This window comes from Hibiscus syriacus, unplaced genomic scaffold (assembly GCF_006381635.1).
Source record: "Hibiscus syriacus cultivar Baekdansim isolate YM2019G1 unplaced genomic scaffold, ASM638163v2 tig00112925_pilon, whole genome shotgun sequence".
NCBI classification, from domain to species: domain Eukaryota; kingdom Viridiplantae; phylum Streptophyta; class Magnoliopsida; order Malvales; family Malvaceae; genus Hibiscus; species Hibiscus syriacus.
In genome coordinates, this window is record NW_024063420.1 from 1,217,897 (window position 1) to 1,336,240 (window position 118,344).

Consider the following 118,344-nt stretch of genomic DNA (forward strand, 5'->3'; position numbering starts at 1 on the left):
GAATCCCATGCTCCTTACAGAATTGTAGGAACTGTGAATCTGTGTACTCCGTACCATTGTCAGACCGCAAACACTTGATTTTTCGTCCTGTTTAGTTTTCTACCTCAACTTTCCACAGCTTGAACTTCTCAAAAACTTCAGATTTCTGTTTCAAAAAATACACCCAAACTTTCCGTGAAAAATCATCAATAAAAGTAACATAGTACCTAGATCCACCCAAAGACGATGTCGTGGAAGGCCCCCATACATCAGAATGCACATAATCAAGAATCCCTTGAGTTGTGTGCTTCGCAGTCTTGAAACGGACTTTAGTCTGTTTACCAAGAACACAATACTTGCAAAAGTCGAGCTTACAGCTTTTGACACCATGCAACAAGTTTCTCTTGTGTAATTCTGCCATACCACGTTCACTAAGATGAGCAAGGCGCATATGCCACAATTTTGTCGTATCATCACAGGACTCAACAGAGTGAACTCCACCTGCAACGGTACTCCCTAACAATCTGTAGATATTCCCTGCAGTCATCTTGCCTTTCATCACAGTCAATGCTCCTTTAACAATCCGAATGGTTTCCCTATCCTCGTCAGCCTTAGGGATAAACCATTCTTGTGCAAAGTGCCCAAGGAAATCAAATTCTTCTTCAAGTCTGGGATATGTCAAACACCACTCAACGTCCGAACGGAGCCATCGTGCATCTTAATTCTGACATCACCAATACCAACAATATTGCAACATCAATCATCACCCAAATAAACCGAACCAGAATTAACCGGCCTGTATGTCGAAAACCATTCCCTATTTGGCGTGATGTGATAAGAACATCCAGAATCAAGAATCCAAGCATCTGTCAATTGTGTCGTTGAAATAGAAAGCATATCACCCTCACTGCAATCAGAATTATCATCCTCGACCACGTTCACAGACTTGGATGAGCCATCACGCTTCTCATCTGTCTGCTTTTTCAACTTCGGACAGTCTCGCTTCATATGTCCCGCCTCCTTGCACTTGTAACAGTGAATCGTCTTCTTATCCCTGGATTTGGATCTGGAATTCCGCTTCCCGGACCCTGCCTTCTCTGGCTTCCGTCCACGATCTCGATTACCCTTGACATATAAGCTATCGGCTTGAGAGCTTTCCCCTGCATTCTGCTTCCGCTGGTTGTGAGCCAACAAGGCTGCAGTAATCTCCTCAACATTGATAGTCTCTTTCCCATATGTAAGAGTAGTCACCATGTGTTCGTAAGAGGGAGGCAACGAACACAACAGAATCATCGCTCTGTCTTCATCCTCAATTTTCACATCAAGCCGAGCCAGATCAGAAACGATTTGATTGAAGACATTCACGTATTGCGCCAAATCGTGATCGTCCTGCATCTTCAGCCCATACAGCCGCTGCTTCAGATACAGTTTTGTCGTTAAGGATTTGGACATAAACTGACTTTCCAACTTCCTCCAAATTTCGTCTGGAGACGATAGATGCATGACGTGATACATGACCTCGTCCGCCAAGCATAATCGTATGGTTCCTGCCGCTCGCTGTTGCAATTCTTCCCAATCTTCCTCATCCATCGACGCCGGCTTTGTAGATCGCAAAGCCTTCAAGATCCCTTGCTGCGCCAATAGATCCTTCACCCTCGTTTGCCATAATCCGAAGTTACCCTGACCATCGAATTTCGCGACTTCGAATTTTGCTCCTGACATCTGATACCAATTGTTGACGAAAACGGGTAAAGAAAACAAAAGAACACGAGAATTTTACGAGGTTCGACAATGTGCTTACGTCCTCGGTGCCTAGGCGGCGCTAGAAGTTTTTATTCAATGATGTTTTAGGTCTAGGTTACATCTCTATTTATAATAGAAAACCCTGGTACATAATTACAAAATTAACCCTGTACCGTACTGCGGGGGCTGCGCCCCCCGCACCCCCAACCCACATAATTCGTAACCCCACAACGAGACTTTCTTTGTAAGGACAGTTGATGTTCGCTTCGCTTACTCCGCTCCATCTCCTGCCCTCTTTACTGGTATATTTATGAGTCATACCTAACAATGGGGTGAATCGGTGATTTGAAAATGGTGTAATGGAACCTACGTGGTGGTTTATGAATCCACGTCGTATCAGACTCTTTTTAATGGGCCTGCTGGCGATTACGTAAGGAGAGGAGTTTGGTTCGGTAACGTGGCTTTCGGAGAGACGGAATAATTTTGTTTCTTCCGTATTGCGCTCAACCGCCCGTCATTATATCATTAAAGTGATAGTTTTCTTTTTGTAGGCGGGTGGCTCATATAATCATTGGTCTACTTTAATTTAGCCTTTCTCTAGGTTAAGTTTTGGTTGGCAAAATGGATGGCATTGGAAAAAAAATTGGCTCGTATAGGATGGCGAAGTAAATATTTTTTGAGATGGAGTAATTCTAATAGTATTGAAGAATATGCATGGATCACTCCACGTTTATTTTATATTTTATATAATTAAAATATTAAAGTAAATAAGGTAAAAGGATAGAGGACGTATTGTGGTTGTCGTGTCTTCCTATAAATGCATTATGCTTTAACGTCTTTATATTGTCATTGTAACAATCAAGTCATCTTTAAAAATATTTTGCCCACCACTCTATATAAATCAATCTTTTTTCCAACACCTCATTTTGATCAATTTTGCTAGTTTTACTTTGGTTCAGTCCACAAAAAAATCAATCAATTCCGGCCCCCCAAAACACATGACCCAACAGTCAACACTATTGTACAATTTGATTCTTACCATTATAGGCAGGATGTTTAATCTGTTAATTTGATCGGGTGTTAAATTAAACTAATTAAAATTAATTGATTTTTTTAACACTTGATTTAATTATTATTCTTAAAAAAATATCATTCAATTAAATAAAAGTTGATTAATTTAATCGTTTTAAAATTATAATGAGACAAACAAAAAGCTGCCAAGGAAGCTCATCTAATATAATCTCGTCATAATGATAAAATTATCTTTACTGTTTCTATAAATTATCACTTTATTTATTATTATTTTTTTAAATATTTTAATTTTTAACGTTTTAGATTTTAGTTAAAACAGACTCTATTAATTGAAAATAGGTAGTTGACTAACAGTCGACACATATTTTTAACACGACACTTATATATGTTTCATTGCTAACGAGACATATATTACGTCATTCAAAGTGATGACATGACACATGTCATATCATCAATTAAACACGTGGAAATATCATGTCAGCTATATATGTTAATCGTTAATCAACTAATTACTTATATTCAAGAAAGGTTGTTTAAACTAAAAATTAAAACCTTTAAGACTAAAACACTTTTAAAATGAATAAAAAACAAAATAACTATTTTTAAAAACATTGGACTAATTTTGTTATTATGTTTAACCTTCGACTTGGAAAATTGTTTGCCAAACCCTTTTCACTATATCATTAATGGTCTCAACTAATATAATTTTTTTTTTCTAAATAAATTTCTTCATTTATACATATGAAAATTAAACCTAATTTAAAAATTATTTTTAGGATATTCATTAATGCTCTTTTCTTCTCCATTCAAGTGTTTTACATTACAAATGTCAGCCATTGAAACTGAAGGCTCGACGCCGCCCGAGGTCCGAAGCCACCGTATTTGATTTGTACTAGTGTCGGGATGATTTACAGTTCGCTTGACTATAAAAAATATGGATCCTATCCACTTACCTTTTCCTATATTCTCAGTAATTACATCGACAATTTTATCATATTTCATATGAAGAATACTATCTTTTCTATTTTATTATTATTATTTTCGGAAGATTTCCTCTTAACATCTAATTCTTTTCCTTTTAAATTATTAAAAATATTAATAAAAAGTATATTTCAAAATGCATGCATCTTGTGCGGTCAATAATCTTCAGATTATTCCGGCACTGGTACAACCAAATATGGTCGCTTCGGGTGACGTCGAGCTTTCAGTTTTAGTAACTGACATTTATACTGCAAGACACTTTGAGTGAAGAAGAAAATAGCATTAATAACTATATTAAAAATTATCCCTAAATTCAAGTTTAATTTTAATATATATTAATAAAGAAACTTATTTAGAAAATAAATATGTATAAAAATGATATGAAAAAAATATTGATATAATTTTATTTAATTGGTTAAGATCATTAATAACTTGGTAAGAATGACCTATCAAATAATTTCTCTTGTTGTTTACACATTAATCGTGAATCATTTCCTTTTTAAAGTCACATTTTCCTTTTTTATAAGGATAATTATTTATATTTCGGAAATGATACTTTTCAAATACAATCTACTCATTCTATTATCAGTTTGTAACAAAGAAATCACAAATTGTGATCACTTACTTATAAGTAGGTTTAAATTTTGATCACTCTCAATTTTTATTCGATATTTTTGGATGTTCATTTTTTAATTTCTTACAAATTGGTGCAAGATCAATCTCTCATTTGGTTTAGTGTTTTTTTTTTAAAAAAAAAATTTGTATGATATTTGCGTACTTCATGAATCTATAAATAAAAAAAAATAAGATTTTTTATTGAATTATGACATTATCATATTTCATTGATTCTCAACTAATTCAGATTAAATACTATAAAGGTCTATTATGAGATGATCCTTTCAACCCAGTTTACTTTATTCACAATATCAGGATTCAAACCACAAACACTGCTTAAAGTAGGAATGGCAAACGGGTACAGTTTCGTGGATTTTGCACCGCATCCGCTCCAATTGGAGCGGGGATGGGTATAATTTTAGTGGGTAGTGGGCGGGTGTGGATTTATAAAGTGGTACTCGTCGTGGGTGGTGGGCGGGTAATGGGTTTGAGACATTACCCGCCCCGCATCCGCCCGCCCCACATCCACCCGCCCAGCTAAATATCTATTAAATTTTGGACCATTATGAATTTAGGTGTAATTTTAGAGACTAATTTATAAATTTTAATATTGTATAATATATAACATATAATTTAACCAAATATTAAGGATATTTAGTCTTTAATTAGGGAAATATTAGCCTCTTTGATTAAACCATAATTCCACTAACCACGTCACTTTCCATGTTCTTTAGCCCATGATGCTCATCCAAACACAAATTAGTCGTACTATATGCATTAACATCAAAAGCAGTAGTTTCCATGTTCTTTAGCCCCTCAAAACCCATATTAGGCGCACTATGAGCATTAACATCGAAAGTAACTCAACAATCCAGCTCTACGACTACATGCTCCCTACAATCTGTCTCCATAACATTCGTAGAGCCACTTCTCTGACAAATTGAAGCATGCGTTGCTACCCCATCACGAACTGTCTGGGAACCAACTCCAACATTCCATTAGTTTGCTGTCAGGCGGGTCTAGATGGGTATGTCACTAGTGGGTAGTGGATGTGGGGATGGATTTGAAAATATACCCGCGTGGGCGGGTGTGGATTTGAAAATTTGTACCCATCATGGGTGGTGGGCGGGTGATGGATTGAAAAATATTAGGTGGATATGGGGATGGGGGAGGGGGTATCCGCACCCGACCCACCGACCCGCCCGTTTGCCATCCCTATCTTAAAGCGTCTAACGCCTTGCTAGACCCCCTAGTAGTTGGTAATGGTCTCATACTTGTGCATTAACATATAAAACCTATAATATTATCAATTTCAAAATTAATTGGATCTATAATGAATCTATAAGTGATGACGATGATAATGAAGAGGCAATAAAGGAAAATAATAATGCAATGATTCAAGTAAAAAATATTTTCTCGTTCTTCTTTACATATTCACGAAATATATTAGCATTGAAGAACTTTTGTCCAAAAGAACACTAAGCTAATAATCTATTGATTGTGCATCAATCTCTTAGAAGAAAATCTCAACAAAGTTGAATCACAATAAAAAAAAAAAGTGATCAAAATGTAAAGCATTTCGTAGTTGAGTGACCAACATGTAAACTTACCGAAAAAAAGTACTGTCCCCTACACACGTTGTAACAAGATGACTTAATTGTTACGAAACAACTAAAAGATTGACTACTATGTTGCAAATAGATAAATAAAGAGATTAAAATATAAGTTTTGAATAATAATCCAAATGTATATTTACTCATCGTTGAGCAGTATGAGTTCAATTTACTCTGACATAGAACCCATTTCCCATTAATGTTTACTAGTCTTACACGTGAATTTACAAACGAAGTGATGACGATTTGATGTGTGGTTATGATTCTAGGCTGCCCACGTCACCGCAGCTATCACGTTGTTGGTGCGTGGATCAGAAGCTCTGTTCCTTTTACTGCTACCTGTAGACACCCGTTTTTGTCCGGGTTTTTATCGTTATTTTATTATTATTATTATTATTATTATTATTATTATATTAATATTACATATTACAATTTTTGCAGGCCAAAGCCCAATATACCAAACCCGACCCAGAATTACAAGACTGGGAGCCCAGACCCGGTTCAGGCCCAATACCCGAACCAGGCCTGGATCTGGCCCAAGTAATTAGGGTTTTAAACCCTAAGCATCATCATCCAGCCGCCGCCGCCAGCAGCAGGTGAACAGCCGCGCCGCCGTTACTGTTCCGGCCCACTCCGATGGTCCAGCCGCCGTTCCCACGTCACCAGCGTCATCTACAGTGCAAAACAGCCCCAAATCAGTCCCAAATTATCATTTACAGTAACCTATTTAATACCCCATTTTAAAATAAGTTCAATCCCGATTTTTTCGGGATTTAACATGGCAAAAAAATCTGGAAAATGATTTTCACCTAGGTAGAGGCTTCATGATTATCACACAAGAAAATCCCACATAAATGAGAGAGGACCGGAAAAAAAAAAAAGAAAGGAAATCAGAAAGGAAAAAGGGAGGAACCGAAGCTTACCCATAACCGACCACCATTGCTTCATCGGGGTGATTAGGCTCTATCTTTGGAGGTATTTTTTTTACCTTTCGGATTTGGGGGTTTCGGGTTTGATTGTGAGTGGGGGTTTAGTTTCAGGTCTATTTTAGGGGGGAAACTGTGTAGTTTGTGAGACCCCGTGGCCACCGTTCTACGGTGGCCGGGGTCGAGTGCTCTGCTTCGGCAGCGAGGGAGGGAGAGATTACAGAAGGGAGAGGGATGGTCGAACGGCTGAGGAAAATGGGGATATGGCAAATGATTTAGGGTTTCAAAATAACCCTTAAAAGGGTTATGTATCAGACGCCAAACGACGTCGCGTAGGGAGGCCGAGCGCCTGGGTCTTTTGGGGTTAATATCCCATTTAGTCCTCGCTCCTTTGTAAACTCTTACCCGTGTCCTGGACTTTAGGGGTTAATGTTATATTTGGTCCTTGTAGTTTGTAAACCTTCGGTTTTCTTTCATGAATGGAAGTTTAATGGCCTTTCATTTTGAGCTCATATCTTGTTTAACGTTGCAATTTAGTCCTTGTCTGTTTTAATTTTTTTTATGATATTATTTCAATTTGGCCATACTATTTTAGTATATTTGTATTTAAGTAATGTATATTTTATGTATTTCATTCCAGTCCTTATTTACTTATTATTATGGTGTTTTTGTTTAAATTATAATGGTGGCCTGATATTTTATATCTTTTCATTTTGATCCCTATTTGTTCATTATTGTATTTTGGGTAAATACTTTGTTTTGAGCTCATAGTTGTAATTATTTCATTTTAGTCACTGTTTTATCTCATTGTGTATTTTTCTGTGGTATTCGAATCTGGCCACCATATTTATAAATCTTTTATTTTAATCCTTGTTTTACTTTTTGGTTTAATCATTATTCAGCCTTCATGTTTCTGTTTTAATTTCAATCTAGTCCTAAGTATTATTTATGGCTTATTCACATTTTCTGATGTTTGTATTAGTTGTTGTTTGTGATTTGGGCCCTGTTTATTTTGTAATTACTTTTTAGCCCTGTTAATTTCTGCTTTTACTAATTTAGTCCATTATGTTTATGTATTTCTATTTTAGTCCTACTAATGTATATTATGTCATTTTTGTGGATACTTGACTTTGGTCCCAATGTTTGTAAAAGTTTCATTTTAGTCATTGATTTTATATGTTAGGTATTTTTGTTAATGATCAAATTTATCCCCGACATTTGTGAATATTTTATTTTATTCATTTATGTATGATTTTATTGTACTTGTTATTCGGTTATTTGTATTATAAATAATGTTTTTAGTAATGTGAATATTTTGTTTTGTATTTCCAATTACATTTATTTTCATTATATTTTTATCTATGTATGAAATATTCGATTATATTTTCAAAAAACACGTATGCGTAGAATGGGCGTGGAAAGTACCACTTGATCGAAGTGGTGTGATCCGGTACGGCATTTTAACGACATAGAAACTTGAAATAAGTCGAGTATATTTCGTTAATTAATTTGTTCAAACGATGCAATGTGTGTTATTTTAAGTGACAATTTATTTTATTTTATGTGAATGTAAATTTCAAATTTTGCATTTGTATTCAATTCACATTTTAGTTAATCAATTTATTTTGTTGTATGCAAACATCAATTTTATTTATATTCGATTCACATTTTATCAAGAAGGAAATATTCTTTATGGATGAGAAATAGTCGAGTTAGCTTTTCCGATGGAGGATTGCTAATTTCGAGATTTCTTTTCGAGTTAAAGAATTTTCTCTAATTAAATAATTCGAAGCAAATTAATTAATGTTCGATAAATGGATCATAAATTAACTTTATATTCGACTCATAAATTCCACCATTTACAACGATGTGTAAGCGACACAGTACCAATTTTGGGCGTTGCGGGGTGTTTACCCTTCCCCGCACGTAACCGACTCCCGAATCCATTTAAATGAATCTTTGGTAATGCAGACCGAATCTTGTCTTAAAAAATGATTTTTCTTAAAATTGTCTTAAAAGACGTTTTTAGGTATTCGACCTACCTAACCCAAAGGTTGATGGCGACTCTTTTTAATTTTATTCAAATCAATTCAAAATCACCCATTTTTCCAAATTAAAGTCATAATTGTTCTTAAAAAATAATATTTAATTGTTTTACAAGAAATGGTTATGACAGCTTGGCGACTCCGCTGGGGACTTTTTTTTAGAGAGTCAAGCTGTATGTCGCTTACACATTGTCGTTATGGTCGAAATTATGAGTTCGAGTCTTTAGTTAATTTATGATCTATTTATTGAAGTTTTTAATTGCTTCATTTTTAATTATCATACTAACATTTTATCTTTATGCTTTCAGCTCTGTCCAAGTTTTTGTCGAGTTTTTTTTCTTTTCATTTTGGGTCAAAGGTAGGTATGTTCCTCCTCACACACATCACTCGCATTGGCATAACATAAGCTCTAGACACGAGCTTCGATCCAAATTAGTTGGGGTGAATGCTTTACTCTCGTAAGAATTTATTCTTCGTATGAGTTTTAGCAAATAACCCATGGGATACATACCTTATACCTTCGTAGGGATTTATTCCTCGTACGGGTATAAGACAGTGAATCCCCTCGAATTGAACTCGTTCCGTTTGAAACCTGTAATGGGTGAGGATCGAGGGTCTGGCAGCCCAAGGGGGCACCGACATCAGGGACAATTCGAGTCTTTTTTTTCGTTAGATCCGAAATCAAGCATATAGTGAACCGTCGAACGATCACCCTAGGTATAGTTGTATCGAACCTCTGTCCGTCAGTAGGTACCTAAAATAGGTGTACACAAAGGAGGAATGTTTCTAAACCCTTACCTTTTGTTTAAAGTTTGTAGAATATATTTATTCTTTTAGAATAAAAGCATGCGAACTAGATATCATGCGGTTAGGATTATTTTCTTGAAATTAAATCAATTTTGGGTAGATAGCATGTCCGGGTAGGATTGTTATCTATTGAAAGCATGCTCGGGTAGATATCATGATGGGTAGGTGTTATATTCATCTTTTAATAACACTTTTATCTATATCGATTGTCTTACCTGTACTAACTAATTTCTTTTATTTTCTTTGTGTGCACTAACTTATTTATTTTCTGTTGTTTTTGTTTTTTTCATTCTTCTTTACATTGCATCATCATAACATAATGCGAAAATGTTGATCAGCAAGGGGATATTCGAGAGAAAATTTTCACAAGAAGAGATAAAAGTTTTCAACCAAGCAGTCGCGTACACAGACATTGCATCGAGGGCTAAAAAGAAATGCACAGAGTACGAGAAGGAGACTTGCTCAAGACGATCGTGCAACGTTCGAGAATAAAATGATGAGACACTGATCCGATGAGTGATCCAGCAGTCGATTTTTATCTACGATCATTTCATCGCTATTTATCAAGGAGCGACACACTGACTTCCGCACCACTGGGGTATTAACAGAGTTAGGTTACAGAATGTTTTAGGGGCATCAGTTCCAAATACAAAGATCCGAGACAAAGCAGTGAGCTCGAAGATCGTGCAACATTTAAGACTGAAGACTGGGGATTAATTCAGCAGTAGATTATTATCGTTCCGACGTTATTCATCGAAGAGTGATGCACTGACTTCAGCATCGCCGGGGCATTAAAAGAGTCTGTTTACAAAACGCTTGAGGGGCATCATTTTCAAGGATGTAGGTCCAAGATGAAGCAGCGACCCATTTCAGACTCAGCATCTAAACGAATGCATGTCTGTAAAGTGGATTGTCTTGTGAGGCGAAGGCTTTTATCTCTGGTGAAAATTGTTATAAAAATATTCATCGTTGGGATCAATATTTCTGCATTTGCATTTGCATCATTGCACTTTGCACAGTATCCATTTAAGCATGTTTACATGCATTAATCATACATTGCGGGAAACTTTGAGGAAGCACTTCTAACTGTGCAATTGCATTCACACAGTACTGAGAATGGATGCAAAATTTGAGGAATTGAAGAAAGAGCTGAACGAGAGCTTGAAAAAGATGCAAGTTGAGTGGGAGGTTAAAATGGAGCAGATGCAAAAGACCACTGTGGATCGTATCCTGCAAAACCAGAAAGACCTAGTTGACCAAATGGTAACAAAAATGGCTGAGCTCAACCAAGAAAGAAGCAAAGAGAAGATTTCCTCGACCGGAGGAACCTCCGAATGTGTGATAGCTCACGATGATTCCCAAATAATTATTTCGCCCCATACGCTTCCAAGCCATCAAGTAAGCTTCTCAGCCACTAAAGATCGTACAAATGTGATAAATCTTCAGGGTAATTCCACTAATCACAGCATGTCAAATCTTGATAAGATGAAAAGAGTCAATAACGAGATCCCACAGAATTTGAAACAGTGGTGCAGAGAGACATTTCAGGGAATGAGAGGACAAACCTCTCACAACGGGATGGATGCAACGGAACTAGTTGCCCCAATGCCCACCTCACGATGTTTATTCGAAGGATGACTGGATACACTAACAATGATCAGATGTTGATCCACTGCTTTCAAGACAGTTTGATTGGACCTGCTTCAAGGTGATACCACCAACTGAGTCGTTCTCAAGTTCGCTCCTGGAGGGATTTGGCTAGTGCTTTTCTGGGCCAATACAAGCACATGATTGATATGGCTCCCGATCGAATAATGCTTCAGAATATGGGGATGAAGAATTATGAGAGTTTTCGACAGTACGCACAACGATGGAGGGATATTGCATCTCAAGTGCATCCACCAGTGACTGAAAGAGAGTTCATCACTATATTCATAGATACATTACAATCTCCTTATATCGACTACATGATAGGGGTTGCCACTAAGAATTTTTCTGACATTGTCATGTGTGGAGAAATGATCGAAAGAGCAGTCAATAATGGCCAGATAGGAGGCACTAGTCATTCCGACAATGAGGAAAGAGATGATATTACATTTGAAGGATCTTATCTAGCTAATCTGGGGACCAAACCTCATAAGGCATTCTGTCACATCAATCCACTCCCAATGACATATGAAGAATCGCTCCCAATGCTAGTTGAGAGGAATCTTGTGACTCCAGTTCAATCCAAACCAAGAGAGACTCCATATCCTGAAGGCCATGATATTAACGCCCTATGCAGCTATCATATTGGGAGCTCGGGGCATACCACTGACAACTGCAAGACACTAAAGCAAAATCCATAATATGATTTATTCAGGGGTATCCTAATACTAAGCCAGAGAAGTCATTGCATTAACCACTTGCATCCATAGAGATTGTTTTGTTTGAACTCGTTTTTGTTCTTTCTTCAATATTTGCTTAAATATTTTTAATCTTTGATGACTGAAATGATGCTACCTTCTAAGGTTAAATAATTGAACAAATTTTAATCTTTAGTTCTTTGAATATCGAATGAATTACATATTCTTTTAATTCTTCAAGAATTATAGATTTTTGACATATGGCAAGATTAGACCTATTTTATCCTGTCTAAAACCCTAAAATAAAATCTCGATTTTTACCCGAAATAATTCCTGGTCACTACCAAGGAACCAAATTTTGACATTCTATCTCTTTGAGACCTTGAAATATTCTTTTCGACCTTGAAACATTCCCTCTCTTTAAGGCCTTGAAACATCCTTTCCACCTTGAAACACTGCATTTTTTTTGAGACACAAAAGTCATACTCATACCTTTCTTTGAGCCAATAAAGTCATCATTGTCTTCTTAGACGTAAAACCAACATTTTCTACCAATAAAACCTACAGATATTGAGTACAAGATGTTCACTTGAACATAAACCTTCCTACAAAGAAGACACAGTGTGGGGCATCTCGCATCAATTTTTCTGAAGACGAGCATGAGCAATTGAGACATGTTGAGAGCAAGAAGCGAAGAAAAAAAATAGAATTCATTCAAAATAATTCTATCATGCATTAATTACTGTTTTCATTTAAATAAAAATTAATCCTGAAAATCTATCCCTTGGGGATACCTCTTCTGCAAGGACTTCTGTGTATGAGATGATGAACGGCTTTCTTTCTTTATCCCTTCACAAAAGGAGAAAATATATCCCTTGTGTCCCCTTTGAGCCTGAATGATATTTTCTTTTGATTCAACCCTAACCAAGGATCACCCTCCACACTGGGGGGCAATGTGAAGGAAATCTGAGTGAAGAAAATTGATCCAAATGAGATACCGAAAGGTGAACCAGACGCAGAGTGCAAAGATCAAACCAAAGAAAAAAACAAAGAGCAAAGAGAAAAATCAAAGCAAAAATCAAAGAAAAAGCAAAGAACAAAAGAAGACAAAGAACACAGACAAAGAGTCTCCTGACTTAAATGACGCATTGAGCTTCAAACCGTGAGATTAATCAAACACAATAACTCTAGAATCATTTGACTCGAAGATCATAAGACATCAAGAGAAAGATATGCGAGTAGATTCAAATTGAGCAAAACAAGATCGAAGGCATCAGAGTTAATTGATCCTTGGTTCAAATACCCTTAAAACACATGTTTGGGCCTTTTATCCCTTTCTTTCATAACCCTGAACCATGACCTACATTACGTGCCTTACAAGTCCCTTCTAATCATACATGGATTTCTAAACAGAAGAGACTATCTACAGTTTTCATCCCGCTCATCAGGATTAATCTTTTATTTAAAAAAGGTTTTCTAAAATCTTTAATGCATGATAGATAAAAAATAGCAAAGGGGGGTTCAAGACGTAAATTCTGAGTAACGTCTTGAAACCAAAGGAGGATTCGAGTTGAAAACCTGAAAGGGCGGCTCGAATATAAAGATTATTACATAGGAGACGATTGCTCAAATCCCTTGATGAGGCATCACTACATGAATGAGAACATGAGAGTTGGGAGTCAGAGAACACTTCCAATAACTGAGTACAGAAGCTACTCCATCAGATCAGAGAACATCAAATAAATGAGAACACTATACTTTTGACCAAAAATAACCACTTGAGACTTTTTTATCCTTCCTTATTTAACCATCTCTCAAAGATAGCATTGATCTTGACACTTGTCAAATAGCTATAATTTATTGAAGGATTAAAAGAATAATTAATTCTTTGATATCCAATGAACTCTTGTTTTATGATTTGTCAATTGTGAAACCTTGAAAAGAGCAATATTTTCAAAACTTTTGATTAAACATTTTTCAAAACTATTGATATTTTCAGACTTTTGAAAATAAAAGAAGAAGAAAAAACATTTTCAAACAAGATAATCTCTCTGGAGGCGTATCTTGGAATTCAAAAATATCTATCTGAAGCTCAATATCGAAGATGGGGCAAGAGAAAGCCAAATTTTTGGGGCGAAATTTGATGGGGCAAGGGAAACAAATTGTCTCAGGTCTAAGTTTGCAAGAGTACACCCTAGTGGAAATGCATACAAGCTGAATCAATGATAGAGTGAAGACTGCTCTCGCAACCATCCTCCTTACAGATTGAGAAACATACATCAACTCATACATACATATATACATACATCAACACATACATGCATGTTACATGATTTTGCATAGTTGCATTAAACATTTATCATCAGGTGCATTAAAGACATTTTCCTCTTGAGGACAAATTCAATAAAAAAATCAAATAAATCTCATCTTGACATCCATCATAACCTCCAATATAGTCAGTCAAAAATGCATCCTTTTGATCTCTCAGGAAATCAAAGCTCGGAAATGACCAGATGTCTAACTTACAGAAACAATGATTTGGGCTTCCTGAAGTCCACAATCAAGACATTTCCTCAACGTGCATGAACAAACAGACTTTTTATCGCCTTTGAGGGTGTTTTTCTTGAAACAAAATTTTTGTCTCACTTGAGATATTTTTCCACAAATTTTGAGAATTTTAAAACAAATTTTTGTCTCGCTTGAGACAATTTCTTTCAAAGCAAATTTTGTCTCGCTTGAGACAGCTTTCTAAAAACAAATTTTGTCTCGTTTGAGACAAATTCTCTTAAAACAAACTTCGTCTCGCTTGAGACATTTTTCCTTTGAGATACAAATTTTGAATTTGATTCACTTAAAACAAAATTAATCTCACCTTAGATTGTTGTTTCTTTCAAAACAAATTTTGTCTCGCTTGAGACCTTTTCCCTTTGAGATCCAAATTTCGGATTTGTTTCACATTAAACAAAGTTGATCTCACTTGAGATCGTTTCTCAAAAACAAACTTTGTCTCGCTTGAGACAATTTCTCTAAAAACAAATTTTGTCTCATTTGAGACTATATCTAAAAGCAAATTTCGTCTCGCTTGAGACATCATTTTCTCTCATAATACAAATTTCAAGGTTGTTGTACTTAAAGCAAAATTAATATCACTTGAGATTTTCAAAGCTGATTTGTCTCGCACGAGACATTTCCCCTCTTAACAAATCCTGAAATTGTTTCATTTGAAACAAAATAAACGCTTTTGAAAACACCTTTGAGATTATTTCCATATAAACAAAATTGACAATATTTGAATCTTTTAAAACGATTTTTTTTTTGTCTCTCTTGAGACAGTTTCTCTTGGAAAAAATCTTTGAGTTTGTTCCTTTTGAATAAAAATCTTGGAGTTTGTTCCTTTTGAATAAATATCTTTGAGTTGTTTCTTTTGAAAAAATCTTTGAGTCTATTTATTTTGAAACAAAGTTTTGTCTCTCTTGAGACAGTTTCTCTTGAAAAAAATCTTTGAGTTTGTTCCTCTTGAATAAAAATCTTGGAGTTTGTTCCTTTTTAATAAATATCTTTGAGTTGTTTCTTTTGAAAAATCTTTGAGTTTATTTATTTTGAAACAAAGTTTTGTCTCTCTTGAGACAATTTCGTGAAAAATCTTTGAGTCTGAAACAAAGTTTTGTCTCTCTTGAGACAATGTTGTGAAAAAAATCTTTGAGATTGTTTCTTTTGAAAAAAATCTTTGAGTTTGTTTCTTTGGAAACAAAATTTTGTCTCTCTTAAGATAATTTCTTTTGAAAAAAATCTTTGAATCTGTTTCTCTTAAAATGAATTTTGTATCTCTTGAGACAGTTTCTCTTGAAGTAAATCTTTGAATATGTTCATTTTGGAAATCTTTGAGTTTGTTTCTCTTAACAAAATCATCTTTGAGTCTATTTCTTTAAAAACAAATGTTGTCTCTCTTGAGACAGTTTCTAATTAAAAACTAACTTTTGAGATTGTTTCATTTGAAACAAATTTGGTCTTACTTAAGATGTAATCCATCTTTGAGTCTATTTCTTTTGAAACAAAATTTTATCTCTTAAAGACAATTTCTTTTGAAAAAATCTTTGAGTTTGTTTCCTTTGAAACAAAATTTTGTCTCTCGAGATAACTTCTTTTGAAAATACCCACATTTGAGATCGTTTAGACAATTTCTTTTAAAATTACCCACCTTTGAGATTGTCTTTATTAAAACAAATTTTGACTCCCTTGAGGCAGTTTCTCTAGAAATACAAAATCTTTGAGTTTGTTTAACTTGAAATAAAACCATTTTTGAGTCGTTTCACTTGAAACATTTTCTCTTGTAACATTTTCTCTTAAAACAAGATCATCTTTGAGTTTGTTTCTCTGAAAACAATGTTTTATCCCTTAAAACAATTTCTTTTGAAGAAAAATCTTTGAGAACGTTTCCCTTAAAAACAAATTTTGTCTCACTTGAGACAATTCCCTTAAAATGCCATCTTTGGGTTGTTTCCTTTGAAACGAATTTTGTCTCTTTCGAGACATTTGCTTTTGAAAAACTTATCTTTGAGTTTATTTCACTTGAAACAAAGCAAATATCTTTGAGATCGTTTCTCTGGAAACGAATTTTGTCTCCCTTGAGACAATTTTTATCAAAATCCAATTTTTGAGTTTGTTTCTATTGAAACACATCTTTGAGTTGGTCTCCCTTGAAACCATTATCCCTAGAGATGGCCAGTAGTCCTCATCATGTAGGAACCGTGTCATCCCCAGACCAGATCTCTTCATCACGTATGAGCCGTGTCAACCATAGATAACCAGCCGTCCTCATCACGTAGGAACCGTGTTATCACCTTTAGATGGCCAGAACTCTTCATCACGTATGAGCCGTGTCATTCCCCGACCAGATCTCTTCATCACGTAGGAGCCGTGTCACCCTTAGATAACCAGCCGTCCTCATCACGTAGGAACCGTGTTATCACCTTTAGATGGCCAGAACTCTTCATCACGTATGAGCCGTGTCATTCCCCGACCAGATCTCTTCATCACGTAGGAGCCGTGTCACCCTTAGATAACCAGCCGTCCTCATCACGTAGGAACCGTGTTATCACCTTTAGATGGCCAGAACTCTTCATCACGTATGAGCCGTGTCATTCCCCAGACCAGAACTCTTCATCACGTAGGAACCGAGTTATCATCCACCCTTAGATTCCCCAGACCTCTTCATCACGTATGAGCAGTGTCGTCCCCACCAACACGCATATCCAATTTATAGGAAAAAGAAAGAGAACCAGACAAAAACGTGTTGTATTGTCGTCTTTGCCCTATTATTGTTAACACAAGAATGTGCAAAGAGGGGCAGCTGTAGACACCCGTTTTTGTCCGGGTTTTTATCGTTATTTTATTATTATTATTATTATTTATTATTATATTATTAATATTACATATTACAATTTTTGCAGGCCAAAGCCCAATATACCAAACCCGACCCAGAATTACAAGACTGGAGCCCAGACCCGGTTCAGGCCCAATACCCGAACCAGGCCTGGATCTGGCCCAAGTAATTAGGGTTTTAAACCCTAAGCATCATCATCCAGCCGCCGCCGCCAGCAGCAGGTGAACAGCCGCGCCGCCGTTACTGTTCCGGCCCACTCCGATGGTCCAGCCGCCGTTCCCACGTCACCAGCGTCATCTACAGTGCAAAACAGCCCCAAATCAGTCCCAAATTATCATTTACAGTAACCTATTTAATACCCCATTTTAAAATAAGTTCAATCCCGATTTTTTCGGGATTTAACATGGCAAAAAAATCTGGAAAATGATTTTCACCTAGGTAGAGGCTTCATGATTATCACACAAGAAAATCCCACATAAATGAGAGAGGACCGGAAAAAAAAAAAGAAAGGAAATCAGAAAGGAAAAGGGAGGAACCGAAGCTTACCCATAACCGACCACCATTGCTTCATCGGGGTGATTAGGCTCTATCTTTGGAGGTATTTTTTTTACCTTTCGGATTTGGGGGTTTCGGGTTTGATTGTGAGTGGGGGTTTAGTTTCAGGTCTATTTTAGGGGGGAAACTGTGTAGTTTGTGAGACCCCGTGGCCACCGTTCTACGGTGGCCGGGGTCGAGTGCTCTGCTTCGGCAGCGAGGGAGGGAGAGATTACAGAAGGGAGAGGGATGGTCGAACGGCTGAGGAAAATGGGGATATGGCAAATGATTTAGGGTTTCAAAATAACCCTTAAAAGGGTTATGTATCAGACGCCAAACGACGTCGCGTAGGGAGGCCGAGCGCCTGGGTCTTTTGGGGTTAATATCCCATTTAGTCCTCGCTCCTTTGTAAACTCTTACCCGTGTCCTGGACTTTAGGGGTTAATGTTATATTTGGTCCTTGTAGTTTGTAAACCTTCGGTTTTCTTTCATGAATGGAAGTTTAATGGCCTTTCATTTTGAGCTCATATCTTGTTTAACGTTGCAATTTAGTCCTTGTCTGTTTTAATTTTTTTATGATATTATTTCAATTTGGCCATACTATTTTAGTATATTTGTATTTAAGTAATGTATATTTTATGTATTTCATTCCAGTCCTTATTTACTTATTATTATGGTGTTTTTGTTTAAATTATAATGGTGGCCTGATATTTTATATCTTTTCATTTTGATCCCTATTTGTTCATTATTGTATTTTGGGTAAATACTTTGTTTTGAGCTCATAGTTGTAATTATTTCATTTTAGTCACTGTTTTATCTCATTGTGTATTTTTCTGTGGTATTCGAATCTGGCCACCATATTTATAAATCTTTTATTTTAATCCTTGTTTTACTTTTTGGTTTAATCATTATTCAGCCTTCATGTTTCTGTTTTAATTTCAATCTAGTCCTAAGTATTATTTATGGCTTATTCACATTTTCTGATGTTTGTATTAGTTGTTGTTTGTGATTTGGGCCCTGTTTATTTTGTAATTACTTTTTAGCCTGTTAATTTCTGCTTTTACTAATTTAGTCCATTATGTTTATGTATTTCTATTTTAGTCCTACTAATGTATATTATGTCATTTTTGTTGATACTTGACTTTGGTCCCAATGTTTGTAAAAGTTTCATTTAGTCATTGATTTTATATGTTAGGTATTTTGTTAATGATCAAATTTATCCCCGACATTTGTGAATATTTTATTTTATTCATTTATGTATGATTTTATTGTACTTGTTATTCGGTTATTTGTATTATAAATAATGTTTTTAGTAATGTGAATATTTTGTTTTGTATTTCCAATTACATTATTTTCATTATATTTTTATCTATGTATGAAATATTCGATTATATTTTCAAAAACACGTATGCGTAGAATGGGCGTGGAAAGTACCACTTGATCGAAGTGGTGTGATCCGGTACGGCATTTTAACGACATAGAAACTTGAAATAAGTCGAGTATATTTCGTTAATTAATTTGTTCAAACGATGCAATGTGTGTTATTTTAAGTGACAATTTTTTTATTTTATGTGAATGTAAATTTCAAATTTTGCATTTGTATTCAATTCACATTTTAGTTAATCAATTTATTTTGTTGTATGCAAACATCAATTTTATTTATATTCGATTCACATTTTATCAAGAAGGAAATATTCTTTATGGATGAGAAATAGTCGAGTTAGCTTTTCCGATGGAGGATTGCTAATTTCGAGATTTCTTTTCGAGTTAAAGAATTTTCTCTAATTAAATAATTCGAAGCAAATTAATTAATGTTCGATAAATGGATCATAAATTAACTTTATATTCGACTCATAAATTCCACCATTTACAACGATGTGTAAGCGACACAGTACCAATTTTGGGCGTTGCGGGGTGTTTACCCTTCCCCGCACGTAACCGACTCCCGAATCCATTTAAATGAATCTTTGGTAATGCAGACCGAATCTTGTCTTAAAAAATGATTTTTCTTAAAATTGTCTTAAAAGACGTTTTTAGGTATTCGACCTACCTAACCCAAAGGTTGATGGCGACTCTTTTTAATTTTATTCAAATCAATTCAAAATCACCCATTTTTCCAAATTAAAGTCATAATTGTTTTTAAAAAATAATATTTAATTGTTTTACAAGAAATGGTTATGACATCCAACATTACACCATGAAGGTAGGCGCAACGCTTCTCCAAGGATCGTGTTCCCAACACGATTTACTCCACGTGACTATTGTTTCTTGAAATCTGATAATTCACACCCTTTTATTCCCTAAATATTTATTTATACATACACCGGCGGTTCCATATATATTTGAAGGTGAACATGTGGGATAATGGTTAAAGTAATGTTTTTTATAAAAAAAAATTTACCAAAATAATTTCCTTCGAATATTATTTCTCAGACTAGGACAATTGTTACAATATCTTTAAAAGATTTTAGGAGTGTATGGACTTTTGTGCATCTTTAACTTTCCGTTAAAGACATGAAAATTCATTGGAAAAATTGAAGTCGCACTGTGTTCTTTACGGTGTTTTTGATGTATTTTCCTTGACACTGTAACAATAATTCTAGATTAGAAAATAATATGATGAGTCTTATATGGAGAAATTATTTTTCTCACGGTTCTACATGAGCAAGGAAGCTGAACATATATTCACTTTAAAATCTGAATTTTTATATTAGTTGTTTATTTATTGAAGGTGTCCATCGTAAAACTTTATTTGTTTTCGTTCATACGAAAAATTTATGTTATTAATACATACGTGCTCATCCTAAAAAAATTTTCTGAATATGTTACTATATATATACATACACGAATGGTCTCGAGAATAATATTCTTTTTCTTTGTTGTCCTTTTGATTTTAGGGTTTTACAGTGATTAAACCAGATCGATCCACATAGCATATTTGGTCTTGGTGGGTAAGTCTCCCAATAGAGATTATTTGCATATATAAGACATTAAATTCGAAATATGCTTAAACAATATTAAGTTGCTTTTCACTTGAAAATTTATATTAAAGATAAAATTTTAAGATGAGATAAAATTTTAAAAAATTAAATTAAATTATATATAAATGCATATATAATAATTTAAAATTTAGAGTGATAGCTTTATCCACTCGCATGCATCCATTCTTATATGAAAATAATGGATTTTTCGAGATATTGAGCCAAAAACGATACTAATTAGAGTTCATATTTGATTGAATTAACGCCACATCAGTTTAGTATGGCATCTATGAACCAGCACGCGCGCGTGGTCCTTTGCATCAGAAATAATTTTCCATTTTTTCTGGATACTACACCAGAGATAATTTATTTTTCTTTTTCCAAATTTCTATATGAATTCAGAAATTCTTTTCTTTATTAGTAAGATTTGGCTCACATAATAAAATAGCAGAAATAAAAAGACGTTTTTTTTAACAATCTTACTAAGAAAAAAATCCGTTGTTTCTCGGGTATATAACACTTTTCAAGCCACCTCCGTCTTCCTTCAACCTTCAAAGCCTCCTCCTTCTCCCCCATCTCTTCCTTTTCTTCGCTAAAAATTTTCAATTTTGGCAACAATTTTTGCATTAGAGAGGGAAAGGAGAAAAAATGTTTGGTTTTGGGGATGAAGTAAGGATTGAAAGCTACAGAATCCCTGGCTGATATGGATCCAAATAAACTTCCTTCTACTTCTCCTGTTCTTCTTTACGGCTTCATTCTCCTGGTTTTGGATCTCCCCGAAACCTCTTCCTCTGATTCCCAGTTGGCCATAATACCCGTTTTCAACCGAATTACAGCATTTTCTTCCCAGGTATCCACTTCTTTCTTTGTCATTCAAATGGGTTGAGTTAATATTTTCTTCGCCAAAAAGAAAGAATCGTCAGAGACTATCTGTCCATGAACTTGTATTTTCTTTTTTACTCCTCCATTTTGATCTTTTATGTTATAGTATTGTATACAGTGAATTTTGGGCAAATAATGTGAACAATTATTATATTCACTTCAGGTGATGGGCATTGATTAATGAAGACAGTAACAATTGTGTTTAATAATTTGGGTAATGGGCAGGTTGTAGAAAAGCAGAGCATAAAGGGAAAGATAGGCATGGCCAGAGGAACATGTAGAAGGATGGTAAGCGGAGGAGGAGGAGAAGAGAGCGTAGAAATGGAGGGATCTTCAATCAAGGAACCAAATGAGATTAGTTTACATCATCCTTGCCATTATTTGGGGCTTGCTAAACTAGCTTTTCTCAAGTGTTTGGGTCTTGATTTATTGTGTTCTGATAATGCTTCAATTACTGAACAAATATAGCATCTCTTCATTTTATTACCTCAAATTCATTCAGCTTCAGTGAAATTTTCTATTTAATCAAACTAACATCATCAGCAGGTCCTCATGCAAGTGTTGGAATTGTTATGTAGGAATTCATTTAACTTGCCTGATGGAATTGTTCTTTTAGCATGAAAATATGAACGACGAAGGTGATCAACATCTTCCTGTGAACCTTTGCACATTGTGTATGTTATAGTTGTCAAATGCCTTCGAGTTCGAACTACATTCGTCAAAAAAAATTATATATAAAGCACCAATGTATGGAAATATAATCCATATGTTATATTTTTTTAATGCTATGTTGTGATGGGTATTATCTGTTCAGAAGTTTTATTAACTATTAACAACATACATCTTGCATATACAATTGTAACTCACAACGTCAATAAAATATAACACCTATTTAATCGCTGAGACCACTTGATGGATTCTCCACATGTTAAATATTAATTTCACTAGTTTATTACCAAATATAATTAAACTAAAACATATCATACTTTTCATAAATCAAATACAATATATATATATTAGAATTTCATTGACAATGCACACCTACTTCACAGACGCAACTACTCAAACTTAGAACTTCAAGAGAGTAACACTTTCATTAATCACTACTCGAACCTAGAGCTCCAAGAGAGAACAATACTTCTATTAATCACTGAGTCCACCCAATAGACTTTTATGTATATCAACTTGATCTTGAACCATTGTATTATTTACATTTTCTATCGTATTTTATATGAATACATGCTTATTTGATATTTACGAAGTTATATAACTTGTTATTTTTGGACCATTAAGATGATATAGATGAAACAACATTGCATAATGATTTTGACGTAATTGTAAAATTTTCATTTTTATTAGCAAAATTATCTGTTAGTTTGAGGGAAGGATTTATTTGATACAATATTAATATTGTTATATTTCAATTAGAGTGAAGTAGAAGGGTTTGAAGATTGATACCAATTTAGAATAAATGACATAGTTTGAGGACGGAGGTTAGAATTAACCCGAGAAAATATAAAACAAATCAAATTTGGAGCTGCAGCTTGCAATACCCGTCGATGAAGAGTCTAGGCAAACTCAAGATGTTTTGGATAAAAGGGGAACGAAGGGAGGTTGGATTTGGAAGAAAAGTTGCGAAATAAATCAAGATCCATGTTGAGTACACTAAAATTACAGGCAGCTGATTTCAGCATTACCTCCTTCAAGCACGCCTTCCCTAATAACATCCGCCCACTACGTTCTCTCAGTAATCTCCGCCTTCCGCTCCGCCGCAACGCTTCCCATCCCTTCCGGTCGTACTATGTTTCAGCTTCGTCGTCTTCGTCTGAGACGTCAGTTTCTACTCATAACATCTCCTCCGTCGGATCCCCCACTCTTCAGCTCTCTCAATGGGGCCTCACCAACCGCCACATCCTCGTGTTCAAAGTCTTCGCCTGCGCTGTCAGTTCTCCTTATTTAGTTCCCTTAATTTTTCTGCTTGTTGTTTGGAACTTAGCCTGAATTTGTAAATGAAATTGAATGCACTTGTACTTAGTTAATGAAGTTGCAGCTAAAAATACTGGAACTTGAAATCTTCATTCGACAATATCATTCATTTAAAGAGAAAACAAATAAAAACCTTATAATTTTGCTGGTCACATACAAAACAATTCAGCAGTCGTACATTTGGCTTAATGAGGTTCCCTGTTCAAAGAACTGATTTCGAATCCCTTGAACTCAATGGGTCTATAGTCGATGCCCTTGAATTCAATTTGAGGAACCATAGATAGGAAATTCATGTTTGGTTTGCGCTCAGTTATTCCAGGAAGGTCTTTCTAGTTCTAGACTGAAGCTTCTTAAGTCCTTTAATTCTCCAAATATAAAGCACTTTAGTCTATGAACAATTCAGAAGTTTTTCATTCTTTCTAGCATGCTTCCGAATATAAAGTATGTAACTGCTATCACATTGAGGTCTTCTGCCCTACTTGCAGCATTGTCAGTAATGTAGTATGCCCGAAGCAAGAATCAGGTCACAATGACGCCTTATAACTTATGTTACCTAGACTTTTGATTTTACCTAAAATATCTGTGTGGTTTACTTACATCTGACACATTTTTTGACATGGATACGAGGATAAAGTCCTCTAATTATATGAAAAATACTTGGCAAAAAGTTGAGTATATATGTGTTGGACACTTAGCCATAGCTGATAATCATGCGAGTCTGAGTAACATAGCTTATAGCAAGAGTTCCCTGTTGAGATTATCTACTCTATTTGTGTAGAACATTTATTGATTCTGTAATCCATTGGAAGGAGAGTACCTAGATTTTAAACTTCTTCTTTTAAGGATTTATTAGGTCAAATGTTTTTGCACAGTGATTGTTCTTACTCTGTTAATCAGAAAATTATAAGTATTTTGTAATTCTGACAAATCTAAAAATCTTTACTAGGTGGCCTTTTTGGCAACTTGGCTTTTTCTCTCTGCAATCCCTACTCTTCTGGTTGGTTACTCTTGAACAACTTCAAGTTCAGTGATATTGGCATTTCAATGATTAATCTCACAAGTTCTAAAGGATAGTATTTATTCTTGTCCATTTTGTATTCTTTTTTATGAAAGGCTTTCAAGAGAGCAGCAGAGTCACTAGAGAAGCTGATGGATGTCACCAGGGAAGAGCTTCCTGATACAATGGCTGCTGTTCGGTTATCAGGCATGGAGATTAGCGACTTGACAATGGAGCTTAGTGATTTGGGGTTATTATTTTACTTGTTCACTTGATGAATTGCTTATCTCTTCTCTCTTTGTTTCCTTTTCCCCCTTTTCTTCAATATATTTTCTCCCTTTTAACTGATCAAAAAAAGATAACATACAAATCTATCTTGAAGTCATAATAACCAGTTGTTTATTTGTGTTACAGACAGGGGATTACTCAAGGTGTTAGAAGCTCAACCAAAGCTGTTCGGTTAGCTGAGGAGACATTGCGTGGGTTAACAGATGTTGGTTCATCAGGTTATTCATACATATATTGCTGTTTTAGTTACTTGTTACAAGCTTTCAAATGGATACCAATGAATTTTACTTTATTTTTACTTGATTAGCTTCGGTGCAGGTGGTAGCCAGTCAGAAAGCTGAAGTACCACGACCAGTGTTGGCTAGAACTGCAAGAAGCATAAGGGAGGGAATTGTAAAGGGTCGAGCCATATTTCAAATATTTTTCACTCTTACCCGATTTTCTAAGATTGTTCTTAACTATTTTTCCAGCCGGGGTAAGCGGTAGAACTATGGAGGCAAGCTTTGTGTTAGGCAAGTTTGGATTTGTCTTCTATGCATGCGATGCTGAATTTTGTCATCTTCTGTTACCATTTTTACCCCTTAATGTGTAGTGTGTATGACTTGAGATCCAAGTGACCTATCGAGTTAGGATTCTTTGCTGTCTCTTTTTGTTCTGCTGATTGCAGTTGAAGCATCATGCTTTGGCTAAAAGATATACGAACGATGATAAAATTTTTGCTTTGGACCAGTTGATATGAAGCTTGAGATCCTTCAGCTTCCATCTGCACTCTCCCTTTTCGTTTCACGAATCGGCATGCAGATTTATCGTGTTACTGTTGCTTGCTGGTTTGCTAGTGGTTTTTAGGCACTAATGTTACTTTTTTTTATATGTTAATTCCCGGTTTTAATACTGAACTGTTTAATGTCCAACCTAGAAACGTATAATTGTGACAGGATATTGAGACATTTCAATCAGTCTAGTGAGGGCTCCATAACAAATAGAGATAAGGGAGAAGATGCTTAAAAGTAGAAGACAACTAGTCCATAACAAAGTGAAAAGGGGAACACGCAAGTAAATTTCAAAAACGCTTCTTCTAGCTTTATCAAGCCCCACTAAACAACGCTGTTGCCAGTCGAATGCCGTTTGATTTGTTCTTCCTATCCATTTGCTTATAAATCCATCTGGTTACCCTAGTTTTACCTAGTGTTTTTTACCCAATGTTACCCGGATTTTTTTCACTTTTCTTAGAACTGTCTGAAACCTATATTTCAGACACGAGTCACACGAGTTATGTTCTTCCAAACACATATAAGTTTATGGATTATAACAGTATGAAACACCCATTCACATGTCCGAGTAAGACATGTTTCGACTTAACATGAGAGTTTATAGTTTATAACTGCTTGCTCATCGCTCTTCTCAATTATGAGAATCATGTTGACAGTAGAAATTAATCTATGTTTGGAGTAACTCTTGATCGCGTGTATAACTGTGTTGTGACACGTAATTTTGTGCAAGTATACACAATCGAAGCAAGTAATATAGTAGTAAGTAAGTTATCGTCTCCACAGGGATTAATTGAAATTTTTTATGATTGTTATAGCTAGAACTAGGTGTCACTAACTAGTCCTAAGATTCTTGTCTAATGGTATTCACAAAGGGAAAACAAGTAGTAGCAAACAGATGGAAAAATGTATGGCCGAGGCAAGAAAAATTGTAAAGTGAAGTGAGCAGAAAAGTTGTCATAGAGAGAAAAATATGTGAATGTAAACAAATAAAAGATGTCAAGGCAAAGAAAAATGTTTAGTTCAATATATTCTGAAAAACCTCACACAATCAGACCTCTAACGGAACACTTGGGTTGGATTCACTACGACAAGAAATTATTTTACGTCTAGGATTATTTAGTATGCTATGTCTATGCTGCCCGACAGGACTTACAGAGTGTTCCTAGAACTTTTGCTACGGCAATACTACCCAACGTGAATTGCAACCCTTGGTTTGTCAAACTGTTGCTGCAGCAATACCCCTCAGCGTAAACTATAGCTCTAGTCTATCTACTCAAGCATTTACCCTTTTTAGTAGAATGAAACACTCTCCTTATCTCTAAGGCATATTAGAAACTCACCATCCCAGATTAGTTCGCTTGTTCACGTAGATCTAACCTAACTATTTTTAATATTAGGTATCAACTCCTAGAAAAATGACAATCTTTCAAAAGCTCTTACAAAGACTAGGAATATTTTGCCTTGGCACCAGACAATCTTTTTAAAGCTCTTACAGTGCCAAGGAAAAATATTAAAACAATGAACAAAATAACATTCAACAAAAATATTCTTAATCATTCATTAACAATCAAAGAAAGTATCATTCAAGCATTTCCAACACCAAATAAAACATTTTATGGTGTGAAAAACATCATCCAAAAAATAATCTTTAAATACAATCCCTTAAATGATATGGAAATAAATAACAAGAGGAAGAAAAACTCCAGAACAGAGCTTTGTCGTGACATCAGACCACCACCATTACTGCTCCAGCGGCCAGCCTCTCTCAATGGCCTGACCGCTACTCTGGGGAAGCCTAGCTATGGAGGGCACCAAGGACGGTCTTGTGGGGGACGGTGGAAAAGGATGTGTGAAACACAACACCTCCCCCAAACTTGAGGGATGCATTATCCTCAATAAATGAAAACGAAAGCAATTTAAATTACTCTAAATGCTATGCAAATGCAAATGTAAAGAGGTAACTCATTGTGGTGGGTCAATTCTAATGGACACTCGGGTTTGGCGTCGCTTGAGAGGAGGGGGCTGACAGATCCAGTTTTATCTTAGGGTTGCAGTGATTGAGGCAAAATAGCAACACAGCCAGTTGGCATTTGATGCGACGCTTGGTCCTGGGAGAACTATCTTGTAGTGGCATTTTCTCGGTGGATGAGGTCTCAGCAGGTGCATTCAAGGGCTTGCTAGCTTTGGGATCGTCAACCAGTTCGGTGGTCAAATCTGGTGGTTGATCTGGGGTGTGTCTTAACCCTAAGCTGCCATGTGTCAAAAGATTACTAAAGAGAAAATATTAGAGAATAAAATAAAGATAAATAACTCGTACAAAATAAAATAAAGAAGAATTATTTATGTACAGAATGCAAAATATTTTGCATGGGTAAAGAAATTTGTTCATGGAAAAGAAGCAAACTCTTGGGCATCATGGAGTAGCAACTCTAATTTGTCACGTAGGATTGGTGCTTAATTGTACGCTTTCAGTCTTTGACCATTCACTTTAAAAGTTGTCCCATTATCCAAGTTCGTGATTTCTATTGCGCCATGGCTATACACTTGATGCACTACGAAAGGCCTTGACCATCTAGATTTCGGCTTGCCTGGAAACAACTTGAGCCTTGAGTTTTAGAGCAGTACTTGTTGGCTCAGAAAAAATTACCGTGGAAAATTTTTCTATCATGTCACTTTTTCGTCTTTTCTTTGTAGAGCGGGCGTTCTCATACGTTTGAGCTCTAACTTCTTCTATCTCGTTTAGCTCCAACAACCTCCTTTCTCCAGCAAATTGTGAATCCATATTAAGTTTCTTGATGGCCTAAAATGCCTTGTGTTCTAGTTTCACAGGAAAATGACAAGCTTTTCCATAAACTAACTTGAATGGAGACATCCCTAGTGGCATTTTAAATGTTGTACGATAAGCCCACAGTGCCTCATCGAGCTTTGGCGACCAATATTTTCTTCTTGGGTTGACTACCTTCTCAAGTATTTGCTTGATCTCACGGTTGGAGACCTCAGCCTGTCCATTAGTCTAGGGGTTGTATGACGTGGCAATTTTATGGCGCACCCCATATCTTTACAACGCCTTGGCAATTAATTTGTTGTCAAAGTGGGTGCCCTCATAACTGATATTTGCTCTTAGAACTCCAAAACGTGTGAATATGTTTTTGTGCAAGAATTTTAGCACGGTCTTGGAGTCATTTCTAGGTATTGCCACAACCTCGACCCATTTGGATATGTAGTCCACGGCTAAAAGTCTGTATAGATCGCCAAAGGACAATGAGAATGGTCCCATAAAATCGATTCCCCATACATTGAAAAGTTCAATTTCCAAAATATTTTTCCATGACATCTCATTTCTCTTCGATATACTCCCGGTGCGTTGGCAACGATCACTTGACTTATAGAAGTCTTGTGCATACTTGAATAAGGTGGGCCAGTAGAAGCCAGATATGAGGACCTTTGCATCAGTCCTCATCCCACCAAAGTGCCCTCCACACGGGGATGTATGACAATGAAATATGATCTCCTTGTGTTCTTCTTCGGGGATGTACCTCTGGATTATTTGATCTCTACATTGCTTGAATAAGAACGATTCATCCCAATAATAATGTCGTACATCATGTCTGAACTTTTTTCGGCCCTGGCAAGATAAATCTGGAGGCATAATACCACTAACAAGAAAGTTAACTATGTCAGAATACCACAGAGCAGTCGCGACAAATAAAATTTTCTCTTCAGGGAATTCCTCATGAATTTCTTTCATGTCATGGAAAATGTTTTTGTTCTCTAGCATAGACAAATGATCTACTACTTGGTTCTCGGTACCCTTCCTATCTTTCACCTTAAATCAAATTCTTGCAACAAGAGTATCCATCTAATAAGCCTAGGCTTGGCGTCCTTTTTATTCACTAGGTATTTAACGGCTGAGTGATCAGTGTGTAAAATGACCTTAGTGCCTATAAGGTATGCCCTAAACTTATCAAAAGTGAATACTACGATAAGCAATTCTTTTTCAGGGGTGGTATAGTTAAGTTGTGCATCATATAGGGTAAGGCTAGCAAAATAAATGACATAAAAGATTTTACCTTTTCGTTGTCCGAGCACTGCCCCTACTGTGTAGTCACTTGCGTCGCACATCAGCTCAAAAGAGGCGTCTTAGTCTGGTGAAACAACAATTGGTGTCGATGTAAGTTTTTTCTTCAGATCCGTGAATGCGCTGAGACATTCATCATTGAACACAAATGACTGGTTTTGCTACAGCAAAATACATAAATGCTTTGAAATCTTTGAAAAATCTTTGATGAAACGCCTATAGAATCATGCATGCCCTAGAAAACTTCTTATGCCCTTCACAGTGGTAGGTGGAGGCAGATTCTCAATCACTTCCACCTTGGCTTTATTAACCTCGATGTCGTGGTGAGAAATTTTATGTCGCAACACAATTCCTTCTATCACCATAAAGTGACATTTCTCCCTATTTAGCACAAGGTTGGACTCCTCACATCTCTTCATCACTTTAGATAAATTGTCGAGGAATCGGTCAATGTCATCACCCGAGACGAAAAAAATCATCCATGAATATTTCCAAGAAGTCCTCCACCATGTCTGATAAATGGCTATCATACACATTTGAAAAGTTTTCGGGGCGTTGCATAATCCGAACGACATCCTTTTAAAGGCATAGGTGTCATATGGGTAGGTGAAGATGGTTTTCTCCTGATCTTCGGGTGCTATGGAATTCTGATTATACCCAGAATATCCGTCGAGAAAATAATAAAATGCCTTACTCGCCAAACAATCAAGCATTTGATCGATGAAAGTTAGAGGAAATGGTAATTCTTCGTCACCTTGTTTAGTTTTCGATACTCCTTACAAATCCTCCACCTCGTGATGGTTCTCTTTGTCAAAACCTTATAATTCTCGTTCTTTACCACGATCACGTCACCCTTCTTCGGCACGCATTGAACTGAGCTGACCTAAGAGCTATCAGATATGGGATAGATCACCCCAACATCTAGCCATTTGATGATTTCCTTCATTATCGCTTTCTTCATTATCGGGTTAAGTCTCATTTGGGTTCCATAGAATTATTGTGCCAATCATCTAACTGGATCTTATGTATGCATATTGTAGGGCTAATTCCCTTTAAGTCTATCATAGTCCACCCGAGAGCTTTTTTATACTGTGAAAAAACATTCAATAAATTACCCTCTTGCTCGGGGTTTAGACTAGCAGAAATTATAACTGACAAAATATCATCACTACCTAGGTAAGCATATTTCAAATGTGATGACAAAGGTTTACGTTTTAAGGTAGGTGCATACTGGAGCAAAGGTTTTAGAGGAATGAATTCATTGAAATTAGGGGGTTCAAATCTCATACATGATCTAGCTTAAAGTAAGCTAGACTGTTCCACATCCAATGAATAATCTTCGGACTCCGTATTTGCTCTATCTTTAGTATGTTTGTCATTTGCCTCATTTGAAAAAAATTACCTAGGTAAATATTTTTGTATGTCTCATTATGAGAAAATTCGCCTAGGTCAAATTTATTATATCCCTCTGGCTGTAAAATATCATCGCGGTAAAAATTTTACATTCTTTCATCTGAAAAACATTATCTTGGCAAAGAGTATCATACTCGTCTAGATGTAAAAATTTACCTTGGCCAAAACTTTCTGTTACAACTTCTTCTATTGACTCCATGTATCCAATGCAATGTCATTCTTCTGAATCATCAATATATTTAAGAGTGTTGAAGATATTGATTGTAATGGTTTGATCAGTCACCCTCATCATGAACTCTCCCTTCTCACAATCTATTAGGATGCACCCAGTGGCTAAGAAGGGACACCCCTAAGAAGGGACACCCAAGATAATAGGTGCATTTTTGCAATGACATCTTCAATTTTTCCCTCAGGACGAACATGGGATCGGTTAGTTAGTTGCAAAATCATGGTGGTTGGTTGAGCTTTACTCATTCCAAGCTTAAAAAATATAGACTTGAGCATCAGATTTATGTTGGATCTTAAGTCACATAGGACTCTTCTAATATAATTTTCACCGATGAAACATGGTATAACAAAGCTGCCAGGATCTCTTTGTTTCGACAGAAGTTTACTTAGTGCAGAAAAATATTCTTTCGCCGTGGCAACATTTTATAGTCTTTTCACTTTTCTATTTTTCGTGACAATATCCTTCAAGAATTTGGCAATGAATGCATCTTCTTAATGGCTTCAAGCAGTGGAACATTGATATAAAACTTATCAATGACATTAACAAACTTTTTGAACTGGACCTCGTCGTTATGCTTCTTCAACCGTTGAGGGAAGAGTGGTGGGGGCTTGTCTTCATCTACTGCAGGTGGGGGTAAAACTTTTGCCTTGGCAATAAATTTTCCATCATCAGTAGGGTGACTTGTTGAACCCTCGTCCTTTTCCTTCTCCTCATGCAAATCTTTTTTGTTCAGCATGTTCAGATTGACCTTCAGGTTCTTCATGTATCATGCCTTGGTAAGAATTTTCTTACTTCTTCCCCCATACTTAACATCAAGATTAATCTGGGTGTCACTTCTCAGCTTAAGCGCACTATATTGCTTCTTTTCACGAGGTTTAGAGACCTTAGTGTCACTAGGGAGGCTTCCTTACGGGTGAGAATGTAATGCTGTGGCAATTTGACCCACTTGGTTCTCCAACGCTCTCAAAGATGAGCTATGACTTTGCAATAAAGTCGTTTGGCTTTTCAACAGATTGCCTTGGTTTTTTATTGTTGACGAGTGTTCATGCATCAAGGCCTTTGTTAAAGTAAATTCTTGCAATGAAGCTTCGAGGGAATTAGAATTTGAGGAAAAATGTTAAGCCTTTGTTAATATTTTGTCAGGGCATCTGTTGATGCTGAAAACTTGAAGGTTCAGAAATATTTTGCTGTGGCTTATTAAAGTTGCCTGCACAGTTGTTGTTGTTCCCTTGATTACCCCAAGAAAAATTTGGATGTTGTCACCATCCAGGATTGTAGGTATTATAGTGGGGGGTTGTTGCTTCTATTAAAATTGCCAACGAAATTGATGGACTCTTGATATTCTGGGCACTCACTCTAAGATGGTTGTCGCGGCAAAGAATGCATGTTGAGCTAGTTGCCTTGACTTCTTTCACCTCACTAGAACGCTGCAGGTTTTTTAACATATTTATTATGGTAACAAGTTGGGCAGAAATTGAATCCTTACCATCAAGTTCATATGCCCCAGATACTTTCTATCCAGTTCCAAGCCTTGTAGATGGGAATTGATAATCGTTGTTGGCTATCCTATCAAAGACATCAAAAGCTTCCTCAGGTGATTTGTCAAGCAGAGTACCATTCGCCGAGGCATCCAACATCATGCGAGTGGATGTGTTGCTCCATTATAACATCACAACTTGAGTCCAGTCGTGAAATCCATGGTTGATGCACTTGCGAAACAACATTTTATATATGTCCCAACACTCATACATAGATTTATCATTGCCTTGGCAAAAACTTTCAATGTCATTGCGGAGCTGGGTGTTCATATTGGGTGGATTATATCGAAGTATAAAATTTTTGCATAAGTCATCCCAAGATTCCATTGAGTCGGATGAGACTCCACTCAGCCAAGCTCTTGCTCGGTCCCGTAAAAAGTAGGGGAATAATTTTAGCTTCAGCATGTCCTCGTGCACACCTTGTTGCCTAAACGAATCACACACTTTAAGAAAAATACACACATGTTGTCTAGCGTCTTCATTAGGCGAGCCACCAAAATGACCGATAGAATTTGAGCATGTTAAACATCACTGATTTGAGTTCAAAGTGTGTTGCCTAAATTTTTGGTGCCACGATTCTAGGTTTGAGATCATCGAGAATAGGGTTTAAATGATCTCTTATAGCTCTTGGTCTTGGCATGTTTCTGGGAACATTATTTGCCGCGACATTGGAATTTGTCTGATCCTCCATAGGGTTATCAACTTGATATGGCACTTGATTCATATTGCCTTTGGTACGCTGAGCATGTCGCCTTCATCTAAATAATTTCTCAATCTCAGGTTTAATGGGTATTAATGGTTCGTTAGTAAATCCCCTGGTCATGCAACGACAAAAACCTATAAAATAAAATAAGAAAAACAAACACATAAAATTAACTAACTAAAAAATGTGACAAGAAAATAAAAGTTGCTATGGCAAAAATTATCAAAATTTCTCTAGTTGTCAATCCCTGACAACGGCGTCAAAAACTTAATTGCGTGTATAAGTGTGTGTTGTGGCACATAATTCTGTGCAAGTATACACAACCGAAACAAGTAATATAGTTGTAAGTGAGTTATCGTCTCCACAGCGATTGGTGGGAATTTTTTTTATAATTGCTATAGATAGAACTAGATGTCACTAACTAGTCCTAAGATTCTTATCTAATGGTATTCAAAAAGGAAAAACAAGTAGTAGTAAACAGATGGAAAAATGTATGGTCGACGCAAGAAAAATTGTAAAGTGAAGTGAGCAGAAAACTTTTTTCGTTGCGAGAAAAAATATGCGAAGGTAAACAAATAAAAGTTGTCAAGGCAAAGAAAAATGTTTAGTTCAATATATTATGAAAAACCTCACACAATCAAACCTCTAATGGAGCACTTGGGTTGGATTCGCTACAGCAAGAAATTATTCTATGTTTAGGATGATTTAGTATGTTATGCCTATACTACCCGACAGAATTTACTAGAGTGTTCCTAGAACTATTGCTACGACAATACTACCCAGCGTGAACTGCAGCCCTTAGTTTATCAAACTGATACTGCGGCAATACCCTCAGTGTAAACTGTAGTTCTAGCCTATCTAATCAAGAATTGACCATTCTTAGTCGAATAAAATCCTCTCCTTATCTCTAAGGCAGATTAGAACCTCACCATCTCTGATTAGTTTGCTTGTTCTCGTAAATCTAACCTAACTTTTTCGAATATTAGGTATCAACTCCTAGAAAAATGGCAATCTTTCAAAAGCTCTTACAAAGACTAGGAATGTTTTGCTGTGACACCATGCAATCTTTCAAAAGCTCTTACAGTGTCAAGGCAAAAATTAAAACAGTGAACAAAACAACATTCAACAAAAACATACTTAATCATTCATTAACAATCGAATAAAGTATCACTCAAGCATTTCCAACACCAAATAAAATAGTTTATGGTGTGACAAACATCATCCCAAAAATAATCTTTAAATACAAGCCCTTAAATGATATGGAAATGAAGAACAAGAGGAAGAAAAAAGAGCTCTGCCATGACATCAGACCACCACTATGACTGCTCAGCGGCCAACCTCTCTCGAGGGTCTGGCCGTTGCTCCAGTGAAGCATGGCTATGGAAGACACCAAGGACGGTTGAGTGGGGGACGGTGGAAAAGGATGTGCTGCAGTCGCCTTTCTCCAAGCCTTACTTTTAGGGTATTTTCTCTCCTCTCTCCTTTATGGTGGTATAATGAGATATTTATAGTGGGAATTTCTAGGGTTCAGTGACCTTGGAAATTCCCAAAATACCCTTGGTTTCATGCCCATTGTGTGAATAATATGACAGCTGGTAGTGGTCCCAAATTCCTTAGTAGGGGCATGGTTTCACGTAAGGTGTACTGGACAGCTGGCCAAGTGACGTCAACAGTTTCGTCTTGTGTTGCGTCAGACTTGTGAGATAAAAACTCGCATTTGCAAGAAAATTTGTTCTTCACTGTCGTCGTCTTCTGTTCCACTGGCCCTAGAAAATTAATTTGTCTCGACAAATAAATTCTTCCTCAGTCATTTCCTGCATCATCACAACCAACAAACAACCATTCTCCTCAGCAGCATCAGTTTAGTCAAATAAATTTGCCTCGGCAAAACTTATCCACCACATGAAAATATGTCCTAAATGCAACTGTATGCAGCTAAAATGTTACGTTAATGGCTTATAAACAATCAATAATTTAAGTAAAAAGACCTAAATTATAATCTTTTTATGGAGTTATCAATTATGTGAACTTATCTAAGAATGAAAAGATCCTCCACCTCTCGATCCTCTAGAATACCGGGACCTCTTGGCAAATTACTGAGTAAGGGTCATCAAATTCCTCCTCATATTTTATATTCTCTCCACGACCTGGGCTTATTGTGTCAATCTCGAGAATACTTGTTTGCCGCCAACTAAGTATGTATGTCGATGTGTAAGTCCTCTTGAAACCTATGGTACCTCAGTGCCTCAGTCTCCACCAACTCAATAGTATAGAGACTCAACCTCGGAAAGTCTCGCTTGTACTCTTAACACTAACCGATTTTCTTAAATTGATTGGGAAAACTGCATCCTACGGTCATCCATGTGAGCATCTTCAATATACTTCTTTTGAAATTCGTGCATAAACAAATTTCATGTATATACTTTCGACTATTTGGTCATCTTAATCGTCTCCCACCAATAATTAAATTTACACCTTTTAGCTTTAAGTTCATTGGAAAAAAGTTATATTTTTTTACCCTTTCAAATATTAAAAATTTAATATAGGCCATGTCAACACATTTTCTTCTAGAAATTTGACTCTTCAAAAATTTTATAGGGTAAATTATCTATTCGGTCACCCATCTATTACTTAGTTTCTGTTTTGATCACTCAATTATTATTATTTTTTAGAATCATAACTGATATGTTTTGGTTATGTTTTGATCACTCATCATTAAAAAAATAACAATGATACCAACGTGACATTTTTTAAATTAGTTTCAATGCTCATGTGGCATTATCTTATGATGACATGTCAACATCACAATTAATTTGTTAACGATGGGTGACCAAAACGTAGCATTACGTATGCTTTTTAAAAAATAATAGCTAAGTTATCAAAATAAAATTTAATTAATAGGTGGGTGACCAAATAGGTAGTTTACCCAATTCTATATTTATATGTTGACAAAAAAAACCCTAACTTTCCACGATGATATAGTGAAGCAAAAAGCTAATGGGACATTAGCCATAATAATTTCGTTATTCACATCCAAAAATATTAAGAAAAGCTTATAACAGCTGTGGATAGGACCACCAATCCTACAAGCTTCAGCACCTTTTACCTTTTAGCTCCATCTGTTTTGTTATTAGTAATACATTGCACTGCCAAATAAAATATTTAAATTCAAATATTAAAGATGCTAGTATTAAAAGAAACAATAACAGAATTTTAATATAAATTGTAAAACAAACATAAAAAATAATCAATTTAAATTCATAGCTGAGCCTATATTAATTTAAATAGTGTTTGTATAATAAATGTGCTAAGCTTGGACATGTCACTTCGTCCGTATTTGAGGTAACTAAAATAGGAATAAAACTCTTAATAAGAGTTACTTAAAACATGACGTAGGGAGACCAAGGTCTAATGATTTATTCAGACCAAGTGCTGTTCCCATTGAAGTGTAAGCTTAATGATTGACTTTATGTTTTTTGTTAAGAAGCTAAAGATTGTTTTTACGTGAAGGAAATCCTTGTGGTTGGATGCTTTGATTTGTTCACACGCAAACATATGCATTAATTACATGATTTTATATGGTTTAATTTGTTCATTCTCTAAAGCAAAGATTTGGACAATTAATTAATTATATTATTTATCCAAACTTTAATGTCTGACCCTTCGCAGCCTCCACGCATGTCAAACCCCAAACTCACTCACATTTTACAAAAACAAAACATTTCCAAACTTAGAGTTTTGTATTCTAATTTATTGAGGAGACAGCAAACTTATAGACGGGCAGTCCTCATTTTATAATGGTTTAAAGTCAGCAAAGGGTTGAATTGGTAAAGCTGGTTTGAAGATATTAGGATTAGCCATTTGTCACATTTATGCTCAAAAGGCTTTCTTAGGGTTCATATTTTATTTACGGTTTGAAGATTTTAACATTTTTTAAAAGATAAAATTAATTTCATTTAATTAATTAATGTGATAGTGCTCCTTGATTACTACCCCCAACACACTACTACGTTTGTGCCGTAAAACGGCATTATTTCCTTATTATTATAATGTTCCAATCCAACTTGGGTGGCATGTGATAAAGCTGACGTCCAATGAAGCAACTATGATCCACAATTACGTGAAGGTCGTGGAGTTAAAAATTAGAAAGTTTGGTAAGACTATTTTTTTTAAGAAATCACTAATTTTATTCAATATAGGAAATATTCTAAATTATAATAAAGATTTACAATCATAATCGTAAATTAAACATATAATTAGGACAATTTCCTATAATCATTGAAATAAAACTAGTAACTCACATAATGATCATACAAAGAAATTATTAGGATATACCAGCTTGCATTGTTGTTAGTTTGTAATCAATTAGCTCAGTTAGTTCAAGTTAGTTTATTAGTTAGCTGATTAGTTAACTGTTGTAATTTGTTTGTTAGTTAATCTTATAGTTGTATATAAACCAGCCTTGTAACCTTTTCTGAATATACAAGAAGTATTATTCATTTCCTGCATTCTTGATCGTTATATGGTATCAGAAGTTTGTGTTTTTCTTCTCATGCTTCATCATGGTTGAATCGTTGAATGATAGTTTCGATAATGGGGCAAATCCTTATTACTTACACCAGTCTGATAATCCTGGTATGATATTAGTAAGCCAGCTACTTTCCAATAATAATTTTCACAGCTGGAAAAGATCAATGATGCTCGCCTTATCTGCCAAGAACAAACTCGGTTTTGTTGATGGTTCCATTCAAGCTCCTGATCCATCTCTAGTAAACCAGTTCAATGCTTGGACAAGAGCCAACAATCTGGTCAATTCTTGGCTTCTCAATTCAGTCTCCAAAGACATTGCTACCAGTTTACTATACCATACGACTGCTGCTGAAATGTGGAAAGATTTGGTCGATCATTTTCAGCAATCAAATGGACCACGTTTGTTTCACTTAAAGAAATGATTGTGCGAGCTTGCATAAGATAAACTGTCAGTAAGTAATTACTATACTCAGTTGAAAATTGTTTGGAACGAACTATTTTCAATTCGACAGTTATGTAGTTGTCTCCAGTGCAATTATGGAGGAGTACAACGCATGCTTCCTGAACAGCAGCAAGAACAAGTCATCTAATTCTTAATGGGGCTAAATGAGTCCTATGCTCATATAAGGGGACATATTCTGTTAATAGATCCTCTTCCTCCCATTTCAAAGGTTTTTTCTCTAGTTGTTCAAGAAGAGAACCAAAGAAATATGCAATCTCTTCATCCCATTTCTAAGCCTGCATTTGCTGCCAAAGCTTATCCTGGCACGAACACTCGCAAGAACATACCTTTGTGTAGTCATTGTAACCTCCTTGGTCATACAAAGGACATATGCTATAAATTGATTGGCTATCCACCTGGTTATAACTCCAAGAATTGGTCTTCTTCGAATTCTTCTCGTAGTAAAAATCCTCAAGTTATCCATACCAATTATGTGGTTTCTCAACAAGGTTCTTCCACTGTCACTGAAGCTTTTACTCCTGAACAGTGCCAGCATTTGATTGCCATGCTTACCTCTCAATTACAATCTGCATCCTCTTTGGAGATTCCTACTACTTCAATCAATACTGCCATGCAAGGTAAGATCATATCACACATAACTGCTTTAGATGCTGGAATATCTGATTACTGGATTTTATACTCAGGAGCTTCAAGACATATATGTTGTTCAAGGAATAATTTTGAATCATTATTTCCTATAATGAGTTGTTCAGTCACTTTACCTAATGGATCCATCATTCTAGTCAGCTTTGCAAGCACAGTTTAGTTTTCATCTGATTTTGTGTTACATGATGTAATGTTTGTTCCAGATTTTTTATTCAATTTGTTTTCAGTCAGTGCATTGTTGAAATTCCCTGATCTTAGTGTGTTGTTTTACAAAACAGGCTGCTTAATTCAGGACCTTCATCAAGTGATTGGGAAGGGTGAGATGGTTCAAGGACTCTACTACAAATGTCCTCATTCAAAACCAATATCTCATGTAATAATGTTTCTAGCATTTTGTCTAGTGACTGGCACAATAGGTTGGGCCATCCCAGTCTTCATGTTATGAATCTTCTCAAGGATGTTTTGGCTTTAAAGAATATAAAAATGAAAGATTCTTGTCAAGTTTACCCATTGGCCAAGCAACAAAGATTTACATTCCCAGTTTCTTGTTCTCATACTACTCGACTGTTTGAGTTAATCCATTGTGATATATGGGGACCTTACAAGCACAAAACATATTATGGTCATACTTCATTTTTAACCTTGGTCGATGATTTCTCAAGATCTACCTAGGTCTACTTGTTGCAGCATAAGTCTGATGTCAATATAATTATACCTGCATTTATATCAATGATCAAGAAACAATTTGAACTTGATATAAAGTTCTTCAGGTCTGAAAATGCTCCTGAATTAAAATTTACTGAATTGTTCACTAGCTTGGGTATACTTCATCAATTGTCATGTGTGGAAACACCTTAACAAAATTCTGTAGTTGAAAGAAAACATCAGCATTTGTTAGCTGTTGCTCGTGCTTTTGTATTTCTAATCAAAGGTGACAATCAAATTTTGGGGTGATTGTTTACTCACTGCTATATACTTAATCAATCGTCTTCCATCACCTACATTGAGCAATAAATCTCCTTATGAAGTATTATATGGTCATCTACCATATTACAGCAGACTACTAGCTTTTGGTTGCCTTTGTTTCGTTTCTACATTGAAGTCTCAACAGGATAAATTTTCAGCTCGAGCTTTACCTACGGTGTTCCTTGGATATCCTCCAGGTGTAAATGGTTATCGTGTTTATGTGCTGCAAAGCCAAAAGATTGTTACTTCTCGAAACGTTGTATTTCATGAAGGGATATTTCCTTTTCAAAATACAAATTTATCTAACCATTCTGTTGATTTTTTTCAGGATTTTTGCTTACCAAAAGCTATACATGACATGATTGATATTTCACGTGTACATGGGATTGAACAGGTTCCTTTTGAACCTACTGATTCGAATGGTGATGCCTTTTTTGACTCAAATGGTTCGACTAGTGGTACTTCTTCTGAATATGCTGATTCACATGATAATGTTCCCTTAGAACCTACTGACTCGAATAATGGTACTGTCTCGACTGATGTTGTTTCGATACCAGTTCGACGTTCTTCTATCACATTTCAGAAGCCATCTTACCTTCAACAATATTACTGTAACAATGCCTCCTCAAAATGCTTATATCCTATTGAAGGTTTTCTTTCTTCCTCAAAACTCTCAACTGAGTATGGAGCCTTTGTTGCAAATATCTCCTCTGTTGTTGAGCCATCATATTATCATCAAGCTGTAAAATTTCCAACATGGAGGAATGCTATGAGTGGTGAACTTCGAGCTATGAAGGATCTTAAAACATGTACCATTGTTTCATTACCTGATGGAAAGAGGGTTGTTGACTGTAAATGGGCCTATCGGGTGAAGTACAATGCTGATGGCTCGATTGTATCCAAGATGTTTCATTACGTAACTGGCATTTGTTGCAATTAGATGTGAACAACACTTTCCTCAAGGGTGTATTAGATGAGGAAGTTTACATGAAGCTACCTCTTGGATACAAATCTGAGCTTAAAGGATCTAATATGGTTTGTAGACTCTACAAATCCATTTATGGTCTGAAGCAAACATCTAGACAGTGGTTCACTGCTTTTTCTAATGTTGTGATTCAACTTGGCTTTCAACAATCTCCGTTTGAACATTCTTTGTTCACAAGGGTGTGGAAATAAATTCATTGCTCTACTCGTATATGTCGATGATATCGTTTTGGCTGGAGAAGACCTACAAGCTCTTCATAACATACAAAGCCTTTTACAACAACATTTCAAGCTAAAGGAGTTGGGAACCCTACATTATTTTCTGGGCTTTGAAATAGCTAGGAATAGCTCTGGAATTGTTCTATCTTATAGTTGTGATTCAACTGTTGTAATTCAGTTTGTTAGTTAATCTTATAGTTGTATATAAACCAGCCTTGTAACCTTTTCTAAATATACAAGAAGTATTATTCATTTCATGCATTCTTGATCGTTATAGAAATATTAAAATCTAACCAAGAAAACTCGAACAAAGATAGATACAAACAAATTTGATCGCATTGGCAAATGAACCACAAAAAGGGATCATGCTACTGAAAGATCATCGACAATCGCAAATCAGACTCGGGCGACATGAAAAGCTATTCACGAACGCATAACGAGTATCCAAATTCAATCCGAGGGTTCAAACAGGGAAGATCAACAATATAACAGATAAACACCATCTTGATCAGTTGAGACGATGTCTAATCAACCCTTAGAAAATGATAAATGAAAAAAGCGATCGAAAAACGTGTCAAAAGGCAAAATAAAATGTACCATAAAAGTAGAGGAAAACATGTCATACTGACAGAATTATTGAGAAAAAAAAAGAAAGAAACAAAGGACAATAAAGAATAGCAATAATCGACAACCAACATTAAAATTAGTACCGTCGTCGACCAACAAAGATAAAAAGAAAAAGAGATAAACGCTTTACCAATAAGAGAATTAATATATATTGCTTGATAAGACTATTTGGTTTGCTTTACTCGTGAGATATTCTAGAGAATATGATTTACATTCTTTTTTATTGCTCTCTCGGTTTCAAGGTTTTGCTTTGATTAATTCAGATCGACCTGTGTCACATACCTGATTTTAGTGGGCGAGTCTCCCCACAGGAATATTCTGCATACACAATGACTCGAACTGGAGACCTTACTTAAGCGATATCAAACAAAAGTTAAATTAGAACAACCTATTTCAATTTATCAAAACATTTGATGATAATATAATTTAGATATTTAAATATAAAAATCCTTTTTCCCTTTCAACACAAATGTTCTCATATCTTGTTCAACGGGAAATGCATTGTTAAACATGTTGTCAAATAAGATTCTGTTATGAATTTGTGATTTAAATTCTTTTGACCTTACTAAAATGGTTTGTTATGCTACACATTTGGTGAAGAAATAAATTGGGAGAAAAATGGACTTGTAGTAGATGTGAGGTATGAACCTTCATGAACATTGTGTCCGTGTAGCAGTATACTTCTTTTTATTATTGTTTGACTAAAAGTAAGAATTCATATCGAATGAGACTCATAATAATCTAAGTTTTCTTTTTCATCAATTAATTAGCCTTATAAGTAAGTAATAGCGATTATGATTATAAATCAAACCTTAATTAACGGTCGACTGACTGTTTCTACAAATTAAAAAATATTATGATTATTCTATAACTTCTATAATTTCAATGATGGAAAAATTTTTATCTAAATTTTAGATATCGTTTGTACAATTTATCCTAAACTTAGATATATTGATTTTTTAAATGTTGGCCAGTGAAAACAAATGGTTTAAGGTAAAGATATTTTACCAACCAATAAATTAATTGTCGTGGACATTGAGCAGCACTAGAGGGATATGAGAGTAGGGAGAATCTCCGTCACAAGAAGAAAAAACAAAGCACAAAAAGGGAAGAGAGATAGATAGGGAGCATATGTGCAAAGTGAATCCCCATCTTCTCCCTTTCTTTTCTTTTTGTTGTCTTCTCGGTTGTAATGTTTCACCTTGATTAATTCAGACCGACTCACGTCGCACACATGGCTTTCGTAGATGAGTCTCATAGCAAAGCTTTTCTGCATATACAATGACTCAAACTCTAGACCTTGCTTAAACGATATCAAGCTGCTTACCACTTGAACCGACCCATGTTATATCTTCCCCTTTCTTTTGTTCATGCTTTCCTTTTTTTTCCAATCAAGTCATACAAAAGTTACCATGCCTATTTCATACATACATGAATTCAATGCTAATATATATTAATTAACAATAACTCTGAGTTAAGACTCAACAAAAACTAAATCTAGGACTTATTTCCATTACTTCATTTTCCCAACCTTTAAAAGAAAATATTTCATAAGTATTTGATTCTCATCTTCTATTCATAAACTGTAGCCATTAAAAAAACTTCAAAAATTTAATTCCAATCTTAATTATATTAGTATTTTATACTATAACTAATTACATTTAATATAATTGAGATTCAATTTTATAAAAACAAGCTTGAACTTATTGACTGGTCTGAATGGTTAAAAAGATTGTTGTTCTCTTTTGAGGTTTCAGTTTCAAGCAGTTGTGTATGCAAAATGTATATGCATTGTTAATGATTAATAAAGATTATAAACATATATTACGTTATAATCATTTCAATTATTGAGAAAAACAAGTACCTATGTGCTAAAAAGAAACAGAAGAAAATATTGATATTAAGGTTGGAAATATCTGCATGAAATAGAGAAGATGATAAGAAGCAGCCCGGACGCTAGCTTTCATTCCATGAATGTCCAATCTATATTCAGGATTTTATTCGGCGCCATTATTTGGTAGGTATATATGGAAAATTTTAAATCGAACCCTATGCTATATAGAGCTATTACCCCCAAATAATTTATCAACAAAAATAATTATTTATTTATTTCCTTTGACTGACCGGATTTTAATTTATTAACATATAAATATATTTAGTTGGTTGGTTGAGTTGTCTTTGTTTCCTCATATTTCCTTAGGTTATAGATTTTAAACACACTAGAAATAATCTCATTCTTTTCTTTCTCTTCTAAGTAAGATTACGATTAAATTTAAGATTTGTCAAAAAAATATTAACATATTTATTATTATAAAATTTAAGAGGATATAGATTTGAACGTATTTAAAATATATTATCTTTTGAATTATTTTCTTATGACATAAAAATGATAAAGAGAAATAATAATTTAATTTAGTATGAACAGGGTGGACTAAGGGGCGGGTGTTGGCAATCGTACTATGAAAATTTATAAGTTTGTCTATTTTTATAATTTTAAAAATTTGTCCGCTAACATAAAATCATATATCCGTCACTGAGTATGAACATATGATAGATAGGAGATATAAATTTTTTAAATAATTATAATTATTATATATTTATATTGAAACACTTTGGTAGAAATAAAACGACCCATATATCTATTTCCGAGAACAGATTAAATGACCTCAATGATAAAAAAAAAAAAAGTGTTATTCTTTATGGATGTTTTAGGTTGAACATTTACGTTGGTAGGATGTACACATTATCAATGATTAAAAAAAATTTGAATATATAATGGACTGATATTTGAAAGTCTATTTGTAAGCTACAAAAGATTATACCTGGGTTCAAAAACAATATATTCTAATGTGTTAATCAGTCTGCAGAAATAAAAACAGTGGGAAACATGGTGTAAACTGATTCAGTCAAGCAATTTGGTAGAGCAAGGCAAATTTCTGTTACAGAATTCAGTAGCAAAAGAAGAAAAGCTTTCGATCATGCATATTGGCCAAATATATATTCTTCATATATAATATTCGGTTGGTTGGTCATGTAGTTTTCCCTTTTCCTAGGAGTGAGTTTTAAGTTTTGATGAAAATTGCAAACGGGAATCGAACGACTTAATGAAAGAGTAAAGCAGAAGCTTTATTTATTATTATTATTAAAAAAATGAATAGCTTTTCACACTTTCTCCTTCAGATTCCATAACTTAATAAGCTTTCTTTTCATCCTTCAAGTGCTTGTTTTTTTTCCTTTCCCGTCTACATCAATTCCCTCTTTTTATATACATTTATTTGCCCTCTGTTGGCTTATAAATCCACACTACTCTTTATTATATTCTTCAGCCAACTTGTTTCATTTCATAAACAATTCATTCACTCTGAATATCTTCATGACTGGGAAGAGAAATCAAACCGGCAACAGCCCCGTCGGCAGTCCGTCGTCCGGCAACATCTCCGACAGTTCTTCCAAAGAACAAGATCGGTTCCTCCCCATAGCTAACGTCAGTCGTATAATGAAAAAATCCCTCCCCGCGAACGCCAAAATATCGAAAGAAGCCAAAGAGACGGTGCAAGAATGCGTGTCGGAGTTCATCAGCTTCATCACCGGCGAGGCTTCCGATAAGTGTCAGAGGGAGAAGAGGAAGACCATAAACGGCGACGATCTGTTGTGGGCAATGACGACTCTGGGTTTCGAGAATTACGTCGGGCCTCTCAAGGGTTATCTCAACAGGTATAGGGAAACCGAAGGGGAGAAGAATTCCATGGCCAGGCAAGAAGATCATCACCCTCAGCAATCTCCTACGCCGTACGCTGTGATCAGCCACGGCGGAGCAAATGAATTCAACGATGTAAATGCGGGTATATCGTCATCGGCTAATGCTGCAGATCATTTCCAGGGCTATAACAGCAGGCTCTTCCCGCTGGCGACCCAAGGAGTCAACCTCCGAGTTGCGGTGATCATGGTGGAAGAGGGATCGGATATGAAGAAAATTTGATGGCAGCTGCAGGTGGTTTCAACACAAGCATGATCGGAGAAAATGATGGGAATGGAAATGGTAATAGATCCATGGCAGCTCTTTTTCACAGGGTTGACTGGTAGTACTTTGAATACTTGGAAAAAAATCATATACATATAATATGTTGAAGTTAATTTTTCTTTGTCTAATTTGATTAACTATCAAATGACTATATATGAAGTTTTATTAGAAATTCTGCTAATAAAATTACTGTTAAACAGCATAATCATCATTAAAAGCTTAGTTGTATATAATTTATGTTATCTGTTTTTAAAGTACGTATATTTAAATTGTATATCTATCCTGGAGATTTATAACTTCATTAATTATTGGTTTTAATCACGTCTTCAGTCTTTTTATTTTTTAGAATTTTGAAATTAGTCTTTATACTTTTAATTCTAGAAATTTACTTTTTTATTTATTTATGTGATTTAAAAATTAAAGTCAAATATAAAACATTTAACATCTGTGAATATTTATTTAAAATGAATAAATAATGTTATTAATTTAATATTAATTTTTAAAGCTTATCTATTGTACAAAAGTTGGTAGAGAAAAGATGAATTCTAACATGAGAACGGGATATTTAGCCTAATGGGTAGCAGAAATTTTAGGAGTTGATTTAGGGCAGTTTGAGAAATTAATTGCTTTTATTCTGTACTAATTTTGCTATTACGAGAGTCGGGTTTGCCTTAATTAAAACAAAATGAATATTTGCTGATTAAAGTAATTTTTGTGAATACTGACCGGTTAATCAGCCGGAGATCATATTGATCAATATTTTTAGTAGTATAATCATTAAGGAAATTTGGAAGTGTTTATAATTTCTTAATACTTAATAAATATTGTTAAATTTTTATTTTTTAATAATTTATTATTTATCATATAATACCTCAATTTCGACGAGTTTGCTAGTGTCATATTCAACCATCAAAGTGACTCAATTGTTTTTTGAAAAGAAAAAAAAAACAAACCAAAATATTTACAAACATGACACAATACATTTTTAACCCTTATATGCCGACTTAAGTAATCATTTATTGTATTCGGGTGATCCTACCGATACTCCTCTGGTGTTATTGTTATCCTATCGTGAACCACGAAACTTATAACCTATGCAAAAAAAAATAATCTAAATGTTGATCTTATAAAGTTGAATGGTACACATCTACTATAATATATTTCATAAGATTCCTAAACATAGTCATACAAGTCATATATTAACATAAAGGCCACTGAGTATAAAATATATCTTCCATAGCTAGTTATCGACGATTAACGTATATACTCAAGTCTAGAGAATAACACAATTCAAAACACTACCAATATGTGAATATTATAATTACTAACATTAATTTATATATTATTCAACAATATCATCAATCACTAATTAATACATGGCTTTGGGACTTACACGATCATTTCATTAGCAATATATTATTTGATATCACCTAAAATCATATAACACTTAACAATAATAGTAACATACCTAGAACCAACAGGTATCATGTATAGATAGCAAAGTCAAGAAACAGTAATAACACTTGGTATCATTAGGGAATTAAGTTATATATATATATATATATATCAATAGTATTTGGTATCTCTAAGCATTCGTATATCAAATAATAATAGTATCAAGTATCATTAAGCAATCATGTATCGATGATAAATATGATATCCAACATCATTAAGCAAACATATGTATTAGTCTCCACAGACATAAACATAAAGGACAATTGCCTAGTATCAGTAAGTAATCAGATTGCACAATTAAAAATATCTTGATAATTTACTATCACATGTGATCATACACACAAATAAGTGCTCATAGGCCATACATCACAACAATTGCCTTGAAGGTCAATTAACATAGTATGACTATACAATCACAACATTTATTTATTAATAATCACAAATCTTTTCTCAAAATAAAACTTATTTTCAATCATAATTCGTTCTTTCATAAAACATTCTACTTAAGGGTATAATAGTCTTTTTAATAATTTATGACCCTTAGTAATCTTATTAAGTACTTATGAGAAAACTTTTCATAGTGTGAGAAGTTTACCATCCTTTCATTAACATAAAAGTAATTTTGTAATTTTACACTTAAAGATATTTTAATCATTTTAGCATTCAAGGAATTCCTTTAATATCAATAACTTAGGATTTTGAATACCCGTTAATAATTCATAAGGATATTCTATTCATTTCTTCTGATTTAAGCTTTCAAAATCAATTGTTATGTCTTAGGGGTATTTCGATAATTTAACGCTTATAAAGGTATCTTGATAATTTACATCATTTAATGGTATTTCAGTTTTTAATGCATTAAGGCCTCTACTTAGACTCATCTATTCATTACGAATCATGATAAACGTTCCCCACCCCCCCTCAATTTAAATGCTAAACTATGGTTAAATAGCCTTGGGTATCCATACCACCTTAGAATATCAATATTTTTTTAGCAATATCGATATAAAATTGGTACACTATAATTATCGAATGAGTATATATACCTCAAGAATGAGTATCAATACTCTATTTTGCCCAAATTTATGAGATTTATAGTCACTTTCATGTCATAAAACCTTGTATAGTCTCACAAAATTAATACCACATTCTAAGATTATATCAATTTTATGTTGGATTTGTCGGTATACTCTAACATTTCAAAACATCGTACACATATAATTATTAGCACAAGACATCAAACGTGTTTACTACCAATTTAGGCCCTTGAAACCTTAGATAGACACTATAGAGGTACTTTGGCAATTTCTACTTATAATGGCTTTTTAGTTATTTTAACTCATAAGAGTATTTTGGTCAATTTTTCCACTTAAGAGTTCAATCATTTCAACATATAAGGACATTTTTGATATTTTAGCACACAATGATATCTTTATAATTTCTATATACAAAACTATTTTAGTCATTTTACTAATTTAAGGCTAAGAGACCTAATTCATAAGCACTAGAGTGTGTGTGTGTGTGTGTATATATATATATATATATATATATATATATATATATATATATATATATATATATATATATATATCTTCTAATTTAGGCCTTAAACACCAATGGATAGTGAGATTGATGATGATGTATAATGAAGATTTTTTGGACTAAATTAATAAAATTGTAAATGTATAAGATTAAATTTATTAAATATTTAAAATTAAAATGAAATTGTAAACTATAGAAATATCGAGGACTAAATATATTATTATACTAATAACACATAACTAATTCCATTATCACTTAACAACCGGTGACCAGATTATACTACTTTTTTGTTAAAAAATTGTAAAATTTAGTTTGATAACCAAAACAGAAAAGGTTCAACAATTAAGTGACCAATAAGATGATTTACCCAAACTTTAAATTAAACGAGATATCACATATGAATTTGCTAAAACAGCGTTTATAACACGGTTTGAGGAAATTCAAATGTATTCACGGCGTCGTTTCAACGCAGTTTCTGACTTTACAAATATGATTAAGCCAGTGAGTTTTTTTTTAATTTCGTACATTTTCTTTTTCCCCCAATGGACGCCGACTCTTCTTCTTCTCTCGTTCTCGGCAACCCAACGGAACCTGCTTGTGCGTCCACCGAACCTTCAAACCCCTCATCAGAAAGAAGAAAAAGAAAGCTGTTGATAAAGACGCGCCCTCATCGTCTTCTTGCTCCGCTTCTTCTTCTTTTCATAAAGGAACGCGTTTGTCCTCTAAACGCCGGCCTCTTCGGGTTCGATTCGGTTCGGTTCGGCAACCTGAGGTTCGCGACGTTGACTCCATTGCGCTTCCTCTAGGAATGTCCTTCGCGGCCGTTGTTGCTCAGGTTCGATCAAGTTTCAATCTTTTTAATATTTTAACCCAAGGCTAGATGGAAAATTGTAATGCATAGGTTTTCATATGCTATAATTGTTGATCTTTAAGTTGAAATTTTTGAACTTTTTTGAGGGTCATGTTTAGGATCCTGGTTGAAACTTAGGGCTTGTTTAGTCGGGAATTTTTAAAGTTTTGTATTTGACAATTTGGGGAAAGTTTTAATCTTTTTGTGGTGATAATCTCTGATCCTTGATATTTAAGTTTGTTGTGAATTCAAATTGGTATATATTTGAATTTATAAAACTTTATGCCACATTTATTGTTCTTGGTTATGTTTATTTTTAGTGACTTGAAGATAACTTATGACATTGCCTTTATAGATGGCTGATGTAGTTCATCAATAATGTTTGCAATTGCCTCAAGCAAAAGGGAGTGTTGGGCTGATGTAAACCATTTTTGCCTGGCACACTGAAGCTTGAGTTGCAATGCAGAGCTGTCTGGGCTGTTGGTAAAAGCTATGGCAGCTTTTTTGAAGTCTTGCATGACAACAAGGTTCCCTGTTTTAGTTATGCAGTTTCTAAAATTATTTCCTTTATGTCTTGCATGCGACTGCCCATTTTTTCTTTTTGACAATAGCCTTAAAGTAATTCAGACTTTGTCTTGCTTAGTTCGTTTGTTATATCATACAGTGGAGGGGTCAAGGCAGTTTGAATCCCTTCACCCTCTTGACCTTTTTCAATTGTGGCCGATTCTTTTAAAGAAAGCTCCATTTTCTAGAAGGCAATTCTTATATATTTGTTATGTTTTTAAGGATCTCACCAATAATTTTGGTTGATTATGATTATAACATCTTTCCTTGTAATTCTAGGTTCTGGAAAAGACAGATGTTACAAATGAAAATCTACCTCCTGATTATCTCTCGGTGGTATTGTTCGAATTTTCTAACATGATTTTTCTTGATAACTGTTTTCCTTTAATGAATTTAAAAGTTCCTTGCTTGCTAACAAAATTAGTCATTCTTCATGCTTGCAGATCTGCACTTCAGCTGTCAGAGAATCTTTAGCTAATGTAAGCCAGATTTTAAACTGCCAACTAATAGTCTGACTCTGATTTTACAAGTCAAGTTTCTTCATACTTTTTTTTTGCCCTGACCCTCAATGTTGCTTATCAAGAACACGCCTTTTGCTTCTATGGTCTACTTGGTCAGGTTTTTGGAGACAAGTTTGATTGTTTTGTGAGGAACTTCGAGAAATCATTTGGAAGCACCTTGAGGACTCTTAGATTGATTAATGACTCATCAAAACACAAGGAAAAGTATTTGTCCAACCTGGATAATGCGGAAAGTTCTACTTCAGATGAAAGTACAAGCGGAAACAGGTGTTATAGAAACTCCTATGATGCAAAGGATTCGCACTCAGACATTGATCTCCCTTCTGTCTCAACTCGAGATCAATTGAATATCCGTGAAGATGTACAGGAGGATGTCCTAAATGGTCCCCTGAATCAAGAACTTTCCATTCATGGACAAATAAATCAACTGGCTTGTGTCAATCCAAGAACAGGTTCCGACTCCAACCAGTCAATGCTCAGCACAATCGAGAAATCTGTGATAGAGCAAGTTCGTTCGAATGATCTCAAAACATTAGAGCTTAGTCTTACTATGAGAAAGTTGAAGCTGAAAGAGGAACAAGTAGCCCTAAAATTTGATTCAAACCATCTGGAGAGATCAAAACTAGCAATGGGTATATCAAAGGCATCCTTTAAAGCTGAAAAGTTCAAGAACCAACTTGAAGACACAAGACATGCCGAATTACTTAGAACGTGCATCGATTTTCTTGTTGCTGGATTGTTCATCATGTCATTCCTCCTTATGTATGGAGCTTATGTTTACTCTTACGAAAGGATTACTGATGCGACATCATCCTGTATTCCATCTGAGGTAAGGGTGATCACCCTTCCCTGGCTTCAGTTTATCATTTGCCTTCCATGATTTTCCTGAGCATTAGAAGTTCAGTGTTTTGATTTGTTTGACCGTTAGATTAGATGTCTCTTGATAATGATACACGTGCTTGGTAATTATCTTCTAAAATACTTTCTCAAGCCATGAAAACTAATCCCACAACAACACCTTATGGAAGTTTCTCTTTTGGTTGCCAGTTTCTGAGTGAATTATCTAGTTGCCCACTCTGTAACTTTATGTGGAAAATTTATGTAGCCTTCAGGTCTGTAGGAATTGAGAATGTGGTCTATGGGTCAAATTAATGGTGAGAGGTTCTGGAACTAACATTGTTGTTCAGTTGCCCAAGGGCAACTGAAGACAAGGATGGTGGGGTGTAGGACATCATTTTTATAGTGACTGCCTCTATATAGCATATGGTGTTTGTCTTTCTAAATCTTGATATGAATAGTTAATAAGTTTGATGCACATATACATCTCCAGTTTTCATCATTTGCTTTTCTGTTCTGGATAACTATCTGTTTCAATATTATCTATCGACGTTAATGAGATTATCATGCAATTCATGATAAATTATTCTCTTTGTGATGTTTCACCTCTAAGGTTACTTTCTACGTTGCAAAAATATTTTATCATGCCGTGATTTTTTATATATTTTTTTCAGGAAAGCAAGTCCTGGTGGATCCCAAAGCAGGTGTCATATTTCAATTCAGGGTTCCTCACTCTCAGGTGCCAGGTTCAAGTTGTAAGCCGGATGATCTTTGGTCTCATGCTGATTCTTGTTGTAGCTTATTTGCTTATGCGGCGATCTGGAACCTCAAAGCAGATGCCAGTAACTTTTATTCTGTTGCTGTTAGGAATTGCCTGTGGTTTGGCTGGGAAGTTCTGTGTAGATACATTGGGAGGAGATGGATACTTTTGGCTTTTCTACTGGGAGATTTTATGCCTTTTGCATTTCCTCTCAAATGTCTTTACATCAGTGCTGTTCAGCATTCTTTATGGACCTGTTAACGTATCACAAAGGACGAGAAGCACACTTTTTCCATACTGGATTCGAAGATGGATATTCTATTCTATTATGCTTGTCGTTCTTCCTATATTGTGTGGTCTTATGCCTTTTGCCGGCCTGGATGAGTGGAAAGATCACTTCTTGCTTCTGGTTTTAGGTGATGGTGAGGGAATCTAGAGTTGGAAGAGTTGGGTTGGCCCCTGTGAAATTTATGGTGCTTGTGAGGTTGTCGTTCGACTTTTGGAGTAATTATTTTGGATAAAGATGTCAAATTGCTTGCTTGTTGCTCGAAAAGTTTGTCAGCTCGGTTGAAGTATTTTATGTGAGCATTATTTTTGGCTTTCTTCGTTTGGTGTCCACCTCTGTGATTGTCATATATAGCAAGTATATTTCTCTTAGCTGAAAGTTGAGGTTTAAGAGGCATCATCAAGTGGATCTTATTATCAAGCCATTGTACTTATCATTATGAATTAAACTACATAAAGTTAGGAAAACAGCTGCTTCCTTCAGTGTATGAATGCTCGTTATTTATTTTTTTTTGATAGAAGTTGGAGGTCTCATTAAAAACTCCCCTTCGTATTCGTTCACATACTAAAAGTATGTTAACGAACATTGGAAGGAAGAAAAGAGTACCTCAAATTTTATTGATAATAATACCCGATACAAAAGACACCACGGAATATCCTCTCATGGTGATGTGTACACCATTACAACAAACACCTTAACCCTATATATCCTCATCCAAAGCCACAATCTAATCACCTTCTAATTACACCACTAGCAGTAGGATTAAAACAACGCAACAGAACATAATGCAAATTAAAAGCAACACCTACAACCATATAGATAAAAACAAAACCACAATTGAAGAGACAAGATCTAATGAGACTCGTCTTCTTCAGGAGCCCAAGAGTTTGGTTTGAATGAAGGCTCTATCTCATGCACCATGACCTTGAAGAAGTTGTCACCAACCTTCAATTCCACCATCGCATCAATTCTCGCATCAGCCTTTATGAGGACTTGAATTTTTGCCCGATCAAAAGATGATGGAGACTGACAACTTTCGTCGATAGCTAGTAATAAACCCCACTTATCACAATGTTCTTGAAAGTATTCCAATTCCATGCGTGAAAAGGAACACCCTCGCAAACTAACCATACTCGACGACACTCCATTACCAAACTCTGACCAAGCTTCGACTATGGAGAACCACTCTGCGAGAATAATTGATTTATTGTTCTTCACACTTCTTAATGAAGCATTGTCTTCGAAAATCATTAAAATCGCATTACCAGCAGCTCTCATTAAGGTAAAGCCAGTGAGGCCCTTCGCTTGCATTTGTCTAGCGAGATGACCAATTTTGACAAAGTCCTTGCACCACCCCACTAGACAATTGCTCAACACCTGAAGTTTTTCTTCATCTATAACACCTTCAACTTTATAATGATTCTTCCTCGAATCATCTTCCATCCCGGACTTGCGAAGAACACCTGACGAGGACTTCCTCCAATAGGAATGTCGAGGTTTGAATTTAGCATAAGAAACGCCAACTTTGCTGCCATCGATACGAGAGCCATTCATTTTTGAGATTGCTCTCCTTGCTTCTTCAATAGTTGCATACCGAATAAACCCAAAACGGACCCCTTTCGAGTTTCTTTTTTTAGGAATGAAGGCATCAATACATGACCATGTGTGCCAAAAAGACCCAAGTCTCTTCCAATGGATCATCTCTGGAAGGTTTTCGATAAAAATCGTGAAACAACCATTTCTGATCCCATTTCCGATTCTTGGATGACCATCCTTCGACCAATTTTGAAACTCATTTTTTCTCCTTCTCGTTACTTCGGAAAACTTTTCATGGGAGTACCCTTTCATGATGCTCTCCTTGGTTCCATCCTGAACAATATCAGCGATAGGTAAGTTGGTGTTGTCTGCACTACAGAATTAGTTCCGAGCTTTTGTTTCCCTCCTTGAGAAGAAACAGTCCATTGTCATCAATCCTACCAACAGGAGGGTGACAGTCTGAAGTAGCTTTAGCAAAGCAATTTTTCAAACACCCGGTTGATAAAGGACTATCACCCAACCTTGCTGAGAATACTCTTGAATTTTGCTGCTTTTGGGGCGAAGGCGATTGCCTGAAGGTAGTGCCGTCGGCCTCAACTGTCCAACCTGCCTCACGGGCCAAGGCGGCCAGTACATCGTTCATATTAGAACGCTCTGAGAGATGGAAATTACCAAACTGCCGCAATCCGGCCAGCATACGTCTAGTGAAGGCTCGCCTGTTCCGTCTCCGGAGCTTTGTCCTTTCCTTTTCGCTCTCCCTCTCACGTTTTTTCCTTGCCGGAAAATGAAAAATTGATTGCATTGTCAGGTCCAGAGGAAGTACTAATGGAGTTCACAGACGCTGCACCTGCCGCAGTTGTTGCAGCTAAACCACTAGTACGCCTGTGCTTAGACGAGCGTAGAGGATCCATGGAGAGATCTGGGAAAGATGATTTACAGGAAAACAGACAGCTTGGAGGATAGTGTAAGATTTCACCGAACCAGATGGATAGAACTGGGAAGTTGGGAAGAGGATTAACTGGAAAAACAGACAGCTTGGATAGGGTAAGATTTCACCGAACCAGTACACTGGAAATAGAACTGATTTTCGACACTAGGAAAGGTTATGATCGCGAGAAGAAGCTGAGTCCGTGGTGAGGCGGAGACGACCACTAGCGGCGGGAAGAGCGTAAATCGACGGTGAACTTCGAGCAGATCTGCGTCGATTGAATGTCTCAATCGCAAATCTAAAGCCAGATTTGGAATCACCTCGAGTCGGTGAACTTCCCAGGAGAAAAAAGCTTCAAACGGTGGTCGGAGTATGGCGGCGGACGGCGGCGGCAGCAGCGGACGGTTGTCGGAGGCAGCTGACAATGGGTGGATGTCGGAGGAGAGAGAAAAATTTTCAAAAGACGCCTGGGCTTTTGTAATTCGAAATTTGAAAACACCTTGGTTAGAGAGAAGCTGGAGCTTCTCTCACTAACACATATGCATATTCTGTGTGTTCTAATGCTCGTTATTTATATGAGATGTTTTTTTTTTGGCAAAAGAAGGGAGAAAGAAACATCAGCCCTTTCCAGTTTCCAATGTTTTGTCCGAATTATGTCGCATATGAATATTTTAAAAAGAAACGAATAAGTAGAGTAACATTGGTTGATCTCCACTCTCTGTCTTTTGAAGATGTGGATACTGGTGCTAGTGAGCTGATATCTGCCTTCTTTATTCTTTATATTGGCGCCCAACCAAGCCAGTCCAAGATGTATGAACTTTACGTGTTATCTACTGACTACCGCGCTGGTTCAGTCAACTTAAATATGGTTTGTTTATGATGATCGAATGCTAGCAAATGTAGATAGCTGGAGCCTCTCTTTTGAACTTAAAACTGCTTGCTTGAGCTCAGTGTCCCTGCCCTCTTATTCGCCCTACTGAATGTTATCTTTGGCAGGCACTAAATCAAATGATAAACGTTAAAACCAAATTATGTACGAGCTTGCCTAAGTTGTTTGATTTTTGCTCTTTCAAATGTACGAGCTTCCCCACTTAGGTTCCATGTCAATCGTAAGTACGAAGCGGATTGGATATCTGCAACTTATGTAATGTCTTGATCCGGATTTGCAAAATTGCTTGAAAATACATTCCATCCATAGAACTAGAAGATATTTGCAAACCCAATATTATGTCACCGGTACTTCCTGTTGTTGACAATTCCACGTCTTTTCCATAACTGCTTTAGAACCTATACCTAGGCTTTAAATGAGTTGAGTTGAGTTCGAGTATTACTTAGTTAATTCAACTTAAAAAATTTAAAACTGAGCTCGACCCGATTCAAAAGCTTGAGAGTTTAAAATTATCGAATTCGATTCAAACTCGAAATCAAAAATTAAAATTCGAGTTCAAAACAACTTGAACTCAAAACATTCTCATACATGACTCGTTTGAAGCTCAAGTTCGAGTCTGAACTTTAATTACATGAAACCTTATATTGCATTTTTAAAAATAACAATATTTCTAATAATATAATTTTAAAATTATTTTTTTAATATTATTATTTTTTTGAGTTACGAACTTTTCGAGGTAGGTATTAAGAAAACCATTTCGGCTTATGAAGAACTCGAGTCGAGTTCAAGTTTGAATCTAATTTAATTAATTATTAATCGGACCGAACTTAAATAACTTACGATATATCTCGTTTCAATTACAGTTATAACTACACCGTTCCATTGTCACAGTGCACTAGGGATAAAAACGCCTTACTTCTAGCTCTGGGGATGATGTCTATGCATTAGGAGTAATCCTGATGGAATTGCAGTTTCTGATTTTTTTGGGTTAGAAGTAGAGTTGCACAGAAGTCGGATATTAATCCGATCCGGATCGGTTTTTATCCGATCTGATTTTTTCTTATAGAAAAAAAACCGGTTTATAAAATAACCGGTTCAGTTTCTAACCGGTTTGGAGGGCCGGATATCCTAATCGGTGTAATCGGTTTCGGTTTTAAAAAAATCGATTTTTTTAAAAAACCAGTTATAAAAAAACCAATTTTAATATTATTAAAATTACATCGTCATCAATTGTAACAAAGTTTACGATAATTTGTTGAAAATATTTTGATATTTCGATATAACAAATTAAGTTAAATGAATTTTAAGATTTTTCAAATGATTTTCTAATAATATTCGATATAATTATTCGAATATCCAAACATTACTCCAAATATTTCAAAAATCATTTTTAACCCAGACCGGGTTTTTTTTTCCGGATAAAACCCAGTTTTTTATCCGGTAAAAAAACCGATCTAGGTTTTTTTTCTCAAAACCGGTTAAAATAACCGGTTTAAAAAAATTCGATCCGGTTAAAAAAAACCCGATTTTTCTCAAATCCGATTTCGGATATTTTTTTTTAAAATCGGATATTCGAATTTTTTGTACACCCCTAATTAGAAGTAGGAAGTAGGAATTTTACAAACAGACTTGGAAGAGAGATTTGCAACCCCTTTCAAGTGAGGATCAAACAAGAAATACTGTCTTGTCAAATAATCAATTGACATGCTAGTCACAATCACTTTACATGAAAAATTTAAACAAAACAACAAATCTGATAAACTACCCAAAATCACGCAAGGAAAAAAATAATATGAAGTTAAAAAGAAAAAGAAAAAAAACCAACAATGTGGTCAACGAACGACAACAAATGAATTCCAAGACGAATATACAAAACTTCAAGGGGTTATTGAACAGAGATACTCGTATACTTGTCCGATGTTAGGTCTCTCATTTACAGGAAGAATACACCTCAGTGATATGGCAAGCAAATCATCCATTGCTTTTGTGTGTTCTTCCCCACTAGCTATGTCCCTGTCAATACAGTCCATTCCCCGTCCTTCCTGATCGCATAACCGAACCCAATCCGTCAGATCCACTGCTCCCGATTGACCTGATATTATGTCACTGGCACTTCTTCTTGTTAACAATTCCATCAGGATTACTCCTAATGCATAGACGTCAGCCTTAAATGATGGGCTTGGCTTAGATGTGGAAGAAAGTTCAGGAGCACAATATCCAAGGGCTCCCAGATTCAATATCTGCTCCGCAATTCCAGTTGACGTCATTAGCCAGTGCAGACAATAGTCGGTAAGGAAAACGTGGTAATCACGGTCATCAAGGAGTATGTTTGTCGGCTTTAGGTTTCCATGAGGCCGGCCTCTATCATGTAGGTATAACAGACACTGAGCAACTTCCACGGCAACTTTCAGTCTTTGGTTGAAAGATAATGGCGAGTACCTCCGAGGAGTAGTTTCTGCATTGACATACATATATGCATATAAGCTGCTTAAATGAAAACGTAAAAGGCAGAATCTCAATCAATTTCATGAACACCCAAAACATTACTGATATAAATATATGCCATTCTTTTCAACCCTTACTGCCATTCTTCATTTACAACAATCAACACAGATGAATAATGACACCAAAAATACTCTTGTCAACCTTCATCTCCATCTTTTGCAAGGAAGAAAAGAAAAGATGTAGCCACGGGGAGGGTGAAAAAAGTGGAATCTAGAAGTAGTTCAGCCACGGTACCAGAGCCTGAACTCTAAACCATATTATATTATGTTTATGGTCCTCTTACATTACTGCAATCATTTCTTGCTTACGGCCATGGTGTTTGGCTTTCAAGTTTTAGTAATTAAGGTTTCTTTGAGCTAACTGATTCAGGACACATAATCAGGGTGGTAAAGTCACATTAGTAGTTGTGAACACGGTGATTATAGGATAAGCAAAAGCACCTATTTTTTTAGGTTTAATTGACAAATCTTATATTGTGATATTAGAAATTATTGCAACTACTCAATTTCATTTGACACTGTTCTAATAATTTGGTCTCCAAGTAGGTCAAATTCCAGTCAAGCATCACTTATGTCACATGGAGCAAGTTAAAAAACATTCACAAGTCACCTCAACAGCGACCTTATATGCCTAAGCATGAACGTTATTCAGTTTAATTTCACAACCATTTGATGGTAATAATGCCATAGGTAGAGTAAAAACACTTCAATTCTGTTTCTAGGTGCTGCTACGTATTAAAGGAAATGGAGCTGAAGAGATTTGGCTTCCAAATTTCCATAACATGCATGCAGAATACACCACAGACTATATTGAATATGTGAGAACACTCCTGCCAAAATTGAGGTACGAAAGCACTGAGCAAATATCCCAAGAAGTTAATCAAAAAAAAAATCCAAGAAGCAGGGGCGAATCCAGGAATTTTTTAGTGGTGAAGGGGGCAGAATGTAACCATAAATTTTGGGGGACCAACCTGTATGCATTGTCTTGCTTTTAGTTTCAACATACTAGTAGTAGCTAAGGAAAAAAAAACAAAGCACCAAGAGCAACCAACAATATTAACATGCAGCCAATCATGAGCAAATCTATCACAGAAATAGGAACAGCAATAGCAAACAAGAGCATATAAATCATAATTCATGTGATAAGACGACTTCAAAGATTTCAAGGATATAACTAGGAAACAAACATTAAGGTTTATTTAAATAATCTCAAACATAAAAGAAATAGAGAAGTATTAAGAACTCTTACCATAAAGATGCAACGCCAGACTATCACACTGGATATAATCTGATAGAAGAAGCCTCTCTTGTTCCATTGGCCCCCAATAGTATGCTCGGACTGGAACAAAGTTAGGATGCCTTACAGACCCTATCTTTTTAACTTCCTTAGCAAATTCTTTCTTATGTTTAACCAGTCCTACTCGCAACCACTTCACAGTCAACATATGTCCATTATTTAGAGTAGCTTATACAGAGTTCCATGGCTGCCTCTTCCAAGAACTTCTGCTGGAGCTCGAGATAACTCCTCAATAGTGAATGTTAACGAAGTATCAAGGAAGAACAATTCTCCAGCCAAACGATCTGGTGAGTAAACATCCAATGTCACAGGCTGTTCACATGTTTCAACAAAATGTGGTGATGATGCTAATGGAGAGCCTGGGGAGGATTTACCCCCAGATGATACTGGCTCATTATCCAGTAGGTTAGGATTCACAGATGCGGAAGAGCTTGTCACTCTCTCAGCTGCACCATACTCAACAATTTCAGGAACAATTCTTGCTTTCCAGACAGTGAACTAGAATATGAAGTAAGCAGTGATCATTTGAAAAACTTAAAGAATTTTCTGGCGCCTGAACATTTGAGTGGAACTTGAACGGGAGGGTCGTGCAAGGCTGCCTGACTTTGCATCGGCTCCAGTAGTTGTGTCACTAAATCCACGTCTCCCGCGGAATTCTTTGATTTGTGCTTGGCGAAATGCCAATAATACAAAAACAATCATTACAGTTGCTACAACAGAGGCAACAATAATTGCTACTCTAATATTTCCCTTGGAATTATGACGTCTTACTTTACCAAGGGTATGAGCCTGAGACGAGTCTGTTGATGGCATGCCCTTAGGGAAAATTAGCAATGAGTTTCCTGGAGAAAATGAAGACCTAGGGAAGCCTCTTAAATTTTCAGGAATAGGACCTGACAGATCATTATTGGTCACATTAAATTCACTAAGGCTAGTTGAAAGCTTATCAGGGAGTTCACCTTTGAAGTTGTTTCTCGATAAATCAAGGTATTCCAAATTACTTAGCTTGCTTAATTCATGAGGCAGCTGGCCTGATAATTTGTTGCCTGCAAGATTCAGCAGTTTGAGCCTAGCTATGTTACCAATTTCTGAAGGCAAACCACCTGTTAAGGAATTATCGGACAGATCAACTGACTCCATCTGGGGATAAGTTGGCATCACAAGTAATTCCTTAACACTAGAGCTTGAAGTGGAATTGGTCCAGTGAAATGATTTCTGGAAAGATTCAGGCTTTTCAATGTTGTAGAAGTGAAGAAACTTCCAGGAATATGCCCACTGAGTTGATTCAAACTGAGTTCACAACAGATAATCTTGGAGATGTATCCAATAGAGAAGGCAAGGCACCAACAAGGGAATTATTCCTAAGATTAAATGTGTTTAAATCCTCAAAGTGAGACACGTTTGACAGGCTTCCTGACAACTTGTTTGAACTCAAATCAAGATCCACCAAACAGGCTTCCCAATTCAATATAACAGATATGTCACCGGATATAATGTTGCTACTCAGATCGACCATTTCACAGCTAATTAGAGAAGATGGCAAATCACCAGACAACTGATTAGAAGAAAGATTCAGAACCTTCAAAGTTGTAGAATTAATTATACGAATTGAACCTGTAAAGATTTTGATAGATATAAAATCAGTGACAGTCAAATGCAAACAGAAGAAAATTAAGTGCATCATTAGTTAATAAAAAAAATTAAAACAACACATAGAAGTCAAGGATTTAACCTTGACATAACTATTCCCTCTCTTTGCGACTTAATGACATAAAAATATTTACAATCGGGTCGAGGAAGATTTCAGCTAAAATTCAACCTAACACCCCCCCCCCCCAAAAAAAACACTTCAGATTCATACATTTCTGCAAATCACAAGTTAGAAAACAATTACGTAAATCATAAAGACCAAAAAAAAATTAAAGGGAAAAAGAAAAAAGACGTGCATGTTGAACTAACATTGCTTTCATGTGAAAATCAGTAGAAAATGAACATTGACATTGGTTTCTAACATCAAAGTATAAGGATTAATAACACTATCTATTATTAGAATCCAAGAAATAGACACATATTTAGCCTGAAAATTAGCACCTTATACACTAAATATTCCAACTTCATTATCAAACACTGAAATAAAGAGAAAAGGAAAAGTCAATACCCGTGAATCCATTGCCACTGAGATCCAACTCCTCCAACGGGACAAAACCCTCTAACAACTCCACCGGCACCGGTCCGAAGAGCTGATTTTTACTCAGTCTCAAAACCCGCAAGCCCGACAATGACCCGAAGCTTGGCAACTCCCCAGCAATAGAATTATCACCCAAATCCAAAACCTCCAAATTCTTAAACAACCCAATCGCTTCCTCTTTCAAGAACCCACCATTCAATTGGTTATGACTCAAGTTCACATAACGGACGGTATTAGCCAGACTGGACACATTCTCAACGGACACATGCAAACCCCCGTATAACTCGTTATGACTCAAATCAACATGTTCAACGTTCCTTAACTCACTGAGCAGCTCGCCTATATCGCCTCGAAGCGTATTGTTATGTAAATCTAGCACCCTTAATTGTTGTAAATTTCGGAACCCGCCTGGTAACCAACCGTCGAACTTATTTACCGAAAAATTCAAATAATTTAACCCGTAAAGGTCCATGATCCGACCTGGGATAGGGCCGATGAACTGGTTATCAGATAGATCCAAAAACTGCAGCGAGGTTATGGTTCCCAATGCGGGTGCAATACGACCCGTGAAACTGTTGCCTGACAATGAGAGGTTCTGGAGGTTCCTCAGAGGAGTGAGAGTGTGGAACTTGAGGTCGCCGACTAGGCCAAGACGATCTAAGTTGATGGAAACGATGAAGCCGGAGCTGGAGTCGTGGGTCACGCCGGTCCAAGAAGTTGGATCGGGTCGGGTATCCGGATCCCATACCGAAAGCACCTTATCGAGAGGATCGTGCCTGATGCCTTTCTTGAACTCGAGCAAAGATCGGAGCTCCAACGGGTCAAACCCAGATGCAGAAGCCAACCCCAGAAACAACAGCAACAAAAGAAGATGAAAAGAGGAAGCGAAAGAAACAGAGAGATTCATTTAATTCATTGAGTAGAAATCCCAAACCAAAGAAAGAAAAACCCAGAAACTGGAGCTCTGCTTCTAGAGAAAAAATGCTCGGGTTTGTTTAGGATGCACTTCTCTAAAACAAAATGGAAGAAAGGGAAAATCGTTAAAAATGGAGGTAGAAGGTGAAAGGTGAAGAAGATGGTTGGTTCGTAGGGAAAGAGGAAGTATAGTCTGTAAAGGGTTAGCCAAAGCCAAAATTGCCTTCGTTTATGACAGCTTGCGAGAGAGAATTGTCTCTTATTTTGTTTCCATTTATATATTTTTTTTCTTCAGGCTTTGGTACTGCAGTCTGCACAGATATAAATCTTTACTTTACTTTCCTCCACTAATTGTAGTCTTAGGCTTAAACTAAAAAAAGATACTTAAATTAGGTATTTTTTCCACTTTAAATTCTTAAATTATTTTTTATAAAAAAAAACCTTTAAATCATTATATGTAATCATTTCTAATATTTAAATTACTTTTATTAAAATAAATATCTTAATTACTTTTTTTTACTTTAAATTCATTAATTATTTTTTAGGTCAAAACAAATATTCAATTTTATGTGACAGGTTAATATTTGAAAAAGTAATTTTGAATCAAAAAATAATTTTGAACTTATTTTAATCAAAAAATAATTTAGAGACTTCAAGGGAAAAAACACATAATTTAAGGGTTTCCTTTTACTTGAAGTCTATTCTCTACCGTCTTTTCATTTTTAAATTTTTCTTTTCTTTTATTAATTTTTTAGGCAAAATTATTCTAATAATGCGTTGAAAAGAAAATTTTTGTCATGTAAGAACCTTGATTCTTAACTTCCTCAATCTCCTGTCTTAGAGTACCACCATAACTTCTATAACACCACCTAGTTCGACCATATGCACATGAACAACAATAACAACACCATATTCCCATATGTAATGGGGTAAGGGGAGGTAGGATAGTAGGTTGCCCCCAATGCCAAGTTGAGAGCAGCTTCCGTGGAAGACCTCCGGCAGTCAGAAAATTAAAAATAAAAATAAAGATAAAATACAATGCATTGTATAAATAAATATATAACATAGTTGAACAGTCTTCATATGCGCGTCTGTAATGGGAAGTAATCCTTGTAAATAAATTCTTGTATAAAAATCTCTGCATATAGATAGAAATGTAAGTCCCGGTTAAATTTTAAAAGAGGAAACATTAAGGGGAGGATACACAGTAGTCTACGATAGCGAGCTACTAGAAGGAATAAGTCAAATGGGTTACCACCTAAACTAAGTCAACATTACTCCGCTACCCTAGTTCTAAGCCTTCATAAATTCCAATGACATAAACGAATAAAAAGTAGACGTTATGAAAATTACTACAAAGTCATTAAAAAGAAGACAAAGATTCTACACTCTATGGCTGTAACCCACACTACTCGACTACCATGGTCTTAAGTCTCCATATTTTCCTGTTACAGGTCATGTCCTCGGTAAGGGCTAAATCCTTCAAATCAGATCTCAAGCAGTCTACCCACATCCTCCTTGGTTGTCCTCTCCTTCTAGCACCGTCGATTGTAATCGACTCTACCCTCCTGACTGCATCTGACGGTTGTCGCCTAAGGACATGCCCAAACCACTGTAGTCTTCCCTCCCTCAATTTTTCGGATACATACACCACCCTCAAGGACATCCTAATAGCAGAGTTTGGTGTCATGTCCCACAGAGTCTTACCATATGCCCAACGAAGCATTCTCATTTCGGCGGCCTCTATCCTCCTTTTGTAATCCTTTTTGATTGCCCAACATTCTGATCCATACAGTAACACTGGTCTTATTTTCATTCTATAAAATTTTTCCTTAAGTTTTAGAGGCACCTTATTGTCACACAAAACTCCAGTAGCAGCCCTCCACTTTAGCCATCCCGCCTTTATACGGTGTGTAACATCATCATCTACACCCCCATCTTTATGTATCATAGACCCTAGGTATTTGAAACAATCCTTTGAGGGGAGAACGTGTCCTTGAATGCATACTTCTACATCTTCATCGTTTTGGTTCCCACTGAAGTTTGAACATAAATACTCTGTTTTTTCAATATTGATCCTTAGACCTTTTTCTTCCAAAGCAGTCTTCCAGGTAGCCAGTCTACTATTCAGCTCATTTTTTGTTTCAGCAACTAGGATAATGTCGTCAGCGAAAAGCATACACCACGGAACACCATCTGGTGTAACACAATAGATGTCGTCCATAATCAAGGCGAAGATGTAAGGGCTGAGAGCCGACCCTTGGTGGAGTCCGATTTCCACCGAGAATGCCTCGGTATCACCAATTGTAGTCCTGACGTATGTAGTATATCTACAATACATATCAAGAATCGCCCGGATATAAGCAGTTAGGATCTGCCTCGTTTCCAAGGTCTTCCAGATCGTATCGCGGGGTACGCTATCATACGCCTTCTCAAGGTCAATGAACACCATGTGAAGATCTCTATTTTTATCCCTGTATTTCTCCATAAGCTGTCGAAGTAAATGAATCGCCTCCGTAGTAGACCTGTCTTGCATAAAGCCAAATTGGTTTTCCGAAACCCTAGTAACATGTCTCAACCTAGCCTCTATCACCCTTTCCCATAGCTTCATGGTATGACTGAGTAGTTTAATACCTCTGTAGTTACCACAACGTTGGGGATCTCCTTTATTCTTATAGATTGATATCACCATAGACTCTCTCTTCTCTGGCATCTTGGCAGTCTCTAAAATAATATTAAAGATGTTGGTCAACCACCTAACTCCCTCTTCTCCTAGGGTCAACCACACAGTGATAGGAATTTGATATGGACCGACAACTTTGTCCCTCGCCATCTTTCTAAAGGCCATTTTGACTTCCTCAATCCCAATCCTATTTGTAGGGCAATCATTGGTCGTAGTATTATGCTCGGCTGACCCATCAACATTACTATCTCTACCGGTAGAGGCGCCGTTATTAAATAAACCAAAGAAATAACTACCCCAAACCCTCTTAATATCATGGTCTTTCACTAAAAGAACATCATTGTTTCCCTTAAAAAACCTAATGCTACCTAGATCTTTTTTCCTATTCTCCCTGGATTTTGTAAGCCTGAAGATGTCGTTTTGTCCTTCATTGGTGTCTAATCTCTTGTACATTTCCTCGTATGCCTTATCCTTTGGTTTAGCCACTATTTTCTTGGCTTCCCGCTTTGCCTCCTTGTATTTTTGTTTAGCTCTCAATCTTTCTTCGTCGTCATTGCATTGTAGCAACTCCTTGAAGCAAGTTTGCTTTGTTTTCACCTTAGTTTGGACTTCGTCGTTCCACCACCACAATTCTTTATGTTCCTTGACCTTCCCTGTCGACAACCCAAGGGTGTTTTTGCCCACCTCTCTGATGGAATTTGCCATATTTTTCCATAACATATCTGTATTATTTGAGTTTGTAGTTCTAAAACCTGTATGAAACAAAATCTTACTCCTAAAGTCATCAGCTGTCGCTCCATGTAAGTTCTTCCAAATGATCCTAGGTTTACCTAGTTTAGCCCTCCTATGAGTGCTCCGCCCGTGGCGTACACAGAACACCAAAACCAACAATTTGTGTTGTGATGTATATGTCTTTTCAGGGAACACCTTACAGTTAATGCAAGCCCATCGATCCCGATTTCGAACCAGGATGTAGTCTATTTGGGTACAATGTCCCCCGTTATGGAACATAATCAAGTTCATATCTCTCTTGTTAAAGAAGGAGTTAGTGACCACCATATCGTGTGCAGTAGCAAAATCAAGCAATGTACGCCCCTCCTCGTTCCTACTACCAAAGCCGAAACCCCCATGAACACAGTCATACCCGTCGATTCCACTACCTATATGGCCATTGATGTCTCCCCCTATGAAAACTCTTTGGTCTTCCGGAATGCTCCTAAGTACATCATCTAACGAATCCCAGAAGCAACGTTTTTCCCCCTCCCCTAGGCCAACGTGTGAGGCGTACACTGAAAGGACATTCACCACTTCTATAATAACCTTAATCATCATGATCCTATCCCGGTATCTATAAACTTAAACTACATTTTCCTTGAGCCTAGAGGATACCAAGATACCCACCCCATTTCTAGCGTTATCTACGCCTGAATACCACAACTTGTACCCGTTACACTCTCTGGCGCGAGCCCCTTTCCACCTAGTCTCTTGAATACATGCAAAATCTATTTTCCTATTACTTAGTACGTCGGTCAGCTCCAGCATCCTAGCATTTAATGTGCCTACATTCAACGTACAAACTCTAAGTCTAGTCTCCTTGACACCACTCTGTCGAGCCCGCCCCCTATACGCCCTATGGGATCTAAAAGAAGGACATGACCTCAAGTAATCATCTATATCCGAAGCTATGAGGAACTATGAAAAATGAATCCAAAGAAGACAGAAGATGCACCAATAGAAAAATTGAGGATACTAGCTTAAAATTGACTATACATCAAGAAATTAGAACCCTTCAGCTACAGAGATACAAATGCTAGCCCCAGCTCAAAAAGGAAACGATAAACAGACACGAGATCTTAACTAACCTAATTTCAACTTATGCAAGTGACTAGGAAAACTAAGCAGAAAAGAAGTCATAAACTTTTAGAAACAGGGCCTAACAGCAGCAATAATAATATTGTGAATGAACTGTTTAACAAAATGGAGAATGTAATTTCTTAATAGGAAAAGAAATATGAGGTTCAGATCTGGGAAAAATAAAGTGAACCACAGAGAAAATTCAACAAAGATCCAGCACAAAATCACAAGCTTTGTGACAAATCGAAAGAAACCCGAATCCTATTTATGTTTAACTAACAACATAAGCTACTATAAGTCAGAAAGTAAGAACAGAGAAAAATAAAACAGAAACGAAAAGCAATAAACAAACTTAAGATCCTGCAAAAAAAATAGTTCAGTAAAATCCAAAAAGCTATATGATATGAAAAACCCAGAACCTGCAAAATTTCAGATCAAAATTTAATAGGAAAAATATCGATTAACAGAAACAAAATCAAACGAAAAACGGTGTAGACAAAAAGAACAATTAGAGAAAGCGATGAGAGATCAGATGTAGATGTTCGCGCGAGAGTAGGGGAAAATCGCCTAGAAAGAGAAAATAATTACAGATTTTGTTATGATGATGTCTTTCGAAGTTTCTCTCTTCTTTTTGATATTATAGGCATTGATCTCATCAGATTTTGTTACTTCACATTGTTGTGGTGACATCTCATCTTAATACAAAATTAATTTAGATACAACTTGTCATTATCCATTGGAAGTCGCACGGACCACACTATGATTTTCTAAAAAAATGTTTAAATCATTCAATGACTTCTGGATTATTACATAAATATCTTTTTATGAATTATTTAATTTTTTTTACTAATCTTCTACATTGTCTTTGTTTTGTTTTAATGTGAAAGAAATTGTTATTTAATATACCAGCCGTTTGATTATTTATTAGTTGAATCTGAATTAAGTCATATTTATATTTTTTGCTTTTATATAGGTTGATATTTGAATTCATTATTGAATTTCATTTTTATCGAATATAATACTTTAAATTTGATTTCTTAATATAATATTTGATGATTCCAACGAATAATGATATGGTATTTTATTATCGTATATGACTAACTCATTAGTGTTGAAATGTGGTGCTATTAAATGCTAAAATTAATAAATTCAAATATCATATTAAAAATATATATATTTAAGGAAAATATATTATTAAATCTTTTATATAATATTCCATTTCTTAATATATTTTGACGTTTGTTTGTAATGTTTGATTAAGATTTATAATTGTGGTTGTGTGGACATATATATATATATATATATATATATATATATATATATATATATATATATATATATATATATATAGATATGTAAGAGTATCATAAAGTATAACATAATTAAACGATTAATTATGTTACATGTATAATAGACATTAAAATGTCATATAAACACAAAATAACTATCATAAATTGTATTTATTATTTGATGAGAAACAAAATCATAAATATTTAAAAAATAAAATGTTCCTGTTGACTCCTGAGTCGTTGTCATTATTGTAATAACCGAATCAGATCAATATCACTATCGATCTAACAATGACGATAATTAACACGAAGACCACCATTTTTGAATCCAAAATCAGCCTGAAACTTCCAACACCCAAACCATTAACATCAAGCTTCACTGCAATTCCCCTTTAGCACATCAAAATGACAATTATAGTAATGGCGCATACAATAATGACGACATAAGAAAAAATGAAATAAAATAAATTTAAAGAAAAAGGGAAAAAGAAGGAATAGATAAAGGATTTAAATAAAATTATTGAATTAGGATTAAATTGATAAAAATAAATAAATATGGAGATTTGATTTTATCGAAATATTTTAAATTACGATCAAAATATACAAATTTTAAGACAAAAATTATTATTATATCAAATCACGTTATCACTTCTATTAAGTTTTTAACAGCATGTAACTTGATTGACATTATAACAAAATATTAATGATCTAATTGATATTTTTTTTTCTATGATGATAATAGAATCAACCTATATTTTAATGACTAAATCGGTAGTTTATCATTTTTGTTTGAATGGTCCATTAGTTGAAAGCAATCAAGAGGCAGTATATAAAATACACGTTAACAACATTGTAACAACTAAAAAGCCCACAAAGGGCAAACAAAAAACTAGAAATAACGGCACTGAGGTACATTGTCAATGTAGGCACTATGATTTAAAAGATGGAATCACAAGAACGTGACTGACAACGGGGGGGGGGAGTCCTAGTTTCCAGATCTACTTTAAGACGGTCAGATTTGTAGTTAAACAAAGGCTTCCATCTGGAAAACAAACACAAAGATACAATGAAGAAGACATGCAGGGGTTGGTGGAAGGACCTCCGTGTTCCTTTTTATCGATTTGATGTGGTCATTCTATTACTGAAATAAACTTGTTTTTCCAAATTCAATCTCTATTTATTATATAGTAATAGTAGACATATTCCATTTTCATCGTCTGTCGTTGGAGTAGAAGGCATGTCATGTAAACATAAACATGACAAGCATCATCCAGCTAACAAAAACCAAAGAAAAACAACAACGATAGTGGTTAAGTCATCGTGTGACTCCACCTCCAAAAGATCCCACCAAGGTTGTCTTTAGAAGTGCAACGACTGCACCTCTCTCGAAAGTGATATTGGAAGTAGGAAAAGTCTTAAGGAACGTTTGGTTCATGAAAATATTATTGTCAAAAATTCGAAATTACATTCCCTCATTTGATTTATCCTAATTCTCTTCAAGTGATAATAATTTATTACCAATAACAATAGTTCTTTTTGATAATTAATAAGTAATTATAGGATAACTGTCGCCTCATTTAGGGTTAAAATTTAACTGATTAAAATCTAGAATTACCAAGTGGAAGTGGATTGTAAGTGGTAATTAAGTAGGTCAAATAGGAAGAGTTACTGGACGGCTATCTGATTTACAATAATGAATTTGAATGATTATAAAAGGTAACATCAAGTGACTGACAGCTAATGAATATCAGATTTAGCTAATGGATACTTTTCAAACGTTGGAAGTCGGTGTTTCAATACAACAGTTCTACAATCCCATCTCTTCTTTTAACTCTTTTTTTTTGTTGCCATTTCTCAGGTAACAACGAGGAGCATGTAATTGCCAACTCAACACGAGGACCACTTCACCTCCATTTCATATCAATTTTGTTCTTTGAAAAACCAATGTAACAAAATATGATTAAAGGGTAAATTACACGTTTAGTACTATAACTATCACTTTTATTCCATTCTGGTCACTCAACTATTATTTTTTTCAAAACCATACCTGACTTTATATTTTGCTTTCATTTTGATCACTCGTCATTAATTTTTTTCATGATGATGTGACATTATCTTATGGTGATACATCAGTATCGCCGTTCATTTTTAACAGTAAGTGACCAAAATAAAACCAAAACGCAACGTTAGATATGATTTTAAAACAAAAATAGTTGAATGACCAAAACAAAATAAAAGTGATAATTGATGTACTAAACATGTAGTTTATCCTACATTTAAACATGAGTAACATACCAATTTAACACATTTATTAATTTGTGTTATGTTTATGTGATTGAACAATGAAAAAACAGACATGCATGTACAAATTGCCAAGTCTATTAGAAACTATACTCTTGTAATCGGTGCAAATGGTATATAGCTTACAAATTACACAATATTTTTCATGTATGTTAAAATATTATACACAGCTTATAGACATGTCCCCTATTAAATTATGACAGGTAGCTGCATTGTGCTATTGCCTAAAAGACTTGTTACATGAAAATCAAGCTGCTAAAGGACTTGCCACAATTAGGCTTTTAACTAGAACATCATCAAGATTTTTGTGAGCTTTTGAGGAAGGCCATCCCAAATGCATAGCTGCTAAACATCTCATTGACTAAATTTTACTAAGATTGAAGGCTTTCATTTCTTTTGAATTAACAAACAAAAATGTAGCATGTCTATGCCTCTCATTTTGTTTCGGTAGCTGGAATTTGATTTATCATCAAAGCTTGGTTTGAGTGGTGGAATCTTCATATCTGCAAAGACAAAGTTCAAAGCTCGGATATTTTTCGGTTTCCTACGATAACCTAACCATAGAAGTGAAGGAAGTGCTTAAAACAAGTCCTTTATGCTCGGATACCTTTCTTTGCATCAAACATTTTGCATGTTGGAAAAAATGGTATTTTTTAGAAAGAAAAAAGTACATTGTTAACCCTTTGTAAGCCGACATATAATTTTAATATGAATAATCTTATGAAGCTCATCCTCAATCTTATCAGTACTTCAGGTGTCAAACAACTCAGATGGATCTCATTTACATTATATATTACGTATAAAGCTGAAGGAAGAGCTTAAAGCAAGATGCATAAAGTGTAAAAGAAATAAGATTTGCTCACCTGTTACTCAAGCAGTTCCTGTTATCAACCTTTCTCGCTGGTCAAATCTTTTCACCTTGATAATACCAATAAGAACTTGGAAGCTGAAAAATGCACAGATGATATATGCAGCAACAGCTGGTACCTAAAATGATAACCATAAGAGCAAATGATTACAGAGAGTCAGGACTGAAGGTTGTATTAATATATATAGATTCATATTAAATAGAGAGCTTACTCTAATGGAATTGAGGTACAAAATTGTTGCAAGATTGATCAAGCTTCCAGCAGCTACTGCCTGTTTATAGGTAAAACAGAACATTGTCACCAAGTAAAATATCTAGTTTTGATATTCTGAATGTTTTGCAGAATGTAGAGTATATTGAAAAGCTACCAAGAATGTGTATATGAAAATAATAAACAGAAAAAGGAAAGAAAAACGAAATTCAGTGAGCTATAAAACCCTTCAATTCTAGTAATATATGAAGTACATTATATTTCATTCTTTTTAAATTTCTTTAAGTCAGATTTTCAGAGGTACCATCAAAACCATTACAACAATTGCATGAAAAGCATGTACATCATGCAACTCGTTCACTTCATTGCCACAAATCCCATCACTTTCGAAGTTCTCCCAAATGCCCCATTGGAACATAATGCCAAGGTAATGCAAGTACAGAAGGGGAAGGGGATCATGCTGGGCCTACATCCCTATCTAACGAGTTACCAACCTATGGAAGGATGCATATAAGAGAACTTAATGTTACCCAAAAAACAAGAAACTTTCTTCATCCACTTGGAAATGTGGGAATTCAGCAGTGCAAAATGATGTTTAAAGGAATTTTAAATTGTTTCATGGTTAAAAACATATATCAAACTATTAAATAAGAAAAAAAACAAAAAAAACTATATATAATTATAAAATTTAACTCACACTTCCTACTGTCTTCTGAACAGCAGCAACACGTTGGAAAGCCCTTTCAGCCTCCAAAGTTCGCACTCTAAGCTTTAGATCGCCTTGTTCCTGTAATATGCAGCATTTTGCACCATCAGTTAAACACAGCAAATATTTTAACCTTTCAAACAAATTATAGAAGGAATCTCGAACCCTACCAATCTTTGGATGGTTTCAGCAAGCTTCTCAACTCTATCCGCCTGCCTAAATAAGTTGTAGAACGCACGGGACTGTCTGTCCCATCTCTTTCTGAAGTCCTGAAATATTTATATAGGTTATCATGAAAATGGAACTTTATCATGAAAAGTACAACTCAAATCTAGAATAAAAGATTAGAATATTACCTTCAAGGCAACTTCAACTCCAGCTTCACGGAATCTTAACAACTCCAGTGCATAACTAGAAGCAATAAAGTGCAATATAATAAGATATACAGACAAAATGAATGACTAAACCAGAATAGGTAAGTAAAAATTGTAAGGATCTTAAGGACATAAAACCACACTCACGGTTTTGCAATCTCAGTTATGTCAAACCGAGGATCAAGGCCCTTCCCTATGCCATCTAATACTGCAGGTGAAATAATACGTTGTGCTTAAGTTCTTGTTCAATACATCACAAATATAAATGAAGCCACCAGGTTAGTGTATTACCTGAAAATGATCTGACAACAAATGTGAATGTGGCAGGGAATCTGAAGGGTTGATCTGCTGCAATGGCTAATAAATCTTCCCCTGTTCAGGTAATGTAATATTAATGAGAAGCAGGAACCCACTAAAGAAAAAATAAAGGGTAAACAACTGAATATCAACTCAAAGGGATATAAATGGAAATCAATAGATCAGAAGAAAAAACAGTTCAATCTAAAAGAGGAAGGTCTTTCTAAGGACTTTCAACTGAACCTAATATAAAGGAAGACAACTCAAGTTTCCAAGAGCTTTCAGTATCCTGCTACAAGTAATGTGTACATGATAGACATATTTTTCTTGTTAAGAGGAGGCTAAAAGCCTAAAACGCCACACCTTGCAAGGGATGCGATCTTTTCATAAGACATAACACCGGTTTTTTTTTTTCTAAACTGATCTGCTAATAGCAAAGCTGACATTATATTTTTCATCTGATTGCTTATTTATGTATGCCCATGTATTATAAATGTCAAATAAATTGTAAAACGAATTAGCCTATTAGATGCTTAGTGAATCTTCCCCACTGAAGATATGAAAAGGTCTCATGTCCTCTTTGCTGAGTTAGTTGGCTCAATATTAAATCCTTACTGATGCATTCAAGAGTGTAAAACCTTAGTTTACATTTACAAAGCATATTACCGATTGCAGCCAGACGTTCCTTTTTTTTCTCCATCTTTTCCTCCTTTGTCAATGGTTTCTTAAATCCAAGTTCTGTTGCGGCCATTTCTCTCTCCCTTCTTTGAGCAGCAAGGCGCTCTTCAAAACTGAAATAATTGCATTTATGTACTTCCCATTCAACAGAATATTAGATGAAAGAGACAACTCTAATTCACATCACTTTTGCCAGTCATGCCTTTTGTTTACTCAGTTAAAAAAATGGTTTACACTAACTTTTAAACTTATGTTCTATCAAGCGCAGAGCATGTCCAATTACTAAGTTGGCAGAGAAAATGAACTATTTCTCCTTCCAGTATCAGACAAGCATACAAAAGCACACTTTAAAGTTTAGACAAAGATCCTCCTATTAGACAAAAGAAACTTAAGGATGCCCTGAAAAGTTAAAATCACAGATTTTTCTCTTCATTAATCTACCTGTTAAGGAAGAATTGTGCTGTTCGTCTGACAGCTGTCATATCTCCAGTAGGCACAAGAACACCCATCTGAATCATTGCATGAAGGACCTATTGAGGTTGATTTAATCAGTATCAGAATATAACAATGGAAGTCCACAAACTAATGCATGATATGGCTGTTTCTTAAGGACACAATTACCTTATCAGGATCCTTCTCATAAACTCCGTAGAATGCTTCCAACAAACCTTCTCTGATGTTTGAACTGATACTGCAAGGTGCCAAAAACAGAAGATTTAAGTCAGGAAAAGTCACCAATCATCCTGAAAAGCTTTCTATTCAGAATGCTGATTGCAAAAACCCAAGCGTAGGAAATTACCTTCCCATCATGCCAAAGTCATAGAAGATCAACCGTCCACCATTAACATCATCAACAGCAATATTTCCTGGGTGCTACAGAAACGAAAGAAAGAGAAATCGTAATAAAGCTCTTATTAGACAGGCCTGAGGGCTGACAGCATTAAGAAATCATGGAACTAGAGGACTACAGCTTATGTATCTCTACTACAGCTATTGGTCTCGAGACCTAGAAAAGGTATTATGAATAGGCTACAAGAAGTCTCCCAATTCTGGGAATATACTAATAGGCTACAACATTTTTTTCTTCTTAACAATTTCTAATATCAGTAATTTAGGTTTATAGTTGTACCATAGAACTTTTCTTGCTTAGTAAAGAAAAATTATGCAAGGAGGAACTCACTAAGTTGATTTTGTAATCTGAGAAAATAATTATATGAAGCTAACTGCCGATTGATACTGCACATTTTAGTTCTAAAAGGAAACACTAGGCATATGAAATGAAAAGCACAGCATTCCTTTGAAACTACAGCATGAAATGATATATGTGCTACTATTTTAAGTGCAAACATAATAAGCATTAAGCAACTCATGCCCCTTCACCTAGCATTTCCACAAATAAGCCCAAATATCTTGTGTAACCAAGGTATTTGTATAAGCTCAAAAACTTACTGGGTCAGCATGGAAAAAACCATGAGACAAATTTGTTCCAAGTAAGATTCAACAGCATATCTGCCCAACCTGTATCACATATAAAATGTAATAATTTTTCAAGAGCAAGAAGGGTAACAGGAACATCATAAATTGTAATCACTTGTTTATATGTAGGAGAAACAAGCACTGCATGGAATATGGTTTTCAGTAGGGAAATTAGCAAAACCTTTTCCTATCAACTCCCAACTGATCTAAAGCTTGAATTTTGTTTATTTTGATCCCAGGAACATATTCCATGGTCAGGACCTACAATGATTACATGAACAATTGAACATTTATAAATGTAAATCCAGAAGACATTCCAACTCTTTTTTTATATATAGAAATTCACAAAATTCATGCCTGTGGTGTGGTGTATTCCCAGTATATTGATGGAACTTTCACATATTCCATGTCTTTGAAATTACTGGCAAATAATTCTGCATTGGAAGCTTCCTTTGTGTAATCAATTTCCTGAAAATTGCGTACATATATATTGTATTAAGTTAATATCAATGAAAAAGTTGCAAAATTCGTTGAAAGAAGATAGAAACTCATTCTAGGCAGTATTATGCATTTAACCTGCATGTCAAGAAGATAAATACTTAAATAGTTTGCCTATAAGTTGCTTTTTAATTATGGAATTAAACGGGAATCCAAATTCCAAAATGCATTCTCATTTCCTTGTTGATATTTTACAGTTTCACGTTCATAGACCTTTCAAAATTCTCAAAAAGTATAAATTTAAAAGGATGTCATGATCAATTAATGGTCTTCCTTCTCATTATTACCATCTCTAAATTAGGATTCGCCCTGGAAGTCTTAGTACTATTCATGATATCTGTTATGTTTATCAATACCTTCCCTTATTGCAGGATCAGCCATAGCACAAAATCCTCTCTCTTCGTGCCTAATTTCAAACTTCATCCAAGACTTCTCCCTCTAAAAGGAGTCTATTGCACAAGGCTAGAAGGTTTGGTGATGACACAGGTTCCAAATAAACTACCAGCAATTGTGCCAAAAGAAATATCCACCCTTCCCTCAGCTTTGTTGCATGAGTATACAATCCAATCATTTTATCATTCTTATTCATGATAAATCCTTTATTTTATCTAAAATTATGCACTCAATTCTTACATTGTTGCTGAGGGAGATTCACTAATGGTTTAAAATTGAATTTACACTTATTTGTTTTTAGTTCTAGCAATATTTGGATAATGAATTATTGATTTTTCGGCTCTATTGATTCTTTCTGGGTTTTCCTCCCCAGTCCTTCCAGTTATCCATATATTTCTTCTGTTTATATGTTTTTTTTTTTCTGATTTCCCTTATCTATATGCGTTCCCTACTTGTTTATCCTCACTTACCTTTTAGTCTCTTCCTAGTTGATTATGCTAATTTCATCTAGTCTGGTAACATTGGGATCTTTATAGCATCAATTTTTAATAAGCAATAACGAAATTTCTTAAAATTTAAAATAAAGAATCTTCATGCATAAATTTTATAGGGAAATATTAGCAATTACGAATTGCATGCAATCTAGCTTATTAGAGTAAAGCACTTCAAAAGAAAGTCACTTGATTGCTTCTGATGCAGTGAACGGACTACCTGATACAACACACTTGCACATTCATCATAAATTGCAACCCAGTCTCGCTTTGCGCCATCCGACTTTGGGTCAATCTTTTGAAGATATTCAGCTATTACCTGAGGCCCAACCAAACAAGAGTCAGAATATTCAACTCCAAAAGTGCTTTTCAAGATTATCTTAATAGAAAAAGCAGGACTGCAGCAGTTTCTTATTACTCAATTATGGTGATAGAAAAACAACTGTAATTAACTACAAATCACGTTTCCTAAACAAATTAAAGTGTAAAATGGAAACATACGAAAGTAATAAAAGCTAAGAAACCGTAGGCATGTTGAAATTAAGACAAGAATATAACAACAACCAGTGGTACACAGAATTCCAAAAATTAGTAATACTAACCCTCAGGTTTTTAAGATCAATATCAAAGAGGCTCTTTAGACCAGGTCTTTGTACTTTGATAACAACCTCTTGGCCCTTTAATTTTGCCCGATGGACTTGGCCTGGAAAAGGAAAAACATATCTGTCAATTCAGTTTTATCAACTAACAAATTATTATGGATTTAAACTTCGTACACTGATGGTGTATAGATCCATACATGCCAGGGAACCACATGATGCTACAAGTTAAAATATAAATTTGGTTTTAGTTATACACAAACAAGGTATGGTATGGTAACATGTCTTTATACAGTTCACTGTCAGTGTATAGATATCCAACTTTTATCGTGTGCATGTTCTCTTGCTTCTTTATTGTTTAACCATGCTAAAAACCATTTGTGTCTTCTGTTTTCTAATTGACTACTAAATATTAGCAAACGCATTTGAATTACATATTTTAATTTTTTCAACATAAAATGTAACAAAATAATTGATGACAAGCAATGTTGTCAAGGGCACAAGGCGTGCTAAAGCCTTCACATTGCCTCAGGCGAAGGGCACACACAAAAAAACACTAGCCTGAGTGAAGTAAAGTGTAATATGTATATGTGAGGTTTTGAGTATATATATAAAGCTTAAGATATACAATCAACTCTGTCTAGTTTATCTACAAAACATGCAATTTTTTTATTGGTCAATACGCATGATTTCCTTATGGTCAAAGTTCGTTGTTGAATGCACAAATATTGCAAACATAGAGTTTGACATTATCCTTTTCTTACCAGTAAAGGTATATCAAATGGGAAAAAAGATGTGAAAGTTAAAAGAGATTAAAGAGAAATTCAATCAAGCCGGCTCCTTTTATGCCAATCACCTTAAATAAAGCGTGCCTAGGCATGAACCTGACCGAATGGGACATGCCTGAAAGGGTTTGAGGCACTTTTCTTTGAAAAATGCTAAGGCGCAGGCGCGGCTTGGTGAATGGCATAACATCACTGAAGAAAGTTTACTCTTTTTTATATAGTTAAATAGAGTGGCTAGGTGAAGCTTTAACATATATGCACTTAATATGTTATGTATCAATACAAAATGATAAATGGATGACTAACATAAAACAAACAAGTCTTTTACAACTATGAAGGTCAATTATACGGATCATATCATGTATATTGTGCATGATTTAAGACACATCCTTGTGTAAGCAGTAAAAAATGGGGTTTTTTTTTCATTCATTTAATTGAGTTGTTACAATTGAGGGAAAAAAGGTGAAAGTCATACTCCCATTACTGCTAATGGGAAATACCGTTATATATTTCTCTCATTTCATTTTATACATTTTAAGGATGTTAAACATCACAAGTTCATAGAAATCTATAAAATTCATATTCATAGATATAATTAAATAGGCATTAGATGCCACATGAATGTGTTAATAAAGCAATAGAATAGAAACATTTTTTGATAAATTATCATATGAATTCCTTAGATCAATAAATTTCTTTTAGCCACAGTGAGATCTGAATTAATCTTTAGAATATTTCTTATTTACATGTCATTTTTAGTCCAACTACTAAATAGTCCACCAAATTGGAAATAGTTGGAATTTTTACAAGGAAATAAGAGAACGAAAGAAAACAGAAAGAACAAATGAAGAAAACATTTTTTAAGAATATACCAATTGCCATTAGATGCTGCAAATCTTTGGGAAACCTTATTCAAAATCAGAAATGCATGCATATGTATTTCGGGGGGGGGGGGGTATATGTTATATAATTTGATGATTGACAATGTTCACAGTAACCTCAGCATAATATATCTTTTACCACTTGATCTTATGCAATGTTTATTTGATGGGGGGAAAACAATTCAAATTAAAAGAATGTATATGACATTAAAATTACCAAGACTAGCAGCAGCAATGGGTTCATAGTCAAACCGATCAAAGATATCACCTACAGGGCCTCCAAGCTCTTCTTCAATAATAGATACTGCAGTCTCTGATGGAAAAGGTGGAACTTGATCCTGCACGTGAATAGAATTAATTGTTACTTACAAAGTTCTAAATTCAAAAACCATCTGGCTAGAAATTCTCTCTTGCAGAAGGAAGACTAGAAATTGTTATATGATTTGGGGCACAGAATTATCACAGGTTTTTTCTTGATCTGCCCTGAACAAATTCTTCTACAAGCAGAACGAACATTCACAATTAAAAATATTCAACCTAAAAGTTAAAATTCAAAAGAAAAGGAACTTCAACCTGTAGCTCTGACAACTGATCAACATATTCTTGAGAAAGAATGTCCACCCTAGTGGAGAACTGCTGGCCAATTTTGATGAAAGTAGGACCCAGTCTCAAGATACTTTCTTTTAACCATTTTGCTAGGGCCTTCCGCTTTAGAACTTTCTTTTCCTCAGTCATTCCTCCTGCATGAATGAAACCTTATAACAAGATATATAATGCCAACAACTAGGATACACGACAATATGTTATATAAGACCTTAAACCACCCCTTACACCTCTCTATTCCAACATTTGGTACTAATTCAGAAATAAAAGAGGATGCTACAATCACACAGTCTATAAAGACAATATACAGAATGAAAAGAATCTCAAAGAAAATTTAACATCCTGATAACATTGCTGGATCATGTCAGTCATCTAAAGCCAATTCTTTCATAAACTAGCAATCCTTTTTTTTTATTTGCAACTCATGAATGTTAATTGTATTCAAGAACACCCATTTATCTAGTCAAACTTAAATTAGGGTTGCTAAAATGTAAGACAATGAAATTATATTGCATGTGATGCATTCTTTGTAAAATAACATTTCTAAAAAATATCACCTTTTTCATCAGATGTCATGGATCAAATTTGAGCTAATCCGATTTGTATAATTTATTTTCCTCCAAATAAAACGATAGGAAAAAAATATTTTTAATACAAAAAAGGAGGCAAATAGTCACTGACCTCGATAGGAGAATTTCTGATTGTTCAACCATGCCTTAAATATAAAAGTTAGAACAAATCCCCATATTTCCAAGGTCCTTTGTATTGTTGAGTAGGTTTTGAATCTACTCCAACGCCCCCCAGGTGCAACAGAAACCTGAGATTTATTGCCGCAAGATTATGGTTAATACAACTACTTAGTAAGAACAGACAAAAAAGAGACGGTTGTGAAACTAAAAATAAATCAGTGCAGTTGACTCAACATATACTACAAAAGTTATATGAATATCAAATGCACATCACAGAAATGAGTGAGAATGTATATCAAGGAAAGGCACCCTGACACTATCTTAAACCTAGATTTTGTTTGTTAATGGTTGTACTTGTATATAGTCCTCTCCAACAATGAAATAAGATAATATATCAATCATGGAGATCTACAACCAAGATTTTAAAGCAATCCTAAAAACTCTGAACTAGTAGTACATTGGCTTACAAGCAAGCAAAATTTTCAGCTCATAGTTCAGATCCCAAAAGCCCTGTATCTTGTTATATAATAGTAGCAGTAACATTTATTTCAAAAAAAATAAATAAAAAAATCATGGTTTAAAGAACAAACTGTTAAATAATTATGTATTCAAGTCATTTTAATCAAAGCTTCCTCCCTCTGAATTAATATGGTTTACTGTCTACCATTTACTATGCTTGGCAGAAATATTCAAGAATAAAAAAGCAAGGACCAAATAAAACTACGGTTTTCTAAAAATCAATCCCAAGTACCTCGACCTGGTCTTTACTGCTCCGCTTGAACCAAGCGTCCTCTTTCCCAATCTCTTCTACCCTCTTTTTCCTCGCCTCCTCCGAAGCAACTCCTTTTCCTTCTTCTTCCACCGACACCACCTCCGCCACCGTGACTTCCGCCGCCGCACCATTCCCGTTCCCGTTCACATACTTGACCAAGCTGTCATTGCTCTCAGTCTCCACCACCCCAACTCCACCGTTGGTACATCCGTCAACCGATCCATTCTCGTATTCATACTTACCGGCACTACCATTTCCATTCAATTTCAACCTACCGTTGACTTCCTTGATAAATTCTTGCTCCCGTTCCTCATAGGAAACTCCTTCTCCTTTAAGCGCTCTAACTCGAGAACGCAAAACGACACCGTTCCTTAAATGGCTATTCCCGGTAAGAGATACTCCGGAGAGAGAAGAACGTGTAGAGAGATAAAACCGGTGCTTCGAAGTTGCTGATGTTGGGAAGAGAAAGTGAAGCTGTAGTAATGGCAGAGATGATGCCATTAATGCAACCTAAGAATATTATTCTTCCAGAGCTAGAAAACTTGAATCAAACCCTAACTAAACCTCCCCAATTGTTTTTTTCATTACTTTCTCTCTTTTCAGGACGGTGAAGGTTTTGTGGTGGAAGAGTGGAGGAGAAACAGACAGAGTTGGAAGAAAACCAAGTGGGATTAAGAGAGGAGAAAAGTGGGTGGAGGATGGGGTGACACGTGGCAGGAGGAGGATAGAGAATGAAGGGATTTCGAGAGCTGTGGTTGGAAGCGGAGATGTCTTGGCCCCAGAGCCTGGACTTGGAGGCTGACGTGTTAATTATATTTTGTTTTTATTAAGCTAAAATCTCCAATTTTATTATATATCCTTAACCAAAAAAAAATCCTAGCCGTGTACGTATCCTTTGATCCATCCTTTACAACCATGTTGTACATATGTTTCTCACTTCTTAATTCCGTCCATGTTTTTTCTGCGAATCAAACCAATTTTGCTCTTCTTCCTCATCACTCAAAATTTCTCCGTTTTCAACTGGCTAAGTAATTTATATCTGCGACTGCCACTTTTATGAGTAAGCCTAAACGGCTAAACCCACTAGAGTTATATTGTTCAAGATATAAATTCCTCAACTAATATAAATTTCTCCGTTCTCAATTCGTTAAAAGTAATTGTTGAGAATGGAAAATCATAGTAAATGAATAAACAATCATTTGTCGATTTTTAGATGAAGAAGATGATAAATTGTCATGAAGATAAAAAAATGATATAAAATGAGAGTTTCAGTTTTTTCTTGATTGGAATATATTTATAGTGATATTTAATGTGTTTATCATTCGGAATGTTATTATGACTATTTGTAGATTGATGGATCTTCCATTTAATTGTTGAACTTTAAAATTTATTTGATATATTATGTGGGCTTACTAGAGATATTGTCTATGCACTTTAGTTCACTATATAATATTTAACATAAACAAATATATATTTTGTTGCAAAATTGTAAATGAATCATAAAATAGCAACCACTTAACAATATATATCACACACAAATTGTCGCAAGAAGTTACAACAATTATTTATTTAAGTAATCTTTTAGCTATCCAGGATCACAATAGGATAAGTGGAACAATGGTAGCGCGTCTGACTCAAGATCAGAAGGTTGCGTGTTCGATTCACGTTGGGTTCAATTCCTTGGGTTCAAGCGGATCATACTTTTTAACAATCTCTGGGCATTTCCTTTTTCCATTGACCCAAAATTCCTCAAAAACTTTACAGATCCCAATCCAACCATGTCATCTTTCAGCCTTAAACCATATTATAACACATACGTGACACTGGAGCAATGTTTGAAGAGTTTTGCAAAACTGATTAATGGCTTTTGTTACATGAGATCTGCCTCTTCCCCTCTCTCTTTTGTTCATTTTAAAGTTTTGGGTATTCGGAGCTTTGGTTTTAAGGTTCATTCTCGTCAAGGTTTTGGTCACAAAATTTGTTTTTGATAAATTAAATTCTACAGAGACAATAGATTCTTTTCTTTTTTACATTTCTAGAGAGAAATATTTTAGAAATTAGCCTGCAATTATAGTCTTCTTTTTAATTTTGTTTACACTTCTTGATAAAGGATTTCACTAGTTTCAGCTACCATTTTACTTCCGGTTTACAATAACTTTAAAAAAATGACTGTTGTAAACTAGTTACTAGTAAAAGCAGTAACCAAAGGACAGAAAGCAACATTCATCACCTGCTTTAAAAAAATGACTAACATGTCAGACGCAACAAGTCCGAGTAGAAGTAAGATTTTATATTAAGAGCCGAACATGATAGGAGACAGATTTTTAATAAAAAAATTAAAAAAATATGTAAATTATATAAAAACATAAGGACGACTGTCCCAAACCCCTCAATCCATCCCTAACAGCAAGTTTCATCACCTATGAAAGTGATTCTAGGCATATATATGCTACAACATTTCATTTACAATCAAAAATAATACGAAAGTTTCATCACCTATCAACGAAACATCCAATACAAGTAAATAAAGTACAAAAGGTTGGTTTACTGTCGTTTGAACACGTTCATTATCAGTTTAGTTGCTACCTGACAGTTGAATTAATGATTCATGATATGGTCAATTTAAATTATATATTTTACAACTCCTCCCACGTTTGTAGAGGAATCTTCATTCATCGCAACTTCTCTTTTATCACCAAACTGAATAAATATTTTTATCTATACCAATCCGTACATTTTATTTAGGTAAAATAATAAGTATTTTTAATATGTCAAAGATTCCAAAACTAAACTGGTAGCTCCACCAGCATGGAAACTGTTGTGAAAGAGATTTTTAAATCCTAACATGGAGATTTACATACGAAAGCATGTTCATACTGGACAGGGAACAAACATGAAAACATTTTTCCGTTGGGTAATATTTTAATGCAGATGAATTAATGGATGATGAGATTTATAGATGTATTTGTTAGCATTTGGAAACCCAAGCTTCATCGTAAAATTAAACTCAAATTCATTATTTTTCGGTGGAGGACTAAGAGATGAGGACGACTAACGTTATAACTATTTCTACACCATGTAAGGAATATCCCTGAAGAAGAATCCAGTTCAAATACCACCTTTTTTCTATTAGAGGAATATAATGCAAGCATTTATCATTTCCAAATGAGTGTTGATGAAGCAAAAGTTTGAAAATAGATGCATATTAGAAAGAGAGGTGTAGAGACTCATTTTCGCTCGGAGTTATTTTGATTTCTTTTTATTATATATATATATATATATATATAGTCTTTTTTCTCAAAACGTTTTTGACAAAGTATAATATATAGTTTTCAGAAAACGGTTTTTCAAAATATATATTGTATATTTTGAAAACATTTTTAAAAATTATATAATATAGTTTCGAAAACATTTATATATTATATAGTTTTTAAAAGTCATTTTGAAAATATATATAATATATAGTTTTTAAAACATTTTGAAAATTATATATAGTATATAGTTTTGAAAACATTTTGAAAATTATAATATATAGTTTTGAAAACATTTTGAAAATTGTAATATATAGTTTTGAAAACATTTTTGAAAATATTTATATATTATATAAGACATTTTGAAAATATATATAATATATAGTTTTTAAAAAATATTTTTGAAGTTATATATATTGTATATGTTTTTAAAAACGTTTCTGAAAATACGTATAATATATAGTTTTAAAAAAAAAAGCATTTTGAAAAGTTATATATTATATGTTTTTGAAAAATTTTTATATAGATTATTATTATTTATTATTATTACTATTATTATTATTTTTTTTTATTATTTCCTATTTATTTATTTATTTATTTTTTCTTTTCTCTCCAGGGTCCATCGTTTTGGTCCAGCAAAAGTCCAGTCAGGTTTGGGCCTGACCCAGCCCGTCTAGGTTTAGGGTTTGGGAAACCCTAAAGTGATATCAAGTTAACAATTCAGGCGTCGCATGGAGAACAAGTCACGCGTCAGTCAAACGCCGAAACGGCCGGCCGATTATCCTGGGACTGACCCATCCCGGGATGGTCGATATCACGAACGGCATGCACGGGAATAGTGGAACCATCACAACACTCATTTCGGGAGTCAAGCGACCAACACCGGGGCTATAAAAGCCCCCGGTGAGGCCAACAAGGGGGGGACACCATCATCGAGAACCATTGAAGAAAGTAAACCGAAGAACCATCAACAGTACCCAAAATCTATAGAGACCACCACGGTCAAACAAATCGAAAGCCAAACCACAAAGACCACAACAAACAGTAGTGACCATCTTCGAACCACAACACAACAAAAAACCAAACAGGAACCCAAAAGCCGAAGCCTCACAGTAAGAAATCGAAAACAAACAAACAAAAATAAAGCATCTCCGGTCGCGAGAAGAACCAAGCACGACAAAAAAAAACTGAAGAGTTATCGTCGGAAAGGTAAAAGTCGAAGCCTTTCGGCTTAGATCTACTTTAGGTTAGAACGATTTAAGGTAAACGGGCTTCGAATCCGGGGTTACGGAAGGGTCATCGGGCAGGGGTCGGACACCCCCAGGCGAGAGAGCTTCAGAGAGATTTTTCTTTCTCTCAAATTCAGAGAAATGAGTGAAATGAGAGAAAATGAGGGAAAATTAGGGGTTTTAGGCCTTTTAAATACGGGGGACTAAGTTGCAATTACAGGAAAGTTAATTCCTTTCCGTGATCCCTGTAAGTTTGAGTCACAATTCGTTTTAGTCGCCACATGCAATTTGGCCGCTGGATTTTCAATTGTTTCAATTTGGTCCTCATTTATATTTTACATATTTTGCAATTTGATCCCTAAATTCTTATTTTATTTATTTATTATTATCATGTTTTTTTAATTATTATTAGTATTTTTTTTACCTCATATGGTTTTCATTTTTACTTTTAAACCAATTTTTTATCCATTTAATACTTCTTTATTTTTTTATTTTTTTAATTTTAATTTTATTATATTTTATTTCTTTGGTATACATATTTTCATTATTATTTTTCCTTCAGTTTATTTTTTTAGTACCATTATTTTTATATATTGTTTTTCTATGCCTAACATTTTTTTCCTTTTTCAGTAATAATCTCAATTAATCAAAGGTAAGTAATTTGAATCGGGTTTTTAAATTTCAATTTAAATTTTTAATTTTCGCCATTAAAGACAACCGATAAATTAATTGGTACCGAAAGGGCGGTTCAAGGGTGCTAATCCTTCCTTGACCGTAACCGACTCCCGAACCCGACACATTTCTGGTACAACGCAGATCAGGTAAGATGGTGTCCGACCCACCTAAATTCATTTTAAAATGGTCGGTGGTGACTCTAACCCAATTCATTCAAGTCGAAACCCGATTCCGGGGCCCCAACCGAAAGACGGTTCCGACAAGAGGAAATTAATATATAAACGTCCTCTTTCTTGTGTGTTTAAGGGTCATGAATCTTTCATTATAAAATGTTATTTTTGGTGTTTGATTAATTTCTCTCATTGGAATTATATTGCAGTTGTGCTGTTAATATTGTGGATCACCATCACATTTCTCATCTTTCTGCTCTTCCATTACGCTTCAACTGAGGATGCCTCCGCAAGAAATAGACGTGAGCAAATCGTTGCAAGTCACGCTGCAGTTGCTGCAGATGACGGCCGATGTTCGAAGATTGGGGCAGATGTTCTCTGGAGAGGAGGCCATGCCGTCGACGCAGCGGTAGATGCTTCCCTTTGCTTGGGTGTTGTTAGCCCAGGTTCAAGTGGTATAGGTGGAGGATCTTTCATGCTAATCAGAGAAGCTAATGGAAAAACACAAGCATTCGACATGAGGGAAACAGCTCCAATGAAAGCCTCCGAGGTTAATACCAAATTGATTGACAGGATTTACTAGTTTCTTCGTATTTCGTCATTAATAACTCCACTTTTCTCCCTATTCAGAACATGTATGCAGGCTATGCTACTAAAAAGGCCAGGGGTGGGCTGTCTATAGCAGTGCCAGGACAACTTGCAGGCCTTCATAAAGCTTGGAAACAATATGGAAAGCTTCCATGGAAATTTCTGGTGAAACCTGCTGAGGATCTTGCTCGAAATGGGTTCAAAATTTCTCCATATCTCCGCAGGCGGATGGAAAGTTCGAATGAATCTATGGAAAGTTCGAATGAATCTATCTTAAATGATACTGGGCTTGGCCATGTTTTCGCACCAGAAGGGAAGCTTTTGAAAGTTGGTGACATTTGCTATAATAAGAAACTAGCGGAAACTCTTCACACCGTTTCACTAGATGGGGTTCAAGCTTTCTAATGGATCCATTGGAGTTAATTTGGAATTAAAAAATACTAATATGTAAAACAGAATCAAATTAAATAAAATTAAAATAACTAAAATAACAAATATATATATATACAAAAAAATTAATCCGTACACTACAATCGCATTTCGTATTAACAATCCCTAAATATTTGTTTCTCTTTATCATTAGTAAATTGAATGTGTGTAATGTAAATAGAATGGTCCTAAGTGATAAATAGATAATTATATGTTTGATTTATATTCAAAATTATATCGGAATCCCTTGTTTTCGTTGAGTAACATTAATTATTTTTCATTTATTTTAGATAGTTTTATATTTCTATTAATAAATTATTTTAAATATATATATTTAAAATATTATAAATACGTTTCCTAGTATAAAATTTTACATCCGTGATGGTGCTAGCCTGCTTCGCACTTAGCCTTTTCTATCTTTATTTGTATTTACCGGAAGAAAAACACTAATTAATCACTGAAATTTACTTAAAACTCCTTCACAATCGAATGTATGCTGATTCTTCAATGAATAAAACTTGTTTTCCCAACATCAATGAATTATCACTGTCGGAACGATATTTTTTTTAAAAGTTAGAGTTTGAAAATGACATCATTTTTAATTATCTTCTTTATGATTGATTTTAAATTAAAAAGTGGATGTGATTTAAAAAACCTCTCGTTTCGAAAATTTGAAAATTCCTTTAAGATAAAAAAACATGCGATTATTCCATTAAGTCCAGCGCCGCAACAGATCCTGGACTGTTGGATCTGACCCAATCCTACGGTAGAGATCAAGGGTTACAGAGGATCGAAAGTCACCGGTCCGCCGAGTATTTCGGCGATGTGCAGCACCAAAACCGGAACTACTCGGATTGAACCATCCGAGATCACCGAGAACGACCCCAAAATATCCGAGATCGACCCCAAAACAACCAGAAATAGACCTACATCGGGGTTTATAAATACAGAACGATACCAAACCACAAGGGGGACACGACCGTTATCACCAAAACAACCCAACATAGTCTACACAGAGCCAAGAAATGCAATAATAACATAACCACAAACCATTACAATATCAAAAAGCCAAATACAAAACCACAATAAAAACTAAAACATCAACCACAAAGCCACGAAGGGCCATCAGGAGTCGAAGAGTCGAGACGTCGATTTTAAAGGGTAAAAAAACCCGGAACTTGCGTTTTAGATCTAAGCCGTTTTGGGGATCTTTATGAGATTTGGGCTTTAGATCCGTGTTTGGGGGTAGAGGAAAGCATTTTGTAGGAGTTTAGATGTTTTGACCACCGCCGATGGTGGCCGACGCGGTGGTCGATGCGGCGGAGAGACCACCGGGTGGTGGCCAGCATTCGACCAGGGGAGGAGATTAGAGAGAAGCGGAAGAGAAATATGTGAAGAGAGAGAGAGGGAGAGTGTGAAATGAAAAGTTTAAGTCAAATTTTTGCTTAAATAGGTGGCCCAAGGATCTGGTTCAAACTCGCGCATCAACCCATACGAGCAAAGGGATCAACTCGTTTTCTTATTAAAAAAGGGTAAACTATGTTTTCGGGCCCCCTGATTTGTAATTAATTCATTTTGACCCTTAATTTTATTTTTTTACTCTGAATTCCTCTTCATTTCACCCTCTGCTTTATTATTATTTCAATTTAGTCCTTTTATATTATATATTATATTATATTATATTATATATATTATATTATATTATATTATATTATATATTATTATATTATATATATTATTTATATATATTATATTATATTATATTATATTATATTATATTATATTATATTATATTATTATATTATATTATATTATATTATATTATATATATTATATTATATTATATTATATATATATTATATTATTATATATATTATATTATATTATTATATTATATATTTATATTATATTATATTATTTATATATTATATCTATATTCTATTCTATTCTATTCTATTCTATTCTATTCTATTCTATTCTATTCTATTCTATTCTATTCTATTCTATTCTATTCTATTCTATTCTATTCTATTCTATTCTATTCTATTCTATTCTATCTATTCTATTCTATTCTATTCTATTCTATTCTATTCTATTATATTATATTATATTATATTATATTATATTATATTATATTATATTATATTATATTATATTATATTATATTATATTATATTATATATATATATTATATTATATTATATATATTATTATATATATTATATTATATTATATTTATATATATATTACTTTTATAATATATTTTTATTCATTTCATTTTTTCTATTATATATATTTTATATTATTTAATCCTTTTTATTTTCTTTTGTTTATTGTCTTTTATATTTATTTATTTTTTCCTTTTTAAAATAGCCTTCTTTTTTCTATTTTTTTACTAACTTAGGTTTCTCTTTGCCATTTATTTTTAATTTATTATTCTATTAATATATGTATGTATATATTTTTCCCCTTTTCCTTTTTCTCCCTTTGTATTAGTTTTATTTTACCAGCTAATATTTTCAGCGATAATTTCAATCGATCAAAGATAAGAAATTCGAATCCTATTTTTAAATTTTAATTTAAACTCTTAATTTTCGCAATTAAAGACAACCGATAAATTAATTGGTACCGGAAGGGCGATTCAAGGGTGCTAATCCTTCCATGACCATAATCAATTCCCAAACCCGACACGTTTCTGGTACAACCCAGATTATGTAAGATGGTGTCCGACCCACCTAAATTCGTTTTAAAATTGCTGGTGGCGACTCCCATTCGTTTAATCCAAGTAGAAGCCCAATTTCGGGCCCAACCGAAAAACGACCGAGACAACTTGGCGATTCCACTGGAGACAAGTAAGTGAGTCAGGCCAGAATTAATTTTCGGTTGTCTTTTTAAGAGAAAATAGTAAATTTAAATTTAAATTTATTTTTTCGATTCTAATTATTTACCTTCGATTTTTTAAGTAAATAGTTGTACTAACGTTTTTTCAATGATTTCAGATTTTCAAAAGTTTTCATCTCAAACTCTATACCCGGGCTCTGAACCCTATTTAAGTGGGGGTGAAAGCGACGCCTTCGTGAGAATTTATTCTCCGTGCGGGCTTAACAAGTAGCCTTTGGGATTCATATACCTTATGTCTTCGTGTGAATTTATTCACCGTGTGGGCATAAGGGAATGTATCCTCCTGAGTTTAACTTAGTCCACACAAGCTTGTAACGGGCTTAGGACTAAGGGTCTGGCAAGCCCATGGGGGCACCGACAAGGAGAACTCGAGTACCTTTTTAGAACCTAAACTGGGAGAATACAGGGAATTAGAGCCTACCCTAAAACCTCATTCCAAACCTTACACTGCTTTGATTTTATTTCCTACTTTGCTTTCTGTTCAAAGCATGCGAACTAGACAAATATGCGGTTAGAATTTGTTTGAAATTAGCATGCGGGATAGAGATCATGTCCGGGTAGGAACAATAAGCATGTGGGGTAGATATAATGTGGGGTAGGACTTTTATCTTAATGATTATTTTTTATTATTTTCACCTCACTAACTTTTTTTTCCATTTTTGTTCTCTTTTATTTTGTTTTCATCATTTGCATCAATTAAAAGAGGTGTTGATCCACCAAAAACGTGTTTGTTAAAACATGAATAATCTGCATTAATGGACAAATGGGTTATAATATAAAAGAGATGAAAAGCTCAGAAGTCCAGCCGTGGTCAAAGAATACTCAGAGGCAAATGTTGCAGGGGCAAGACGAAGAAAAGGTTATTGATCCAGACGGTCCTTTCGAAAACTACGAGAACAAGATGGCGAAACCTTAGCTAAGCCGGAGACCATTATTGACGAATTCAAGAAACAAGCCGATAAACTTCGGATGGAAGGCTCAAATGGCACTTTCGTTAGAAACAAGCTCGGCAGAAAGTGAAAGTCGGAGATGCAGTCATTCGAGACCTTTTTTGGGGCAAACAGCTTGTCACCTGCACAAGTTTAGCCAAAGGAGCTGGAACAGTTCGACAGTATATCATCAAAAAGTTTTTTCTCTTCAGACGTAACATTTTGTCCCCAATAAGGATTATTCATAATAACAGACATATTTTTGGATTAATGCCTCGGACATTTCATGCATCATAAATTTAGACATATTTTGCATTTTGGTATTTTCTTTACATTCGCATTAACTAACATAAGCATGTCTCATCAAAAGGAACGCATACTGGATACACCACCTCAAGCATTGGTCACACCCCATCCGCATAATACCCGTCTGAAAAAGAAGAAAATGGAAGTCATAATTACACAAATCGAGGAGAACATGTTGAAGCTCGAAAGAGCTAGAAAATAAGATAAACCAGAGTAGTCTTAGTACTCTGAATACAATCATGAAGAACCAAGAGTCTTTGGTTGATCAGATCGTTGCCAGGTTAGTTGGCCTACAATAGACCAGTGCGCCTGAGGTAGGTTCAACAGAAGGGGTAACTATACCACCTACCCCACAAGTGGTTATCTCACCTGAAATCTTACCGAAACTTCAAGGGAACTCATCTGCTGCAAAAGAGAAGCCCTCATCCTTTGTATTTAACCGTGAGAACAATCCGGGTTATTACCATATATCGGATTCAGACGAAGAGGATAAATCAAATAAGATGGATGAGAAAATCAAGCAATTCGAGGACCAAATGAAGGTAGTTAATGGAGACCATGACTACCCTGGAGTTGATGCCGCAGAGTTCAATCTAGTCCCAGACTTGGTTCTTCCTCCGAAATTCAAGTCCCCGAATTCGAGAAGTTTGATGGAAACAGTTACCCATCCGCTCACATCACCATGTTCTACCGAAAGATGACAGAATATAGAGGAAACGACCAACTCCTGATCCACTGCTTCTAGGAGAGTCTGTCGGGCTCATTCATCCGGTGGTACAACCAGCTAAGCCGATCAAATATCAAGACCTGGAGGGACCTAGCTAAGTCATTTCTAGAACAATACAAGCATGTTAATGACATAAGGCCAGATCGAGTTATGTTACAAAGCATGGAAAAGAAGCATAACGAGAGTTTCAGGCAATATGCACAAAAATAGAGGGATTTGGATGTACAAGTTCATCCGCCTTTGGATGAGAAAGAAACCCGAAAACTTTTTGTACAGACCCTGAAGACTCCATACTTTAGACACCTGGTTGCGATCACATCAGGAAGCTTTTCAGACTTGGTTATGGCCGGAGAAATGGTCGAGTCAGCCATAAAGCAATGCAAGATAAAGGATGGAGAGACCAGTAAAAAACCTCCCATAAAGGAAAGGGATGGGGAGATTAACAATGTTAACACCTACCACACAAATAAAGGTGTTACAATCTCCAAGACTAAATCAAATGCAGCTGTACCGACTGGTACTTTTAAACAAGATTCCAGAGAGCATAGGAGGGAAAGGGAACATTTCGACCCTATTCTCATGACCTACAAAGAGCTTTACCATCAACTTCTTGACACCCATGTAGTGTCACCATATCTGGTGGAACCCATGAAGCCCTCATACCCCAAGTGGTGTGATGAGAATGCTCATTGCGAATATCACGACGGTGTCCCAGGTTAAACTATTGAGAACTGTTACGCATTCAAGAGAGTCGTACAGAAGATGCGTAACCAGAATTGAATCGACTTTAGTAACTTGGGGGCATCCAAGTGAGGGAGATCATTTCATCATTTAAGGAATTCTGTTTGAATTTTTTTTTTTCATTTTCACTCAAGTTTTTGTAAGGACTTTTAAATAAATTTATGTTACTTTAAAGATGTTGAGCAATGAATCATATTTGCAAACTTGCAATTCTTTGAATATCAACTGAATTAAAAAACTCTGTAAATAATTCATAATTACAAATCTTTGACAAGTTAACATGATCAAAAACTGATAAAACAAGGACTTTACCCCAAAAAACTCGAACACCATTTACAAGAACCCACATAGCCTTTTCCCTTCATAAGCTTGGAATTTAGATGTGCATAGGTGCGGACAACATGGGGCATATTTTGCATATGACATTTTTATACTTTTTGGTTAAGACGTTCGGTGATGATAATAATCTTCACAAATGGAATAGTCGAGTAGGCAAATCTAGTTTAGGTCAGTTGCTTGGAAATTAAACTCTAAAATGAGGTTCATTGACTTTCAAAAACACCTAGACTATAATAGGTTCTTCTTGATAAACTTAAGAAATTGGACCCGTATACCCAGATTATAATATTATATATATATAATAAAGCTTGAGTTGTCCCTCTAGAGCATTTTGTTAAACGCCCCGGCTTTATGGATAATATTTGGCTAGCCTGATAAAGGTGATTATACTATACATTAAAGCTTGAGCTGTCTCTCTAAGGTAATTGGTTAAACTCCCCGACTTTATGGATAAGATTTAGCTAACCTGATAAAGGTGTTTACATATTGAGTTGTCCCTCTAGAGCAAATGGTTAAACACCCCAGCTTTATGGATTCAGCTAGCCAGACAACGGCAAATTTAAATAAGGAGTTTCGGTAAAATGGACTAAGGGAGTTAAGGAACACTTGTTATAGTCAATTTCACACGAGCACTCAAGAATTTCATTTTTAGACCAATATTTTTGCACTGCATTTGTTAGAGGAGCCTACAAAACTTGAACAAATGGAAGATTTTAGAGAATCGAAATAGAAGGTCTAGTAATCGATAATGCTAGTTGCGTCGTTTTGTTCGCATCCAATTAAAATGTCAAAACATGTTGCGATATTTTAAAAAATGACATTTTGGGTGACCGAAACCTTAGAAAGAAAGCCAACCTAAAGCCAACTCATCCATTTGAACATTTGTCAAAGAGCTGTAACTCTAAAAGCATTAAAAGAGCTATTGATTCATTTGATATGCTTTGAACTCATGTTTTTAATTTGATTCAATTGCGAACAATATTTTACAGAATTTTTTTCCCTCCTAAAACAAGAAAAATGAGAAAAACATTTTCAAATAGGACAATCTCAAATATGAAAGGTCTGTAAAGCCAAAGCTCGAGAAGTAAATGGGGTACGATGGATTACAAGGACCATATTGGCAGACAAAACACGAGACTCCAATCCAAGAGATAAACTCATTCATGTTACATGCATCTTAGGCATACTTAAGAGCATCACATTTATTATTTTTAGCATACATGATTTTTTACATCTTTTAGAGTCAAGTTTCGACTTCAAGATGAATGATACTCTATTCAAAAACACCTTTAAAGATTGACGGTGGTTGCTTAATTCAGTAGCAAGAATCTACACCTCAACCAATTCGACAGATTGAAAGATCGATAATTAACTTCAGATGAGTTCGAGAACCAGTTCAGAAAGTGTCCAGTTCAGATTAACTCAACGACGAGTGGCTAGTTCCCGATTAACGTTTTCAAGCCAGATTTCAATTCCACGACGGAAGATATCCGACTGGCAGAATTTATCAGTGGACTTTCCTGTGAAGGCGAGTCATCCAAAAATCAGATCACTTGGTTCAGACCCACTCAGGGGAACCACCTGAAGAATTATGACAGGCTTAGACCGTGAAAGGAAACCAATTTTTTCTATTTGCAGCATAACTCAAGGCTAGAAGGGTTATCTTCCAACCAAAGACCTTCGAGTTCGACTAAGCTCAGCTTCGAGGGCACATCATTTACAGCATAACTCAAGGCTAAAAGGGTTATCTGTCACCAAAGACCTTCGAGTTCAACTACGCTCAACTCCAAGGCACATCATTTGCAACATAGCTTAAGTCGAGAAGGGCTATCTGCCAAAGACCTTCGAGTTCGATTACACTCAACTCAAAGGCACCAACATTTGCAGCATAACTTAAGGCAAGAAGGGTTATCTGCCAACCAAAGACCTTCGAGTTTGACTATGCTCAGCTCCAAGGCATATCATTTACAGCATAACTTAAGTCGAGAAGGGCTGTCAAAGACCCTCAAGTTCGATTATACTTAGCTTCGAGGGCACATCAATTACAATATAACTCAAGGCTAGAAGGGTTATCTGTCACTAAAACCTTCAAGTTCAACTACGCTCAGCTCCAAGGCATATAATTTACAGCATAACTTAAGTCGAGAAGGGTTATCTGCCAACAAAAGACCTTTGAGTTTGACTACGCTCAGCTCAATGACACATCATTTGCAGCATAGCTTAAGTCGAGAAGGGTTATCTGCCAAAGACCCTCAAGTTCGATTATACTCAGCTTCGAGGGCACATCATTTACAGCATAACTCAAGGCTAGAAGGGTTATCTGTCACCAAAGGACCTTCGAGTTTGACTACGCTCAGCTCTAAGGCATATCATTTGCAGCATAACTTAAGTCAAAAAGGGTTATCTGCCAACCAAAGACCTTAGAGTTCGACTACACTCAGTTCTAAGGCACATCATTTGTAGCATAGCTTAAGTCGAGAAGGGCTATCTGCCAAAGACCCTCGAGTTCGATTACACTCAGCTTCGAGGCACATCATTTGCAGCATAACTCAAGGCTAGAAGGGTTATCTGCCAACAAAGACCTTTGGGTTCGATTACACTCAGCTCAACGACACATCATTTGCGGTATAACTCAAGGCTAGAAGGGTTATTTGCCAAAGACCTTTGAGTTCGACTACGCTCAGCTCCAAGGCACGTCATCTACAACATAGCTCAAGGCAAGAAGGGCTATCTGTCAATAAAATTATCGATTTTGATTTCATTCAGCTCGATGACACCTCAATCACACTACTGTCTGGCTGTAATCGAGGTTTTCAAAGTCAGAAAGAAGACCTGGGTTAACCGTGCCTTAGTGACAAAAACCCATTTTTCGGCAGTATAACTTAAATCAAGAAAAGCTATATGTCAGCGAAGACCTTTTGAGTTCGATTTCATTCAGCTCGAGGGTCTGTCAACCAGAGGGTGGAATTAAAGAATTACTTTCCAGTCAGATTTTTAAACCAAAGTCTTTAAACCGAGAAGAAGATCGAAGTTGACTACAATTTGGCAATGAGAAGCCACGTTCCAATTCAAATTCTGGACTACGGCTTCAATTCCATATCATTTCAAGATGGACTCGACTTCGCGATGGAGGAGCCATCCGCAACCCAATTCGACATGAGTTATTCTTCAACTCCATCGAACGAAAATTTGTATCTTTTTATCTTTGTCCTATTTTTTGTTCCATGAAAAAGGACAAAGAGGGGCAGCTGTAGACACTAATTTTCGTCCACGTATTTTTTTATATGCATATATATATATATATTATATAGTTTGTAAATGATTTTTTAAAGTATGTATATAATATATAGCTTTAAAACATTTTGAAAATATATATAATATATAGTTAAAAAAACATTTTTGAAAACTATATACTATATAGTTTTTAAAACATTTTGAAAAATATATAGTTTTAAAAACATTTTTGAAAACTATATAATATATAGTTTTTAAAACATTTTGAAAATAAATATATAATATATAGTTTTTGAAAAACATTTTGAAGACATATATAATATATAATTTTTAAAACATTTTTTAAAATCATAGTTTTTAAAAACATTTTTGAAAATTATATAGTTTTTTAAAAATATTTTTGAAAATGTATATATAATATATAGTTTTTAAAAGAAACAATTTTAAAAATGTATATTATATAGTTTTTGTTTTTATGTTATGTTTTGTTTGTTGTTCAGAGTCCAGGGTCCAAGAATCCAATCCAACGTACGGGTCCAACAACAGGGCCTGACCCAAACTAGAAATAAAAGATTAGGGTTTCCACGCCGCAGCAGATCATGGACCGTTGGATCTGACCCAATCCTACGGTCGAGATCAAGGGTTATAGAGGATCGAAAGTCACCAGTCGGCCGAGTATTTCGACGATATGCAGCACCAAAATCGGAACTACTCAGATTGAACCATCCGAGATCACCGAGAACAACCCCAAAACAGACCCCCATCGAGGCTTATAAATACAGAACGGTACCAAACCACAAAGGGGACACGACCATTATCACCAAAATAACCCAACACAGTCAACACAAAAAGATCAACACAGAGCCAAGAAACGCAACAATAATATAACCACAAACCATTACAACATCAAAAACCCTATAAAACCACAACAAAAATCAGAACATCAACCACAAAGCCACGAAGTGCCATCGGGAGTCGAAGAGTCGAGACGTTGGTTTTAAAGGGTAAAAAAACCCAGAACTTGCGCTTAGATCTATGCCATTTTGGGGATCTTTATGGGATTTGAGCTTTAGATCCGTGTTTGAGGCGGTAGAGGAGAGCGTTTTGTGGGAGTTTAGATGTGGCCGGCGCAGCGGAGAGACCACCGGGTGGTGGTCAGCTTTCGACCGGAAAGGAGATTAGAGAGAAGCGGGAGAGAAATATGTGAAGAGGGAGAGGGGAGATTGTGAAATGGGAAGCTTAAGCCAAATTTTTGGCTTAAATAGGTGGCCCACGGACTCGGTTCAGACTTGCGCGTCAACCTATACCCGCAAAGGGATCCGTGCGTTTTCTTATTAAAAAAGGGTAAACTATGTTTTCGGCCCCCTGGTTTGTAATTAAAATATTTGACCCTTAATTTTAATTTTTATCCGAATTCCTCTTCATTTCACCCTCTGCTTATTATTATTTCAATTTAGTCCTTTTGTTTTATATATATATTATATATATATTATATATATTATATTATATTATATTATATTATATATATATATTATATTATATTATATTATATTATATTATATTATTATATTATATTATATTATATTATATTATATTATATTATATTATATTATATTATATATATTATTATTATTATTATATATTATATTATATATATATATATTTATTATATTATTATTTTCTATTATATATATTTATATTATTTAATCATTTTTATTTTCTTTTTATTTTATGTCTTTTATATTTATTTAGTTTTTTCCTTTTTTAAAATAACCTTCTTATTTTTTTTATTTTCTATTTTTTTACTAACTTAGGTTTCTCTTTTCCATTTATTTTTAATTTATTATTCTATTAATATACGTATGTATATAATTTTTCCCCTTTTCCTTTTTTTCCTTCGTATTGGTTTTATTTTACCAGCTAATATTTTCAGCGATAATTTCAATCGATCAAAGGTAAACAATTCGAATCGAATTTTTAAATTTTAATTTAAAATCTTAATTTTCGCAATTAAGGACAACCGATAAATTAATTGATATCGAAAGGACGGTTCAAGGGTGCTAATCCTTCCTTGACCGTAATCGATTCCTGAACCTGACATGTTTCTGGTACAACTCAGATCAGATAAGATGATGTCCGACCCACCTAAATTCGTTTTAAAATGGTCGGTGGCGACTCTCATTCGTTTAATCTAAGTCGAAGCCCAATTTCGGGCCCAACCGAAAGACGACCGCGACACTATGCATTTCTTTTTCTTTCATTTCCAAATTTTAAGTGACGAACCCATTTTTTAAGTGTAACGGGATACATTTTCAATTTAAAATTATCAAAAGTATATCTCTAATAAGTTAAGACAATCCACTCAAAACAATTTTAAATTAAAAGAGTATTACCCTAAATCCAATGTAATGATGTCTAAGTTATGCACATGAGTGTAACATGCAAAATACAAGACTATATTAATTAATAAAATGAATCAAAAATGTCAAAGCAAATATAAATACATATAAAATAATACTAACAAAGTAAAAAAATAAACTTTAAGATTCAATAAGAAACATATATTATAATATTTTTGAGGAATAAAATAAAATACGCGTATAACATGAAGGTAAAATTAGAAGGTTCAAGAAACATGAATTTGGAGGACTAGAATGCACTAAATAAAAACAGGCGTGGCTCCCTCAGAAATAAATCCACGCAAACTGATCACCCCAAAACGCTGCCGTTTTGGTGCGTGATATATATAATATTTAGATGAAATTTCTTTTACCCTAGCCCGCATTTCACTTCTCTTTACTTTCTTTCAAAGGTCTCCCCTGCGCCGCTTCTCTCCTCCTTCGTCCCGTCTTCTCTTTTCATCATTCTGGCCAGGTAACCACCGAGGCCACCATGGCCTTCCTCCCCTACCGACCGCCGCCCAAATCGATCATCTAAGCCCAAAAGCGAACCTAAACTTACCCGAACCTCAACCTTCTATAATTTTATCTGTTTCTCCAACTCTCTCTTCACTCTTCTTCACGGCCGCCCGACAAAAGTAGCCACCGCGCCTACCACCCCAAATCAAACCCGATAAGGGGTTAAATAAACCCCCTAATCAAACTTTCATTGAAAAGCGCCAAACCTAGCTATAGTTCCCTCAACCAATCTTCTCAAAAGCTACCCGAAACCCACTGTTTGGGATTTAACCACCTGACCACTCCGGCCATGGGAGCTCGCAACACTAAGGTAAGAACCTAACCCTTATCCACTTCTGTTTTTTATATTTTGAAAACCCGACGTATGAGAACTAAACTAAGTAAATAACATGCAAGGATTCGAAAAACTTACAGCACTCTTACCAACCTTCGGCGACGATCCAAACTCAGCAAGGTAAATGGATCTCTCTAATTTCTATTTATTTTCGAAATAATACGCACTGGAAAACGAAAAGAAAAATCGAAGGAGAATACCTAAAAAAAAAAAATCAGTCTTTCTATTGCTTTTTTCCTTTTTTCTTGACAATGGTAGGATTGCACTTTCTTTTTCTTTTACATTGATTTCCTGTGTAAATTTAAGGGAAATATCGAGACCCCCCTCCCCTGGTTACAACGAAAACCCCCTTACAATTCCCTCTGCCTTTCTCTAAAATGCTCCCCTTGACATTCTTTCATTCACGTGCTATACACCCCCTTATTACAATTTTTTCTTCACCTAATCCCTTTGGTTTTTTCCCTTTTTTCTTCATTGCTTGATTTGGTGAAATGCTGATGGGATTTTTGTTTTTGACTTTTTCTCAGTTTTCGGTGGTTAGCAGGTTGAGACGATGGTCCGGACAAAACGAGCATCTACGATCAGTTTAGTTGATAAAAAAAAGTCAACTCCGAGCTCAAGTTCCAAAATCTGCATTTTCTACGTAACCACTATGCTCAAAGTCTGGAAACTCTTTTTCTACAATGAACAAAGAAGTTATAAATTTAATACTATTTTGCAACAATACTAAATATCCTCCAATTACTATAACTTTGTATTTAAGATGCATATGTATATATCATTTCCAGATTCATGCTGAATACCTTTAAGATGGAGATTTAACTTTAAAACTTTTAGCTGCTACCTGACAGTTTGTTTGGAATAATCATTAAATTTTATTGAAATATTATAGAATTATCATTTTAAAAAATATTATAATATTACAGTAATTATTTTATGAAAATTCAATGTATCTAGTTATTATTTTATAATTTTAAAAGTTTAATGATCAAATTAAAATAAGAATTTGACTGTAATACGATAATCTCACATAATTTACAATAATTTAAATTATATATTTTACATTTACGGAGGAATCTTGATTCATCGCAATTTTTTTTAATCAATTTGTACAACTATTTTTGTTTATAAAAATCCTTACGTGTTAGGCAGGGAATGTAGGTGAACAAGCGGTGAATAAAATAGTAAGGATATTTAATAAATGAACTGAAACAATAAATAATTTACACATCGGTTTATTAGTTTAGGGTTTAAATTTTAAACAATTATTTTAAATTATTTTATTTAAAAATAAAAGATATATATTATAATTATATTCCAAAACTAAACAGGTAGCTCCAAAACTGTAGTGCAAAGAGATTTTAAAATCAACATAGTCAACAAAAGACAGGATGTATGCCAGTTTGAACTGGCAAAATGAAACATGGTATTGCATGTGCTGCTGACGCATCGGATTGGAAAATAATAATTTCATGCAAATAACGTTGAATTGGAATTCCATGCTTAATAATTATAAAACGTGAGCTCAATTTCATTATTTTCAAACAAGAAGAAGAGATGAGGAAGACTATTTCTAATCCTACACCATGTAAGAAATATCCTTTCGCTTCCATTTATTTGAACTGTAATGATGGAAATGGCATCTCTTTTTTTACTATTAGAAGAATTAATGCATGCATTTGTCATTGCCAAATGTGACGAATGCCGATGAGCAAGTGCTGGTGAAGGAAAAGGTTAAAAGGAAACTAGATTTCAGACAGGAAGGAAATTAATAAATGTCTTCTGTCTTGTTTGTTTCTTCAAAGCTACATTGTGTCAAGGGTTTGGTTATAGTGTCACTGAAAATTGGGAAATGAAACTTTCAACATATAAAGATTGAATCTTTGAGGAGATAAGGAATGGAAGATAATTTGTTTATTTCAGCCAATAAGGCTATTTTTTGGTGTTGGATTAATTTCTCTGATTGGATTTTGTATTGCAGTTGTGACATTAATGTTGTGGATCGCCATCTCATTTCTCTTCTTTCTGGTCTCCCCTGCTGCTTCAACTTTGGATGGTAGTGTAAATGACTCCACAAAACAGAGACGTGAGCAAATCGTTGCACGTCACGGTGCAGTTGCTGCAGATGACGGCCGATGTTCAATGATCGGGACGAATGTTCTCCGGATTGGGGGGCATGCTGTTGATGCAGCAGTGGCTGCTTCCCTTTGCTTGGGAGTTGTTAGCCCAGGATCAAGTGGTATAGGTGGAGGATCCTTCATGCTACTCAGGGAAGCCAATGGGAAAGCACAAGTATTCGACATGAGGGAAACAGCTCCGATGAAAGCCTCCGAGGTTAACATCAAATCGATTGACAGAATTTACTAGTTTCTTCGTATTTTGTCATTAATCATTCCACTTTTCTCCCTATTCAGAACATGTTTGTAGGCAATGCTACTCTAAAAGCCAGTGGTGGGCTATCTATAGCAGTGCCAGGACAACTTGCTGGCCTTCACAAAGCTTGGGAACAACATGGAAAGCTTCCATGGAAAAGGCTGGTGAAACCTGCTGAGACTCTTGCTCAAAAAGGGTTCAAAATTTCCCCGTATCTCCGCATGCAAATGGAAAGTTCGAAATCATCAATATTGGCAGATAAGGGGCTTCTCCATGTTTTCGCACCAAATGGGGAGCTTTTGAAAGTTGGTGACATATGCTATAATAAGAAGCTAGCGGAAACTCTACACTACATTTCAGTATATGGGGTAGCAGCTTTCTATAATGGATCCATTGGAGCTAATTTGGTAAAAGATATTGAAAATGCCGGCGGGATATTGACATTAACGGACCTGAAGAAGTATGAAGTTAAAATGAGGGAACCAGTTTCAGCTAACGTTCTAGGCCTCGAAATTCTTAGCATGCCACCGCCTTCCTCCGGGGGAGCATCAATGGCACTAGTAAGTATATGTAGTTCATGCTTTGTACATAGGAATTCATTCATGGTTACCTTATCATAGTTAGGCTGCTTGTAATTTAAATTTATCTTCTTGTAACATATATTGAACATTCTTGCACAATATGCAATCCCAAGCGGCCTTTCAGGATCACTGGGAACCCATAGACTAGTTGAAGCCTTGAAACATGCGTTTGCAGTGAGGATGAATTTAGGTGATCCTGAATTTGTCGATGTTACCAAAGTAGTAGCCGATATGCTCTCTCCCAAGTTCGCACAAGAGTTAAGGAAAACCATTTACGACAACACCACTTTTGGCCCCAAAAACTATGGTGGCAGGTAAAAGTAACCACAATTGCCAAATAACCATTATATTCTGTTCCATGTATCCCCATGCTTGCTTTCTTCCATGTCTATTAACTTTGATGGTGGCTGGTGGAACCAGATCAATGATCATGGCACAAGCCATGTATCCATAGTGGATGCTAACGGAAATGCTGTATCAATTACTAATACGGTGAATGCATTCTTTGGTTCAAAAATACTTTCACCAAGCACCGGTATAGTCCTCAATAATGAAATGGATGACTTCTCCATGCCAAGTAATAATACCTCTGGAAATACGCCGCCGGTGGCGCCGTCCAACTTCGTCCGCCCCGGCAAAAGGCCCTTGTCGTCAATGACTCCTACTATTGTTTTGAAGGTTTGCTGATTCAAAACATGATATAACATCTATAAAACATTGCTTTTCATTCATGTGATTCTACAGGATGGGAAGCTGAAAGCCTTGGTGGGTGCAAGTGGAGGAGCTAATATCATTGCTGGGACTACACAGGTTTTCTTGAATCATTTTGCTCTTGGGATGGATCCACTCTCCTCCGTTATGGCACCAAGGGTCTACCATCAGGTTATTTTTCACTGAAACCTCTTGCCATCGACTATCTGAGATTGCTTTTCTTGATTTTCTTATATAGTTTTCATTGTGTGTTGATGCAGCTGATACCCAATGTTGTGATGTATGAGAACTGGACAACTGTGATTGGAGACCATTTCGAAGTTCCTGCAACAATAAGGAGTGACCTTCAAAAGAAGGGCCATGTCCTACAAGTCTCAGCCGTCTCAACTGTTAGCCAATTTATAGTTCATAATTTAGATGGGTTGAAGGGAAATGGAGAGCTTGTGGCAGTTAGTGACCCTAGAAAAGGAAGGTTCCCTGCCGGTTTCTGATTCCCTGTTTTGTGGGACTGTGGTAGATGTCCTCCAGGTTGTGTGAGATTATCCTAAAAATTGAGAATAAATCCGCTGATATTCGGAATATTTATTAAAATATTTAATTATATATATATACATATACTACATATAGTAATTAGTCAAAAAAAATATATTGGTTTAGGATTATTTTTAATAAGTAATATTTTTTGAATTAATTACTTATATCCGATCTATTGATCGTCTAATTTAGATCGGTTATTGCAGAGGTAAGAATGACTCTCCTAACCTAATTTGTTTCATTAGCAAACCTCAGGGTTTGAACCTCTAACCTTGCACAGGTTCTTATATTTTTAATATATGTATATATATTTAATTTATTTAGTAATTTAATTTTTATATTAATTTTTTAAAATCTTTTTATATTTTAATTTTTAAATAATTTTATTTTTAAAATATTAAATAAGTCTCTAAATTTTAAAAAATTCAAATTTAACTGTCAAACAAGACTAAAAAAATTAATTTAGTTTATCTGTCATATTATACGTCATATCATCAATCAATCAATATGATTTGTCATGTCAGTATTATAAATTGTCACATTATCACAATGAATTGTCATATTCATATCGTAATGATTTTTGACGAAAACATTGATTAAAGAGTTACATTGGGTGAAGTGAGGAATTCAAAAATATATTATTGACTAACCTAATATAAATATAATAGAAAGTTTATCTAATATTTCTCATATATATAATTTTTTTCAATTTTTAAATTTAATAACTAAAACTAGTATAATTACATGTTTTAAAAGAACTTTTAAATTTATGTTACCAAAATGCATAGTTCGAAATATAATATTTTCATCGAACAAGATTAACTCTCTTTTTCATAGAACCAAAATCAACTATGATCGAGACAAAATAAATAATGAATACTTTTGATTGAATAAAATAAGATATAAAGAATATCTTTTAAATTTTTATTATAATCTTGTAAGTGATGTTGAAAAATTATTTAACAAATGCTAATAACACCACAAGTTTATAAGTAATTAAAGAACAAAATAAAATTAAAGTATGAAAATTCAGAAAAAAAGTAATAAAAAACATGCAGATCATCAAAATTTTAAAATTTTAATTAAGATACTTGATTATCTTCATGTTTTAAAAAGAACTCTTTGAATTTGAAAAGTACAAAATAAATATAAGTTATAAGATTTTGAAGTGATAAAATTATAGTTAAAATTAAAATTAAATATGACTCTAATTAATTTAATTTTGATTAAATAGAATTATAATTAAAATTATATTTAATAAAATTATATTTTTTCTCTTAGTATAAGATTTTGAAGAGAAAAAAATTATAGTTAAATTTAAAATTAAATAGGACTCTAATTAATTTAATTTTGATTAAATAAAATTAAACTAAATTCAAATCTTATAAAATTATAAAAAAATTATGTTTGTATGGGGGCCTGGCCTAGGCAGGCTCAGGCCTACTTCCGCCCATAATTGGGTGTAAAAATAATTCGACAATCATATAAATTTTTAAAAGTAGATCAACTTCAGATATCTTTTTATTTACTTTTCATCTTCTTTTCATAGCTTAGGATAACTACAATATAATATATGTTTAAAATCATTCTTAAATATTAAAAACATATACACAATCATAAATATAATTACTTAAACTCAATATGTAACATCCTCAATATCGGGTTAGTGATTAAAGTGTATGCTTTTAAAATTCAATGATTAGATTAAATAAATTGAAAAGTGAAGGAATTTAATTGAAATGTTTGGTGTAGGATGATTTAACAAATGAAGGAGAAGTAAAAGGGTAAATGAGTCATTGAACAAGGGGTAATAATTAAATAATTATGGTGGGTATCTTATAAACCCACGTGAATCATAATTTGGGGAAACAAGGTTTCTAGACAATTCCTTCATCTTCTTCTTCTCCCAATCGTGAAGCAACCAAGGCAAGGTAAGTTGGATTTCTTTTGGTTAATCCTTAAAATTTAAGTATGGTTTTGGTTAAGGAAGACTTAGGAAACATGATGGAGAGGAAAAAGGTCACAGAAACTCAAAGATTTGTAAGTTATGAAGGATTAAATATAAGAAGTGGATAAGTGAAATTTTGAATAAGGATGTATAAATGAATGTAGAAGTTGAATTTGACTTGTCATAGGTGTGAATAAGAAGTTATAAGTGTTAAATCAAAGTTTGGATAACATGGTAAATTGGGTATGATTCTTAACTTTAAGAATTTGGATGAGATATGGGAGATAATAAGGTGTTGGAATGATAAAAGTTAGTCAAAATTGTTGTAGTTGAGTTTAGTGGTTTGAAAAGAGTTTTATATGAGGAAATTTAATGAAAAGTTATGGAATTTTCGGGTGAAACCAGTTTATTATTGACAGGTGCATCGGTACACTATGAATGGGTACCGATGCACTAAGACCAATTTTGAAAGTGCATCGATACACACTGGCAGGCATCGATGCATGAAAATTTTGAAGCTATTTTGGGTACTGATGCACCCATAGTGCATATGTACACTCCTAAAGTAAAAAGTGAATATGGGTCTATTAAATTCGTTTAAGTTAATAGCATCGAAGTATAAGGTTTAGACGTCTGATAATCATCTTGAAAATTATATTAATGTAGATATCGAGCCTATACGAGTTCCGAAACAAGTGACAAGTAAGATTGATCGAGGGAAAGGCAAGGAGACATAGGTGAGTGCATATGCATAGCATGGTTATAATAGCCTATTAAACTCTAGACTTGTGATAAGTCTAGTTCCAATATCATTGGTACATGATTACATTTCATATTATGATACATGACATGGATTCATATTATATGTATTACGTGAAAATGATCTAAGTGAATATGTATGAAAAGTTTATATGAGCCATGTGATAAGGTAAGAAGTTATATGTCTACCCGATATAAACTATATGAATTGTGAAAGCCCATGTTATGTAGATGAGAACTATAGGTATAGCTGGCATGCCAAGAATAGAGGGTCTACGCGGTCTTTTGGGATAATTCTACGTGGTCATTCGTGACATATATGTATTCTTTGGAACATGTATGAGGTCTTTTGAGACACCTACTTGATCCTTGGTATATGTATATGATTCTTAAGAAATTTCTATGTGGTCCTTATGGACAATTTTATATGGCACTACGGTGTAATTCTACACGGCAGTTCGGTGCAAATTCTACGTGGCACTTCGGTGTGACAACATAGTGCACAACCTCACAGTACTCACATACCTCAGGTTCTCAGTATTGTATCATGGGTTATTGAACTTATTGATGTGAATTCATGATGGATAATTTAATAAGATCATGGGTAAGATAAATGGTTATGTGACTTGCATAGATTGAATATATGATTTCATGATAATGCATCTCATTATGACATTCTCAGTATATGCCTCACTAAGTCTATGACTTAGCATGTATGCATCTCATTATAACATATCTCCCCTTGAAGATCAGATCAGAAGTAAATTACACACTATGTATTATTATGTGATAAATAGGTTGGTATGTAAATAAAGTCGGTAAATTAAGTATTTATGCTCTGATCGAGTTTTGTAATGTTTATTCTTAGTAGATGTCCATACATGATAGTTCTAGAAGTGAAGCGGGAGATGATAGGCCCGCTGAAAGCAATAATTCACCTGCCCTGACCAGGCAAGGTGAAGAACAAACACCTTATGGAGTGCCTATACGTGATCAAGATCAGGACGTTAGACATTGTCCTGACACGTTTCCATCATCATGTTCCATCAACTCCCAGAGTAAATGTAGTAAAGGAGTTGAGAGGATTAGGAGCTCTCGAATTTAAGGGAGAAGTTGAGGAAGGTCTGGTTACAGAGGATTTTTGGTTAAATGATTTGAAAATCATGCTAGATAGTCTCCACTATTCTGATGTGGAGAAGTTGGATGGAGCTGTGTCTTTGCTAAGGGGACAAGCTATAATATGGTGGACGAATGTCACCATGAGGTTGTCAAGTGACCATTTGACTTGATCTCTGTTTTTAGAAGAATTTAAGCATAAGTATATTGGAGATCAGTTTATCTGGCAAATGAAGCAGGAGTTTATGAACTTGAAACAAATGAATCGCTCAGTATATGAATACGAATGTGAGTTTAATAAACTGAGTCGATTTGCAGCTGAGTTTGTTACTACAGAGAAAGACGTTTGTGAATGGTTTTTGGAGGGCTTGCGCCCTATATTGAAAGATATGTTAATAGTACTGAACTTGTCCTCGTTCCAGGAGGTGATTAATCGTTCTAAAGCACTTGAGAGAGCTTAGAATGAGAGATTTGGGGACTCAAGAGTTCAGACATCTAAGAGGACTGATGCTTCTTCAAGCATCGCACCACCAAAAAGAGGAAGAGATTCGGGATTCTGACTTCAAGCTAGATCTGAATTTGTTGCATCCTCTGCTAGAGTAACAAGTCAGACGAGAGCTAGACAAACACAATCAGTAGGATCTGATGCTTGGATATCCAATCAAGGTCAAGCAAGACAATGTCAACATTGTGGGAAGAATCATTTTGGGACATGTCGAATGGCTTCTGGAGTTTGTTTTCGATGCGGAGAGGCCGGACATTTCATTCGGGATTGCCCATTAATGGTTGGTGATCCTGCACTATCTGAAAGAAATGTTTCTACCTCACAATGAGGACGAGGAAGAGGTAGAAAGAGGAATCAATATGAATCCTCTGCACAACATGAAATTCACTCAACGACGCGAGTATACAATTTAAAGACAAGTAAAGACCGTGATGATCCCGATGTTATAGCAGGTACTTTCCAGTTGTATGATAAATTAGTATTGGTGTTGATTGATCTGGGTTCTAATTATTCTTATATTAGTAGTAAATTAGTAAAAGAATTGAGAATGACATTAGAAGTTACGAGTAATGAGGTGATAGTAACTAACCCTTTAGGGCGTAGTGCTCGGGTGAATAAAGTTTGTAAGGGATGTTCCATAAGGATTCAGAGAATTGAATTTCCTGCTAATCTGATGGAACTACCTTTTGATGAGTTTGAAGTAATTCTGGGGATGGACTGGTTATTTTGTTATTATGAAAATGTTGGTTGTAGATTGAAAAAGGTAACCCTGAGAAGTCCAGAATGAATGGAGGTGAATGCGATCAGTGAAAGAACTAATCTTTTAGCAAATGTGATATCAACAATGACAACAAAGAAGTTTATGTTACAAGGATGTCAAGGTTTTCTTGCAAATGTAGTAGATACAAGAGTTAAAGAGAAAGGGTTAGATGAGATTCCGATAGTTAAAGAATTCCTTGATGTTTTTCCTGCGGAATTGCCAATATTACCTCCAGGTAGAGAGGTAGAATTTTAAATAGAAGTCATGCCGGGAACAACTCCTATTGCAATGGCACCTTATCGTATGGTTCCGAAAGAGTTGCAAGAATTAAAGAAGCAATTGCAAGAGTTGTTAGAGAAAGGATTTATTCGACCAAGTGTGTCGTCGTGGGGAGCTCCAGTGTTATTTATTAAGAAGAAAGATGATTCGATGCGTCTTTGCATTGATCATCGACAGTTCAATAAGGTGACAATCAAGAAAAAATATCCCCTTCCCCGAATTGATGACTTGTTTTATCAGTTAAAGGGAGCTTTGATATTTTCGAAGATTTACTTACGTTATGGTTACCATCAATTGAAGATTCAAGAGAAAGATATTCCGAATGCAACTTTTCGAACAAGATATGAACATTATGAATTCATCGTGATACCATTCGGAGTAATAAATGCACCTGCTGCTTTCATGGATCTCATGAATAGGATTTTTTAGCCCTATTTGGACCAGTTTGTTGTTGTCTTTATTGATGACATATTGGTGTACTCGAAATCTGATGAAGAGCATAGTGCACATATGAGGATAATTTTGTAAATTCTTAGGGATAAGAAGTTTTACGCTAAACTGTCCAAATGTGAATTTTGGCTAAATGAAGTAATTTACTTGGGGCATGTGATCTCTGCAGATGAGATTAGGGTGGACCCTTAAAAGATTAAAGCTATAATAGACTGGGAAATTCCAAAGAATGTGTCTGAAGTTCGGAGTTTTCTTGGACTTGCCAGTTTTTATCGAAGATTCATTAAGAATTTTTCGATGATAGTGTTTCCTTTAACAAAGCTGATGAGAAAGAACGTACCATTTGTCTGGACTTTGGAGTGCCAAGAAAGTTTTGAAGCTTTAAAGAAAATTTTGACAGAAGCTCTTATATTGGTTCAACCTGAATCTGGCAAGAATTTTGTGGTATACAGTGACGTGCCCATAATGGGTTGGGATGTGTATTAATGCAAGAAGGAAAAGTGGTAGTGTATGCATCAAGACAATTGAAACCACATGAAAAGAATTATCCAACTCATGATTTGGAAATGGCTGTTGTAGTGTTTACTCTCAAAAGTTGGCGTCACTACTTATACGGAGAACGTTGTTACCTGCATACGGATCATAAGAGTTTGAAGTATCTGATGACTCAAAAAGAGCTTAATTTGAGGCAAAGGAGATGGGTTGAGTTCTTAAAAGATTATGATATGATAATTAATTATCATCCCGAAAAGACTAATGTGGTAGTAGATGCTTTGAGCAGGCAAACGTTTGCAACTTTACGAGTTATGGATGTAAGATTATCTTTAACTGGAGACGGTGGTCTATGTGTAGAGTTAAGGCTTAAACTAGCGTGGTTGGGTCAAATTAGAGAATTAAAAAGTAAAGATGAGATCTGTTTGAAAAGAATATAACAATTAAAGAATAAAGAAATTAAGGATTTTGAGGTTAAGTCGGATGGGAATTTGTATTATAAAGGAAGAATTATGATACCAGACGATGAGAAATTAAAGAAATATTTATTGACAGAGGCTCATTACAATCCATTGACGATGCATCAGGGTGGAACCAAGATGTACATGGATTTAAAGGATCGGTATTGGTGGTCAGGAATGAAAAGAAGTATCACCGAATTTGTGTCTAAGTATTTGGTATGTCAACAAGTTAAAGCTGAGCATCAAGTTCCGTCAGGATTATTGCAACCGCTTTTCATTCCACAATGGAATTGGGAAAATATGACGATGGATTTTATTTCGGGGTTACCCTTGACTCTGAACAAAAGAGATTCAATTTGGGTAATTGTTGATCGATTGTCTAAATCAGCGCATTTCCTTCTAGTTAGAACATATTTCTCTATGGAAAAGTACGTGGAGTTGTACATTAGAGAAATTATTAGATTGCGTGGAGTGCTTGTTTCTATAGTTTCTGATTGAGACCCTCGATTTACTTCAAGAATATGGAAATCCCTACATGGAGCGTTGGGAACTCACCTAAACTTTAGTACGGTCTTTCATCCTCAGACTGATGGACAATTGGAGAGGACTATTCAAATCTTGGAAGATATGTTGAGAGGATATGTAATTGAGTTTAAAGGGCCGTGGGAGAAATATTTACCATTGGTAGAATTTGCTTACAACAATATTTATCAGTCTAATATGAAGATGGCACCCTATGAAGCATTATATGGGAGGAAATGTCGTACTCCATTAACTGGTATGAGCTTAAAGACCGAAGTGTTCTTGGTCCATATTTGATTCAAGATGTGGAAGAAAAAGTTTGAGAAATTTAGAATAATCTCAAAGTGGCATTTGATCGGCAAAAGTCCTATTCTGATCTTAAAAGAAAAGAAATTGAATTTGAAGTTGGAGATAAAGTTTTCTTGAAAGTATATCCCTAAAAGAAAGTATTACGATTTGGTCGGAAAGGAAAATTGAGTCCTAGATTTATTAGACCTTATGAGATTGTAAAGAGAGTAGGACATATGGCATATCAACTAGCTTTTCCACCTGAGATGGAAAATATACATGATGTTTTTCACGTTTCAATGCTTCGAAGATATAGATGTGATCCTACTCATATTGTGATACCAGAAAAGATTGAGGTTCAACCTGACCTGACTTATGAAAAATAACCAGTGCAGATATTAGCTCACGAGGTGAAACAACTAAGGAATAAAATTATTCATTTGGTCAAAGTTCTATGGAGAAATCATAAATTAGAGGAAGCAACGTAGGAACGTGAAGAGATATGCGGCATCAATACCCCCATTTGTTCGTGTAATGAAAATTCGAGGACGAATTTTCTTAAGGGGGAGATTTGTAACATCGTCAATATCAGGTTAGTGATTAAGGTGTAATATTTTAAAATTCAATGATCAGATTAAATAAATTGAAAAGTGAAGGAATTTAATTAAAATGTTTGGTGTAGGTCTATTTAACAAATGAAGGAGAAGTTAAAGGGTAAATGAGTCATTGAACAAGGGGTAATAATTAAATAATTATGGTGGGTATCTTATAAACCCACGTGAATCATTATTTGGGGAAACAAAGGTTTCCAGACAATTCCTTTATCTTTTTCTTCCCCCAACCATGAAGCAACCAAGCTAAGGTAAGTTGGATTTCTTTTGGTTAATCCTTAAAATTTAAGTATGGTTTTGGTTAAGGAAGACTTAGGAAACATGATGGAGAGGAAAAAAGTCACATAAACTCAAATATTTGTAAGTTATGAAGGATTAAAGATAAGAAGTGGATAAGTGAAATTTTGAATAAGGATGTATAAATGAATGTAGAAGTTGAATTTGACTTGTCATAGGTGTGAATAAGAAGTTATAAGTGTTAAATCAAAGTTTGGATAACATGGAAAATTGGGTATGATTCTTAACTTTAAGAATTTGGATGAGATATGGGAGATAATAAGGTGTTGGAATGATAAAAGTTAGTTAAAATGGTTGTAGTTAAGTTTAGTGGTATAAAAGGAGTTTTATATAAGGAAATTTGATGAAAAGTTGTGGAATTTTCGAGTGAAATCAGTTTATTATTGACAGGTGCATCGGTACACTATGAATGAGTGCCAATGCACTAAGACCAATTTTGAAGGTGCATCGATACACACCGGCAGACATCGATGCATGAAAATTTCGAAGCTATTTTGGGTACCGATGCACCCATAGTGCATCTGTACACTCCTAAAGGAAAATGTGAATATGGGTCTATTAAATTCGTTTAAGTTAATAGCATCGAAGTATAAGGTTTAGACTTCTGATAATCATTTTAAAAATTATATTTATGTAGATATCGAGCCTAAACGAGTTCCAGAACAAGTGACAAGTAAGATTGATCGAGGGAAAGGCAATGAGATATAGGTGAGTGCATATGCATAGAATGGTTATAATAGCCTATTAAACTCTAGACTTGTGATAAGTCTAGTTCCAATATCATTGGTACATGATTACATTTCATATTATGATACATGACATGGATTCATATTATATGCATTATGTGAAAATTATCTAAGTGAATATGTATGAAAAGTTTATATAAGCCATGTGATAAGGTAAAAAGTTATATGTCTACGTGGTATAAACTATGTTAATTGTGAAAGCCCATGTTATGTAGATGAGAACTATAGGTATAGTTGGCATGCCAAGAGTAGAGGGTCTATGCAGTCCTTCGGGATAATTCTACGTGGTCCTTCGGGAAATATATGTATTCTTTGGAACATGTATGAGGTCTTTTGAGACACCTACTTGATCCTTGGTATATGTATATGATTCTTAAGGAATTTCTATGTGGTGCTTATGGACAATTTTATATGGCACTATGGTGCAATTCTACGAGGCACTTCGGTGCAAATTCTACGTGGCACTTCGGTCAATTTATACGAGCTGTGGTGACAGCATAGTGCACAACCTCACAGTACTCACATACCTTAGGTTCTCAGTATTGTATCATGGGCTATTGAACTTAGTGATGTGAATTCATGATGGATAATTTAATAAGATCATGGGTAAGATACATGGTTATGTGACTTGCATGGATTGAATATATGATTTCATGATAATGCATCTTATGACATTCTCAGTATATTTCATTGTTATTATTATTATTATGCCTCACTAAGTCTATGACATAGCGTGTAAGCGTTTTACTCGTAGGTATCGAAAAGGAGAAAGATCTAATATAAGCTCAGCAAAACAACATATATCCTCTTGAAGATCAGATCAAAAGTAAATTACACATTATGTATTATTATGTGATAAATAGGTTGACATGTAAACAAAGTCGGTAAATTAAGTATTTATGCTATGCTCGAGTTTTATAATGTTTTAAACGTATTTATGTAAATGGTAACTGTATAGCGATGAAAGGTTAATTTTTATGAGTTTTATGTATGTTTTGCTGAAGTTACTGTAGCAGTGCATCGGTACACTGTAACATTGTTCACGATATTGTTTATTACTGTTCATGGTACTATTCATATCGTATATTACTATTCATAAAAAAACGTTTTTTCCTTTATTTTTTATAATGAAACATAATTCAATAGTATATTATTGTATTTTCTTAATATAAGTCCAAATGTTTTGTTATTTTATAAGAATATTGTTTTAAAAAGTCAATGTAACATCCGTATCCGGATCGAGTACGGGTTGTGGTGTTACACAATACATGTAAAGATAATAATATTTCCATTGTGATTGATGATAAATTATGCTATCCTATTTTTCACCTCTAGCAATGCGTTTTAAATTACGTGATATTGGATAGAAATAGGATAAAACATTATTTATTTCACCCACTAAAAGATAGACGAGTGTCCTTCAATCACCGAAATCAGGCTTCACGGTCACCGCATTTACTAATTTATGGAGGTATTTGTTGGCGGCAACCGCGGTTTCTGTACTTTTGTTGGCTTCTGCGGTCGGCACAAAACCAATTGGTTTACCATTGCCCTCTTAATAACAGGTTCAAGGTGCACATGAGTTTTGCCACATAACGATAGTATTAATAAATATATTTTTATATGACATGTATCCTCTCAACTCATATTGGATGATGAAATCTATTTTAAATACCCGTTGGTTTTTTTTCTAATTTATATTTTAAAAAAAATTTGGTGTACCTGAAACCCCTAAAAAGGCAACAATCCAATTTTCACTTTCCAAGCATAAAATCAATGTTTTCAAAATCGGACCGGACATTGAACCGGTAAAGGTTCTGGTTCACTGGTTCAATCGGGTTCAACCGCGGTTGAACCAGATTTTATATAAAATAATATTTTTTTTAATTTTACATAATATTCAAAGCAATATTAATATAAATGTAACACTTTTTTTAAGTTTACAATATTAAAAGGTATAAAAATATCACAAGTCATAACATGTATAAATGAAAAACCATAAAATCAAGTGAAACAAAATGATTCAAATTAACTACAACATAATATTTAAGGTAAAACATATTAAATAATAAATATAATTATATAACTATAATAAAAAAAAAATTGGGGCTTAAAAAAATTATAACAAATGATGTCATTTGGTTTAATTGTTTTAAAAAAAAACAATCCCACATGGCTAAGAAACATAGAAGAGTATCCCAAAAGTTTAAAGAGTAAAAATATGAGAACAAAACAATCCCACAGGCTAAGAAACTTAGAAGAGCATCCAAACTTACTTCTAATAGAGGTAATTTGACATTCAAAATCATGGAACCTTTTGGTGAGCACAAAGCGAACTATTCTTTCGCTTCAATTGAGCTCAAATTTTAGGCTTCAATCGAAATTCTAAATTTTTTTTTTAGTTCGAGCCTTTTCGATTTCAAGTTTTAATATTATATTTCGAGTTGATAATTTTTAGCTCGTGAGTTTTTAAGTCGAGTTGAACTTACTTTTAAAGTTTTCGAGTTCGAGTCGAGCTCAGCAATACTTGAATTTGACTCGGCTCGTTGAACAAACGACGTCATTTGGTTTAATTTTTTTTTAAAGAAAAAAAGTGAACCGGCGGTTCAAACCGGTTTTACCGGTTTTCAGCCAGTTCACCCCGATTTTCCCGATTTTCAGCCGGTTCTTTACCGATTCTGTGTTAATCCGGTTTTGGGAGTTAACCGGACCGAACAGGCCACTGATTCACGGTTCAACCGGTCGAACCGGCCGGTCCAATCCTATTTTAATAACATTGCATAAAATAGAAGATTCAGCGGGCGGGTCATAGTTTTTTTTTGTGTCATAAAAGCGTAAATCATGTGACATACGTACATGTCAGTTCCATTGGAATTTGGAAACCGACTTTTTTTACCCACTAACTCATGTCTAAAAGCCATCCCCTGTGTCTCTCACCCTTATCCATTTCTATCTTGTATAAATAATTTCCTCCTTTGTCTTTTCTCCACACATTCAATATCCAGAAACAGAGTTTAATTTGATCACAGATGGCTGATATTGCCATGCTTGTTGCGGAGGAGTACGAGAGGAGGTTAAAGCTTTCCAGAAACAGAGCTGGATCTGATCAAAACCGAATGGAGATTCACTTGCTTTCTTGGGTACCAAACATGGCTCAGAAGCTGAAGACCACCAACCTTGGGACCCAAACAATTGAGTTATTCAACTCGGCTTTACAACCCAAAACCCAGATTGGTGCTCAAGCTTTCAATGGAGCCTTCTCTGCTTAGATTTACCTTGAAACTTCCTTTCTTTCCTTTTTCCCTTTCTAAAATCATTGCCTAAACAAGTGTTGTAAATTAGAAACCCATTTCATCATGTCTTTGATTTGTTAGACGAGTACTGATAATGACTATAATTAAGTAATTTCATAAGACATCAAATTTGCCTTTTTATATCATAGACATCAAAGTGGATATTCATCTATACTATACAACTACCGAGTATAAGATATCATTTCATATGGTAAATTTAAAAAAAGTGCAACACTGAAACGATTAAATAAATTTTCTTTTAATTTATTTAATACTTTTTCTGTTCACTTTTTTACCTTTATATTGGGATTTTTATCTAATAAAAAATTTAATTTTCTTATAAAATCTTATATTGAGTTCTAAAAATTAGATGATGAAACAGCTTTGTTTCCCTAGAATTTGATTAAACTCAATTCTTATATTCGAAACTAATGAGTTTGGAATATTTGAGGGCAGAATATCTTAGAAGAGAAACACACACAGCGGCCAATTCAATCCACCATATACAAAATTTCAACATACAATTACCCATCCCACAATGGAATAAAATGACCTTGTGTATGAATCTTGGCTTTCAATTACATGCTTCATACACTCCAACCAGATGAATAATAGATATTGAACAATGTCTAAGCTAATTAGTATCTTTTATGTTAACTGAAAATAGGGATGCATAGCAAGATTATGCATTGCTTGATAACTTATCGATTGTCTTCGATTGTTAAAAGAGTGTTGTTCTTTTCCATCTTGTGTACGTTGTTAATGATATTGATATTTACAAGAAATTATCTAAGAGTTGAATTAAACCATTTGTATGGATTGAGTTGGGTCTCTATCAAAATAAATAGCTTGTTTTTCTATTTTGGAACTCTTGCTTCTGAGATTTTCTTCTCCTATCTTTAGATTTCATATTTATTCTTATATTTTGGGTTTGATGGAAGATTAATATTTTAAAATAATAACTCTAAAAAATATAAAAAAAAACCTTAAAAAAAAAATATACC

General features: G+C 34.9%; 6 protein-coding genes, 1 long non-coding RNA gene and 2 pseudogenes across 8 annotated transcripts; 7 read left to right on the forward strand and 2 right to left on the reverse strand.

Annotated features, from left to right (window-relative positions):
* The first annotated feature begins 21,525 nt into the window (after positions 1-21,525).
* On the forward strand, positions 21,526-22,357 carry LOC120184649. Its single transcript, XM_039189062.1, has 2 exons — positions 21,526-21,834; positions 22,092-22,357. Exons 1-2 carry the CDS (start codon positions 21,688-21,690, stop codon positions 22,332-22,334), a joined length of 390 nt encoding a protein of 129 aa, XP_039044993.1. The 5' UTR covers positions 21,526-21,687; the 3' UTR covers positions 22,335-22,357.
* Positions 22,358-23,486: 1,129 nt separating this feature from the next.
* LOC120184620 lies at positions 23,487-25,899 on the forward strand. 2 transcript variants are annotated; one of them, XM_039189033.1, is made up of 5 exons: positions 23,487-23,807; positions 24,799-24,849; positions 24,966-25,099; positions 25,264-25,355; positions 25,445-25,899. In XM_039189033.1, exons 1-5 carry the CDS (start codon positions 23,520-23,522, stop codon positions 25,621-25,623), a joined length of 744 nt encoding a protein of 247 aa, XP_039044964.1. In that variant the 5' UTR covers positions 23,487-23,519; the 3' UTR covers positions 25,624-25,899. The 2 variants fall into 2 exon arrangements, with proteins under 2 accessions (XP_039044964.1, XP_039044965.1); XM_039189034.1 differs by having other exon boundaries at positions 25,456-25,620.
* A 19,761-nt stretch (positions 25,900-45,660) lies between these two features.
* Positions 45,661-46,400, forward strand: LOC120184663 (annotated as a pseudogene).
* Positions 46,401-49,885: 3,485 nt separating this feature from the next.
* LOC120184596 (protein CPR-5) lies at positions 49,886-53,637 on the forward strand (the record flags this gene model as incomplete). Its single annotated transcript, XM_039189017.1, has 5 exons — positions 49,886-50,155; positions 51,014-51,070; positions 51,178-51,213; positions 51,353-52,084; positions 52,767-53,637. Coding segments are annotated over 5 exons (1,617 nt in total), but the record flags the coding sequence as incomplete, so codon positions are not given.
* Positions 53,638-58,286: 4,649 nt separating this feature from the next.
* Positions 58,287-63,617, reverse strand: LOC120184665 (annotated as a pseudogene).
* Positions 63,618-71,830: 8,213 nt separating this feature from the next.
* On the reverse strand, positions 71,831-82,344 carry LOC120184655 (protein ACTIVITY OF BC1 COMPLEX KINASE 8, chloroplastic-like). Its single transcript, XM_039189070.1, is given in 22 exon segments — positions 71,831-72,025; positions 72,386-72,509; positions 72,603-72,662; positions 73,299-73,388; positions 73,478-73,576; positions 73,664-73,718; positions 73,829-73,889; positions 73,973-74,053; positions 74,645-74,769; positions 75,098-75,186; positions 75,278-75,347; positions 75,456-75,529; positions 76,106-76,137; positions 76,140-76,174; positions 76,314-76,393; positions 76,490-76,600; positions 77,735-77,833; positions 78,117-78,217; positions 79,997-80,117; positions 80,353-80,519; positions 81,064-81,199; positions 81,823-82,344. Coding segments are annotated over 21 exon segments (2,325 nt in total). The 3' UTR covers positions 71,831-72,025; positions 72,386-72,392.
* A 3,481-nt stretch (positions 82,345-85,825) lies between these two features.
* On the forward strand, positions 85,826-88,161 carry LOC120184597 (glutathione hydrolase 1-like). Its single transcript, XM_039189018.1, has 3 exons — positions 85,826-85,901; positions 87,378-87,718; positions 87,799-88,161. Exons 1-3 carry the CDS (start codon positions 85,826-85,828, stop codon positions 88,159-88,161), a joined length of 780 nt encoding a protein of 259 aa, XP_039044949.1.
* An 11,983-nt stretch (positions 88,162-100,144) lies between these two features.
* LOC120184609 lies at positions 100,145-101,347 on the forward strand. Its single transcript, XR_005522045.1, has 3 exons — positions 100,145-100,590; positions 100,677-100,734; positions 101,142-101,347. It is a non-coding gene; the product is annotated as an uncharacterized LOC120184609 (long non-coding RNA).
* A 1,259-nt stretch (positions 101,348-102,606) lies between these two features.
* On the forward strand, positions 102,607-104,805 carry LOC120184608 (glutathione hydrolase 1-like). Its single transcript, XM_039189026.1, has 6 exons — positions 102,607-102,948; positions 103,029-103,546; positions 103,646-103,881; positions 103,978-104,246; positions 104,313-104,450; positions 104,540-104,805. The coding sequence occupies exons 1-6, from the start codon at positions 102,607-102,609 to the stop codon at positions 104,768-104,770; spliced, it is 1,734 nt and encodes a 577-aa protein (XP_039044957.1). The 3' UTR covers positions 104,771-104,805.
* The last annotated feature ends 13,539 nt before the right edge of the window (positions 104,806-118,344 follow it).

Coding starts and splice junctions, on each gene's coding strand:
- LOC120184597 (XM_039189018.1), top strand. CDS start 85,826: ATGGAGAACAAGTCACGCGTCAGTCAAACGCCGAAACGGCCGGCCGAT. Junction 85,902..87,377: donor GACTGACCCATCCCGGGATG/GTCGATATCACG, acceptor ATTATATTGCAG/TTGTGCTGTTAATATTGTGG. Junction 87,719..87,798: donor CTCCAATGAAAGCCTCCGAG/GTTAATACCAAA, acceptor CTCCCTATTCAG/AACATGTATGCAGGCTATGC.
- LOC120184649 (XM_039189062.1), top strand. CDS start 21,688: ATGGATCCAAATAAACTTCCTTCTACTTCTCCTGTTCTTCTTTACGGC. Junction 21,835..22,091: donor TTACAGCATTTTCTTCCCAG/GTATCCACTTCT, acceptor GGTAATGGGCAG/GTTGTAGAAAAGCAGAGCAT.
- LOC120184620 (XM_039189033.1), top strand. CDS start 23,520: ATGTTGAGTACACTAAAATTACAGGCAGCTGATTTCAGCATTACCTCC. Junction 23,808..24,798: donor TCAAAGTCTTCGCCTGCGCT/GTCAGTTCTCCT, acceptor AATCTTTACTAG/GTGGCCTTTTTGGCAACTTG. Junction 24,850..24,965: donor CTGCAATCCCTACTCTTCTG/GTTGGTTACTCT, acceptor TTTTTATGAAAG/GCTTTCAAGAGAGCAGCAGA.
- LOC120184608 (XM_039189026.1), top strand. CDS start 102,607: ATGTTGTGGATCGCCATCTCATTTCTCTTCTTTCTGGTCTCCCCTGCT. Junction 102,949..103,028: donor CTCCGATGAAAGCCTCCGAG/GTTAACATCAAA, acceptor CTCCCTATTCAG/AACATGTTTGTAGGCAATGC. Junction 103,547..103,645: donor GGGGGAGCATCAATGGCACT/AGTAAGTATATG, acceptor CTTCTTGTAACA/TATATTGAACATTCTTGCAC.